This window comes from Mercenaria mercenaria, chromosome 9 (genome assembly GCF_021730395.1).
Source record: "Mercenaria mercenaria strain notata chromosome 9, MADL_Memer_1, whole genome shotgun sequence".
NCBI classification, from domain to species: Eukaryota; Metazoa; Mollusca; class Bivalvia; order Venerida; family Veneridae; genus Mercenaria; species Mercenaria mercenaria.
Genome location: NC_069369.1, coordinates 7146520 through 7259569, shown reverse-complemented (window position 1 = coordinate 7259569; position 113050 = coordinate 7146520). Strand labels below are relative to the sequence as shown.

At 36.0% G+C, this 113050-nt stretch overlaps 2 protein-coding genes across 5 annotated transcripts; both read left to right on the top strand.

Moving 5' to 3' along the window:
* Positions 1-11548: 11548 nt before the first annotated feature.
* Positions 11549-59606, top strand: LOC123547708 (ATP-dependent RNA helicase DHX58-like). Of its 3 annotated transcripts, none has more exons than XM_053550778.1 (20): positions 11549-11596; positions 13299-13346; positions 29149-29312; positions 29759-29893; positions 31418-31750; positions 34381-34464; positions 36883-37185; positions 37705-37833; positions 42148-42540; positions 48340-48447; positions 48887-49035; positions 49445-49629; positions 49992-50190; positions 51772-51934; positions 52590-52685; positions 54037-54209; positions 54703-54841; positions 55244-55471; positions 55675-55842; positions 56611-59606. In XM_053550778.1, the coding sequence occupies exons 3-20, from the start codon at positions 29186-29188 to the stop codon at positions 57243-57245; spliced, it is 3747 nt and encodes a 1248-aa protein (XP_053406753.1). In that variant the 5' UTR covers positions 11549-11596; positions 13299-13346; positions 29149-29185; the 3' UTR covers positions 57246-59606. The 3 variants fall into 3 exon arrangements, with proteins under 3 accessions (XP_053406753.1, XP_053406751.1, XP_053406754.1); XM_053550776.1 differs by lacking the exon at positions 11549-11596 and adding an exon at positions 11603-11844; XM_053550779.1 differs by lacking the exons at positions 11549-11596; positions 37705-37833 and adding an exon at positions 11603-11844.
* Positions 59607-73777: 14171 nt separating this feature from the next.
* On the top strand, positions 73778-110378 carry LOC128559392 (antiviral innate immune response receptor RIG-I-like). Of its 2 annotated transcripts, XM_053550774.1 has the most exons (16): positions 73778-74147; positions 79596-80205; positions 85642-85701; positions 85941-86324; positions 87590-87796; positions 88163-88264; positions 100459-100607; positions 101873-102057; positions 102839-103037; positions 103291-103453; positions 104279-104374; positions 104743-104915; positions 105146-105284; positions 106029-106256; positions 106424-106591; positions 108320-110378. In XM_053550774.1, the coding sequence occupies exons 2-16, from the start codon at positions 79611-79613 to the stop codon at positions 108952-108954; spliced, it is 3483 nt and encodes a 1160-aa protein (XP_053406749.1). In that variant the 5' UTR covers positions 73778-74147; positions 79596-79610; the 3' UTR covers positions 108955-110378. The 2 variants fall into 2 exon arrangements, with proteins under 2 accessions (XP_053406749.1, XP_053406750.1); XM_053550775.1 differs by lacking the exon at positions 106029-106256.
* Positions 110379-113050: the final 2672 nt, after the last annotated feature.

The following is a 113050-nucleotide window of genomic DNA, read 5'->3' as shown; positions in this document are numbered from 1 at the left end:
CCGTCCGCAATTTCGGTCCGGTCCATAACTTTGTCATCCATTCAATACTACTTGGCACAAATATTCCCCATGATGAGACGACGTGTCATGCGCAAAACCCGGACCCCTAGCTCAGAGGTCAAGGTCACAATTGGAGGTCAAAGGTCAGCAGGACTTTTTTCCTGTCCAGTCCATAACTCTGCCATCCACGAAGGGATTTAATATTACTTGGCACAAATGTTCCCCATGATGAGACGACGTGTCATGCGCAGAACCCGGATCCCTAGCTCAAAGGTCAAGGTCACACTTGGCAGTCAAATGTTAACATGGCTTGAACAGGGTCTGTTTTGTGTCTGGTCCATAACTCTGTCATCCATGAAGGGATTTTAATATTACTTGGCACAAATGTTCCCCATGATGAGACAACATGTCATGCGCAAAACCCTGACCCCTAGCTCAAAGGTCAAGGTCACAATTTGGGGTCAAAGGTCAACAGGGCTTTTTTCCTGTATGGTCCATAACTCTGCCATCCATGAAGGGGTTTTAATATTACTTGGCACAAACGTTCCCCATGATGAGACGATGTGTCGTGCGCAAAACCCAGACCCATATCTCAAAGGTCAAGGTCACAATTGGAGGTCAAAGGTCAATATGTTTTTTTTTCCTGTCCGGTCCAGAACTCTGTCATCCATCAAGGGATTTTAATATTTCTTGGCATAAATATTTCCCATGATGAGACAACGTGTCATGCGCAACACCCAGATCCCTAGCTTAAAGGTCAAGGTCACTCTTGGAGGTCAAAGGTCAATAGGGTTTTTTTCCTGTCCGGTCTATAACAGCAATCCTTAAAGGGATTTTAATATTACTTGGCACAAATGTTCACCACTATGAGACGGAGTGTCTTGTGCAAGAACCATTTCCCTTGGTCTAAAGTCAAGGTCACACTTAGAGGCCAAAGGTCAGATACAAGAATGACTTTGTCCAGAGCATTTCTTCTTCATGCATGGAGGGATTTTGATTTTACTTGGCACAAATGTTCACCACTATGAGGCGAATTGTCATGCACAAGAACCAGGTCCCTAGATTAAGGTCAAGGTCACACTTAGAGGTCAAAGGTCAAATTCAAGAATGATGTTGTCCAGAGCATTTCGTCTTCATGCATGGAGGGATTTTGATGTAACTTGGCACAAATTTCACCACCATGAGGCACCCTTGTTAGCTCACCTGAGCAAACATTGCTCAAGGTGAGCTTTTGTGATCGCCCTGTGTCCGTCGTCTGGCGTTGTCAACAATTTGACTTTTAACACTCTAGAGGTCACAATTTAGGCGCAATCTTAATGAAACTTAGTCAGAATGTTACCCACAATAAAATCTTGGAAGAGTTCGATATTGGGTCATCTGGGGTCAAAAACTAGGTCACTAGGTCAAATCAAAGGAAAAGCTTGTTAACACTCTAGAGGTCACAATTTTGGCCAATCTTAATGAAACTTGGTCAGAATGTTACCCTCAATAAAATCTGGGGCGAGTTCCATATTGGGTCATCTGGGGTCAAAAACTAGGTCATCAGGTCAAATCAAAGAAAAAGCTTGTTAACACTCTAGAGGTCACATTTTTGGCCCAATCTTAATGAAACTTGGTCAGAATCTTACCCTCAATAAAATCTTGAACGAGTTTGATATTGGGTCATCTAGGGTCAAAAACTATGTCACTAGGTCAAATCAAAGGAAAAGCTTGTTAACACTCTAGAGGTCACAATTTTGGCCCAATCTTAATGAAACTTGGTCAGAATGTTACCCTTAATATAATCTTGGACACGTTCGGTATCGGGTCATCTGGGTCAAAAACTAGGTCACCAGGTCAGATCAAAGGAAAAGCTTGTTAACACTGTAGAGGCCACATTTATGACTTTATCTTCATGAAACTTGGTCAGAATGTTAATCTTGATGATCTTTAGGTCAGGTTTGAATCTAGGTCATGTTGGGTCAAAAACTAGGTCACTGGGTCAAATCAAAGGAAAAGCTAGTTAACACTCTAGAGGCCACATTTATGACCATGTCTTAATGAAACTTGGTCAGAATGTTACTCTTGATGATCTTTAAGTCAATAAGTCAGGTGAGCAATACAGGGCCTTCATGGCCCTCTTGTTTTTAGAATTACGTCCCTTTGTTGTTACTATAAATAGATTATATTGTAACTTCTTTATTACTGGCTGTAGGGAAAAATCAAGACCACTTTTCTGTGGTACAACATGCATGTTACATCCAATTTTTAGGTGTATTTTGACCTATCTCTACCTGGTAAAGAGTTTCTGGTGGACTTATATGATATAGATTTTTTTTTTAGGATTAATTTCCCTTTGTTGTTACTATAAATAACTTATATGATAACTTTTATAATCGGCCAAAAATCCATATGAAAACAACTGTAGATTTTTATATTTTTATGCAAAATTTTAATCCAAGTGTTTTGTTAAAATATATTGTTTATATAGTACAATATTGTTTATACATCATTGACAGATATCAATTCATTATGTTACACTGCAGTAGAGAAAATTAGGTGCTTTCCAGTAGGGGACTTTGTATTGCATGGCAATACTTCATTCACTTGTTTGAAAAGGAATCTTTTTTGTCCAACCAACTGTACTTGCATCTGTAAATAAACTGACAGACATGTGAAAACATTGGTTGTTTTCTTTTTATATCACCAGAGCACAAACTTCTCAGGTTGACCTTTTAGGATCGTTAGGTATCCGCCCGTCATCTGTTCACATTTGGTTTGTTTACACGCAGGCATCAGCTTTTTTATGCCCCCGAAGGGAGGCATACTAGTTTTCAACTGTCCGTCCGTTAGTTCGTTCGTTCATTAGTCACAACGTTAACTTTTTGCATGAAGGCACTTTACTCGCGAACCAATACACCAGGACCTTCAAACTTCACATTCTGATAGTACTTATTGAGTACACTACCCCTACTGACTTTGGGGTCACCAGGTCAATGGTCAAGGTCACAGGGGCCAACGTTAACTTTTTGCATGAAGGCACATAACTCGCGAACCACTGCACCCAGGACCTTCAATCTTCACATGCTGATAGTACTTATTGAGTACAGCACCCCTACTGACTTTGGGATCACCAGGTCAAAGGTCAAGGTCACAGAGGCAAACGTTAACTTTCTGCATGAAGGCACTTTACTCGCGAACCACTGCACCCAGGACCTTCAAACTTCACATGCTGATAGTACTTATTGAGTACACCACCCCTACTGACTTTGGGGTCACCAGGTCAAAGGTCAAGGTCACAGGGGCCAACGTTAACTTTTTGCATGAAGGCACTTTACTTGCGAACCACTGCACCCAGGACCTTCAAACTTCATGTGCTGATAGTACTTATTGAGTACACCACTCCTACTAACTTTGGGGTCAACAGGTCAAAGGTCAAGGTCACAGGGGCCAATGTTAACTTTTTGCATGAAGGCACTTTACATGCAAACCACTTCATTCAGGACCTTCAAACTTCACCTGCTGATAGTACTTATTGAGTACACCACCCCTACTGACTTTGGGGTCACCAGGTCAATGGTCAAGGTGCTGCGGGGGCATTTGTCACCATTAGTGACAGCTCTTGTTTGTAACAGTAATACTCAAACATTGATATGATGTATATGGCTACAAGTTCTCAGATGAGTTTGAATATCTGCCAGATTGAACTAGTTCTTCTTGAGTTAATGCCCTAAATGACCCCAAAATTGCAATATTTTACCTTATATATACTACATTTGTTGTGCAATCAATCAAATCTGATTTTGTTTCTACAATGGGTGACAGAATATGTGTGTTGTCAATGTGACATGGTGCACATGCAGGTTTTGTGTGGATATATGAAGTACCTCCAGAGTTACTGCTCTTCGATTGGTTATAAATGCACATAGTTGGTCATGACTTAAAATATTCAGAAAATTGACTTTTTATAAATCTGAAATTTGGACAAGTTATGGCAAGACTTTAAAGAACCATAACATTAATTTGCCCCATTTTTAGCTCACTTTAGCAATTTGTGCTCATGGTGATCTTTTGTGATCATGTTATGTGTGTCGTGTGTCAGCATTGTGTGTCAACATTTTATCTTGTTACACTCTAGCCCTTTCATTATGTCTCCCCACTACCCACTCCATCAAAGGTCAAGGTCACAGGGTCCATCTGTTCGTCACACTTCATTTTCTATCAATAACTGGAGAACCATTTTACCTAGAACCTTCAAACTTCCTGGGTGACAGGGCTTACAGAGTAGATGACCCTATTATTTTGGGGGTTTCTAGATCAAAGGTCAAAGTCATAGGGGCCTGAACATGGAAAACCGTTTCCGATCAATAACCACTTGTCACTCAGAATGTTGAAACCTCATAGGATGATTTGACATGTAGAGTAGATGACCCCTATTGATTTTTAGGTCACTTGATCAATGGTCAAGGTCACATGGACCAGAACATGGGAAACAGTTTCCGATCAATAACTTAAGAACCATTTGACCCAGATCCTTCAAACTTCATAGGATGATAGGACTTACAGAGTAGATGATCCTTATCGTTTTTTGGGGTCACTGAGCAAAGTTCAAGGTCATACTGACCTGAACATAGAAAACTCTTTCCCATCAATAACTGGAGAACCTGAACTTCACTGAGAATGTTGAAACTTTGTTGGATGACTGGACATGCTGAGTAGATGATCCCTATTGCAGCCAACCATCTGTGACTTTCGCTTCTGTCCTCAATTGACTTCTTGCCTATTACTACTATGTATTGGGGGAGACATGCGCTTTCTACAAAATCATCTTCTAGTTTCTAAAGCAATCATCAAAACTTTTAACATAATATGCATGGCCTTAAGAACACTACCAAGTTCGAGGTTTGCCCCTGATAAGGCAAAAATTGCCATATTTGACTTTGTTTATTATTATACCAGATTTATACATTTACCAGGACTTCCAAAATTATTGCCCGATACAGAACAAAACTTTGCCTTGTTTAACTGATTAATGTTTATATGTAAAGTTTCTCTGAATCTAAAAAGGCAAATGCTTTCAAACAACTCACAAGACTTTGGCATCATAACTTAAGATGACCTCACTTGATATGTTTTTTAACTTAGAAATATATATATATATAAATATCGTAAAATTATAAAATGACTTCACACGCTCGCTTAGATTTTCTTAAATTTTAATAGAAAAGTCACAAACTAGTTTTGCTGTGAATGGCTCATCAGTGTGTCTATTAAAATTTAAGAAAATCTAAGCGAGCGTGTGAAGTCATTTTATAATTTTACGATATATTGTTCCCGTTCCGGGTTCTTTTTTGTTCGTTATATATATATATATATATATATATATATATATATATATATATATGATGACTCTGCCAGAAAAAGAAAAGTACGAGTTACATTCCATCGAACCAAGATTCCATCATGTTCATGATAGGACGATTCTTAAGATATGTAAATAGTTAGTATCAAATCATCATCATCATCATTTATAGTAATGGCAAACGTTCAATACTGATACATTATGGCCATGCGTTGGTGGGAGGGGGTGGGGGGGGGGGGAGTGTAGAGAAAGTAAAAGATTGTCAGGTTTCCTAGTCTACTCAGTCTACCTAGAGCTTCCTAACAGTTGTGATAAAAAAGGTGCAAAACCTAACACCTTAAACCTTAATTCCCTTAGCTGCAAAATATATATACACATAAGCTGATGTGCAAAAAAGACGTTAGTAGGGTTAAAAACGGGATAAAAGCAAAAAGTTTGTACTGGAATTATGGTGTAAACATCAATGTAGCCAGTGCTGATTTGAATCCGGAGACAGAACAATTGTTCTAGGGAAAAAATGGATTTTTATAACAATCAGCTGTAGTAGATGGTATCTGAAATGCCAGATGATTGTAGTGTCTGTACTGTCTTGTGTAAGGTGTAACGTATTGCTTATAGGATCAACATCTACATGATAATAAACCATTTTGTGAAATAAAATTAGTCTACTATATTGTCTTATAAATTGTAATGTTTTCCAATTTACGGTAAGTCTTTTATGATATTTGAGACTGCCCGGGGTCTTTCTATAAGTGTACGTTTGTTACAAATCTTGCAGCTTGTCTTTGAATGTTATCTACTTTATCTATATCCTTCTGACAGTAAGGATCCCATACACTATCTAGAACAGTGTTCTAAAGTTAGTCTTACAATAGCATTACAAGCATCTGTCTTGGTGGAACATATTACGTTTTAAGAAATCTAAGCTCTGACTAGCTTTAATTAGAAATTTTATTTACATGTCACGAGGAGACCAGGATAAATGTGATGATACTTCCAGGCCTAAATAGCTGAGTGGCTTGACCGACAACAGACAGAGGCTGAATGTTCAAGGTGTAGACTGTATTTATAGGTTTTCTGAACCTAGAGACATGCAATATGTGGCATTTGTTTACACTGAATGACATCTTCCATTTCTGCTCCCATAATGAGAAACAGTACTGCCAAGGTCCCCTTGCAGCTAAGCTGAATTAGTCTGCGAATTTATAGTCCTATAAACTACACAGCCATCTGCAAAAAGACGTACGCTGGAAGACGCAGATGCAGGTAGGTCATTTATGTAAAGCAGAAATAGGAGAGGTCCTAAGACTGACCCTTGAGGGAAGCCTGGTATAACAGGAGCCGAGCTAGATGTTGCCGCATCGAGCACAACTTTTCGAGTTCGATTATCCAGAAATGCTTTTGTCCAAGAATGAGAGGAGCCCCTAATGCCGTATTGTGCTAATTTTAAGAGCAGTCTGCCAAGCTTTGGAGAACATCAACATGGCTTCGTTGTGCTGACTTATCTAAATCATGAATAGAAACCCACTAGCTGGGTTACGCAAGACCGCCGGGATCGAAAACCATGTTGATTGTCCGCTAGGATATTAAATTTATCTAAATGATTTAAAATATTACTAACTACTATGTGCTCTAAGATCTTACAAGCTAAACAGGTTAAAGACACTGGCCTATAATTTGAAGCTTGAAAATGTTCAACTTTTTAAAAAAACAGTCGTTACATAGGTCTTGGACCAGTCTGAGGGTACAGAACCAGTATTAAAGGATTTATTGAATAAGACAGTAAAAATTGGTGCTATCTTATTTGCACATTCCTTTAAAGTTCTATCTTTGTGTCTTTATAAGTAAAAACTATTATAAGTGAAGCGGATACAGTAAATCTGACCAATTATTCCAATCGTACCCACATACATAAGCTTGCTATAAATCCAGCTGGTACAATATACCAGTGTTAAATGCCTCTAAAGTAACAGTTACTTGCCGTTTACCTGCCCTCCCTACATCGTTAAGAAGTTGAAAATAGTTACACACAATCTACAACAGTTATCTCTAAAACAGTCGGAAACTCGTTAATATGAAAACATGTATTTGATTCCAGCCATCAGATCAAACAAATGGAAATTCTTCTCGCGTGAAACCATCTGTACAAAACGAGCTTTTCTGGTTCAACTGAAGTACTTATAAATACTAAAACCATTGGCGGGCTTGAGGGTCACTGAGTAACTGATTCACCATGAAGATCATCTATAACAACTCCCTGTATTCACTCACCGCTGCAGGAATAAAACCCACAAGGGACGTATAAGTCTTTCATACGCTGAAGGTCGGTAATTCTACGCAGGTGCCCGCGATGCCCGGAGGGGCGCATGCGGTCTTCATCCGCAACTAAGTCTGGAAAAGTGTGACTTATACCACAACGAACACAGAAAAAACATCAGTTATAATGTTTTATAATTCACTTGGTATTGCATATAAAGAAATATTATTTAAGGAATGAGTGTCGCCTCTTTTCAAAATATCTTTTTCCCATCACAGATTGAAGGTATAGTAAGAAAAAAACGAGGCGGAATATATTTCTTAGTGAAATGTTAATCAATTTTAGTCAGCGGTCCTATTATAGACAACACAAGGGCTTATCCCTACCTTCGATTGCAGTCTTCATGCAGAGTACATACAGTATTACCAGTAAAGGAATATGACAAGAGCATCAGCTCTTTACAAAATGACGAACGTGTAACGTTTTTGCCATTATTAGGCATACTCAGACACTAAATAGGATAATGACGTGAAAAAATGGTGGTCGTATAATAGCGGATTCAAATAGTCCTCAGTTCTTTTTTTTGCTCTGTAGAGCTAATTTCCTTATTTTCTTTTCAATTGTTTGCTGAAATTTCATGATGCTTGACACTTTGGAAACATTTTCATAATGAAATGATAGCTTGACACAATTCATCATGGAATCTTAGGTCATACACCACCACTACAATTTAGGGTCTCATTTTTTAGCTGATTTTGCAGTTTGTGTTTGACTGAAAATATTTTTCTTCAAACATGACCCCCAATTTTCTTTTGAATTTTATTCAGCACTGACAATATTCGTCGTGAAAATGTAAGTTACAAACATTTAAAATGGACCCTGATGTGTGCTGCAGCCATTGGAAATATGTCTATTTTATATAGAATAAAGAAGAACAGCTATTTAGTGTTTTGTAACCTATTAACCGATTTACCTGGCGATGATTTCTTTCCGTTTGTAGGCCTTACAGTATATAGTTGGGTATTGGAAGACATGCGGATCCTAAAAGTAAAAACTAGAACGGTAAAGAGAAACAAAGTAGACCTAAAAATACGCCAACAAAGCAAAAGAGCGTAATGATCAAAAACTTATATATTTTGATACGAGCGACCAAACGCTATCCTGCAATATTATGCAAAGTTACTTCTGGTGATACCTTGAAATTATTTAATTGCGTTGGCATGAAATTTCGTCCTTTTTCCCAAAAGGACTATTTCGTGGGGATATTGATTCGTCGATTTCAACCTCTAAAATAAAATGAATGCGAATTCCGCTTGTTTTTTGCTCGAAATCCACGAAAATTAGTTCCCCATGAATATTAAAGATTTCACAGTGTATCAGCTACAAAATAATAAATATTTCATTTAATTAACTTTTATCCAGCCAAGCAACACCACTGCAGAATTTAGAATAAAGCATTTTACAGATATAAAATACCGTACAGTTTAACAAGTCATATACATGTATTAGGAATATTTTAATATGAAAATAAGTTTAACTATTTTAAAGTTTTACCGTGAAATGACAGCTTAAATTATTACACCTAGCTGGAACTCGACCCACTTCGATAAGGACACTGCTTAGTTGTGCGTACTGGTAAGGAAAACCGCCTCGATAGCCTAGTGGTAGAGTGTCTGCTTCGAGTGCGGAGGTCGTGGGTTCGATCCCCGGCCGCCTCATACCAAAGACGTGAAAAATGGTACCAGTAGCTCCCTTGCTTGGCGCTCAGCATTAAAAAGGAAACTGCCATCTCTTCTCTCATACCTTCGTGCGATGGATTCCATCAGGAATAAGGTGCCGAGAGTGATTAATATAAGTTGTATTCTTTCACAATCGACCTAAAATAAATTAGTATAAAAAAAAATAAACTAACGCCGCAAACCCGTTGATAGTGACCATTACACTAAAGGCAGTTGTATCAAAACAAAAACATTGATTATGCATATACTCAGAGGTATTGCAGTATTTTTCGTAATATAATTCACCCCGATAAACAGTGTTTGATTCATCTTTTGGATAGCGCCCGTACGAAAAAGTACGCCCATACTTTAGGCGGAAACCGCCCAGAAAAATAAGGCAGTTTCCATCTTATGTTGCTATTAAGCGTAATATCAGCCTTAGGGAGACCTTAGGGAGAATAGGGCTCGAAATATGCAAATTTTTTCCTGTTAGTAAGGCGGAAACCGCCTAAATTGGCGTAAAAATGTTTAAGCAGGAAAAAATTCCGTCTAAGGATATTCTCTGCTTAGGCGGAAAAAATACCCAGAAAAGCTTAACCGGAATAAAATCCGCCTTATGTAAAACATAAAAAAGTACCCTTAGTATTTATCTTGAGCATGAAGCTTTTCACATTTCACTAGATTCATTTTGCTTTGCCAAATACAATTCATTAATAAGACTGTGAGCTTCGATTTTACAAATATATCAGCTGTGGCTTAATGATAGAATTATTAAAGAAAATGCACAACAATACAGACATTTCTTGAAAGATTTAAAAAGAATTAAACCTCCACTAAATAAGCATGGACATGTCATGAACTACTGATTATTATACTGAAATTATCATTAATGTGTTTTGCCAGTGCCATACTTTTGTGATAAATGTCTATAATTATGGCAATTATTATGATACTAAGATAATAACAATTAAATACTAACTTAGAATTGAAATCTTATTTAAATTGTTTGCTACTTTGTAAATGCTATACATTATACATGTACTTTTGAAATGTAAGTAGTTAACAGATAGTGATTTGGTTAAAACAGGAAGATGTTCATTAAATTCTCTATACTTTAATTTGCTATTTCTTAAGGATTACAGAAGTAAATTATCTAAATTCTAACTTACCACAAATATATAATGTACTCCTTAGTCTAGTCTACCTAACTAACAACATCCCATGTATAAATGCCTACAGAAAGTGCTTTCTCTCTAAACAGGAGTCACAACATCTGGATGTAGTAAACTCACTGGACCCTTACAGTGATCCTATTTCAAATTAATTGATATACAATTACCACCTTCTGAAATTCCGCCTTATCTCAGTAAAGCCATTTTTTCTAAGTTCAAAATTTCCCCTTATTTTATCTGAGAATTCCGCCTAGTGAGAATGCAACTTTTTTTTGAAAAGCATTAACCAGAATTTAAGAAAAATTCCGCCTTCCTGTTAGGCGTAATTTTTAGAATAATCCGTGTCCGCCTATAGTCCGCCTTTGAATATCAATTTTAGCAGGATTACGCCCTTAATACGCTTTAACTCTGAGCGGATTCCGCCTTAGTTTTTCGTACGGGCTGAGTATGTCAGCTCAGTATGAACATGCTGTGGCAGGTCAATTTTTGAACGAACTGTCTCACATTAATATGTCCGTTGTATATCAGATCAGTACTCTTGTACTGTGTCAGATCAGTTTATATGAACTGTATCAGATTAATATGGACGTTCTTTATCAGGTCAATATGTGCGTACTGTAAGCGATCATTTCATATCAATATGCACGTAGGTCTACTGTATGTATAATCAATGACAATATGCACGTACTCAGTGTGTCAAATCAATATGCACGTAGAGCTACCATATTTCAGATCAATCATAATACATGCACTATATGTCAGGACCAATATGCACGTACTATATGTCACATCAGTATGCACTCTTGTATGCCAGATCAATATGCACGTGCTTTGTCAGATCAATATGATATCCATATACTATGATCAATAATATTGTCAGATCAATATGCACGTACTATACATCAAATTGGTGTCAGACTGTGTCAGATCAATATGCACACTCCGTAGGTTAGCGAAACTGAAAGTACGGATTTTCCGAAAACCGATGTGTTACGTGGCCAATATTTCTTTTTCCGAGCTTAGTTCGTGACTTTACTGTTAAACGAGGAATGCTGGGTACCAGTATTTTACAGTTAGGATATATTTAGATTTGGACTTTCCGAAAATGGTAAGAGTTGATGTTTTCTTTGCAGTCTGTTAAAATTTACTTAAATAATTGTGGGTTCAATATCGTTTGTGTTGAAAATACATCCGTATAGATCTGCCACTGCTGTATTCATGGACGACTGTTTCGATTTGTTATATTTTAGATTTTAGATATAAAATAACTGAGAGTAACAGACTGAAAATAGTCTCGCGCTGTCATCGATGATCGATATTTAAAGTGGGGAAAATTGTAGGCCTACCTCAGTACAGGTAGGTTCCTTATTTTTTAGTTTATCGAACTAATCAAAACAAACAGAAGAGCTTTCAAGAGAATATCACATGAACTTCGACTCTCTGCTTTAGTACTTTGTAGAAAATATTCAACTTTTCCCCAAGTATAGATATATTGTCATCATGTTGCCTTACATATTTCTCCAGGCAGATCTACTCCGAATGCCAAGTTAAAAAACATGCAAATTTGCAAAATGAAAGTGAAAGCAGAGCTGTCAAAATGACAAAAAAAAACTGTTATGTTTCATAAAAGAGAAAATGTAATCAGTTCTCAACACCAGTAGTATCTAGGTAGGCCTAATAAGTTAGACACAAACAAAAAGAAAAAAAAATGTATGAAAAAGAAGTTTTCTACAAAAAAAAAAAAAAAAAAAAATGCAAACGGCAATGGTGTGTTGTAGCAATGTTATATAAGACAGCATATTTCAAAAAATAAGGTGAGCTTTGTAGGAAGTATTTCATATTTCTTTTTTAACAATTCTTATATATTATGAATTATTAATGATCTATTAAGTGTAAAATTTACCAGAGGGTGAGTCTCAAAACACTACATTTACATGAACATTAATTCTGAAATATTTAACAAATGCATGTTCTTTTGTTGTCACATATTTAGCTATTTGACTTTATCAAGGATCCTGTATACACATTTCAATTTATTTGTTAATATTTCTCCACAATAATGTTAGGATTGTATATAAAAAATTCTGATCCAATTGTTTTCTTCATCCTAGTATATCTGTGCTGTATTTTCCTTTTTTTCAGAACTAACACATTCTTCCATTTTGTCCATATTATGTAATTAACACATTCCTCCTTTTTGTACATAATTACCACATTCTTCCATTTTGTACGTAACTAACACATTCTTCCATTTTGTACATAACTAACATATTTTTCCATTTTGTACATAACTAACACATTTTCCGTTTTGTACATAATAAACACATTTTTCCATTTTGTACATACCTAACGGGGCCTCCGTGGCCGAGTGGTTAAGGTTACTGACTTCAAATCACTTGTCCCTCATCGATGTGGGTGCGAGCCTCACTCGGGGCATTGAATTCTTCATGTGAGGAAGCCATCCAGCTGGCTTACGGGAGGTCGGTGGTTCTACCTAGGTGCCCACTCGTATTGAAATAATGCACGGAGGGGCACCTGGGCTGTTCCTCCACCATCAAAGCTGGAAAGTCGCCATATGACCTATAATTGTGTCGGTGCAACGTTAAACCCAACAAAATAAAATAAATAAAACATAATTAACACATTCTTCTATTTGTACATTATGAACACACGTACAAGTATAAGTCACACCTCTAGGGCAGCTAAAGCTATACTAACTGTGAAGTAAAAAGACATGCTGTCCGCATTAACCTTGTTCATATCTACTGCGTCATATATCTATAACAGTGATTATATATATCTATTTACAGTTGCATACATAACGGTTTATCAGATTCAGGAAGTTCAGAAACACTCATGTAAGTAGATTTACCTAAGTAAATAATTTCATATTACATTGTTACTGGCACTATTGTATGTCGACTGAAGAAAAGATCTTAATCTATACTTCGGATTTCTTTGAAATCGGCAGTAAAAAAAATGAGATTTTTGTTCCATTTCTTGTGATCAGTCTGATATTTAATGATTACAGGGATCTGTGTCACACCTTTTAAAATCGACTAGATCTATTCGATGAATGAGTGGCATTGTACTCGCCCTGGCGCCGGCGTCGGCGTCGCTGTTGCATTCAGGTTAAATAGCAAGCTTCTCAACTTCACTCTATCTTTTGAAGTGTTGCCCCTATTATCATCGAACCTCGCATTAGGGTAGATCTTTGTAAGGGGCAGACACATCTTATAGTTATGGAACAGGTCATTTGGGTCAGATATTGTAAAGATTCATGGCAAATTTTCTCAGTTTCACTTCATCTTAGCTACTGCACTGCCTCTTTAGTCATCATTCGCCGATAAGGACTGGTATTGATGGGTGAGGGGAACTTTTGGGGCAACCCAAAATGTCATGGTCACTGGAGGCAGTTTTGTAGGTGTGCATTAAAGTTAAATGCCATGCTTCTCAAATTCACTGTATCTTCTTATCTATTATACATGTATCTGATATTGTTAACTTGGAATACATCATACCCACTCCCTATCATCCATCCCACCCTCAGCTTTTATTATCTTCCCCATTTTAAGCTTTGACACTCGCCCATTCGTCGGTGTCGTCGTCTGCATCTCACTAACCACATGTGGGAATGGAATTGCATATGGCTACTTCTTGCTTTTGAGGAAGACCCCAGGTCCTCTTCCGTGCATTATTTCATCACGAGCGGGCACCTGGGTAGATCCACCGACCTTCCGTAAGCCAGCTGGATGGCTTTTTCACACGAAGAGTTCAACGCCACGAGTGAGGGCGAGGCTCGAACCCACCTCGAAGAGGGGCTAGTGATTTGTAGTCAGTGACATTAGGCACTCGGCCAGGAGGCCCCCAAAGACGACGTGCATAGTGCATAATCTAGGTCACCAGGTTCGAGGTCAAGGTCAGACTTTAAGGTCAAAAGTGAAATAGATATATGTCCGCTCCGTACTGTCTAATCTGCTTTGATGACTTTCACAAAACTAAGACAAATTGTTTACCTCATCAAGACGACGTGCAGAGCACATGATCTCTTTCAAGGTTAAAGTCGTGCTTGGTGGTCAAAAATCAAATAACTTAAATTCACTTCCACGCATAATTTCGTAAAATTAGCATCAATTGTTAGCTTTATCCAGACAGCATGCAGAGTGAACAACTCAGGTCATTAGGAACGTTAAATAGAGAATAACGGAATATCAATGTTATCAGGTCGAGGCTGATATGGGCTGGAAGGGGTGAGGTGAAAGTGAAAAGTGAAAGTGACAGGATTACTAGATGGGATTACAGAATGTGTTTAGAAAAAAGTCGTGCAACATTAAAACTGGACTCTATAATAAAACCCAATCTGGAAGGGAATTGCTGTAAAAACTAGTCCGTCAATATGGGAGGAGCTTAATTTTAATATCAGGTCAATGACGTGATATCAAAAAATATCTATCAAGTGATGCTTAGTAGTTGAGTAATTAATTAACTTAAATTTGTATAATCCCCATATGTTCTTAACCAACAGAAGGATTATCGTTAAACATTAATTATTAAAACTTGTATGTATCAATAGTTGTCCATGCTTTGTTCGTGCTGAGTTTGCAGTTTTATATAAATCAAGTAATTTAATAAATGACGGGTCCAGGCGAAGACATTCTGAAATGTATGTATGTATTTTGTATAGTTATTAGACCTTTCTAACGTAAACGTAAATCTTATTTTCAAATAATGGTGTAAGGGAGATACTATTGCATTACTATTGGATGAAATTGTCTCCCCTAGACCACAAACTAGCCCAAAATTTTACGAATTCAGTATTCCGTTTCGTAATTACGTTTACGTTAGAAAGGTCTATTACAAAACAATCGTTCTTATCTCGTAATTACGAGATATTCTATCACTTTTGTTAGAAGAAAATTACCCGTATCACATGAGATCTTTACTAGTTAAGACTCATATCTCGTTTTTACGAGAAAATATTTCGTTATTACAATAAATAACATCGTTATTGCAAGAAAACTGTAATGTTCAATTAAGATCATTACGGCCAAATTTTCTGGTACCGATACTTGCAGTAAAACTGTAGAGAACTTGACGTTGTTTTTAGCTCACCTGAGCACGAAGTGCTCAAAGGTGAGCTTTTGTGATCGCCCTGTGTCCGTCGTCGTCCGTCCGTCGTCAACAATTTGACTGTTAACACTCTAGAGGTCACAATTTTGGCCCAATCTTAATAAAACTTGGTCAGAATGTTACCCTTAATAAAGTCTTGGACAAATTCGATATTGGGTCATCTGAGGTCAAAGACTAGGCCACCAGGTCAAATCAAAGGAAAAGCTTGTTAAGACTCTAGAGGTCACAATTTTGGCCCAATCTTAATGAAACTTGGTCAGAATATTACCCTCAGTAAAATCTTGGACGAGTTCAATATTTGGTCATCTTGGGTCAGAAACTAGGTCACTAGGTCATAGCAAAGGTAAAGCTTGTTAACACTCTAGAGGTCACAAGTTTGGCCCAATTTTAATGAAACTTGGTCAGAATGTTACCCTAAATAAAATCTTGGACGAGTTCGATATTGGGTCATCTGGAGTCAGAAACTAAGTCACCTGGTCAAATCAAAGGAAAAGATTGTTAACACTCTAGAGGTCACAATTTTGGCCCAATCTTAATAAAACTTAGTCAAAATGTTACTCTCAATAAAATCTTGGACGAGTTTGATATTGGTCATCTGGGGTCAAAAACTAGGTCACCAGGTCAAATCAAAGAAAAAGCTTGTTAACACTCTAGAGGTCACAATTTTGGCCCAATCTTAATAAACTTGGTCAGAATGTTACCCTCAATAAAATCTTGGAGGAGTTCGATATTGGGTCATCAAGGATTAAAAACTAGGTCACCAGGTCAAATCAAAGGAAAAGCTTGTTAACACTGTAGAGGCCACATTTATGACTGTATCTTTATGAACCTTGGTGAGAATGTTAATCTTGATGTTCTCAAGGCCCTATCTGATTCTGGGTCATGTAGGATCAAATCTAGGTCACCAGGTCAAATCAAAGGAAAAGCTAGATAACACTGTAGAGGCCACATTTATGACCATATCTTAATGAAATGTTCAGAATGTTGATCTTGATGATCTATAGGCCAAGTTCAAATCTGGGTCAGGTGGGGTCAAAAACTAGGTCACTAGGTCAAATCAAAGGAAAAGCTTGTTAACACTCTAGAGGCCACAATCATGACTGTATCTTCATGAAACTTAGTCAGAATGTTAATCCTGATGATCTTTAGGTCAAGTTCGAATATGGGTCATGTGGGGTCAAAAACTAGGTCTTCGGGTCAAATCAAAGGAAAAGCTAGTTAACACTTTAGAGACAACATTTATGACCATATCTTAATGAAACTTGGTCAGAATGTTAATCTTGATGATCTTACGGTCAGTAGATCAGGTGAGCGATACAGGGCCTTCATGGCCCTCTTGTTTTGTTGTTTGTTTTGTTTTGTAGTAGAAAGGTAAAATTGCACATTTCTGGGTAGGACTGCAACAAATGTCAGTTATGGCAAAGATTTAACCAATTTTACACGAACACTGCATGAAAAAGATTTCTTGGATTTTAGTTTGTGTTTTTGGACTAAGATATCAGAAAAGTGTTCTATAAGGATTTACATCCATGTCAGAAGGTGAGAAATTGTCTAAAAGTCAGTTTAAAAAACGCAGGAGAGCTGAAAAGAGCTGAAAAGGTAGTGGGTCGCCCGAGCTGACAAATAGCGGCCATTACACACCTGATACCTTGAAATCACCAGGCGGAACAGTGTCGAACTTTTTTATGAGCAGTCAGGATTATGTACATTCAGTAATGCAGTCGCCAGTGAATATGAATATCAATGGACAATATGCACCGGTCATGCAAGGAATGCATAGTATTCAGTCACCCCAGAATGTTTTCCCTATGCAAAGCGCCTCGGCACCTCCAGCTGTCCAGGATGGGCACTATCGCTCATAGAGGACGTTAAGCAAATAAAAAGTGCATTACCAAAAATCGACGAAATTGAGCAAACTGTAAAATCAATAAAACGCAAGATGTCTGAGCTAAAGCTAAAGGTTACGAACCTAGAGACAAAAAGTACCGATGCCGAAAAATCACTCACACTCATAAATGACGAATACGAGAAACAGAAAGTTGCTCTAAAAAGTTGATAAACTAGAATCAATGTGCTCGAAACTGAGCACAAGCGTTCGTGATCACGACAAAGTAGCATTCTATACATAGAGCGTGACGTCACACATTCCGTCAGTGCGACAGTATGAAAGCGCTACCGTAGTGTACACAATGGACAAAGTAGAGGATAAGATGCAGGAGAAGTTGCTTGACCTTGAGTCAAGGTCAGTGAGAGAGAACCTCATTTTCTACGGCCTCGGTGAACGAGACAAACCTCAAACAGGCGAAACACCCGAACCGGACAATTGCGAGGCTCTAGTCAGAGATCTGATTAAAGAAACGCTAGATATTGACCATACAGAAATGATATTTGATAGAGTGCACAGACTGGGAGGCGCGCGCGCTAAGAAGCCAAGACCAATCGTGGTCAAATTTCAAAATTACACCGATCGCGAAAAGGTGAGTCTTAAATCGTATGATGACGACAAAAAGCAGAAACTAAAGGATAAAAAGCAGGGTGTTGGCATCCAATCTCCACAACTATACAGAGATGCAAGAAAAGCTTTCACTGACTATACAGTTTGGTCGCCAATAACGGATCACTTACGAGATTTTTTTAGCAATAATTCATTTCATCTCACAAAAACTGTTTATCAACTGGTCTTCAGATGTGCATTATTATCCCCTTAATATCACAAAATAAAAAAGATTTTGAAAGATTTCATTATGTGTAGAAGTGTTGATTTGTAAGTGATCGGTGTTTTCTCCAATAGCGAATCATATTCACCAATACCGGATCACGTGCCAGTGTAGAGTGGGAATCATCTTAAAACCATAAAAATAACAGAAATCAACTGTTTTTTCATTCTTTAATAAAAAATCTAGACATATGTAGAATCATCTTTAAAAATTTTCATGTTTCGTTTAAAAAATAAAGGTTTTTTAATAACAAGAAAATAGAAAATAACCTTTAAGAAACCATTTTTAGTCTAACTAATACTGTAATCTTTTCCATTTTTTCCAGTTCCATTACATCACCTGCTTTGATGATTTTAAGCAACTGACTGAGTTTGGCAAATTAATAATCAATATATCTACTTTTTTGAAAATGTAGTTACATGGCAACACAACACCACCACCTTTCTTACCAGGAGCCGTTGAGTCTTTTGCACCAGTTAACCGCTAATGGCAACTTCACTACAATTTGCTTTGATAGCTACAACATCTTATTAAGAGCAAATTATAAGTCATTACTTGGTAATACTGGTCTATTATGGTTTACCTCTTAGATTATGTAGGTTTCAGGTCACCTTATTTCGTTGAAAAGAAACGGGAGCGTCGTCTGCAAAATTTCACTGTCAAAGTGAGGGTTGGTTTCTGTGCTGAGCAAATACTTGGTCAAGCGGTTCATTGACCTTGATTATGAAGACGCAACAAATGTAAATAAACATTTTGTATTCATAATTGTAAAACATTAATATTCATGACCACAAAGTTTCATTACCTTTGATAAACTTTTAAAAAAAATTACAGAAACAATTATCAAAAGTGATCCGCTATTGGGGAAGATCCGCTATTGGCGACCAAACTGTATCAAGAGTGAAAATATAGATAGTGGATTATACCGAAAGTTAGGAAAGTCGAGAGAAGGATATTAATATACTTTCTTGGAATATTCATGGTCTAGCGCGGAAAGTAAGTGATGCAGACTTCATTAACATTATCCAGAACTATGATCTTATATTCCTCACGGAAACTTGGTTATCACAAAATGTGAATTTAAATCTTGATATTATTGGTTACGACTGTGTTCATATTTTTGGAAATAAAACCCGCAATACTCGTAAAGGCAGATACAGAGGGGGTATTACTGTATATTACAAACACTTTCTCCATAAATACATAGATAAATGTGATTGAAAAACAGCAAAACGGTATAGTTTGGTTAGAACTTTCAAAAAATCTGTTTCACTTCAATGAAAATGTTTATCTATGTTGTACTTATATACCTCCATGTAATTCCACCGTTATTGATACTCATAACTTCGATTTCTTCGAAGAAATAGAGTCCGGCATTGAACGATATAAAACAAAAGGAAAATGTTTCATTTTTGGCGACTTAAATAGTCGTACATCGAATTTAACAGAAATACTGGAATGGAATTTGATGAATTTATTGATCATGACCCATATCTGTCAAATCTGTCAAACTATGTAAACATACCTACTCGGGTTTCCCGAGATAATGTTATTGATAATCCAGGTAAACGCCTGATTGAATTTTGTCGGTCTACCTCGTACATTATCGGCAGCTCACGCTTACACAATGATCAAGGTATTGGTGAATACACATTTCATTCGCCACTAGGTTCTTCGGTTGTTGACTATATTTTGTTACATGTTGATGATTTTGACTGTATTTCTGAATTTAATTTAATTCCCCCAAACGAGTTTTCTGATCATAGCGGAATTCATTTTAGCATTCCGGTCAGGAAACAAAATCATTTATGTAATGAGGTAATTGAGGAAACTTTCTTAAAAGGTGTTACAGTTTCATGAAAATATAGCCTTAAAGAGAGATGACATAACTAATCTTACTCAAAAAGTTAACCAAAATGAAGATATAAATGTTATTGTACAATCCTTTATCGATATTCTTAGCGGATGCTCGCATGCTGTGTTTGGTAAAACGCGAGTCACTGGCAATAACTGTACCAATAAACGTTTAAGTCAGAAACCATGGTTAAATACCGAATGTTACGAAGCCAGGGCCCAATTCAAAAAAGCTAGAAATGCCTTTGTTAAAAATAAAAATAATGACCAGTTACGTAAGAAGCATATAAATGCGAAAAAATAGTTATAATTAAATAAAACGAATTCAAAAGAATAAATATAATTTTCAAGAAAAAAACAACCTTATTAATAAGATGAGTAAAACCCAACCTCGTAAATTCTGGAATAAGATCAGACAACAATATGTAAAAAACAGTAAAAGTGCGGAAACATTAACAACAAATGACTTATACGAACATTTTAGAACTTTGTATAGTACAGATACGATAAATGATAATGAACGTACAACCAAAATATTATAGATGAAGATCTAGATAGAGAAATAAGCATGTCAGAAATAGAGAAGGCAGTCTTTTCACAAAATAATAATAAAAGTAGTGGAGAAGATACAGTAATAGCAGAAATTTATAAATGTTCATTTCATGAAACTTCTCAGTTTATTCTTACTCTTTTTAACCGAATATTTCTCACAGGTGAATACCCTAAGGCGTGGGGGTCAGGAATTATTGTACCAATACATAAAGGTGGTGACGTGGAAAATGCTAAAAATTATCATGGCATAACTTTAATAAATGTAATTGCAAAAATTTACTCTCAAGTACTATTAAATCGTCTAACAACATGGTCAGTAAAAAAAAAAAAAAAAAATTATAGACAACCAATACGGATTCCAAAAAGGAAAGTCAACAATAGACTGCATCTTTATATTACACTCTATTATAGCAAAAACATTATCCAATAAGATGAGGTTGTACGTAGCCTATGTGGATTTTGAAAAGTGTTTTGATGAATTAGAACGGTCTTTCATTTTTCATAAACTTATTCAGCAAAATGTTAGTTCAAAATTTGTAAAAGCAATCCAAGGCATGTATAGCTGTGTAAAAGCAGCTGTAAAATACAATAAACAATTGTCGCCAAGCTTTGAATCTAATATAGGTGCCAAACAGGGCGACCCAAGTTCAAGTATTTTGTTTTTATTTTTTGTAAATGACCTAATTAACAGCATTAATAGAAATATTGAGGGATTTTTTAACTTAGATGATTTACAATTATTCATGCTACTTTTTGCAGACGACACTGCGTTATTTGCACATACCCCAGAGGCGTTACAGTCAATGTTAAATGATTTACAGATATATTGTCAAACTTCGAACTTAAAAGTTAATATAGCTAAAACTAAAATAATGATATTCGAACAAGGAAGACATTCTACTCATATTTTCACATTTAATAATCAAATTTTAGAAGTTGTTAAAACCTTCAAGTATCTAGGTATTTATCTATTTAAAAACGGGAACTGGTATCGAACCCAGCAGCATCTTGCTCAGCATTCCCCGCATGCATTACATAATTTATTCACAGTATTCAATCAATTAGATCTAAAGACACATGATAAATGTAAATTATTCGATACCTTGGTAGGATCTATTTTACATTATGGTGCTGAAGTTTTTGGCTACAACGAAGGTAGAAGTATTGAATTAGTACACTGTAAATTTCTTAGAAAGATACTTTGCGTGAGAAAATCAACTAACTTAGATGCATTATATGGAGAGCTAGGACGATATCCAATGGCAATACACCGTAAAATAATAATGATCAGATATTGGTTTAAAATACTAAAATTAAACAATAACTGCATACTTAAAAAACATATAACATGCTTAAAGAAGATGCAGATAATAACATGTCATATAATGGAAAAAAACTGGGCTTTTCACATAAAAACTTTGTTAAATGAAATAGGTATGTCAAATATTTGGTTACAGCAAGATAGACTTGATATTAATTTACAAATAATTAAACTTAGAATACTGGATACTTATAAACAAAACTGGTACGCAAACATAAATAATTCCAATAGACTTTCATCTTATAGCATTCACAAACACACATTTGAACTAGAAAAATATCTTAACGTAATAAACAATAACAAACATAGAATCGCTTTAACTAAATTTAGAACATCAGCTCATAATTTAGAAATAGAAAGGGGTCGACATGAAAATATCCCCAGAGAAAATAGGAAATGTCGAAATTGTCCTTTAAATTTGATAGAGACAGAGTATCACTTTTTACTAGTATGTCCGAAATATTATGAACTGCGAAGGAAATTTTTCAAACCATATTTTTGTAGATGGCCTACAATATAGAAGTTTGAATCACTTATGTCAAGTACAAATGTTAAGCTATTAAATAACCTGGCAGCTTACTTATATCATGCTTTCAACGAACGAACTTAGATTATATTTTTACTCATTTTACTTCGACTAAACGATAGATGCTTTCAGTGTTTGCTAGTTTGTGTATCTACCGGGATTGTGTTCTGTGGCGACCTCTGAGCCAAATGATTGCATACATTGTGTTTGTAAATACGAATACCTTACATAAATACAATGATATTCTATGTATATGATATACGTCATCATCCGAGAACGTTATTAATACAATAGTTGAATAAATTCCGCAGGTAGCAGTTAATCTTACATAGACCAACGAACTGGTCTTTTATTTTTGGTTTTCGGAAAGGTCAACCGAAGTTTGGTCCATAGACATAAATCATATCCGAAAATATTTACAACATCGTCCACACCTTGACTTTTGGACATATCTGTCAAGGAACTAGCTTTTATATATCGTAGCTAAATCTCTGATTAATGCTTCATCGTAAATCTATTTGCGGATGTTATCGTATTAAAAATTTCGTTTCTTAACGTCATTGAGTTTAGAGGATGAAACCACAGACACTTGGGGGTCAGCACTCCTCCCCCTCCCATACCGCCCCTGACAACCTTCAGTCAATACATTTTTGTTTTTTAAAACAAACTGAGCACATGTCTTGATCATCCAACGACTTCTGTTACCATTTCAACATGTTTGAAAAATTCCCATACTCTATCAATGCTCAAAAAAACTAATTTCTGAGCATTGATAGCATATGGAAGATTTTTTAAACATATTGAAATGATGACAGAAGTTGTTGTATGATCGAGAAATGTGCTCAGTTTGATTTAAAAAGCGAAAATATATTGGTTGAAGATTGGGAGGGGAGACAGGTTCTGACCCCCAAGTGTTTTCTGAGCATTGATAGCATATGGGAGATTTTTTAAACATATTGAAATGATGACAGAAGTTGTTGTATGATCGAGAAATGTGCTCAGTTTGATTTAAAAAGCGAAAATATATTGGTTGAAGATTGGGAGGGGAGACAGGTTCTGACCCCCAAGTGTCTGTGGATGAAACAAGAAATAATGTGATTTCGATACCGATGTATATGTAATGGCGATTCATGGCTCATTTTATTTATGTAGTGATATTATATACACAAATTAGTTAAACAATGCAAGGGAAGTAACCTCTGCAAGTTGTCATATAATTACAATCAAAAGTTACTTGTCCTTACCCTGCTCTTAGTTGTGTAGATAAGAGTAAATTATGATCAGGTTTCTTTTTATACCCGTTTGTTGTCGGGAGTTATGATATAGAAGTGTACATGTAATAGGTGTTAATCTACTGAACTTCTCAGTTAAATGTTTGGAAACTACAGGCATGTGTTATGCTTTACAAAATTGTGCTGTTTGTATTGACTATAAATTGTATGTTTGCAATTTTATGTCGAATAAAGAATATGTTATGTTATGTTATGTAAATGTTGAGTTCTGCTCAACCCGTGGCTAGAGGGCGTGGAAGCTTGCAATTCCATTACCGTCCATGAACAGGCTCAATCAAACCAAACCTGCAACCATTTCGTTTTTGTCGTGTTGGGCGACCTGTGGTTTTCCGCTTTTTTATTTCAATTATGCGTCGGCGTCGGCGTCCGCGACCGCGTCGGCGTCCCGATTTGGTTAAGTTTTTGTATGTAAGCTGGTGTCTCAGTAACCACTTGTGGGAATGGAATGAAATTTCACACACTTATTCACTGTGATAAATTGACTAACACTGCACAGTTTCCATAACTCAGTTTCGCTTTTGTATAACATAATGCCCCTTTTTCGACTTAGAAATTTTTTATTAAAGTTTTACATGTAAGCTAGTATTTCAGTACCTAATAATGGAAGTTGATTGAAACGTCACACACTTGTTCACTGTGATGATCTGACGTACAGTGCTCAGGTTCCATAACTCTGCTTTGCATTTTTACAAAGTTATGCCATTTTTTCGACTAAGCAGTTGTTGCTTAATTTTTTGTATGTAAACTTGTATCTCAGTACCCACTAATGGGAATGGATTGACACGTGCACAATTGTCCATCGCCATGAGCTGATATGCATTGTACAGGTTCTATAACCCTTTTTACAATTTTACAAAATTATGCCCCCTTTTCGACTTTAATATTCATTCACTTGACAAGGCTGTTGAATAGTAGAGCGTTGCTGTCCTCCAGCAGCTCTTGTTTTTACATTACGTTGCCTGTTCTCATCTATTTTCGACTGAAAATGCCATACCAGGTGTATATCTGCGATACTTTTGCGATTAGGAGTACACAAAGAGGACTTTATTACTTTCTAACGGTTGAAGATTTAAACTAACATTCTGGAATTACTTTTGGCACATTGTTTGATTTTCATTTGACTGATAATTTGTGGGGCGATTTGGATTAAAGTCATACGTTTTTTTTATTGCAGCTATAAGTTCTGTAAAACGTTGCAGTTTATATTTCGAAACTTTCAAATTTCATAGGTTGATGTACTCACACCTCTCAACGTACAAGGTTGTTACTATACCTGTCCATTATTAACCTGTACCTGTCCATTCTTAAAGTATCCATTATTTTAAGAATGGACAGTTACAGGTTAATAATGGACAGGTATAGTAAAATAATCGTGTATATAGAACGGTATCGTACGGTGGTATGTTTAGGACATATGTTATTTTTTTTAAGATTAAATTATCTCGTGCGCACGACATCTTATCTTGAGCGATCAACATTTTATCTCGTGCGCACGACATCTTATCTCGAGCGATCAACATATTATCTCGTGCGCACAACATCTTATCTTGAGCGATCAACATCTTATCTCGAGCGATCAACATATTATCTTGAGCGATCAACATTTTATCTCGAGCGATCAACATATTATCTTGAGCGATCAACATCTTATCTCGTGCGCACGACATCTTATCTCGAGCTATCAACATATCATCTTGAGCGATCAACATATTATCTTGAGCGATCAACATCTTATCTCGAGCGATCAACATCTTATTTCGTGCGCACGACATCTTATCTTGAGCGATCACCATCTTATCTCGAGCGATCAACATATTATCTCGAGCGATCAACATCTTATCTCGAGCGATCAACATATTATCTCGAGCGATCAACATCTTATCTTGAGCGATCAACATATTATCTTGAGCGATCAACATATTATCTTGAGCGATCAACATCTTATCTCGAGCGATCAACATCTTATTTCGTGCGCACAACATCTTATCTTGAGCGATCAACATCTTATCTCGAGCGATCAACATATTATCTTGAGCGATCAACATCTTATCTCGAGCGATCAACATCTTATCTCGAACGATCAACATATTATCTTGAGCGTTCAACATCTTATCTTGAGCGATCAACATATTATCTTGAGCGATCAACATCTTGTCTCGAGCGATCAACATATTATCTTGAGCGATCAACATCTTATCTTGTGCGATCAACATCTTATCTCGAGCACACGACATCTTATTTATATATATTAAGGCCCTTTGTGTGTGCATTTAGGTCATCAGTAAAACATACGGACAAGTTGCTAATTAGGGTCCCGCCTATTCTGCTGTTATTTAAACTTCCCACAAGTACATGTACAAGTTTATCACATCAACTGGGAAAGCAATGCATATAATTGGTCATCCTATCTTCAAAATCAAATGAACATAACCAATGATGCATACTGCATGTTAGAACAGCAACAAATTTCAGTTCGACTGATTAATTCGCGCAGAAAAGTTGCATGTATGAATTAAGGGAAAACAAGGAAAATCGTTTAATATATGGGCGAAGTATGGAAGCCCTGGAGGGACAATTGATTTCCGTACTTCCCACTTCTGACTTCTAAGTTTTGCACTTCTCACTTCCAACTTCTTGACTTCCTACTTCTAACTTCCGCACTTCTGACTTCTAACTTCCACACTTCTGACTTCCAACTTCCTGACTTTCGACTTCTGATTTCAAACTTCCACACTTCTTACTTCCGACTTCTTGACTTCTTACTTCCTTCTTCTAACTTCCGCACTTCTGACTTTTAACTTCCGCACTTCTAACTTCCAGACTTTCGACTTCTGATTTCCAACTTCCACACTTCTTACTTCCGACTTTTTGACTTCTTACTTCCTTCTTCTAACTTCCGCACTTCTGACTTCTAACTTCCGCACTTCTGACTTCTAACTTCCTGCCTTTCGACTTCTGATTTCCAACTTCCACACTTCTTACTTCCGACTTCTTGACTTCTTACTTCCCTCTTCTAACTATCGCACTTCTGACTTCTAACTTCCACACTTCTGACTTCTAACTTCCTGACTTCCAACTTCCGCACTTCTGACTGCCAACTTTCCTTTTTTGGAAGTCGGAAGTAAGATGTGTGGAAGTTGGAAGTCGGAAGTATGAAGTCAGGAAGCTGGAAGTCAGAAGTGCGGAAGTTAGAAGTCAAAAGTGCGAAAGTTAGAAGAAGGAAGTAAGAAGTCGAAAGTCAGAAGTAAGAAGTGTGGAAGTTGGAAATCAGAAGGCGAAAGTCGGGAAGTTGGAAGTCAGAAGTGCGGAAGTTAGAAGTCAGAAGTGTGGAAGTTAGAAGTAGGAAGTAGGAAGTCAAGAAGTTGGAAGTGAGAAGTGCAAAAGTTAGAAGTCAGAAGTGGGAAGTACGGGAATCAATTGTCCCTCCAGGGCTTCCATAGCGAAGCCTACATACTATATTTTTTTGTCAAGGACTTAAATTTATTTCTTTGCATCATCACTGATTTTTTGCTGCCTTTTTTTATCAGTTTCCGTATTCAAATGTCTAACCCTGCAAACATGTGAAACGGTTATAAGTATTATCTAAATAAAAACAAAAACGGTGGCGGCCGTATGTTTTTACTAATGATCTGAATTCACACAAAGGTCCTTAAACGATATTGATAAGATGACCGAGAAAAGATGTTGTTCGCTCGAGATAATATGTTGATCGCTCAAGATAATATGTTGATCGCTCGAGAAAAGATGTTGATCGCTCAAGATAAGATCACAGGCATGGGTCCAGTGTATATATTTTTTTTGCTTGATATGATTTTTTTCACACAAATATACTTTATATATGTTAGTCAAATGAAAAAAAAAATCGATGACAAAAAATCCGGTCACAATATCATATACATGGAATGAAAAAAAAAATCGATGACAAAAAATCCGGTCACAATATCATATACATGGAATGTATATGATAGTGTGAACGGATTTTTTGTCATCGATTTTTTTTTTCACTTGACTAACATATAAAAGGTTAATTGTGTGAAAAAAAAAGATTTTTTATATTGAACAAAAAAAAAAAAATGAAAAATAAATAAATAAACACTGGACCCGTGCCTGTGGATAAGATGTCGTGCGCACGAAATAAGATGTTGATCGCTCAAAATAATATGTTGATCGCTCAAGATAAGATGTCGTGCGCACGAGATAAGATGTTGATCGCTCAGGATAAGATGTTGATCGCTCAAGATAATATGTTGATCGCTCGAGCTAAGATGTTGATCGCTCGAGATAATATGTTGATCGCTCAAGATAAGATGTTGATCGCTCGAGATAAGATGTTGATCGCTCAAGATAATATGTTGATCGCTCAAGATGATATGTTGATAGCTCGAGATAAGATGTCGTGCGCACGAGATAAGATGTTGATCGCTCGAGATAAGATGTCGTGCGCATGAGATAAGATGTTGATCGCTCGAGATAAGATGTCGTGCGCATGAGATAAGATGTTGATCGCTCAAGATAAGATGTTGATCGCTCAAGATAATATGTTGATCGCTCAAGATAATATGTTGATCACTCAAGATAAAATGTTGATCGCTCGAGATAAGATGTTGATCGCTCAAGATAAGATGTTGTGCGCACGAAATAAGATGTTGATCGCTCAAGATAATATGTTGATCACTCGAGATAAGATGTTGATCGCTCAAGATAATATGTTGATCGCTCAAGATAATATGTTGATCGCTCAAGATAAGATGTCGTGCGCACGAGATAAGATGTTGATCGCTCAAGATAAGATGTCGTGCGCACGAGATAAGATGTTGATCGCTCAAGATAATTTAATCCTAAAAAAATAATTGCATGTCCTAAACATACCACCGTAGTATCGGTACAATAACCTATATAATGGACAAAACTAACAAAGGATTACATCACAACCGTGTTTTAAAACGTTGAGTATTGGTGACTGACTACCGTTTTGACTTTACTAAAAATGTCAGTCCATACCCTACCTAGTTTTTGTCGCCGTCGCCAAAACGACAGGATTTTTTGCCATACCCACGTGTTAATTGGTTACCCTGTCAGAAATCAGTGTCAGACTCGCATTTTCAAAATCACTTGCCGCTGATTTCTATCGGCAATTCATCAACATTTGTCATGTAAACATTTTTTTCTTATCCATTCATATATGACATGGGATCTACTTTAGCTTCAATTATGCGGAAACAAGAAAATGGCGACATGCACATTAAGTTGTTTCTTTGCTATTTTCAGATAATTTCAATTTGAAAAGAAGACACAGTAAGCAAACATGACAGAAATTGAAGATATCCCGAGAGATGATATTATAAAACATAACATAGAGGCTTTCTTACCGTATATCTGCGAGTGCGTGAAAGCCACTGATTTGTTAGTACACCTGCACTACTTTTCTAGAGGTAAAATATGTTTATCATACAGTCTGTCTGTAGTGCCAGATTAAAGATGCTAAATATTTAGTTCGATTGAATCTATTGGATAAAATTGTCAATTAATTCATTAAAACAGTTTAATGAATTTGTATCAGTAAAGCTGTTAATGAAGATTCAACTGTTATGGAACGCTTTATCATGTTCAAAATTACTTCTCAAATGTAATTAAACTATACTGTACAGTATATTTTACATTGGCCTTTATAAATATACTTGTGTCGCTTTCAAGGTACTCTAAACACTTGTTATCAAAAGCAGGTTGATAAGTGTACCTTGTGGAATGACCACAACCATATACTCTTATTGAATGGCAAGTCATTCAATAAATGTTTTATTACATGACACCAGAAATTAATTTTCACAGTTGAGTTTGAAATTGGAAGCTAAGAGTTCAGATTTATTGTCATTAACAGCACAAAGAAAAGAGATATTTAGCTTGTGCGGACAGAATAATGTAACTGGCATGCAAAAAGCCATGGAAGTTTTGATGAATGATACCGATGACGAAGGGAGGTTTACCGCCTTCAGAGACGCGATAGAAGACTGTCGTAAGTGAATACATGTTATATCTGAGATGTCACGTTAATAAGTTTGTTGCAAATGACCCAGTTCTACGCTTTACCTCGTTATGTTATATATAAAACACACAAACTTGACCTTGAAATGGGGAAAAACAATCGTTGAAATAAACATACACAATTTCAGCTGTATGAATCTTTATAAACAGTTGGTTTTTAAGCATAATTTAAGCCGCACCGAGGAATGTAATTTAGCGAGTCTCGGCTTTGTCTGAAAGAGTCCCCCATCCTCATCCAACTTCCATGCACGGGCAATATGTTCGGCACATTAGTAGATGGGCACACCAATGTATTCTACAAAAGAATTTATTTGCATTACACTTTTGCAATTAGATAACCACTGAACTGTGTACATGGAGACACCTGTAGTACTTCAGTAATTTGTAGAGACTGAACTACAAGCAGCTTATGGTTTTACGAAGTAAGCAGAAGCTATTATAAGAGCAATTTCCGAACGTCCAAATAACTTATTTCACACTATTGTAGGCACTGTATGAATGCAATTATAGGGAATCGATCCTACAGATTTTTGCGACGAAAATCGGGATCGATCCGTCTACGGTAACATGCGATATACCGAATGAGATATATACTATCGAATTAAAAATGCGTCCTTCCGTGCTGTTATTAGACAGTTCTTTTTAAATGTTATGGAAAAAGTTGAAGTCGGATCGATTCCCGGTTGAGGCAGTGCCTTATTTCATATTATATTGATACTAAATAAAATGAAAAGTCATGTAAAATAAAATCACTTGGACTTAGCGGCATGACAACACTCAACATAAATTATAACTGATAAATGATTTGTTGAATGCGAGTGAGAAAGAAATCTATGGCAAAACATACATTTTACTTTTCATGTTAAACTTGGAATGCTTTTAGTAACCCTGATTTGTTTAAAAAAAAAATTTAATTCTTGCCTTATTGTTTTTTTTTTTCTTTACTAAAGGACTGTTTTTGGTACAAACTAGTTGATAGGCCTAAGCCTTATTTAAAGACTGTCATATCACCTTTCTGAGATGGAGGGCTTTATCATTCACCAAGAGATTACGAAACAAATATATTTGGTGAATCAATACACTTCAAACTGAGAAGGCGACCTTTAGTTGTATTCTTACACTTGAACGTACTGGGATTTTTAAAGATCTGTTTCTTCATAATCAGATACCCTTCATGCTATTTTCATGTTATGTTATATTTAGGAGTAATAGATACAATTCTAATTATACATAATTCTGTAGTAACGCAAGGGTTTCAAGCTTTTCACGCATTCTGGTTTAGAGAGTTCCCTTGTGTATAGTGCGGACCTAATTCTGCTAGTTCACTGATTTCATCACGTTTAGCTGCTTTAATCGAGTTGTTATGGTCATTGAGTTCACTGTTACCACTGTGAAACCAGTTTGAATCTTAACAGTGACTTTTGCTTGCTATCATTGTATTAGCATTGCTTACAAACACTAGGAAAGGTTTTACCATTCAGTCTGTATGTTTCAGGTTACCCAAAGATTATTAAAATGTTAGATGGTGAAAGTGTCCCATGTGATGTAAACTGTCGAAAAGTGATCGACCTTTTCGCTCAAGAAATCATAAGTCGACTAAATCCAGAGGATTTACTTCCAAGACTTGTTAGTCAGGGTACTCTCACCGGAAATGATGCAGAGGAAGTTCGAGCTGAGGAAAGAAATCATGGGAAGAGAAGGGCATGCTGGGTACTACTGTTCCATTTGCCAAATCGAGTAGAGAACTGGTTTAGAGATTTCATGGAAGCACTTTTAGAATGTGAATACAATGACATTGCTGAGATACTTGACCCCGATATGTATCAGAGTAAGTAGGGGCCTACGTTATAGTTTTACAATATTTTTGTGATGCAGTGCGTTTCAAGAACAGAAATGTTACCAATTATTATAGTATTAGTTCACGATATCACAATTTTCTTCAAAAGTATAGACAATTTAATAGAGTTATTAGTATATAATTACCAAATTATCAATGAAAAAGAGGAAAACAGGCTGTCCGATTAATTTGAAAATGGCCGTGATAATTAACCTTGCAGTCTCCCAAATAAAATCTGTCGTCAAGAACTATTTTTAGCTCATCTGATTTTTTGAAAAAAAATGATGAGTTATTGTCATCACTTGATCGGCGTCGGCGTCGGCGTTGCCTGGTTAAGTTTTATGTTTAGGTCAGCTTTTCTTCTAAACTATCAAAGCTATTGCTTTGAAACTTGCAACACTTGTTCACCATCATAAGCTGACCCTGTACAGCAAGAAACATAACTCCATCCTGCTTTTTGCAAGATTTATGGCCCCTTTTGGACTTAGAAAATATCAGATTTCTTGGTTAAGTTTTATGTTTAGGTCAACTTTTTCTCCTAAACTATCAAAGCTATTGCTTTGAAACTTACAACACTTGTTCACCATCATAAGCTGACCCTGTACATCAAGAAACATAACTCCATCCTGCTTTTTGCAAGAATTATTGCCCCTTTTGGACTTAGAAAATCAGTTTTCTTGGTTAAGTTTTATGTTTAGGTCAGCTTTTCTCCTAAACTATCAAAGCTTTTGCTCTAAGACTTGTAACAATTGTTCACCATCATAAGCTGACCCTGTACAGCAAGAAACATAACTCCATCCTGCTTTTTGCAAGATTTATGGCCCCTTTTGGACTTAGAAAATATCAGATTTCTTGGTTAAGTTTTATGTTGTGGTCAACCTTTTCTCTTAAACTATCAACGCTATTGCTTTGAAACTTGCAACACTTGTTCACCATCATAAGCTGACCCTGTACAGCAAGAAACATAACTCCATCCTGCTTTTTGCAAGATTTATGGCCCCTTTTGGACTTAGAAAATATCAGATTTCTTGGTTAAGTTTTATGTTGTGGTCAACCTTTTCTCTTAAACTATCAACGCTATTGCTTTGAAACTTGCAACACTTGTTCACCATCATAAACTGACCCTGTACAGCAAGAAACATAACTCCATCCTGCTTTTTGCAATAATTATTGCCCCTTTTGGACTTAGAAAATATCAGATTTCTTGGTTAAGTTTTATGTTGTGGTCAACCTTTTCTCTTAAACTATCAACGCTATTGCTTTGAAACTTGCAACACTTGTTCACCATCATAAGCTGACCCTGTACAGCAAGAAACATAACTCCATCCTGCTTTTTGCAAGATTTATGGCCCCTTTTGGACTTAGGAAATATCAGATTTCTTGGTTAAGTTTTATGTTGTGGTCAACCTTTTCTCTTAAACTATCAACGCTATTGCTTTGAAACTTGCAACACTTGTTCACCATCATAAGCTGACCCTGTACAGCAAGAAACATAACTCCATCCTGCTTTTTGCAATAATTATTGCCCCTTTTGGACTTAGAAAATCAGTTTTCTTGGTTGAGTATTATGTTTAAGTCAGCTTTTCTCATAAAAAGCTATTGCTTTAAAACTTGCAACAGTTTTTCACCATCATAAGCGGACGCTGTACATCAAGAAACATAACTCTGTCCTGCTTTTTGCAAGAATGATGGCCCTTTTTAGACGACTTAGAAAATCATGGGTAGGACAATATTTCTATTATACAAAAAAAATCAGATGAGCGTCAGCACCCGCAAGGCGGTGCTCTTGTTTATATTCCACACAATATTTTAATACAAGTACCTAGAAACTGCAAATACTGGTCATTATTATTATAACGGGAGATTCGTGGAAATATTTCGGGAAATAATCGCTGTTTAAAGTTAGCTCAGATGACAAAGCTGCTTACATTCAGTACTTTCAAGATAAAAACGGTCACTGATACGTGATGTTATGACGTGTGTGACATCAAATGAACACATTAATGAAGCGTTTCTGTGGTAGCTAAAAAAATTCAGTTCTGCAGTTACTGATCTCTGAAAAAAAACAGCGTCAGGTAAGTTATGGTAGCCAGAACTATCCATAATTAGATATTTCAGCACTATTAAACCATTTAGCATCACATCGGAGACAGATGTACTTAATTAACCTGCAGCACGTTTAATTTGTTGTAACATTTCACATTTGCGCAAGGCTGGACAGGCTGGACATGCACACATTCCAATTTTATATTATACTAAGTAATTACTACTTCCTTTAATTATGTACCGCCTCGGTAGCCTAGTGGTAGAGCGTCCGCTTCGAGTGCGGGAGGTCGTGGGTTCGATCCCCGGCCGCATCATACCAGAGACGTAAACAAATGGTACTAGCAGCTTCCTCGCTTGACGCTCAGCATTAAGTGCTAGGACTGGTCAGCCCGGTGTCAGTATAATGTGACTGGGTGGGGCGCCACGTGTCTACGGCGCGATATTCCAGCGAGGCAGCACTTTAAAGTTGGGCATTGTGCTCACTGCTACAAGTAGACACCGTCGTTTATATATGCGGAAAAAAAGACGTTAAACCCGAACACACACACATCCTTTAATTATTTCCATATTTTTAGAAATAATGGCACAAAGAAAGGAAGCTTCTAGTAAGGATTCTGCAACCGTGATAACAGACGATATTAGAGAAAATGTTCTAGAAGGTATACGTATTAGCATATTTTAGTGTACTTTATGAAAGTGGCTTTCTGTTTCAATTTCTTATAGGTAGATCGAATTATATAGATTTAAAAAAACATGTAAAAAAGTAAATTTCACCTGATTGCAAATAATGTTTTGTTGATTATCAATTTAAAAATATGAAAACAAATCTAATACATGTACTCCGGTTTTATTAATCCCCCGCCACAAATGGTGGGGGGTTATAAGAATGGTCTCCGTCCGTCCTTCCTTCGTCTGTCCGTAATACTTTCGTGTCTGCTCCATATCTCCTAAACCCCTTGAAGGATTTTCATCAAACTTGGGTCAAAAGTTCACCTCATCAAGACGATGTGCAGAACCCATGAGTCAGCCTTGTCGGCTCAAGGTCAAGGTCACAGCTCAAGGTCAAAGGTTTGAGCCTTCCATTTTGTGTCCGCTCAATATCTCCTTATCCCTTTGTAGGAATTTTATAAAACTTGGGTCGAATGATCACCTCATCAAGACGATGTGCAGAACCCATGAGTCAGCCTTGTCGGCTCAAGGTCAAGGTCACAGCTCAAAGTCAAAGGTTTGAGCCTTCCATTTTATGTCCGCTCTATATCTCCTACAGCTCTATATCTCCTACACCCTTGAAGGATTTTCATCAAACTTTGGTCAAATGATCACCTCATCAAGGCGATGTGCAGAACTTATGAGTCAGCATTGTCGGCTCAAGGTCAAGGTCACAACTCAAGGTCAAAGGTTTGAGCCTTCCATTTTGTGTCCGCCCAATATCTCCTAAACCCCTTGAAGGAATTTTATAAAACTTGGGTCGAATGATCACCTCATCAAGACGATGTGCAGAACCCATGAGTCAGACATCCCGGCTCAAGGTTAAGGTCACAACTTAGGGTGAAAGGTTTGAGCCTTCCATTTTGTGTCCGCTCTATATCTCCTACACCCTTGAAGGATTTTCATAAAACTTGGGTCAAATGATCACCTCATCAAGGCGATGTGCAGAACTTATGAGTCAGCCATGCGTGTTACAGGTCAAGGTCACAACTGAGGGTCAGAGGTTTGAGCCTTCCATTTTGTGTCTGCTCTGTATGTCCTCATTCCCTTGAAGGATTCATTTGAAACTTAGGTCAAATGATCACCTCATCAAGGTGATGTGCAGAACTCATGAGTCAGCCATGCTGTATCAAGGTCAAGGTCACAACTCAAGGTCAAAGGTTTTAGCCTTCCATTTCGTGTCCGCTCTCTATCTCCTAAACCCCTTGAAGGAATTTTATAAAACTTTGGTCAAATAATCACCTCATCAAAACAATGTGCAGAACTTATGAGTCAGCCATGCCGGCTCAAGGTCAAGGTCACAACTTAGGGTCAAAGCTTTGAGCCTTCCATTTTGTGTCCACTCTGTATCTCCTAAACCCCTTGAAGGATTTTCGTGAAACTTGGGTCAAATGATCACCTCATCAAGAACTCATGAGTCAGCCGTGTCAACTCAAGGTCAAGGTCACAACTCAAGGTCAGAGGTTTGAGCTCTGTATCTCCTAAAACCCTTGAAAGATTTTCATGAAACTTGGGTCAAATGATCAACCCATCAAGTTATTGTGCAGAATTCATGAGTCAGCCATGTCAGTTCAAGGTCAAGGTCACAGCTTAGGTCAAAGGTTTACCCTTTCACTATCCATAGCATTGGTGGGGATTTAGCTGTCTTTCAGACTGCCTTGTTTGCTAAACAAATAATCAAGTTAGTTCTTAGAGTGGTTTGTCGTTTGATTTATCGCGTTTCAGTGTTCAGATTCGCACGAAGGCAATAGCCTGAGTGGTTAAGTATCAAAGCATCTAAACGACGGTAGCCTTACTATTTTCGTTCTGGTGGGGGGAAGGTGGGGGGGGGGGGCAGAGTACTAAGAATCAGCGTCACTCGGGGCGTTGAATTCTTCATGAGAGGAAGCCATCCAGCTGGCTAACGGAAGGTCGATGGTTCTCTCCATATGCTTGCCCGTGATGAAGTAATGTACGGGTGCTCCCTTCACTATTAAAGTTAAAAAGTCGCTATATGATCTACTTTGTGTGATGTTAAACCCAACAAAAACAAACAAACAAAATTTTTCTTTGAAATATTTGAATAAAATTGATGCTGGGTTTCATTGATCCGAGTTGTAATGAACTGGACGTGAAGCGGAAATTTGACATCATAATTGACGTCATAAATCTCGTACTGGTCCGCGCGTCAACCGTTGCTTGTTTGCATGACATTCTTCTTAGTTGAACTGGCAATCAAATCGAACCATGTAAGAACTCACGAATATCGGTGTTTGCTTTTAAATTTTTCAGTTGTTTAGTTTCAAAAACCTTCAAGATATTTGTCAGTTACTGTTTTTTCAACTTGAATCTGTAGCATGCTGTTTATGCAGTGTCTGTTTCATATTTAGACAACAACTTCGACAGTACACTAGAGAAAGAGAATTTCGAAGAGCCGGAGAAGGGAAATTTACTTTGTTCAAATGACAACGTTGATATTCTTACAAAGAAAATGTCAGACAAATTTGGAATAGAGTCGTTGGTGAATGGGATAGACAGTATGACAATGGATGAGGGAACTGTATGTAAACAACTTGTAGACCAAGATGTAACTGGAGGAACTATGCGAAACGAAGGCATTGTAGATGTTAATGACGATTTGACAGAAGTTAAACGTTTAGCACAAGGCTGTAAAGGAGACAAGAGTCAGACTGGTAAGTTAACATGATATTTGTGTCCGATATGTAGAAATGAGCACAAACCTGTCAAACGTTGTTATAATAGAATCGCCTTTTAACACCAGAAAAATGTGAAAACCTCTGACATGTTAGAGGTATTAGAACAGGTGTTTGGAATCCAGAATTATCAGCAGAGCATACAGATATAATTTGCCCATTTTAATTCAGACTGATAATATATCTAGAAGTGTTTCCCATATTGCTAGATGTCATAGAGGTACATGAACAGTAGTTATTATTAATTTAAACTTATACTTGGAATCGTATAATTTATTTACTAAAACTGTAGATATTTGTGATAACAAACAATTTATGTTTGTAATTGTGTGCAGGATAAAGTTGACTTTATTTGAATGATGCGTCATTGTAAAATAAGTTTCTTCAGTGTGAAATGGCTAGTAAATTTTTCATTTAATTTCTATGCTGTCACTAACAAAACAAACCTAATGAGGCAGAATTCGATGATGATATATTTTCATGAATTGATTACTTCAGGTCGACTCATGCAGTATACTAGAGAGTTTCTGCTTTCGTGTAAAGATTCTCCGTTAACAAAAATATTTCCAAAGGGTGTTGAGAAATTACCCGAATTATTGGTGCCTATAACTATACCAAGACGACCTGGTTTGTATAAAACCATCTGCGTTTAGATGTGTCGCTTATCCATACCCAGTACATGTTTTATCTCTATTGTAGCTAGTTATAATATACAAAAACACAACATTGCAATATTTTGCTAAAAAATTCATATGACATAATATGTGCTCGGTGCCGAAGAACCGAAAGTTGGTAATAACTATCATGTGCACGTTGCCGGGACTTTCATGTTCGATTATATTATCTTGAGTTACGCCCTTTTCTAACGTGACGCTATCTACGCACCATCTCCTACAGTTTTCATCCAATTCAAATGGAACATGATATACATCATCAACATGTAGTGGACATCAACATTCTGTCAGGATTTTTTGTCGGATTACTTTTTTGCACGAGTTCTTTTACCTTTCTTTGTCTTAGTAATATCACAACTATATTTGTACCTTGTGTGCCTACTCAACTCACTGATACAGTTAATGTCCAGTTTAAATGAAACTCGGTAAACATCTTCAGCATGAAGTGGATATGTGCATATAAACCAAAACATTATGTCAGATTTTTTGTTCCCTTATAGTGTGTCACGGAAGGGAACGTATAGATTGTCTTCCGTCTGCCCGTCAGAAAGAATCGATCCTGTGATAACTTTTAAAATACAACACATTTTTTTTCATGACACTTGGAACATGGATAGATGGCAATATGGAGAATATGCATGTTATTTCATGTTGTTGCTGTGGCCAAAAGAAACAAATATTCGTAAATTATGTCAAAAAGTGGAAAAGAAGGTTCCTGCGATAAATTTTAAATATATGATATTCTTTCTAGAAACTTAGTAAATTGCAATATTGAGAATAGGAACATCCTTTCATTTTGTTGACCTGGTACCAAATGAGGTTGTTATGGTAAGGAATAGTCCACAAATGTGACAGAAATGTGGACTGTTCTATAACTTAATAAGTACAAGACATGTTTATGAAACCTGGTATATTGATTGAAGACAATATGGAAAACATGCGTGATATTTATTTTCGCAGTTTGTCTGTTCATCATGATCCATCTGTCTGTCCTGCTAATAGCAAATGGTGGATTCTGCCATAATTTTAAAATACATGAGGTTTTTTCATGGAACCTGGTACATAGAAGATGTAGAATATGCACAGTATTTTGTTTGGTGTCACTTTGCTTGTCTGTTCATCTGTCTGTCTGTCTGTCTGTCTGTCCATGTCTTAGCCACACAAGATAGATAATGTGTCAACTTTTAAAAGTATAAAAACTTAAAATCTGGTTTATAGATGGTGGATTATTTGAAGAATATACAGCTCCTTCGATATAGTTTTGATCTAAAAATGTGGTTCATATGGCAGCAAATATGACAAATATCCCTTCCGGTAGGGGATTTTCATTGCTCAGCAACAGTTTTGGAGTTTTTACCGTCCGTCTATCAAGCATTTTAAGGGGGTATGTGTCATACAGTGTTCACGTCATTCTTGTTTAAAATGTCGTTGCGGAGATATTACACAACAATTTTTACTAAAATTGTATAATGTTAATAAAACTAATAAAACTAGTGTTTTCAAAATGTTTTTGGATTTTTAAAAAAAAATCCACAAAATTCAGATGCTATAATCATGGTGTGCATCTCTGTCCGTTATTTCAAATGAACAAGTGCTCTGCAGAATCTTTAAAGTTATCATTTTGCGAGTATATCTTTGTCACTTCCAACAACTACCAGTGCAACTACCAGTAAAGTTCAACCCGGCCGCTTAGCTCAGTAGGTAAGAGCGTTGGTCTACGGATCGCGCGGTCGTGAGTTCGATCCTCGGGCGCGACGTATGTTCTCCGTGACTATTTGATAAACGACATTGTGTCTGAAATCATTGGTCCTCCACCTCTGTTTCATGTGGGGAAGTTGGCAGTTACTTGCGGAGAACAGGTTTGTACTGGTACAGAATCCAGGAACACTGGTTAGGTTAACTGCCCGCCGTTACATGACTGAAATACTGTTGAAAAACGTCGTTAAACTCAAAACAAACAAACAAACAAACCAGTAAAGTTCAATTCATTGGAAGGGAAATTCATTGTAGACACATATAGAGAATATATCCGTGACCACATTTAAAAATATCATTTTATAAATCTCTTTATATAGAATGGTGTTATTCAGTTATGTTTAGGTTCTGTAGTTACAGTTTTACGGTAGTTTAATTATCTCAGAATTGTTATGACCATAACTGACTTCTTTCAATGTTTAGGTTTCTTAAGTAATAAAAGGTTTAGCAGATTGATCTCTAAGTTTACCAAAATAAAAAAAAAAATAAAAAAATTAAGACGTTTTAAGATCTATTTTATTTTTTCATTAATTGATCAGCTGTATTTTTCAACAACTTTGTGCCACTGGAAAATGTATATCTCTATATGGTAGCTGCTAGGTGTAAGATGTAAATAGTTTCATGTTAGTAATTATTTCTTTGCTATTTTCAAACCTCTTAGCTTACTCTGGAACTTCTGACCTTTCCCAAACAAAAAGCCCTATCATGATACTTGCAAATTAGCTTTATCGTCACCAACATCGTCAACAACAACAGCAACAACAACCTTATTCTCATTTAGCACAGTTAGCCTTTTAAACTTCTAAAAGTAATTGTTTCCTTTGTGTACTCGCTGAAAGAACATTGTCAAATAAAGTATTTTGTACCCGATCAATGTTGAAGACTCGAGAGGTATATACATTGTAGCGTTTGAACTGTTCGCCCGTGCATCATCCTTTCTCGTGTACTCTGTTCCCCTAACAGTTTGCAGCTCATTCAAGTCAACTTTAAGCTTGGCATGAGGAGTGATGTATAATGCGTTCTGTTTTCAACTCTTTATTAGTAGAAGAGATACAATGAAAATACTGCAAGATTGAATTATTTTCTGGTGTTCTTGTATGTGTAAACCATTCGGAGGCTGCAGTGTGTGCGTTATTCGGCAGTATTTACAAATGCATAAACACCAGGAAAAATTTAATTCATATAATTCAAAGTAAACGTATTTCTCAGCAGATTTTGCATTTTTAATGATTTTGCTCTCCGCATGAAAAATTTCGAAAACAAGTTTTCATCAGATTTTGAATCGAAACCATTATCATCGGCTAGGAAATGATCTAAGTAAGAAAATATATGTTTCATTTAGAAATAAGAAAGTTTTTTTCACCTTATATTACTGATACCTGTTTCGGCATTGACGCGACGCTGAAATACGCGCATGGACATAAACACGATGAAAGGGGTTCATCGATGTAAAAACGTCTCGACAAAACCAATCAAGTTTTTTAAATTGATAGATATTGAAATTATATTGACGTAACGCACGCCGACGCGCTGATAAGTCGTCTGCTAAAAGAAGCGCCATATCCTTGTGGACTTCTGTACTTTCCAACATTCTCCGGACCGAGAAAAGTTTGATAATATCAGGGGTATTTTTACTACCCCATACCCCTCCATTTCAGAGGGATAAAAAGTATAGAAATGCCTTCAAGATACTTCCTTGCAGAAAAAATCAGGTATTCCATGCATTTCTAATGAATAAATGAAGTCTGAAGCACATACAGGACAATAGAAAATGGGCTCCCATCCAGCTACATTTTTCAGTACATAAGTTCAAGGAAACTCACCCATATAGTAGTCTAGAAAAGGAAATTGACGTTCAAAATTCATTTTTTTTTTTGCAGCTGTCAGTCACACAAATTTGAGTATACAGTAAAACCTGTCTTAAGCAGCCAGCCAAGGGAGTGGGAAAAAGTGGCTGTTTACAGCAGGTGACTGCTTAATGCAGGTAATTTATAGAATAAATTACCATTTTGGGAAATGAGACACAGGCTGCTTAGACAGGTTGGCTGCTAATTAGAGGTGACCGCTTAAGCAGGTTTTACTGTATTGCTTTGCTAACATGTCATAGGGTAGACTGTGTTCGTCTGATCTTCAACCTAAACTATGTCACTGTGTCAAGTCAGAAGGCTTAGTCTCATGCTAATATAAATAGCACTGGAAAATTAGTATTTTACAATTAATGCTACTTTTTGAATGCAGTCAAGTCAAATTTTATAGAACATGTAATAAAGCGTTGATAGTTCTTTCTGGTACATATGAACATGCAAAAAAATGCTTGTTGATTATGTTTTTGGCTTAAACTACGTTTAAGATGTTTATGGTTTAAAGTCTACGTCAGTTTGTAAAATCTAAAATGATAATCTAGTATCTTCTACACAATCTAGGGTTTTCACAAACTGCACAGTTTTATCCACCTAAACATTTTATATATCTTATTATAAGACAAAACTTCCACTATAGCACACTATTTCAGACACAGAAAGATGGAAAAGGGCAAGAGAGGTGTCGCACCAATTGCAACCTGACGAACCATTTGGAGTATCAGGTGAAGAACACACGACGACCACCGATGTAGTGTACGATAATAATCTGGAAGATATAACTGTGGATATAGAAGCTGAGACATTAGAAGATACATTTCAGGAGTCACTGAACTTTGACTTTGTACTGACTGGTGAAACTGACACAGGAAATAACGAAGCTGGTACAGCAGCAGGAGCAAATAATATTACAGAATTAGTGGACGACGCATCTGGCACTGTTGCCGACACTAATAATGGATTGGAGAGAAATACAAGAAACCCTAATGAAAATATAACTGCTGGTATTATTTACACAAGACGTGAAGTTCCCATTCCTGAACGTGGTAAGTTTTAAATAGAATAATAAAATCAGTTTATTCGTAGCTTTTAGTATTATTATTAGAACGCTATAATACTTAAACTAACAATGCAGTAACACCGCCTTTTAACGTTTTCATTTGTAAATATCGACCATATTTATTCAAGACTTTTTTTAGATCATCCCCAGCTTTTATTATATTTGACTGGCTTATCGTAGTAGGTTGTCCCCCTTGGAAATTATCCGATACCCTGCTGATATTACTTTGAGCAATATCATGTCTATTTTAGAAATGAAACTCAAGCTTGAAAACAAAACAACAAAACATATTTATAACAGCATGCTTTCCTTGAGTTTGCACGGTAGGATTTTCTCTTTAGTACGACCTACATTTTTTGTCATGGTTCGTGGAAAGCATGCAAATTAGCCACCTTTACAGCTGAAAACTTTAGTTTACACGGATAAATTTTATCTCATGATTGTATAGATTGTACAAACACATGTCTAAATGGCATATTTGATTTATGTATATCATTGATTATAGAAGACTAATTAAGTAACTTAAACACTATAGATAAGTAGACATGGTGAATCAGAGCTAATTTTTAAAAAAAGATGAGTTCTGATCTCAATGATACACCTACACCAATGCTGATAAGAAAAATTATAAACTTGATTCATAATTAATACATTCTTTCTTTCCTTGATTTCTATGGAAAACCTAGGATCAAGGCCAGTCAATAAAACATGTGTGCGTGTTTTACCAACATGTATGTTTTCTAAGTTTGTTAAATTGCTCGTTTTTTTTTAGCTCACCTGTCACATAGTGACAAGGTGAGCTTTTGTGATCACGCAGCGTCGGTCGTCCGTCCGTGCGTGCGTGCGTGCGTGCGTGCGTGCGTAAACTTTTGCTTGTGACCACTCTAGAGGTCACATTTTTCACGGGATCTTTATGAAAGTTGGTCAGAATGTTCACCTTGATGATATCTAGGTCAAGTTCGAAACTGGGTCACGTGCGGTCAAAAACTAGGTCAGTAGGTCTAAAAATAGAAAAACCTTGTGACCTCTCTAGAGGCCATATATTTCACAAGATCTTCATGAAAATTGGTCAGAATGTTCACCTTGATGATATCTAGGTCAAGTTCGAAACTGGGTCACGTGCCTTCAAAAACTAGGTCAGTAGGTCAAATAATAGAAAAACATTGTGACCTCTCTAAAGACCATATTTTTCATGGGATCTGTATGAAAATTGGTCTGAATGTTCACCTTGATGATATCTAGGTCAAGTTCTAAACTGGGTCACGTGCGGTCAAAAACTAGGTCAGTAGGTCTAAAAATAGAAAAACCTTGTGACCTCTCTAGAGGCCATATATTTCATGAGATCTTCATGAAAATTGGTCAGAATGTTCACCTTGATGATATCTAGGTCAAGTTCGAAAGTGGGTCACGTGCGGTCAAAAACTAGGTCAGTATGTCAAAATAATAGAAAAACCTTGTGACCTCTCTAGAGGCCATATTTTTCATGGGATCTGTATGGAAGTTGGTCTGAATGTTCATCTTGATGATATCTAGGTCAGGTTCGAAAGTGGGTCATGTGCCATCAAAAACTAGGTCAGTAGGTCAAATAATAGAAAAACCTTGTGACCTCTCTAAAGGCCATATTTTTCATGGGATCTGTATGAAAGTTGGTCTGAATGTTCATCTTGATGATATCTAGGTCAAGTTTGAAACAGGGTCTTGTGCGGTCAAAAACTAGGTCAGTAGGTCTAAAAATAGAAAAACCTTGCGACCTCTCTAGAGGCCATACTTGTGAATGGATCTCCATAAAAATTGGTCAGAATGTTCATCTTGATGATATCTAGGTCAAGTTTGAAAGTGGGTCACGTGCCCTCAAAGAGTAGGTCAGTAGGTCAAATAATGAAAAAACGTTGTGACCTTTCTAGAGGCCATATTTTACATGGGATCTGTATGAAAGTTGGTCTGAATGTTTATCTTGATGATATATAGGTCAAGTTTGAAACTAGGTCAACTGCGATCAAAAACTAGGTCAGTAGGTCTTAAAATAGAAAAACCTTGTGACCTCTCTAGAGGCCATACCCTTGAATGGATCTTCAGGAAAATTGGCCAGAATGTTCACCTTGATGATATGTAGGTCAAGTTTGAAACTGGGTCACGTGCCTTAAAAAACTAGGTCAGTAGGTCAAATAATAAAAAAAACCTTGTGACCTCTAGAAGGCCATACTTTTCATGGGATCTGTATGAAAGTTGGTCTGAATGTTCATCTTGATGATATCTAGGTCAAGTTTGAAACTGGGTCAACTGCGGTCAAAAACTAGGTCAGTAGGTTTAAAATTAGAAAAATCTTTTGACCTCTCTAGAGGCCATATTTTTCATTGGATCTTCATGAAAATTGATCAGAATGTTCACCTTGATGATATCTAGGTCAGTTTCGAAACTGGGTCACGTGCGGTGAAAAACTAGGCCAGTAGGCATAAAAATAGAAAAACCTTGTGACCTCTCTAGAGGCCATATTTTACATGAGATCTTCATGAAAATTAGTGAGAATGTTCACCTTGATGATATCTAGGTCAAGTTCAAAACAGGGTCACGTACCTTCGAAAACTAGGTCAATAGGTCAAATAATAGAAAAACCTTGTGACCTCTCTAGAGACCATATTTTTCAATGGATCTTCATGAAAATTGGTCAGAATTTTTATCTTGATAATATCTAGGTCAAGTTCAAAACTGGGTCACATGAGCTCAAAAACTAGGTCACTATATCAAATAATAGAAAAAACGACGTCATACTCAAAACTGGGTCATGTGGGAACAGGTGAGCGATTCAGGACCAACATGGTCCTCTTGTTATCTTTTTCTTTTATCTTTTTTGTTTTTGTTTTTGTTTTTTGTTTGTTTTATTTTTATTAGCTCACCTGTCACAAAGTGACAAGGTGAGCTTTTGTGATCGCGTGGCGTCCGTCGTCCGTGCGTACGTGCGTGCGTAAACTTTTGCTTGTGACCACTCTAGAGGTCACATTTTTCATGGGATCTTTATGAAAATTGGTCAGAATGTTCATCTTGATGATATCTAGGTCAAGTTTGAAACTGGGTCACGTGCGGTCAAAAACTAGGTCAGTAGATCTAAAAATAGAAAACCCTTGTGACCTCTTTAGAGGCCATATTTTTCATGAGATCTTCATGAAAATTGGTCAGAATGTTCACATTGATGATATCTAGGTCAGATTCGAAACTGGGTCACGTGGGGTCAAAAACTAGGTCAGTAGGTCTAAAAATAGAAAAACCTTGTGACCTCTCTAGAGGCCATATTTCTCAATGGATCTTCATGAAAATTAGTGAGAATGTTCACCTTGATGATATCTAGGTCAAGTTCGAAACTGGGTCACGTGCGGTCAAAAACTAGGTCAGTAGATCTAAAAATAGAAAAGCTTTGTGACCTCTCTAGAGGCCATATTTTTCATGAGATCTTCATGAAAATTGGTCAGAATGTTCACATTGATGATATCTAGGTCAAATTGGAAACTGGGTCACGTGGGGTCAAAAACTAGGTCAGTAGGTCTAAAAATAGAAAAACCTTGTGACCTCTCTAGAGGCCATATTTCTCAATGGATCTTCATGAAAATTGGTCAGAATGTTCACATTGATGATATCTAGATCAAGATCGAAACTGGGTCACGTGCGGTCAAAAACTAGGTCAGTAGATCTAAAAAAACAAAAACCTTGTGACCTCTCTAGAGGCAATATTTTTCAGGAGATCTTCATGAAAATTGGTCAGAATGTTCACATTGATGATATCTAGGTCAGGTTCGAAACTGGGTCACGTGGGATCAAAAACTAGGTCAGTAGGTCTAAAAATAGAAAAACCTTGTGACCTCTCTAGAGGCCATATTTCTCAATGGATCTTCATGAAAATTAGTCGGAATGTTCACCTTGGTCAAGTTCGAAACTGGGTCACGTGGGGTCAAAAACTAGGTCAGTAGGTCTGAAAATAGAAAAACTTTGTGACCTCTCTAGAGGCCATATTTTTCATGGGATCTTTATGAAAATTGGTCAGAATGTTCACCTTGATGATATGTAGGTCAGATTTGAAACTTGGTCACCTGCGGTCAATAACTAGGTCAGTAGATCTAAAAATAGAAAAACCTTGGTACCTCTCTAGAGGCCATATTTTTCAAGAGATCTTCATGAAAATTGGTCAGAATGTTCATCTTGATGATATCTAGGTCAAGTTTGCAACTGGGTCACGTGGGGTCAAAAACTAGGTCAGTAGGTCTAAAAATAGAAAAACCTTGTGACCTCTCTAGAGGCCATATTTCTCAATGGATCTTCATGAAAATTGGTCAGAATGTTCACCTTGATGATATCTAGGTCAAGTTCGTAACTGGGTCATGTGCAGTCAAAAACTAGGTCAGTAGGTCGAAAAATAGAATAACCTTGTGACCTCTCTAGAGGCCATATTTTTCACGAGATCTTCATGAAAATTGGTGAGAATGTTCACCTTGATGATATCTAGGTCAAGTTTAAAAGTGGGTCACGTGCCTTCAAAAACTAGGTCATTAGGTCAAATAATAGAAAAACCTTGTGACCTCTCTAGAGGTCATATTTTTCAATGGATCTTCATAAAAATTGGTTAGAATTTTTTATCTTGATGATATATAGGTCACATGTGCTCAAAAACTAGGTCACTTTGTCAAATAATAGAAATAACGACGTCATACTCAGTTCAACACTGGGTCATGTGGGGATAGGTGAGCGATTCAGGACCACCATGGTCCTCTTGTTTTTTTCTATTTTTTTTAATATTGTATTTTTGCCATTGCCTGCAAAATTGTTTAGTTTATTACTTTATTCTATCATGTTTTAAAGAGTATTTAACTTCAAGGCATGAAAGTTAAACAAAAGTACCGTTATATGGACAAGAACATTCAAACAAAATCGGAATACATGTATCTCCTCACAAGTTTCGTTTTTCTCGAGGAAAAACTATTATCATAATACATGTTTTTGTGGGAAACTCGTTTATGAAATCATTCTTGGATTTCAATGTTTAGCGACATTCAAAGTTTTAAGTTTCAAAAGAAAAGCAATGATTTAATGTTTTCAATTTCTGTTAAATGACAACGCAAATTTCGCAATATCATCTAACTTAATAGTTTTTTTACAGAAATGTTTTATATCTTTACAAGAATAATATTTCTATATGAATCTATAAACAACATGATTTATAAAAACTGGCTACATGTTTAGAAGCCTTCTATGGAGTAACATGCGACCTTAATTTCCATGTATAACCCAAAGCAAAATTTTAGATAAATGCAAAATCCATGACAAAGAATTCTTGATTTGAATGAATGACACGACTTTAGCTAATGTAAGGGAGACAATCTAATATGAAGCGAATTGCTTTAACACAGTCAATAATTAAGGGAGAGAATTCTTGAAAATTCTCGTTAAAAGCTGACCATGTTCGTGTATGGATGTACTTTAGTGGATCGAAAAGGTATAAATGTCTGTATCAGACAACAGGACTGAGGCGGAGAAAGTAATTGTAAGCAGGTACGACTGAGGCATAGCAGCTTTGGAAGTCTTGAGTTATGTTTAAACTAAAATACGTATGAGCGAGAGACAAGATTTCAACATATTTATTAACGGAATAAGTATATTTGTCCAAATACAAAATAGAAATATTATGTTTGTACACTTTATAAAGAGGTGTGCCTCTTGATTTACAGTGCTATAATTATATTTCTTGAGGAATGACTGTATAAAATGAATATTAGATTTTCATTTGTTTTCTTTAAAAAAGGGTTGGCTGAAGGAAACATGATAGCAATGGCATTTGATCTGCAAAATAATCTTAACATTGAAGGAGAACAGAGCGATCAGAGCGAGACTGAATATAACATAACAACAGGTTTGTAATGAATCACCACTTTATGATCAAGTTAACTTGAAGTCTGTGTATGAAGTTACGAAAAGAATGCTCCACAATGTACCTGAAGACTAAAAAGACACTGTTTGGTTTTTAAAAAATGTACAATACCTATATTTGTTATTTAGAGAGGCTTGAAAATATCTGTTTATTTTTAATTAACACTAATAAATGAATACATCAGGATACAGGGCGACATACTTCTGATGCAAAGTCAATTTTTTCAGACATTATCAAATATGAAACAGAGACAAAAGAACATATTATGGAATTAATATGTTGTGAATTTATAGAAAGACATTTTCAATGTCTTCAACTGGTATTTTGCTTGCAGTGTGTGGAAAACAATATCACTCGAATTTGCATAATGTGACGTTCTGACAAATCCTTGTTTTACACAAAATATTACAATCTGTTTTAGATGAGGATGAAGTTGAAGCTGAAGATGTGGACATTCCACTAAGAGAGTATCAAAAGGAGCTTGCAAAAGAAGGGTCGGAAGGAGAAAATGTAATTGTGATGGCACCAACAAACACTGGAAAAACCAGAGTGGCTTGCAGAATTATGCAGGTAGGCGAACATAAGATAATGACAGTGTAATTGCTTTTAGATTCATTACTTGTTTTTCAAATCGTTGTATCACAGACATTCTGGCCAACACAGAAAAGATCAGATTGGCTTACAGAATTTTGCAGGTAGGCGAACATAAAATAATACCAGTGAAATTGCTTTTAGATTCATTGATTATTTACACCAACGTATAACGTGGCAAAAGAATAAGTTATGCTCTTGAAAGGAATTTTGTCGAATTGATTCTGCCCATAAGTCACACTTGTGAATTTACGTGACTACAGTGAAGTACGTTCATTGCTGCAGAATCTTACAAAGAGTTCCATGATTTATCGAACTGAATCGTTATTGTGTTCTACAAAACAGTATGTTTATTGACTGCATTATCTTTAGGTGTATTGTATTACAGGTTCATTTACGCCGCAAGAGACAATCTGGAAACATTGGTAAAGTAATATTTCTGGTAGAAAATGAAGCTTTGGCATCCCAGCAGGGAAAGGTTTGTGCCGAACTTTTGCCTGCCTATAGAACGAAGGTGATAAGTGGAAGTGTTCAAAGAGACAAGAAACAATACTTACGGGACTTTATTGATAGGTAAAATTAATAGTAATTTTCAATAAGTAATAGTATAAGTTGTGTTCCGTTTATAATAAAATGTGTTTACCTAAACGGTCGTGTCTGCCGTCATAACAGCACTTAATGGCTGTAATTTCACAAACTCTCAATTTGCAAGAACTTCAGCTGATATTACCTTAGCAGTTTGGCGAACATGAAAGCCAGAAAACCAGGACAATTAGGTAATTACCAGAATGCTACTTATCTGATAAGCAGGCTCTGTGTTTTGTAAGAATTTATATCACAGTGCATTCATGTTTGATTTTCACATGTCATATGTATTAAAGGTAAGGTCATGCTTGTATATCACGTATTTATCAAAGAAAATTTTGATCAAACAGGAGAGACATTTTGGTGGTAACAGCTCAGGTGTTACTGAACGCTCTCAAGCAGAAGGAAGTTGACAGTATAACCAGATTTTCAATGATTGTATTTGACGAATGTCACCACACGGATAACTACCATAGATTCAATGAGATCATGAGTCGATACTTGGATCTAAAATTAAGAGAAAATTTAGATACGGAACAATTGCCGCAGGTAAGTTAGTTCTTTATTTCCTGTCCCTTGTTGATCGTCAGTTCGTTCGTTCGTTCGTCCCGATTTCTTGTCAAGTCTGTAACTTATTCATCCATTAATATTACTTTTCACAAATATTTTCCCATAATGGGATGACGTGTAATGCACAAGAACCGGACCCCTAGCTCAAAGTTAAAAGTCAAAGTTGGAGGTGAAACGTCAATAGTGTTTTTCCTTGTCCTGTCCATAACTGTCATCCTTGAAGGGATTTTGATATTACTTTGCACAAATGTATCCCATAATGAGATGACTAGTCATGCGTAACAACTAGATCCTTAGTCTAACCTTCTCGTAATAGAAGGAATTCAAGAAAGGATTCAAAGCTGTACTAAAGGCCCTGTGGCTTATATGGATTTGCCTTCAAACGAGTTCTTTTTGATAATTAAAATACAATGTGTGTAACCTGTGCATTACAGTTGCCAACTCTTACCTAGGGATTTAAATATTTAAAAGCTCAAATAAACTACAGTTATAATTCCCCAAGGGTATATTAACGTGATTGGCCCAATTGTAATGAAACTTGGTCAGAACATTCGTCTGCGAGTTTTAAATTTGATTATCATGGTTCAAAATCTAGATCACCAGGTCAGATTAGGGAAAATCCCTGTTAACACCCAAAAGGTCATTATTTCTACTTGATCTGTATAACACCTGGTCAGAATGTTTGTTTTTATAAAATTTAGGTCAAAATTAAAACTGGGTCATCTGGGGTAAAAAACTAGGCCACAACGTCAAATCAGAGAAATACATTCTAGAAGCCATGTATTGAACGCGACCTTTATGAAACCTTGTCAGAATGTTTTTCTCCATAAAATTTGTCAGCTCTCTACAAGTTACATTTTCTACTTTGTACAGATATAGGAAAACGGGGCAGGAAGTTTATCTGTATGAAATTTAGGACGATTTCTTTGAAAGTTGCTCATCTAGGGACACCGACATTAATGTCGCGATGTTCTGATGCATTGTTGCCCATCATATTGTGTGTCGAGCGTCGTTTCGCACTGTAGTGCGTCGTGTCACGTGTAGTGCTGTATTGTTGCACGATGTGGCATGCGTTTGTCGCGAATTGACATAAACACGTCAGACGATTCAGTATTTCTGTCCTTGGGTGTTGAGAAATACTGCTAACGTATAGGCATCTAAATACTATTTACTAGTATGTCCATTTGAGTGGACTGATACTGGCCAGGCATGGGTTCAACAGTAAAAATATTACTTAACGTTGAAAACTGTAAGCATATAATTATGTTATATCTGTTTAAACATTGGGATTATCATTATAATAAGTGAAGAGCGATTTACAAATCATAGGTAGGCAAAAGACGTTAGCTTAAATCATAAAAAAGTATAAGGGTAACACCCAGTTACTTTAGAATGAAGTGTACGTGCCTCGTACTCTGTAAAGTATCTGATTCAAACCCAGTGTTGCATAGGAATGGACAAAAATACGTGTTTGATTGTTTTATTATAAAAACTTTGACTTTTTGCCTCTGCATTACATTTAAACTTGTATATGATACATGCAATAAAACTCAACTATAGATTGTTGGACTGACAGCATCTCTTGGTGTTGGGGGAAATACAAAGCACGATGCTGCGATGAGTCACATGAAGAGCTTATTAGCAAATCTGGACGCCAAATTCTTGTGTACTGTGAGGAGAAACAAAGAGGAACTAAGACGACACGAAAACAATCCTGTAGAGGGTAAATCAAAGTTTCATATTTATTTTGTACATCAAATGATACATTTCATAATGTTTCTTTTTCATATTTATTTAGTTTCCGTCCGTCCCCAATTTCTTCAAACGACAGAGTCCATCTGAAACCGTTTGGTGGATGTTGAGGAAACTTGACCTTGATGTCTCTACCAAAGTTGTTCAAAGAATTTTATTGAATGGGAATGGAAAAGAACAAATTAAAAATTCTTCCAAGAAACCATTAGCTGGATTTCAAAATATGAAAGAAACGTTCCTTGGGTGACGTTTTTTTTCCAAATTATTCCGATCATTGAAAAATATGGCCGCCAGGGGACATGGTCACTTTTGTCTATATGTATACAGTTGGAACTTTAAAAATATATTCTTGTCTAAAGCAGTAATGCCCCATGCTCAGATAATTGTCCTGGTCACTTTTCCATATGTGTATATAATGGGAACTTCAAAAGTCAGAAAATGCAAAGCCAATTTTGAAATAATTAATTGTTTTAGCAAATTTCCTTGGGGGACTCATTACCAATATTGTTCAATTTATTCTGATTAAAAAAACACATGGCCACCAGTAGTATGTCTTGAAAAATAATCGTCTTTTATCCATGCGATTGAATTCTTTCATGTTGTTAAAATTCTTTTTCATATTGCAGAAATAGTTGCGGCCAGAAAGAGAGTAAATGATACGTATCGAAATGCAATTTTGCTAATAATGGATATCATAGATGAATATATGATAGGACACCCAAGTAAGTTAGTCTAAATAAGGTTATTATTATACCCCACAAAACGAAGTTTGTGGGGTATATAGGAGTGAGCTTGGCGGTCGGTTGGTCGGTCGGTCGGTCGGTTGGTTTTGCATGGTTTCCGGATGATAACTCAAGAAAGGCTTGACCAATTTAAATAATTTTTGTAACACAGGTGTAACATCAGAAAATACAGGTCAAGTTCGAATTTGGGGTCAGTAGGTCAAAGGTCAAGGTCACAGTGACCCTGAACAGTTAAACGGTTTCCGGATGATAACTTGAGAATGCTTGGGCCTAGGATCATAAATTTTGGTACACAGGTGTAACATCATGAAATGCAGGTCAAGTTCGACTTTGAGGTCTGTAGGTCAGAGGTCAAGGTCACAGGGACTCGGAACAGTTAAATGATTTCCGGATGATAACTTGAGAATGCTTGGGCCTAGGATCATAAATTTTGGTACACAGGTGTAACACCATGAAATACAGGTTAAGTTCTACTTTGAGGTCAGTAGGTCAGAGGTCAAGGTCACAGGGACTTGAAACAGTTAAACGGTTTCTGGATGATAACTTGAGAATGCTTGGGCCTAGGATCATGAAAATTGATAGGGAGGTTGGTTATGACTAGCAGATGACCCCTAATGATTTTGAGGTCATTAGGTTACAGGTCAAGGTCACAGTAACCCGGAACATTTAAACAGTTTTCGGAAAATAACTTGAGAATGCTTGGGACTAGGATCAGGAAACTTAATCTGGAGGTTGGTCATGTCAAGCAATTTTGAGTTCCAAAGGTCAGAGTTCATTTAAACCTTTTACGGACAATAACTTGAGAATGCTTGGGCGGAGGATCATGAAACTTAATTTGGAGGTTGGTCATGTCAAGCAGATGACCCATATTGATTTTGATTTCCAAAGGTCAAAGTTCATTTAAACCTTTTACGGACAATAACTTGAGAACCCTTGGGCGGAGGATCATGAAACTTCATAGGGAGGTTGATCATGACTAGCAGATGACCTCTATTGATTTTGTGGTCAGTAGGTCAAAGGTCAAGCAAGTTTGGCTTTGACATTGGCTTAGTTCTGTGACAAGGCCATATTGTGGGGGTATAATTCGTCACTCCTGTGACAGCTCTAGTTGAATTTGTTTGGTTTTCATATTCAAGAAATGAACAAAATTAAATACTTATTTGTTCAACTCTGGCATGATATTATGTACTTCGAAATTGCATTGAAACTGAAAACGCTTTTATTTGACATGATACGGTAAATTCGTTTGACTTCTGATATCAAATTGTTTAATGTCCAATCTAAAAAGACGAACAACATACAAAAAAGAAGTGATACTGTTTATATCAAGGTATGGAAACCATTCCTCAACGTGATGCTTTTATTAGAACATCTTGCCGTTTGCCATCTTCCCGAGGCTCAGAGAAATTTCTCCAGTGGATCAGTGCTTTCAAAAAGGATTTAGGACGACTGGGGACTGATACTGTCCGGAGGATGATGAACCCTTGTCGTATTCATTTAGAGGTTTGTAGAATAATAAAATAAACAAGAATCAAAGTCAATCTGTTATTTTAACCGGTACGATTTGTTTTGGTATACAAATACATATTCTGTCAAAATATGGCCTACACTTGACAAAAAATGCGAACTGACAGACTGCACGTGGTGACAATCTGATTCCTACTTCCCCAGTGCTATGTCTGCTTTCATTTGTGTCCATGATCTTTGTTTCAGAGAAGTTTATGACTATAGTCAGTTTCTGTCGGAATAGAAGCAAAAATATTTAAGGGTCTTTATAACACTATTTGGAAAGTACCTTGTGCTCTTGGAATTTGTCAGACCGGATCGATGCCAGGTAAAATTCACTCAAGGCGATACTACATTCTAGATATCTGGTAATATTTATTCCGATCGTGTAACAACGCGTTTTATTAGTCCGAGTTAGAATTCATTTATTGCGGTTCATGTAATACAACTTAATGTTTATCTGTCTTAACTTTATGATATTTCAATTTAGGTTTATAATAAAGCATTGCTAATCCATGCTGATGCTAGAATAAAAGATGCTGAACAAATCCTTGAGGATTTTATGGAAGAGGAAAGAGAAGTCATTCCGAAAAATGAAACAGATGTAATGCTACTGGAACTGTATGACAGTGAGTTAATTAAGATATTCAAATTAATTCTGATGACATACGTGCGTTAAAGGAGACCTCCGTTGCCGAGGTATTAAGGTTGCTGACTTTGAATCACTTCACTCTTACTGACGTGAGTTCGATACCTCACTTTTGGGTGTAGAATTCTTCATCGGAGAAACCCATCCAGCTGGCTTACCGAAGGTTAGTGGTTCTACCCAGGTGCTCGCCCATGTCTGAAACAATGCCTGTATGATCATGTAAGCTGCAGATACTGCTTTCAAAAATATTTTACATATAATTAATAAATAAGTTACTTTCTATGAATTATAAGGCATCTTTTTTATGAAAAACATTCCCATACAGCTATACTCTTTATGTTATTATACGAAATGATTGAGACGAGAAGTTTTTTCTCCATAGATCTTAAAAGAAATAAGTTTACTGATGAGCCGGAAAACCCTAAGCTGTTGAAGATGGAGGAAATTGTAATGCGTATCTTTAACCAAAATGAGGATGCTCGAGGGATCATCTTCGTGAAGACCCGAGAACTGGCACAGGCATTAGTGAATTGGATGAAAGAAACTGAACCATTAGATGCATTAAATGCTTCAGAATTTGTAGGACAGGCAGCAGCAAAAGCAGTAGGAGGTCGGTAATCTTCTAAGTCGCTTGTTTGCAAAGTTGAGAAATCGTCGTATACTTTGAATTTTATTTGATAATAAACGCAGTTCAAAAACGGTCTTGAAAACGTATCCGCTGGCTTTTCAGATCATATTTGCTAGAGTTATTAGATATACAAAAAAATATACTCGTTTCCTTTTCATGATTATTTCAAATATTTTACCAAATAGGTATGACAAAATGTGGCCAGAAAGACGTTTTGGATTATTTCAAAGGCGGGCGTCACAAAATAATCATCGCAACATCAGTAGCAGAAGAAGGATTAGACATAACAAAATGCAATCTCGTCATTAGGTACGAGCATGTCACTAATGAAATTGTACGGCTGCAATCAAGAGGTAAATATTGTTTTTCTTTTATAACTATTAATGGTATTTTGGGAACATCTTTTTATCTATCACAATATAATAGGTGTATTACAGACTTTCCCATGAAACCTCTTTAAGTTTAATGTTTTCTTTTTCTGATTTTATCTCGTAGATAGATGAATATTACAACCTCAGTGATACTTTACATTGAATATTTTAGCCAGATAACGTTTGTCTTAAATTCTTATAGTTATCCATTTTATTGGGCTTAAATAATGCCTCGGTAGCCAAGAGATGAGCATTGGTAAATAGTTGGTAAATGGTACTTGTAGCTCTACTGGTTGACACCCAACAGTCCTCTTATACCCTAGTGGCGGTGAATACCACCAGGAACGAGGTGTCTATAATAAGGCATTTATCTGTGCTGTAGACCTTGGGTTACAATATACGTAAAGTAAATGACTATAAACTAAATAAAAAGGGGATGGGAATGGTAAATGTCGCTGACTTCGAATAATTTGCCGCTCATCGATGTTGGCTGGAAGCAGACTTTTTCATGTGCGGAAACCATCAAGCTGGCTTACGGAAGGTCGGTGTTTCTACCCAGGTGTTCGCCCATGTCAGAGACAGTACCTGGAAGGGCACCTGAGGCTTTCTTCCAGCATCAGAAAGCTGGAAAAGTCGCCGTATGAGTGAAATGTTTCGGTGTGACTCTGAACGCAAAAATAGATACGAATAAGCTTAATATGTATTATGTTCCTTTATGTCTTAAAAATGGTCATGCTTTATATTTAAAAGGTCGCGCAAGACAGCAAGACAGCAGATATTATGTTTTGACAGAAGAAGGTTCATGGATTGTTGCGAAAGAAGAAAAGAATGCATTGCTAGAAAAAGTTATGAATATCATAGTACCAAAACTACAGGCTTACATTGAAGATCATCCAAACCTTTGGGAAAGAGAGCTGCGAGAAATGCAAGAGAAACTAAAACTCCAAGAAGAACTTAAACAAGAACAACGTCGAGCTAATATGACAAACGCTGAACAAGAATTCAGATGTCTTAATTGCAATCATTTTATTTGCTTTTTATCTGACATACGTAAAATTCAAGGCGCTCATCATGTGGTTGTTGATGAAGAAGTTTCTGAGAGGCTGATTTCTTTCCGCAATCCGCATCCAAGGTTTATTGATGAGGAACTGAAATTCGATGGTGCTATATTTTGTGGAAATCCCGACTGCCAAAGAGAACTAGGTGGCGTTTGTGAGTACAAACATGCTGAATTTCCATTGCTGAAAATAAAGAATTTTAGAGTTGTCAGTAGAAACGGTGTAGGCAATACTTTCAAGCAATGGAAGAAGGCAAACTTTGAGGTCGAGCCGTTCACGTTGGAAGATCTTCGAGATGTTGTTGAAAGACGAAGAAGGGACATGTAAATAAGGCAAAATATTAATAACAGAATGTAGCGGTACAACTTTATAAAAACTGCCCTGACTTCAAGACAAAATTTATTTTCGTAAATGTACGAATTTTTTGGTTAGGATGATTTCTTCATTTTCATGATTTAACTGCATCTTCTGAACATAAAAATAGGACCATAAGTGGTATAATCATGTTAACATGTATCATTAAAGATAAATTATACCGTTTGGTGTGTTAAATGATGGTCAAATTATACATACACGTACAGATGATCTTGTTATGGCTATGTAATAGTTAAATAAGAATAAGGTCGCTTGTATCTTTCCTTCCAGTATGTGAGGACTCTTGCAAGCCTTGATATTTACAACATTTAATTTGCCGGCCATATTAAGGTCTTGTTGCTTTTTATGTAAGATCGTTAACTGCTTCAGTATTTTACAAAACGGCGTTCGTTTACATTTTAATATCAGAAACGTTATTTAAAGTTAAGTCATTGTTTTCATTTTTGTATCATATACCAGATTTCACATTGGTGAAGAAGGTTCGAGTCAGTCCATGGCTTTGCAAATGTAGTAAGTCTAAGAAATATTGTTTTTTTTTTCTTTTCTTTATTTTGCCAGAAATTGTTTTTGAGACAATTAGACTGTAGTTTGGAAGTGGAAGTATTGCATGCAAATTCTGTCGAACACAATTTACTAATGGTTTATCACGATGTATATCTGAATTTGTCCGTCCGCTTAGCTCAATTGGAAGAGCACAGATCTATTGATTGTTGGGCCGAGTTTGATTCCCGAGCAAGGCGTATGTTCTCTGTGACAATAAGACTTTGTGTCTGAAATCATTCATGTTCCACCTCCTATTCTTGTAAGGATGTTGGCAGTTACGTGCAGAGAACAGGTTTGTACTAGTACTGAGTCCAGGAACACAGGTTAGGTTAACTGCCGACCGTTACATAACCTAAATACTGTTAAAAACGGCTTTAAATCAAATAATAACAAACAAAGATAATCTGAACATGTTCAGTTGTAAGTTCTAGACTTGTTTGTTTTCTGGCATATCTTTGTTTTAAAGTAAAACACATGACTTCTTTACCAACGAAGTAGATGTTCCCGTTTAATTATACCACGCTTGCTGGTTCTGATTTTCATGAATATATCTGTCTATATTTTTTATAACCGCATGTTTGAGTCAGTTTGTTGTTACTGAACTTAAGTGATCACCTTAAGCTCTGGAAATCTGCATGCATAGACTCGAAAAAGACGTAGTACTGACATTTTTTCTAAGATTTGTTTTGGTAAGTGCATTTCATTAACAGTAGGTTAAGTAAAAGTATTTTACAGTGTCTTTCATATATTTATTTATTCTTTATTTTTTTTCAGTTGTTCTAGAAACTGTATATATGATTACATTTTGTTATTTATTCTAATAATTAACTGTTTTTTATATTTCATATATAAAATTTATTTTCACGTTCATAAATGTCTTAATTATTTAATATAGGCTGCAAATAAATGACCAGTATTATAACAGTAAGGAAATTTCTGCTAGGGATAAGAAACGTTGATATCTATAGCATGGTTTTAATTTAATCAGTCATTTAAATAGATGTTTTCATTTTTTACAACAGCATTTCAAAACATATAGGTTACAACTTCTGACATACTTTTCGTATTACAGCGGAATGTAACGCGCTATAGCTCCCCGTCCAGCTTTTAGTTAAGATTTTCCTCAACTGAGATGTCAGGGAAGAACTTTTATTTCACGCCTGAAATATATAGACAGTTTTTATCTTGCTTTCAGTGTGTTTATTGTTGAAGAATACCATAAATATTTTACTATCACTTCATCAAATTAGTTTGATTTAGATAAATACGTCATTTGTACACTTCTTATCAAAATGTAAAACTAAATCGTAACATAGGCAAGATGGCTAAATTTGGTTAATATTATGATTTGTTGTGTTACGTGTAACATAGACTGTATTTTACTGTTCACTTAACGAAATATATTTCGATAAGTAAACGGCCAAATATGCTAAATGTAACTGATAAATGTAACACAATGATAGAAACAAATCAGCATGGAGTACATCCAAATCGTTTGCTAGAAAATATGCTATGTCATTAAGTTATATATCTTGCTAAAATAAGTTTACAAATATGAAACAAACGTTATGAAAATCAGGTTTATATGTTAATTAAAAGACTTATCAGATCTGTTTCGGTGTAGACATGTTGATAACTGTGTATGTATATTAAAGGCGTTTTGTGAAATTAAACTGTGGCACATGTAAAAGCGCTGCATTAAAAATGTATTGTACAATTATTTTTATTTAAATGTGGAATCTAACATATTATTACAGACAGTTACCAGAACGTTGTATTGTGTTGTACTTACTTCTGTCACATGTTAAGCATCACAGTGCATTTACATGCTTCAGCATCATTTTTAGCTCATCTGATTTTTTGAAAAAAAAATGATGAGTTATTGTCATCACTTGATCGGCGTCGGCGTCGGCGTTGCCTGGTTAAGTTTTATGTTTAGATCAGCTTTTCTCCTGAACTATCAAAGCTATTGCTTTGAAACTTGCAACACTTGTTTACCATCATAAGCTGACCCTGTACAGCCAGAAACATAACTCCATCCTGCTTTTTGTAAGATTTATGGCCCATTTTGTACTTAGAAAATATCAGATTTCTTGGTTAAGTTTTATGTTTAGGTCAACTTGTCTCCTAAACTATCAAAGCGATTGCTTTGAATATTGCAACACTTGTTCTCCATCATAAGCTGACCCAGTACATCAAGAAACATAACTCCATCCTGCTTTTTGCAAGAATTATTGCCCCTTTTGGACTTAGAAAATCAGATTTCTTGGTTAAGTTTTATGTTTAGGTCAGCTTTTTATTCTAAACTATCAAAGCTATTGCTTTAAAACTTGCAACACTTGTTCATCATCATAAGCTGACCCTATACAGCAAGAAACATAACTCCGTCCTGCTTTTTGCCAGATTTATGGCCCTTTTTGGACTTAGAAAATCATGGGTAGGACAATATTTCTATTATACAAAAAAATGAGATGAGCGTCAGCACCCGCAAGGCGGTGCTCTTGATTGTTTTGTCATCATGGCTGCTAAACAGCACGAACTACTATCATTCGAAGGAAGTTTATGCAAAAACCTGCTGATTTGACCTAGAATGTGAAACCGTTCAGTTTGAACTCTAATTTTCAACTCTCGTATGACTCCCTGGTTTTCAGTGGACACAGAGATGCACAGTTATAGCCCTTTGATTGTTTCGTAATATACAGTGAAGGATCTACTATAGATGCGTATTTGTTATTCCGTTTATAGACGTTTTATTCGGTATTTAAAATTTTACAACTGCAATGCGAGAATGCGAATTCGTTCGAATCTTCGAAGATAATTGCTACTGATGTTAAAAACCATTACTCCAGTACTTTAATGCTTTCTTACAGTTCAACGTATTATGTATAGATCTAAAATAAAATCTTATGTTCCTTCTTTGTCAGTCCGATATGGTTTATGGTCATTCACAGACCTTTGTTTAACAACCCACTTGGATAGATTTGTATTTTAGTCGGGGGCACGTATCCCTTTGATAGATATTAAGATATAGATTTAAGCATTACTAAAATATACGTGTACAATAGAGATATTTTCCACTCACATAATTGTGATCATAGGTTATGACTCGTGACCACCGAGGCTGATACTTATTTACATTATGGTATCCTTGTAAGACATGCCCTAGTCTCATACTGGGGCTTATAGACACATTAAGCATCCAAGTGGAAATATTAGTAGAAATCTAGCCCTGTATAATTTGACATAATGAGATTAATAATTCCAGCTTCATTTGTAAGAAAAACTTGGACTGGTCGGAAGAGATCTTGTGGACCCGAAATTATACTGGCTGTCGCCAGTTAAACGTTTACAAACCTTGTTAAAATTATCATGTCTATAAAGGTGGACTAAATTTCACGTATCAACTGTACTGTGAGTTGTCGTATGGGGAACATAAACGTATGACGCAATCAAAACTTGACGTCACGATTCTGATGAACAGACGTAGTAAAACTGGAAAATGGGAATAGCCTTCTTGTTATTTGACAAAAGGTTTCCACTTAGCCAGATCATTTTCTATACAGGCATTGCGCACAGGTTTGGAAAGAAGTTTGTACGGTGGCACAGAGGTGACATCCGCAACACTGTATTTAAATTGTGGCCACAACTTAGTAAATTGTGGCCACAACTTTGTAAATCGTGGCCACAATTTAGTAACTCGTGGCCACAACTTAGTAAATTGTGGCCACAAGTTACTAAATTGTGGCCACAACTTAGTAAATCGTGGCCTCAACTTAGTAAATTGTGGCCACAACTTAGTAAATCGTGGCCTCAACTTTGTAAATTGTGGCCACAACTTAGTAAATCGTGGCCTCAACTTTGTAAATTGTGGCCGCAACTTAGTAAATCGTGGCCACAATTTATTAAATTGTGGCCACAACTTAGTAAATCGTGGCCTCAACTTATTAAATTGTGGCCACAACTTAGTGACCACGACTTATTAGCCAATCGAAACGATAAAAAATGGATAGACGGACGGACGGATGAATAGACTGGATGGTACCTACGTACCTACCTACTAATTTATTTGTTTGTACTTCCGTCCGTCTATCTTCCCTTCCTGTATCACACTTTGCAGTGACGTAGACATTTTTGTGCGTTCATTTCGTATGGTTTCTGATTTCTGCCATTTTGCGTTATCTCCCCGCAAACCTGACGAGCGAAAACACGAGATTTAACAAGTTAAAATGCGGGGACGCAGGTTGTAAACTCTATTTTAGCAGGGACGCGGAGCGAAATAATACAGGGGTCGCTGGGTGAGAATAAGTAACTGGTATGCCGGGGATGGGGAGCGAAAACACGATGATTAGCTCTGCTTAAACGTAGTGTTCTCGAACCGCGCCCCGACATTCCAGTTACTAAATCTCACCCCGCGATCTTGATAATTATCATGTTTCCGCTCCTCGCCCCCGCTATAAAGCGAGTTATCACCCCGAGCCCCTGCCATTAGTAGTTGTAAATTTCAAGTGTTTTCGCCCGGCGGGGTCACCAGGCGATAAATCGCTATTAAAAGTTTAAGCAGCGCTAATTATCGTATTTTCGCCCTGCGCCCCAGACATACCAGTTACTAAATCTCCCTGGCGGGGTTTCGACCTGCTTTCTCGACATTTGAACTTGTTTATTCTCGTGTTTTTTCTCGACATGGCCGCGTGACGAAAATATAATTTAATAGGGCTAAAACGCGGAATGACAGAATTAGCCAATCGAAACGAATGTTTTTTCTTCGCTGCTGTATAGAAGTGCAAAATAGGAGCGCACAAAAGTGTCTACGTACCAGCAAATGTTAAACAGGAATAAAAGGTAGATATATGGATGGATCGACGGAGGGACAGACCGATGGACGGATGGATTGGATGGTACCTACCTATCTACCTATTTATTTGTCTTTCTGTCCGTCTGTCTATCTTCCATTCCTGTCTAACCCGTTGCAGGGGCGTAGACACTTTTATTCACGTCCATTTTGTAAGGATGCTAAATTCTGCCAATCGCGTTTTAGCCCAATTAAATTATATTTTCAGCCCGCGGGCCCGTCGAGCGAAAACACGAGAATTAGCAAGTTAAAATGTCGAGAACGCAGGCCGAAACCCCACAAGGGTGATTTAGTAACTGGTATGTCTGGGGCGCGGTGCAAAAATACGATAATTAGCATTGCTTAAACGTTTAATAACGAGTTTTCGCCTGGTGACCACGCACAGCGAAAACACGTGGAATTTATAAGTTAAAATGGCGGGTGTCCGGCGTGATAACTCGATATTTAGTGGGAGCAAGGAGCAGAAACATGATGTTTAACAAGATCGCGGGGTAAAATTTGGTAACTGGATGTCGGGGCGCGGTTCGGAAATACTATGTTTAAGCAGCGCTAATTATCGTGTTTTTGCTCCCCACCCCTGACATACCAGCTACTAATTCTCACCCCGTGGCCCCGGTAATTATCGTGCTTTCGCTCCGCTTCCCCACTCAATAGAGAGTTTTCAGCCTGCTTCCCCGCATTTAAATCGTTAAATCTCGTGTTTTCGCTCAAAAAGGGTCGCAGGGAGATAACGCAAAATGGCAGAAATCAGCAACCATACGAAATGGACGCATAAAATGTCTACGTCACTGCAAAGGGTAAGACAGGAATGGAAGATAGATAGACGACCGGAAGTGCTGACAAATAAATAAGTAGGTTGGTACGTAGGTATCATCCAATCTATTCATCTGTCCGTTTGTCTATCCATCTATTTATAGTCTCGATTGGCTGATATAAGTCATGGTCACGAGTTATTATATTGTGGCCACAACTTATCAAATTGTGGCCAAAATTTACTAAACTGAGGCCACGATTTACTAAATTGTGGCCACAATTTAATAACTTAGTAACTTGTGGCCACAAGTTACTAAATTGAGGCCTTGATTTACTAAGTTGTGGCCACAATATAAATAAAGTGTTGCGAATGTCACCTCTGTGCCACCGTAAGTTTGGGTAAATAAATCAGAGGAAAGAGAGCTGCAGTGAGTGCGTAATCTTGTGTGAAGGATCTGCAGTTTACGGTCACCAGAAAAGAAGAAGCTGGGGACATTTGGTAGGTCGTTATTTAGCATTCGCTTGAATGATGCAACCGTTGGAGCATTTTGTGTCTGAAGTGGGAGCGCATTGAAGTCTCTGATAACTGAAGGCAAAAATGATTTGTAATAGAAGTCAGTATGTGTGAGGATGTTTTGCGTGTCGTTTGCATTCCTGAGTGGATAGCGATGCTCACTGCCAACTGACGAAGGGACAAGATCTGAAAGATACTGTGGGGTAAGATTGTTTTTCATTTTAAAGAAAAGAATAAGTTTGTGTTTGTATCGCCGTTTTTCCAAAGATTCTAAACCAACCTCTGTCATGAGTTTGTCAATGGATACAAGTTTTGTTGTTCCAGTAATTATTCTTGCCGCTTCCTGTTGAATTTGCTCAAGCTCTCGTTTTTCATTCTGTGTACAGTTATCAAATAATACATCTCCATACTCTAGAATTGGTCTTATAAAAGATATATATATGACTTCAAGTGATTTTCTATCAAGCTGAAATTTTAGTTTTTTCATAATATTGATTCTTTTCCAAGCCTTACTTTTAATGTATTCAATGTGTGTGGACCACCGCAGATCATGCGAGAGATTGATACCCAAGTGTTTATGATTACGGACTTCGTTTATTTGTACGCCTTGCATTCTGATTGGCTGATGATTAATATTTCTGTGAGTTTTACGTGATATCAGTAAGGATTCAGTTTTCGAAGGATTGAATTTTACCAACCATTTTTCTGCCCATGAAGTTATATTCTGCAGGTCCGAGTTTAAAATAGTTGAAGCAGTGATAGGATCTTCTACTACAATGAAAAGGTTAGTATCATCAGCGAAGAGCCTAATATTCGCTTGGATATCTAGTACTATATCGTTTATATATATAAGAAAAAGTAAAGGCCCGAGAATTGACCCTTGTGGAACACCAGCTGTAATGCACTTTTCAGACGATTTACAACCAGGAAGAACAACTCTTTGTTTTCTATTATTAAGGTAAGAAGAGAACCAAGAAGAAACACGTCCGGAAATACCTACAGAATTCAGTTTGAAAATAAGTCCTTTGTGCCAGACACGATCGAAGGCCTTACTTATGTCACAAAATACAGCTCTGACCTCTTTACCGGAGTCAATAGCCTGTGCAAATAAGTTATAGATATATGTTAGTTGGTTGACAGTAGAGTCACCAGGAACAAAACCGGATTGCAAAGGAGTAAGAATATCATGTTCTCGAAGAAAGTTGAAAGTCTGTTTGAATACAATTCTTTCAAATACTTTATTGACAGTACTGATAAGGGATATAGGGCGATAGTTACTAACTAATGAAGGGTCGCCAGATTTAAAAAGAGGAGAAACATTTGCTTCCTTCCATGTGTCAGGAACCTGAGAGATCTGAATTGAATAGTTGAAGAGAGAGCTGAGAGGACTACTCAGTTCATGTGAAAGTTCACGAAGTATACGATTGTTAATTCCGTCTGGACCAGCTGCTTTCCCTAGAGGAAGTGACTTTAGTACCAATTTCACCTCGCTGGGAGTAATAGTTATGTCATCCAGAGTTTGATAAGAAATATCAGGCAAATCAGGGAGAATGGGGGCTCGTCTTTCATCAATTCGAGTCTGGGCAACGAAAAAGTCATTTAAGAGATTTGCCTTATCAGTGTCATTGAATATAATGTTATCGCCAGAGGAAAGTGGGGGTATAGAGACTGATGAAGGAGGTTTAATGAAGGATTTAAGACAGGTCCACCAACTCTTAGTGTTCCGATTTTCTTGTTTTAACTTTGCGGCCAGGTTGTCAATGTGCTGTGTTTTTGCCTCGCGAATTTTAGAGGTAATTTGGTTTCTCAAATTTCGAAATCTTTCCCAGTGAAATGGCGAATTGGTGTGCTCTGCTTTTCGATAAAGACGTTTTCTTTTTCTAATAAGCAATCGCAATTCATTTTTAAACCAAGGTGGTTCATTTTCTCGTATTAGAACTTTTCTATTTGGAATACATTGTTTTGCTATGTCTGTAATTTCACTCGTTATATTGTTAGCATAAACATTAATATCATCATCTTTTTTAGATTCCCAGTCAGTTTCTGAGGCTAATTGTCTGAGAAGACCATAATTCCCCTTTTCAAAAATCCAAACGTGACGATAAAAACATAACCTCTTTGGCTTTTTTAAGTTGAATAAGCAATAGATAGGACAATGGTAACGTACATCTTGAGGAAGAAAAGGATCGCCAACACCACTAGAATGGATAAGGTGTTTGCTTGAGGTGAAAATGAGGTCGATTATGGAGGTAGATGACTCAGTATAATGCGTAGGCGAATCTATAACCTGATGTAGAGACAATTGAGAACATATATCATGAACTTTTCTCAAGGCAGCAGTATTCATTACGTTCAAGTTAAAATCGCCCATAATTAAAATATTTTCAATCCCCGTATCAATAGCTAGATGCATAGAATCGACAATCAAGGCGTGATGAACAGGGTCAGTATTAGGTGGTCTGTAAAAAAGTCCAAATAGAATATGCTTGTTGGAAAGTACAATTTCAATCCAGATACATTCAGTACCATTAATTTCAAGATCATGGCGCCTTTTATAATGAATATATTCTTTAACATAAAGTATCACTCCACCATAGTTGTCTGTGCGATCTTTTCTTTCGGGATTTGCAAACGAGTGAAGAATTAGATCAGAAGTTGGAATATGTGGGCCAAGCCAAGTTTCTGAGAAAGAGAGGATGTCAAAATCCTTCAGTTCGGTGTAGAGCGTGTCGAGTTTTGGAAACAAACTCTGAACGTTGTAGTGAACAAAAGAAAGGTTCCTAGAAAGATCAATATATTCACTATCAGATGAGACAGATGATGTAGGTGACGTACTATAGTTACTGGATACAGGTCCTGGGTTTTTGTGGACATCACCTGACAGAAGGATGATAGCAGAAATGTTCCAGAATTGAACAAAGGCAAAAAGCAATATGATTGAACAGACAAGACAGAGCGAAAAGATAACATTTAAATGTTGATTCTTACCAGGTGGATGTAAACGGCGGTGAATAGGTAAAGATATTGTTTTGAAAGTCAAGTCGTTGTCATAAATACACAGTCTAATGCAAACAGGAACATAGGTGATGTAGGCGGATATGAATAATAAGATTTGTAAAATAAGAAATCTAAACATGAAGTGAATACGAAAAACTCTCATTTTGGTTAAAGAAGACTGCTTAATCGATCTCATGTTATAGTTGACAGTAGGCACAGGAATTTGAAAATAACCAATATGAGAGAACATAGTCGTTGCAAGTTACATGAAGAGATCCAGCAATGAAAATGAAAATTGTGCGTGTTCATCCGTTGGAAAAAGCATAAAAGAGAAGAAATGAGTAAGATTAAATTGAAAAACATTGTTTCTTGCGAAGATTTGGAGGTGAAATAGGTGCCATCAAATTGGTGATGAACGAATAGCGGTGATAAAGTAAATGAGATGTTTTGTGAGAAGAAAAGTTTTTTTTAGATGTGTTACACATAGACTAATCAAATAAATACTCTGTTATATCTTTTATAGTTTACATAATTTATATTTTTGATGTGCGTTTAAATAATTTGTTCGGATCGCGCCATAAATCAGATATTTTAGTGTTCTAGTAATATCATGAACATGTACAATAGTAAAATAATATGAGTTTCATTAAGTAGTATGGATGATCTTTAAATGCGTAGTATTTCAACATTTTACCAACGCAAGTGTACGCTAATTAACTGTGCTGTATATAACTTGAACGACGACTAAACAGGATATTACACACTGTAGACTTATGCCTTTTATATTAACCATATCATGCGTAAATCATACTTTATCATTTTACAGTTAAAGCTGTTAATTTTAATTTGTACATTACTTATTGTAATTGTATGTGTTGTAAATTTATGGAATTAAGGCCAGACAGGCTATCAGAAATAACTATGAATATTCAATGAGCATCACGTGCTTAGCACCTATGTACAGTATATATGATACGCGAACTAGATAATTTATAAAAGTGTGTATATCGGTAGTCTACTCACAGTATTGCATGAAGATCATAGGTAAGTAATAAACACAATAAACATTTATGCATATCACTCATTCAAAAGTGTTAAGTTTCTACTTTATAAAAGTAAAATATGTACTGAAACAGTCAACAATAACAGTTAACAAGTACTATTTTGATCGACTTTTGAAAATAGACAAACAATAGTGATATAATTATAAGAAACTTGATCAACATATAAATAAAAGTGTCTTCGAAACAATACTGCCAAAAATGGAATTAAAGTTTCGATATCGCAGAGACATCTTATTTTGATTATAAATTCTGTAATAAGAACTATTTACAGCTAGCAAACAAAACTTTTCATACAAAACTGTACACAAGTAGTATATACATATAGAACACTATGCGTAAATTATTTTTAAATGGCAAAGGCTTCATAAACCGATAAAAGTTTCGAAACGGATCAAAATATTGTGAATATTATTATGAATTGAGGCTCAGTTGTACTAGACAGAATATCAGTATATACAAATATACCTAGCGCGATCTTGGTTTAAAAAACGATAAGATTTATATATTATAGTTTTATATGTCAGCTAAACATTTCAATGATATGACTAATTAGATATTGTAATTTATAAAACTATAGACAGGCGTCTCTTAGTATTAGATGTAGATGACTGACCGAAAGGTTCAAAGCCAAATAACGTTCATGCATAGCACTCATGCACTATTGCTGTGTTTCTACCGATTATAAAACAACAATGCAGTAAACAGTCAGCATTTACAATTAAGCAAGAACTGGTCAATACTTCAAAATGGACAAACATGTGAAAACGATCGTATAAAGAACTCCATCAACAAATAAACGCATTGACTTCGAGACAATACTGTCAAAGGTATAATTTTTTTCAAAAAATATTCTAGTAAGTAAAGTCTTGATGAGAACTAGTTACGAGTACTTTACTCAGCCTGGACACCTAAAATGAAAAATATTTAACGACGTGCAAACAAAATGAGTTATGATATCACTAAGACTTAAATGTGTGCATACTGTTTATGATATGCAGTACTTTACAACGTATAGCGAAAACAGGTAAATATGCGTCTACACCTAAAATGAAAATATTTTACTACGTACAAGCAAAACGAGTCTTGATATCACTCAGACTCAAATATGTTAGACTATGTGCATACCTTTATAATAAGCACTAATTTACAACGTGCTAACAAAAACACAGGTAAATATCTATCAACCAAGACCATTATGCAAAACTTTAGTGGATTATATATATCAAATAAAGCTCTAAGCGTATCAGTCAATTATAACGGTCATGGTTTTGACCCAAAATTTAATGTTCCGTTACACATTGTGACTACGGTATGTACTTAAAAAGTTTCAACAACACAACTTTTAGCAATGTTCAAAATTTGCAAGATCATCACTGCTTGTTACACGGTGAATGTTTTCATAAATGTCCTTCACTAGCACTACACCATCTGATGTCCAGCAACTGTTGAGTTTCTTACGTTTGACCAAAACCCGTGCAGTGTAAAAGGCGAAGCTGCGCTGTCTCGTAAGATCCTCGTTTATGTAGGTTCCAGTTAGACCATTGGTTTTTAGTGAAGCCCTTGCCGAGTACATACGCTGTCTGGCTCGGTACGAGATAAATTTAACGAATTGTGATATTTCACACTGGCCATAGCTTTCGCAGAAGCGGTGGTTCCAACGCAGCGGCGGTGGAGGATTCGTCGCAGGAGCGGTGGAGAAATATGGCCGACTGACTACATTTATGCTGTCATCGGTACGTTTTCTAATGACCTTTTCACGTTTGAGTGAAAACAACCGGTGAAACAGGAGCCCACATGTGTACTCTTCCAACCAGAAAAACTTGTTCCGTGCAATTCTTTGTAATTAATGTAAACACTTCTGTACAGTTTGACGAGTGACTGCCGTTTTTGTAGAATTCGCATTAAAAATGGTAAAATCTTGTACAAAACGACCCATGAGCACGTTTGCAGCAAATCGTAAGTACGTCCCTGTCAAGCAAAAACTATTTCTCCGTAACAGGTGAATTTTCATTACACACATATGAAAAAATCGACAAAAAATGATTCCAACGCAGTGTGCGGTGGGTACAATTGCAACGCATTACGGTGGAACTTGTTTCTTTAATGTTTGTTATGGACTTTTAACTTAAGTAAACAGCATTTTCCTGGGATTTTGATAGGGCTAGGTCCATGAACTCACTTTGACATCAGCAACAGAAACTTAATGTTTAGTAAACTAATCATATACTATTGATTTGCGGTGGTTCCAACGCAGTGGTGGTGGAGGATTCGTCGCAGAAGCGGTGGAGAAATATGGCCGATTGACTATATTTACGCTTTCATCGGTACTTTTTCTAACGAGTGTTTCACGTTTGACTGAAAACAACCAGTGAGACAGGAGCCCACATGTGTATTCTTCCAGGCACAAACACTTGTTCAGTGCAATTCTTTGTCATTAATGTAAACACTTCTGTACAGTTTGACGAGGGACTGCCGTTTTTGTAGAATTTATATCATAAATGGTAAAATCTTGTACAAAACGACCCCTGAGCACGTTTGCACCAAAATGTAAGTACGACACTGTCAAGCAAAAACTTTTTCTCCGTAATCGGCGATTTTTCATTGTAAGCATACAAAATGGTCAACCAAAAATCATTCCAACGCAGTGTGCGGTGGGTACAGTTGCAACGCATTACGGTGGATCTTGTTTCTTTAATGCTCGCTATTGACTTTAAATTGGAGTAAACAGCATTTTCCCAGAATTTTGATTGGGTAGGGCCATGAAATCACTTTGACATTAGAAAGCAGCAGAAACTGAAAGTGTAGAATAAATATGACATCGATTTGCACATCCGTAAATACATAATATCAAGTGACAATATTAATTTTCTAATTTGATCACATGCGACTTCTGCATCGTATGATAAACTAACTTAACTAAATACAATTACAAATATGTAGCATACCTTAACAAAATGCCATTCAGCAGCTGTGTTACTGGAGTTAAGACTTTTTACAAGTAGGCTAATTTACCTCTTCTTCAACAATATCCTTTTATTTTTAATTAGACGCATCTTAAAGTGTCAAGGAAAAAGTTTAGATTTTTTTCTTAGTGACAAGATGAGATTATTTGATTGCCCTTCGTCCGTCGTCCGTCCGTCGTCTGTCCACAATTTCTTTTGAACACGATATAGACCTGATTTTCAACAGATTTTAATTCCTGAAGGAGCTAAAATGTTCACCTTATGAACATGATGGCCATGGCATTTTACTTTCGACTTTAACTACATTTACACACAAATTAAGTCACAAAGATCTCGGTTCCTATTGAAAACCAGCTAGATTCCATCATATGTTCAAGAGATACAATCTGACTAAAGTACCTGATTTTCTAAACAAAGATCTGAGAACAACACATTCACATTCGTCTTCTGTATGTTTTGGATTTCCTATATTGCTATTTTTATTTTCGCAAAACTATTTTTATTTTTACCAAGCTGACGACTTGTTCGAATGTCAAAGAGTAAGAAAAATTTGCAGTCAGTCCAAGGTACGAACCCGGGACCCTCGCTAACAGAGCAAGTCCCCTACCGACTGAGCTAACCGACTATCCGACCTCTTACGACATAAGAATTGTAGATATCAAAAACCAAGGCTTGCAGAATGTTGTAACTTAGCTTTTGATTGGCTTGCGGAAGGGTCGTCAGAACGTGTTTATCAATAGCTCGTGTTCAGATTCTAAGCGTAGCGTAATAGGATATGTACCTTAGTCAGATTGCAAGAGATACTACCCCTGAAAGAGGCAAATTTTCTATTCTGGCCCTCTCAGTCATATAAGGTTTCATTTATGCTTGGATTTGATACAAACTTGCATATGTATGCCCAATCACATGATCGCGCTACGTGATTTAAATTTGAGCCCGAAAGTGAAAGTGGAAACGTAAACAAAAATAATAAATCAGGGCGTAAGTTTATTACTCAATATATTGTGTTAATATCATGTACATCGTTCGAAACCTATTTGAAAGTGCTAGTCCCAGTACTACAATTTTCCCGCCAAAACCTTCTCGTTTTAACACTATTCCTGTTCAACCAATTTCGACAGTGTGCGCTCAATGTGCAAGTCAACTGAACAGGAATAGCATTAAAACAAAAAGCCTTTGGTGGGGAAACCGTGAGGATAGCTCTTTCCAATAGGTTTCGAATCATATGCACGATATAAACACAATATATAGATTAAAAAAAATTACGCCCTGATTTTCAATTTTTGATTACCTTTGTACTTTCACGTTCGAGCTCAAAATGACGTAGTGCGATCACATGATTAGACACATTGTGCATGGAATTTTTATCTTAATAATCTCTAAGGTCAAGTTCGAAACTTTGTCACGTGGGGTCAAAAACTAAGTTACCAGGTCAAATCAAAAGAAAAGCCTGTTAACGCCATACGCCACATTCATGGCCTTATCTTCAGTAATGTTTATCTTGATGATTCTAAGTTTAAGTCTAACATTGAAAGATAAATGGAGACACAGAGTACAAATCACTAACTACGGACAAGCAGAAAGAAATGTTACAAAAAATGAAAGACAAAAACTTCATTTTCCTCTGAAAACTATCACAGCACCAATCCAACATATTAAGAGACCTTTAACTCATTGTTCTAGTGCCAAGAGGACGACAAGGAATCAACTCATTTCAGTTATTCTTGTTATAAAAACTGAAGAAAAATTGTAGTTGGGAACATACTTAAATATGCTAAAACATGATTAAAAACTTATAAAAATGACAAATGGTTGCAGCATGTGCAGTGTGTTGGAGAATACTCCCCCGCCCCCATTCAAATGCAAACTCGAATTCGATATTAGGGGGCCAAAACAAAGGGACAGCAGAAACCCTGTCAGTTTGTATATTAGATAAGTTGGTCTGTTCTATGATGTCGTATGTGGTAAGCATTTAATCAAACAATCGAAATTGTCAGTTGATATTTTGTATATAATAAGGGAAAAGGAAAATGAAGAAAACCTTCATACTTTAATATCAATAATCATAATTGGTGGGGGGGGGGGGGGGGGGGGGAAGGTGTATTTAGTACGAAAGAACAGGGCTTTATTATTTGGCAGTTGATTTAGTAAAATAATTATGGTTTAAAATAAAGATTTTCGTGTGTGCATTCCACAGAACTGAAGTGCAAATCAATAGTATATGATTAGTTTACTAAACATTAAGTTTCTGTTGCTGATGTCAAAGTGAGTTCATGGACCTAGCCCTATCAAAATCCCAGGAAAATGCTGTTTACTTAAGTTAAAAGTCCATAACGAACATTAAAGAAACAAGATACACCGTAATGCGTTGCACATGGGTCGTTTTGTACAAGATTTTACCATTTTTAATGCGAATTCTACAAAAACGGCAGTCACTCGCCAAACTGTACAGAAGTGTTTACATTAATTACAAAGAATTGCACGGAACAAGTTTTTCTGGTTGGAAGAGTACACATGTGGGCTCCTGTTTCACCGGTTGTTTTCACTCAAACGTGAAAAGGTCATTAGAAAACGTACCGATGACAGCATAAATGTAGTCAGTCGGCCATATTTCTCCACCGCTTCTGCGACGAATCCTCCACCGCCGCTGCGTTGGAACCACCGCTTCTGCGAAAGCTATGGCCAGTGTGTTTATGGATTTTCAGATAAGATTCTATTTGTGATATTTTATCTCACCGGTTAAAATCCGTTTGCATTTGTCAAACGTGTAATAATATCCAATACCAAATGTGAATGGCAATTCGATAGCTAGAGTAAGCAGATACCTTGAATAGAGCTATATTATGTTAGACTAAATGTTAAATTAAAATACAATACGACGTTTACTGCAAATAGTGATCATAAAGTTATACCGGAACTAAACTTGAAAGTACGTTTATATTTTAGGACTAAAAATATAAAATTATGCTATAATTATTCCGTGAAGTGATTTCAGTGCCACTAAGACCAAATGTGTTATTATTTTTGTTTTTCATTAGCTTTAAAACATGCCAATACACGGATACCCGGTGAGATTTATTCACACTATACTCAAGTGGGTGGATTTAACGACAGAGGGTGAAGGATTAAACGGAGTGATATAGCTCCTACACGTATATTACATACCTTCTTGTACGTTTCTACTGTTTATTTATCCTCGTGCTCTTGTTATACTCCCACAGTCTTCTTTCTTCAGTAGTTTATAAAGAACCCCTTAACTGTGATCTCTCTGTGATTTCATCTTATCTAACATTTGTTTCAATATTAGAACGAAATTGTTTCCTTTAATAAATTAATTGCAACGATTGTATATCTACGAACAAGAGCTCGTAGAACACGAAATGCCCCCTTGATGCATTCAGTATATGCAAAAGGAACAGAAATTATTTGGTCACTGTACACGAAAGTTGTACTGTTCTGGGTCAATGTGACCTTGACCTTTGACCTACTGACCTCAAAATCAATAGGGCTCATCTGCTGATCATGATCAACCTCGCTATTAACTTTCATGAACCTTGGCCCATGCTTTCTCAAATAATCGTCCGGAAATGGCTTAAATGTTCTAAGTCACTGACCATGACCTTTGACCTACTGACCTCAAAATCAATAGGGGTCATCTGCTGGTCATGATTAACCTCCCTATCAAATTTCATGATCCTAGGCCTAAGCGTTCTCGAGTTATCATCCGGAAACCGTTCAATTGTTCCGGGTCACTGTGACCTTGACCTTTGACCTACTGACCTGCAAACCAATAGGGGTCATCTGCTTGTCATGATCAACCTCCATATCAATGTTCATGATCCTAGGCCAAAGCATTTTTGAGTAATCATCCGGAAACCGTTAAACGGTTTCGGGTCACTGTGACCTTGACTTTTAACCTACTGATCTAAAAATCAATAGGGGTCATCTGCTAGTCATGATCGACCTCCCTGTCACATTTCATGATCATAGGCCTAAATAATTTTGAGTTATCATCCGGGAACCGTTTAACTGTTCCGGGTCAGTGTGACCTTGACCTTTAACCTATGATTTCAAAATCAATAAGACGACCATCTGCCAGTCATCAACAACCACCCTACCAACTTTCATGATCATAAGCCCAAGCATTCTTGAGTTGTCATCCGAAAACCGTTTTACTGTTTTTGGTCACTGCGACCTTGACCTTTGCCCTACTGATCTCAAAATCAATAGGGGTCATCTGCTTGTTATGATCAATGTTCCTATTAACTTTCATGAGCCTAAGCCCAAGCGTTCTTGAGTTATCCTCCAGAAACAGATTGGTCTACATACCAACTGACCGACCGACCGACCGACATCTGCAAAACAATATACCCCTCCTTTGAAGGGGAGCATAATTATATCAGCCTTAAAAGATGGAAGAAAAACAAGGGGTCATAACGTTCGACTGGCCACTGTCACGTCGTCGTATGATATTAGTGCATTTTATATATCCATTTTATTCAACGAGTTTAATAAATTCAGTATTGAAAGTCACAAATGTAATATTCTTTTTATCACATGTTAGCTTTTCCTGTGGAAATATCAAAAATTCTACTTTCTTTTACTATATAAACAAAGCAATTTGACCAACGACTCCTACACTATAAACGACGTCGACGTCAAAGCTTTATTACACTAGTGTATTATCATTCTTAGCTCGACTATTCGAAGAAGAGTCTAGCTATTCTTCTCACCCTGGTGTAGCTTTGAAACTTATTTTTTCTTTTTCCAGGTCAATTGCCCAACCTCACTGGGTCAGGTCTTATAACTCTTATATGTATTTTGAGCAAATTATGCCCCCTTTTGGACTTAGAAAATCCTGGTTAAAGTTTTACATGCAAGTTACTATCTCCAAAACTAATGCAGATATTGAATTGAAACTTCACATGTGTCTTCGGGGTTATAAAACTAGTTGACAGCATCAAGTCCCAGTCCCATAACTCTGACCTGCATTTCGGCCAAATTATGCCCTCTTCTGGACTTTGAAAATCCTGGTTAAAGTTTTGCGTGCAAGTACACACAGCTATTACTTAAAGGCATATATATTTGAAACTTATTTTTTATTTTTCTACATCAATTACCAACCTCACTTGGTCAAGTCCCATAACTCTGACATGTATTTTGGGCAAATTATGCCCCTTTTTAGACTAAGAAAATTCTGGTTAAAGTTTTGCGTGCAAGTTACTATCTGCAGAACAAATGCAGATATTAAATTGAAACTTCACATGTGCCTTCCGGGAAATAAAACTAGTTGATTGCATCAAGTCCTATAACTCTGACATGCAAATTATGTCCCCTTTTGAGCAAAACTTCTGGTTAAAGTTTTGCTTGCAAGTTACTATCTCCAAAACTAATGCAGATACTGGATTGAAACGCTATAGATATTTTAACATTTAGGTTAACATTTTCATGCTTCTGTGACAATAATTCGAATAGTCGAGCATTGGTTGTCTTACGGACAGCTCTTGTTATTTAATGGCTTTATTACACTCCCGCGACGTCAAACATGTGATAAATGATGTCACCCAAGGAATGCGTACGCAAAGAACGTTCAAAAGATCAATAGTCGCCGTTAGTTGACAACTTTGTCCTTTCAGAGATTTATAACTCATATAAAATTACTTAAAATACACTTGGATCAAAGAAAATGTTGTTTTTTTTATTTTTGTAATTTATTGGAGGATGAATACCATTTATTATTGAGTGCTCTCTATATACGGATTTGAGGCATCAGTACATTAAAAGATACTATTGGTTTCATCCAAATTATATCAAATTTTTAGAACTAATTAAAACTGAAAAAGTTTCTTTCGTTTAGAAACATAACTGCATCAGTTATCAAAAATATGAATCGTACAATTTGTTCATTGTAATTTTAAATCAATCCATGCCAAATACTAGAGCTTTTCGTGTTCAACTTGCAAAGAAATTCATCATCAGTCACATGCATGGACTGGACAGGGTATAGTTCCTCTCGCCTGTATACTGTTAGGGGGATAGTTTTAATCTGTACGAAGTATAGATCAGAAGTACACATCTGTAACGGATGGGAATGTTTGTTTATCTATTAGATTTATTACTGGAAGTTGCAAAATGGTATCATATTCTACATACCGATATTTTCAGTTGTTTCTTTTATGTTTGCTTTAGGCTAAAACGTTCTTATAAATTTGATACATGGGATTCTTTTAAGAAATTAAATGTTTAACAAGATACATTGTTACTATTTTCACAAAAATATATTACATAAACTTTTTTTAAATAGCGCTTTCAAATTTAATGAAATATTTTACTTAATGGCATGTTTTAAACGAAATGTCACATTGCAAAAATGTGTTGATTAATTTACACACATATACTGAGTTAGTTATTCGCTTTGCAGAATAATTCGCAATTATTTTCGCCCGAACTGAACTCTGCCGCAAAACTTATTACCATTTCCGGTCCTGGCGTGTATAAACAAAGACCTACTATTGGCGCCATGCTTGTGCGAAGAGTTCCATCATATTTGATAAAAAATTTGCAAAAAGAACATATTATAATCGAAATAATTTACAGAAAAACGGTGCTGTAACACTATTTATACACTGGGGCGTTTATACGTCGTCCGAAATGATTTTAGATTTGATGCATGGGATTCTTTTAAGAAATTAAATGTTTAACAAGATGCATTGTTACTATTTTCACAGAAATATATTACATAAACATTTTTTCATTGGTTATGGTTTAACTTATAATAAGGTTAGATTTGGGCAAAAATTATTCAAGTTATCTTCTTGAAAAAAATTTCACTGCATTGCAGACAAATTCTCAAAGAGATGCACTTTTTAATCCTAATTACAATGAAAACGTTACACTGCTGTGATTTGTTACTAATATGTGATTTAGTTTTAATGTTTTCAATTTTTACAGTAAAATTTGTTTATGAAATTAAATTTTATTATTCAATCATCCATTGTCTTTTCTGGTGAAAAATATTCAGATATATACACAAAAGTGGGACAGAAGAGTGTTTTCAAATGTATTAATTTCCCTGGAAATAATATAGAGTGAATACAAGTTAAAGAATGTGTTTTAGCCAGTGACAAGTTTACTTGAAAACTAAGGTATTTGATAAGTTGTCATGCTTGTCACAAGAGTTTCAGGATACTTTATTACAAGATTGTAAAACATTTTGATTATAATTTAGTAACTATTCCTATTGCCTATGTCATTGTGGTGTGTCTATGGTACAACGTAAGAGCCGTATTCATTACCCAAAAGTTATATGTTTAAATATTTTCAGGGAATGAAGCTGTTTTGCAATTTCTAAAATGTATGAGTTATATGAGAGTGATAGTCTGTAATATACTAGTATGCCTTAGTCATTGTGCAAGATTTAATTAGAATAAATTGGATTCTTTCCAGCAAATGCAACATAACAGCTCCTTATTCTATGTAGAAATTGATGAATTGGAATATTTTCATCAAAAGAAAATTGTTAAGAATTTCAACCAGATTTTAGAAATAATCAAAAATACTAACTCAAGGATCTTAACTCTTCCGCAAAAACAAAACTTCAAGTGGATATCTTCACAAGCTGATTTAGCATTCATGTGAAGTGTAATGCACACTCTGAAGAGCCATAATTCTGCTATACATGAATGGACAACAAGTGCACATATTTAAATGTATACATGTCTACATAGTGCAAATGAAGGACAATTGTAAATGCATAATTCAAAAACAAAATTGATTTGATATCTAAAACATTTTTGTTTTCATATGATTTATTTTTCATAATGAATGCAGCAGAAAAGATATGAATGTAAGTTCTTAAAAACAGTGTAGGTACTTTTATCAGAAAGACCCCTAAATATTTGCAGCATGCATCTTTTGACAAATCATTGTATAATCATTAATATTTCACAGTTTTATGCAGAGATACAAACATGACTATTAATGAAAAAGAAGAATAAGGATATCAATAATACTTAAGCAATAAAATGAGGTTTCATAAAATAATGTTCAATATTCTTTTTTTAAGCTTCATGTTTTGGCTCCACATTTGTACATCATTGTTGACATTCTGAAAAGATAACTGTAAGTAATTGTATATTGAATGAAACCTTCAGTACATTTCATTTTCCTTCGTCTATAAACCGTACAGAATATTTCTGAAAACTGTCTAAATTAATGCTCTTACAGTCTTCTCCCTCTCTCAAAGATATAATATGCATTTGGTATAAAGTGTTCATCTGTTGATATATTTATTGTTATCTTGCTTACACATTTTGTATATTTGCATTGTTATTTCTTCTATGATTATGTTACATTGATGCATGTATATGGGCCAGAATTGGCTTAATACATAATAAAGTTATATATATAAGAAAGAAAGCGATATAGGAAACGCGGTTTGAACAATTCGGTTTGGTTTGAAATGTGTCGTTATATATGGAAGCCTTCTGTTTGAACAAACACGTATTTCATACGCATATGAAAACTACTAAAAAACGATTTATTATGTAAATGTATTTTGATTGAAAATAGCTGAAATCTTATTCTATGATTAGATTTGGTTTGTTAATAACTTTGAAGGTATCAGTAAGGAAAATGGCAACTACTGGTAACGAGAGGCGTCTACGATACTTACTGCTTCTTTGGGAAGGAGGGACATTAGTATTACACGAAATACTTGCAGCAGAGACGGACAAGACAGGTCAGACACTGGAAACGTTGCTAAAAGCAAACGAGGGGCATTTTAGACGTAAAACAGACAAACAAACATTCCAGAAGATTTTCCCATCGGCTGGAATTCGGGATACAAAAACGTGGGATATATCTCTATTGGCGACAGTTATTTTAATGCTTTTCAAGAATAATCTCACAACAGACGTTTGCAACGAGATAAGAAAAATAAAGGAATTGAGAAATGAGCTTGCACATATTGCCTCACTCTCTATGGAAGAAGATGAGTATGATGAAGATAGGAAAGAACTGGCTGCTACGTTGATGAAGCTTACTAACGGTCTGGATCGCACGGTCCATGACAAATGCCAACATTTTATTAAAGATTTTTCCACAGGGCCTATAGATATAAATTCAGCTAATGAAAGGGTAGCAGATCTACGTAGATATGATGAATTAATTTCGAAACAGTTTGAAATTCTTACCGGAAAAGTAGATCAAGTTCATTACGAATTGCAAGGTAAAAACATTTTTTTTTTAAATTTTGATGCTGTTAAACGTTAAGTCTTCAGTAATTAGTATAACTTTAGATGTGTAGGCTATCATGAAATGTCATGGACGTATTCATCAAGGCCAGGTTTTAACAATTCCTACAAATATATACCAATTCGTTTAGTTTGTTAGTTTGTTACGGACAGTTTAGTTGGAGTTGGTATCTACCATAGTAAATTCAATTAGAGGAAAAGAACTCTGAAATGACCAATAAACTGAGGACAACATAAAAGCAATGACCAAAGGTGAGAGAGAAATGAATAGGCCCTCTTCCCAACAACTGATCAGACAGACAAATATGACCTACAATTGTTTAAGACTGTCATTGATATAGCGTATTGCACCTTTCTCGTGGCTTACACTATAACCGTTACTTCAGAAGTTGCCCCAAAATTAGAGTGACGTCAATGTTAAATTGAAAGAAACTTTACGAATTGCAAGTATTTTAGTTTTTAGCTCGACTATTCAAAGAATAGTCTAGCTATTCTACTCACCCTGGCGTCGGCGTCGGCATCGACGTCGGCGTCACACCTTGGTTAAGTTTTTGCATGCAAGTACATACAGCCATCAATTAAAGGCATATAGCTTTGAAATTTTTTTTTTCTTTTTCTCGGTCAATTACCAACCTGTCTGGGTCAAGTCCCATAACTCTGAATTGTATTTTGAGCAAATTATGCCCCCTTTTGGACTTAGAAAATTTTGGTTAAAGTTTTACATGCAAGTTACTATTTCCAAAACTAATGCAGATATTGATTTGAAACTTCACATGTGTCTTCGGGGTTATAAAACTAGTTGATAGCAGCAAGTCCCATAACTCTGACTTTCATTTTGGCCAAATTATGCCCCCTTTTGGACTTAGAAAATTCTGGTTGAAGTTTTGCGTGCAAGTACATACAGCTATTTCTAAAAGGCATATAGATTTGAAACTTATTTTTTCTTTTTCTAGATCAATTACCAACCTGTCTGGGTCAAGTCCCATAACTCTGACATGTATTTTGAGCAAATTATGCCTCCTTTTAGACTTAGAAAATTCTGGTTAAAGTTTTACATGCAAGTTATTATCTCCAAAACTAATGCAGATATTGATTTGAAACTTCACATGTGTCTTCAGGGTTATAAAACTAGTTGATAGCAGCAAGTCCCATAACTCTGACTTTCATTTTGGCCAAATTATGCCCCCTTTTGGACTTAGAAAATTCTGGTTGAAGTTTTGCGTGCAAGTACATACAGCTATTTCTAAAAGGCATATAGATTTGAAACTTATTTTTTCTTTTTCTAAATCAATTACCAACCTGTCTGGGTCAAGTCCCATAACTCTGACATGCATTTTGAGCAAATTATGCCTCCTTTTAGACTTAGAAAATTCTGGTTAAAGTTTTACATGCAAGTTATTATCTCCAAAACTAATGCAGATATTGATTTGAAACTTCACATGTGTCTTCAGGGTTATAAAACTAGTTGATAGCAGCAAGTCCCATAACTCTGACCTTCATTTTGGCCAAATTATGCCCCCTTTTGGACTTACAAAATTCTGGTTAAAGTGTTGCGTGCAAGTACATACAGCTATTTCTAAAAGGCATATAGATTTGAAACTTATTTTTTCTTTTTCTAGATCAATTACCAACCTCACTGGGTCAAGTTCCATAACTCTGACCTTCATTTTGGCCAAATTATGCCCCCTTTTGGACTTAGCAAATTCTGGTTAAAGTTTTGCGTGCAAGTTCATGCAGCTATTACTAAAAGGCGTATAGATTTGAAACTTTTTCTAGATCAATTACTAACCTCACTGGATCAAGTTCCATAACTCTGGCATGTATTTTGGGCAAATTATGCCCCCTTTTGGACTTTGAAAATTCTGGTTAAAGTTTTACATGCAAGTTTCTATCTCCAAAACCAATGCAGATATTGAATTGAAACTTCACATGTGCCTTAGGGGTTATAAAACTAGTTGATAGCAGCAAGTCCCATAACTGATATGCATTTTGGTCAAATTATTCCCCCTTTTGAACTTAAAACTCTTTTGATATTTAACCTTTTTAGGTAATATTTTCCTGCCTCTGGGACAATATTTTGAATAGTCGAGCTTGGCTGTCTTACGGACAGCTCTTGTTATTAATAACATTTGGCCTCGCTCTAAGTAAGCACAATTTTGGATATAACTCGTATGACAGCGAACAAATCTCAAAAAGTAAAAGCTGATATCAAATATTTGTATCAACCTATCCAGAATGCTGTGTTTTCACTTATTGATTCATATGACTCAGATTCCTGACTCATGCTCTGCACTTTTCAGTGATATTTCGCTATAAATATGGCTAGATATGGCCGGTTAATGCAAAACCTGTAATCTGAACAAACTGCAACGTTGCATATAATGTAAGCGGGCCGCTTTGAAAACTGTTTACATAACTTGAAAATAGATATAGATTTTCTAACTGAGCTAACCAGTTTTTGAAATTACATTCTTTGAATGCATTCATGAGTGAAAACATATTAATGGTAAAATCTTGTAGGGGTTTGTTTACATTAGAAATATTCGTGTTAATTTGTGGTATGTTTTTTGATAAGTTTATAGTACAAAGCATTTAATTCTCTTCCACTCATAATTTATTTTATGCCTTTTAGACTCATGGCTGGTTTACTAAAGAAAACAAAATCCAATATAGCTTGCTTCAAAGTTTTGAAAGCATCCTACTCTATTGAATTAATCTATATTTGCTGGTATAGGTGAAATCCCAAATTATTAAGATGTTTTAGATGATTTTTTTAAAATATCAAATACGTCTGTTTTGTTTTATAAGGGGATAAAGGACAAATATGCATAGATAGTAAATTGGTGCACAAAGATGTCATTCGACAATGAAAAACTTTATCTGTCGTCCGTCGTGTGTCGTCAACAATTTGATAGTTGACACCGTAGAGGTCACGAATTTTGCTCAGTCTTGATAAAACATGTTTAGAATATTACCCTTAATAAAATATCTGTCGAGTTTGTTACTGGGTGATCTAGGGATAAAAGCTAGGTTAATTTGTCAATTTTTACGAACAGTTTGATAACATTCAAGAGGCCACATTTTCTACCTCATCTTTATATAAAATGTTTTTCTTTATAAAATCTAAAACTGAGTTACACTCCAGATTGATCATCTTAATATTTGTCTGTATAAAATCTAGGTCAAGTTTAAAAGTGCGTTACCCGAGATAAAATACTGGGTCACTTGATTAAAGGTTACTAGATCAAATCATAGAAAAACCCTGTTAACACTAAAGGCAACATTTTTTTGGATCAAATTATGGAAAGACTTTGTGTACACACGAGATACCATATCTTCTACTTGATCACCATAAATCTTTGTCAGAATATTTTGCAGAGGCCACTTCTTCAACTTCATTGTCATAAATCTTTGTCAGAACGTCTTTCTGCATGAAATCTATATCAAGTCACAAGTGGGGTACCTGAGGTTAAAACCTATGTTACTAGGTCAAATCATTTTAACCTGATTTTCATATATTCCTTTTCACCATTATATCGGCGCTTTGGCAGAATCACTGACCTTTCGTAAGTCAACCAGAACCCGAGTGAGATTCGAAACTGAAACAGTTAAGACATGATTATCAATATATTTTCTTTTCAATTCATTTCAATTACAGTTTGAAATAGAAACAAGAGTCATGTCAGACATGGCTAATCCCCCCACCGGGCATATCATAATTGAAGGATGTGGTCCGCATCAGGGGTTTTAAGATGTGGAAGAAAGAATAAGTCAGTAGTGAGGTGGTTTACTGCTAAATTTTATTAATTTTCATGAAGAGTATAGCTATGATGTTTTTCTATATGGCTACTGTAAAAAGAAGGAATGGAAAGCTAACAGGGAACAAGAGTGCCAGAATGTCACAATATATGCCCGTCAAAGCAAATTTCTTTACTCTAGCAGCTGTATTTGCAAATGGAATGTTAATTTTGTGGTTGTTTAGTAATCATTGTAAGTCTTTTGTTTTTTAAAGTCCACAAAAAAACTCCTTACTAGGTAGAGATACCTTATATATAATAAAATTAATAAAATACACCTAAAACTGGAGAGTAACATCTATGCTGTACCACAGAAAAGTGGTCTTGTTTTTTCCCTAGGGTCAATTATAAAAATGTTACAATATAAGTTATTTATAGTAACAACTAAGGGAAGTTAATCTTTAAAAAAAAAAAAAAAAAAAAAAAAAAAAAATTGCAGGTCCACACAAAAATCTTTATCAGGAAGAGACTGGTCAAAATACACCTCAAAATTGGATTTAGCATGTTTGTTGTACTACAGAAAAGTGGTCTCGATTTTTCCCTACGACTAGTAATGAAAAAGTTACAATAAAAGCTATTTAAAGTAACAACAAAGGGAAGTAATTCTAAAGAAGGGAACTGCGCATGACACTTCGTCTCATGATGGTGTATAATTGTGCCAAGTTACATCAAAATCCCTCTATGCATGAAGAAGAAATGCTTCGGACAAAGTCATTCTTGTATCTGACCTTTGGCCTCTAAGTGTGACCTTGACCTTAGGCCTAGTGACCTGGATCTTGCGCATGACACTCCGTCTCGTGGTGGTGAACATTTGTGCCAAGTTATATCAAAATCCCTCAATGCATGAAGAAGAAATGCTCCGGACAAGGTTTTTATTCTTGTATCCTTTGACCTCTAAGTGTGACCTTGACCTTAGACCTAGGGACCTGGTTCTTGCGTATGACACTCCGCCTCGTGGTGGTAAACATTTGTGCCAAGATATATCAAAATCGCTCCATGCATGAAGAAGATATGCTCCGGACAAATTTTTTTAAGAAAATATGATAAAGGGGAATAACTCAAAAAATAGGCAAGGTAGAATTATTGTTCTTGCACACTGCACTTCCTCCCAATGTGTTCTATCAGTGTATGAAGTTTGAAGAAAATCTCTCCAGTACTTTTGGGGTTATGCTCCGGACAAAATGTTTTAAGAAAATATGATAAAGGGGAATAACTCAATAAATAGGCAAGGTAGAGTTATTGTTCTTGCACACTGCACTTCCTCCCAATGTGTTCTATCAGTGTATGAAGTTTGAAGAAAATCCCTCCAGTACTTTTGGAGTTATGCTTCGGACAAAATTTTTTAAGAAAATAAGATAAAGGGGAATAACTCAAAAAATAGGCAAGGTAGAGTTATTGTTCTTGCACACTGCACTTCCTCCCAATGTGTTCTATCAGTGTATTAAGTTTGAAGAAAATCCCTCGAGTACTTTTGGAGTTATGGTCCGGACAAAGATCGTTGCGGACGCACGGACGGACGGACGGACGGACGGAGAGCATTTCTAATATCCCCTTCACCTTTGGTGGGGGGATAAATAAGGAAGTTTGCAATATATTCCATGTCGTTCATTTTAGACATCAAACAGATGTTGAGAAGTGTGTTGCAGCTGGAAGAAGAATGCTCCACTTTTAAAGGTAACAAAACATTATTGCAAGTTCACAGGTTTCGAATGCACTCTTCATATCTGCTGTAACATTGTTTTAGAATAAAAAGCAAGTGTATTTCATCTTAGAAACATTGTTTCTCAAATATTCATGCTTCGACCTACTGATTTGAAATTGTAACTTTTACTTACTGTGTAATGTGACAAGAATATTTTATGAAACAATATTTTAGCTCTTTGAAGCAATAATTTGACCGGTGTCTTTCACAGTGATTGGAACGGAAATGGTGCTACGTTGTCCCAGCAATCGCCTCATAAAATTAGCAGAAGAATCTATAATACAGGTATTTAAAGCTGCTTTGAAAAGAACTGGTGGAGAAGAGGATATTACAAAACTTGCCATTGCTGTTAGGGCAATATTAAGTGATATCGAGAACTGTGACGGCGTGGAAGTATCCGAAATAGAGAAGCACTGTATTAAGATAATTATGAAATGTAAAACCTGTAAAGGGTTGTTAGAACTGTTAGAATATATAGAGAGCGAACGTTTGCAGCAGAGACTACTAGATCTATCATCAGCACTGGCGGAGATGTTCGATGAGCGTTTCACTATAACAGCAGAAATAGCAGATGATAGTCTAGAAGAATTACTGAGTAAGTATGTACTATATAATTAAGTTTAAGTTCACCCGTAATGCTTCCAATGTTTCAAAGAATAGCAATTCTTACATATTTAATTTAAACATTACCATTGAACAGCAAGAAAGAAAAAAAAGCGAAAACGCTAATTCGTGCACACCGGACTGGCGTTTCCGGTAAGTTTACACAGGCCGGCAAAATAGATCTGACACCATCCATGCCAGTTGCCTCTCTTGCTCTTGTTAACGACTAATATTCGTGCAATGATCATGCATTTCTATGTTAAATTCAATATAAAAATATTTGGCTGGATAGTTGCTCTTTGTTCTTCTTAAAATACTATTATTTCTCGAGTCATAAAGAAAACAACATAACGTTACGTTACAAATGATGAAATTAAACAGAAATTTTGTTGTTGAGCGTCTTTGGAATGTCATGACATTAATTTCTTGTGCTTCTTTTAAATACGCTTCTATGATAAAGTATGTGTGTGCGTGTGTGTGTGTGTTTATCTCGCGCGTCTTCTAAATTTTTTCCAGTACAGTTTCTTTTTTGCGAGCATACTTTTCGATGCATGACTCTCTGTCTGTGTTTAGTGTGTTCCAAGTTTCCAGGAGATCTACCCTTATCTTTTTTTACGGAATCGCTCAACTGAGTCACATTATCAAATAAAATCCAAAAAAATGCTTTTTAAAATACATTGATTTACTAATTATTATGAAAACGTAAAAATTTGCTTTTAAACCTCAAGTTTCTTTCTTAGTTCCGCAACATATAATACACGAAAGTTGACGCGCCCTGAGCAGCCAAGACTTGCCATATTTCTGAAAATTTTCGAATAACCGAAAAAGGAACGTTCTTCATCTTATCGACAATAGACATCGTATCATATCATTACGAGTACATTAAAATGCCCTGTCGTTTTTGTTTCAGCTTTGGGTATAAAATACATTGTTCTATTTAAAAAAAAGGTTACGCTTTGATGCTTTGATGACTTAAACTGAAGCACAATTAAACATACTTATGTAGATCTATATCATACCCAAATAAAAAGCAACGAACCGCATTTATTTCTAAACTGTAAGCTTAGGCTAAATAGATAAAATAGAAATACTGCTTTTCATAACCATGTATATATTGCATGTAAGATATACCAAATTAGCGTCAAGGTTTGTGCACTTTGCATGTTCGTATTTATGTAATCGGTATTTACATTAAATCAATTAATTAATAAAATATATATATATATAAACATGAATACTTAATTAATTCAACTGTAGAAATGAGGGAGAGGGTCAGAGGAATATTACACCAGCCCGACGAAATGCTACCAGCCAAAAAACAAATAACTGTCACCGATACATCATATGAAAATATATTGAAATATTCGTCTGAAGACACTGAAGTCGAAACAGAAGACGACCCCAGCCAGGACTCTGATACTCTGCTGAAAGATGAACGACGGAGAGTTCCAGTTTTAGAACATGGTAATTTTATATCAGAATGACTTATCAATGCAAAGTTTTGTAAACATTTAAGAGGCAATGAGAAACATACAATTACAATATTTAATAAGCTTTTAGATTTCTTCAGTTTGATAAATATATAGCAAGTGAATGCTTGCACATTGTGGGACAGGAATAATGATGTATAATTGTGTCTTGAGCATAGGATTTCTTATTAATGCAAGTTTTAAATCGTTTTATAAGCAAAAACACGATAAACAAATATGAATGATTTTTGTATCTGTACCTTTACAGAAGACAGATACAGGTATGAATGCAATGTTATAATACATGTAAGTTATAATGAATAAAACAATATGTTTGTAATCATATGTCTTGCATATGAAGGGGATAGTGGAAATAACACAACAACGATGACATCTGCTGAGTGTGAACTTGATACTATAGAAGACAGCTTGCAGGAAGAGTTTGAATTTAAAATATCTACAGGTGTGTACTTGATTAGCTATTCACTATCTATCACTACCTAATGTTCTCCAGTATAATTTAATTTAACAGTAGTACTGGCTAGCGACCACCAAATCCGGACGACCACCAAACCGGACAGACCCGTAAATGCTTTATTTCGGTCTTTAAACTTGCTCATCTGTTCTTGATCAAATGGACGCTTGATTTTCAACAATACAGCGAAGTTACAACAGTTAAATTTAAGTATTTTACAATAAATGCTACATTTCATTCTGTCTGCACTCACGAAGCATGTTTACATGTCGGGGCAAGTCGGAAGTGGCGTGATGCGCATGCGCAGTATTTCCGTGAGGTCCCGCCATAAATCTAAAGACCCATGCAAATTTGAAGTAAGCAGACGAGACGTTTAGTTAACTCTTAAACCGGGAAAATACAGCTTTGATAATTCGGTGCATGATTTTAAAGGAGTTCATCACAATATTTTGTGCGCAGCTCAATCGCGCAGCAAGCGATATCCACTGTAAAGTTCAGAATTCGCCGCCGAAAGTGCATAATTGTCAGATATGAGGGCACTCGCGCAAAATATATCGTATGTACTGACAATATAGGTCGTGCATCCATATTTTACCTTTAAAAGTGATGGTGTTTTATTGGAGGAGTAGTTGTAGGAAGTGCTCGAATCGAATACATTGTGGACAGCCAATTTGAAAGTAAACTATTTCGTCCAGTAATGATGCAGCCGACCCCAAGTCAAATAAAATCCCAGAAAATCTTAACGTAGATATATCTCCTTCAAGTTCAAATGTGACTTCCTAAAAATGTTGTTATACTTTTTGTGCCCTATCCCGAATTTCACGTAGTAAGACCAGAGTTATGGCCCCTGATAGTCAAATTGTATATAAAGGGTCTAAACATTTGTGTCGCATGTACCTCAAAATTATATGCGCCAAGAGTCACGAAACCACACAAGAATTAAATTCAGAATGCGAAGTTGTGCACCAGTGCTTTTATTTGAGGTTTCACTCGATAAAAACAGATTTATGTCCCTTGACGTGGTCAAATATATACGTAAATGGGATGTGAAAGCTTGTGTAGCACGTATCTCAAAAAGTATTTGATCTAGAGGCTTGCAACCTTAAAGGAGCATTATTCCGCATGTGAGTAAGAATATTAGTTAAGGAACTGATAATAACATTGTGTAATTTGTTTTGTAAGAAAAAAAATGTTCATAATTTTTAGGTGGGTGGGGAAATGAAAAAATACTTTTGTGGGTGGAGTGAATATTTTTTAATTTTTCTTGAAAACAAGCACGGGTTGATATTATTTTTTTGTTTTAGATTTTTTTGTCTTAGTTCAAGCTTACATAATATAAAATTTGGAAAAAATCTGTCCGCTAGATTTTTCATATCATTAAGAAATACTTCGTGTTTTTCTCAGTTTCAGATACTTTCGACATCTGTCAAGAGTAATTTTTCTGAGTTAATATATCTATATGTCGACATTTTATGCATAGTTATAGTGGTGTTATTAATTCGGATGCATAAAAAGTAACATCAGAGTGAAACTTCGAATAAATAATTGTTTGCAGTAGTTTTATTATAACATGTATGTACTGTTTCTTCAGACAAAAATACCGATTTGGTGTTCTTAATAAACTTTGAATATTGAAAAAAGAAGCACGGGTACCTATTACTTTTATTTTTTATTTTAACTTGTCATACATCAATCTATAAATATGCAAAGTTACAAAAAATTCTGTCCGCTAGAAATAATTGTGAAAAACATCTTTAATACACCCTAAAACACATTTTCATATCAAAATATTTACTTCGAAAAGTGGAATTTTAAAAGATTCAGTCGGGAGAGATAGATCAAATCGTCAATTCAATAGAGGTAATTCTAATAATTCTGACTGTACGACTAATTTCCATAAAGTTGAATTCAATACTGAACGTAAATTGAAAATCAATAAAGTGACAACCCGCTGTCCATATATGGTCCGGAAACATGGTACTACATGTTAGACCTTAAAACAACGTGATTTGGTGGCCCTTCGTTCGGGCCTCGAAAAAGTACTTGACCTGATTTAAGAAGTAAACAAAATAGCTCTTCAGCTTTGAGGAGAACCTAGCTTTGTTCACATGAAATTTCAACCATTGGAATTATCGTGAAAAATATTACAAAAGTGTTCGGTTGTAGGACGCTAGCCAGTAATTCTGCGTTGAATGAACCGTTTCAACGGGTGTGCTCTACTATATACTGCTTTGTGCGCAGTAAAATGAGAATAGTAAAAATCGAAGTTAGGTTCCTGATTTGTGTTTTTAAGCAGGTATCTTAGTAACCAATAGTGGGAATAGACTGAATCGTCACAATGATAATAACAATGAGCTGCATATCTATAGGTTTTTAGATTTGTATCGAGAAATATGCACGTGTTCTAAGGCGGAAATAATGAGCGGATTTAGGAATGCAATATAATTCCACTAAAGAACGAGTGCTTATTTCTCGGTGCAAAGCTAATAATCTTTTTATATTTTATTACATGCGTATCTACACATATAAATATTTATCACATACCTGTAATGTCAATAGTTTTTCGTACTGAAGTCTGAATTTCATATCCCGTGCGTAACGTCATTTTTATGTGTGACGTTGCATTATTTTTTTTTCATTTACGCCAGTATTGTCAGTTTTATTAAGGCTATTTAACAAATTCATAATATTTATAAAATATTAAAACATGTAGAGCATTAAAGGCCTGCTGGTTTAAAAAGTTATTGGATGATAATAACAAATCAATTATAAAAGCTATCTATATAGCTAAACTAGAAAACAATAGGAGCAAACTTGATATTTGAATGTAATTTAAATGAAAGAGAAATATTTAATCATTTTAAGACAAATCCCTTTTTAAGAGATATCATTATAGCGTGGAATGAAATAGGTATTCTATCCGAAAGCACAAATGGAAATAAAGAGATAATATGGAACAACAAGAAAATACAAGTAAACAACAAAACATTTTCTGCAGAACATGGTTTGATAAAAGTGTGTTATATCTCGAACACATACATGATTTCCGAAAAAAAAATCAATTCTATATTCGTATATGAAGACGTTAAAAATTTGTATAGCCTTCCTGAACATGACTATCTCAAATACGTGTCTTTAATAAAAAGTATACCTGCGGAACTAAAACAAAAAAAAAAACATGATAGAAAATGTACCTTTAACTTCAGAAATCAAAGCTATTTTGAAAACGTTAACGGACACAAAAAAAAAGGCAATTAAATTCCTATATGAACATCAGATAAAAAAAAAGAAACACTCACAAATAAAGCCGAAGCGAAATGGGAGAATATTACTTCAAAAACAAATTTAGTATGGAAATCAATATATAGGAATATCTTTAGAGCAACGATAGATGGTACATTTAGAAACGTCCAGTACAAATTTATACACAGAATAATAGCGACAAATAAACTTCTACTAAAACAAGGCCTTATCGAATCGAACCTTCGTGATTTCTGTCAGATGCATGTTGAATCCATTGAACATCTTTTTTGGGAATGTCCACATAAACAAACATTTTGGAGATATTTGAGAAAATTTCTTCAACAAAATAATTTATTACGTAAATAAACTTACCTGTTATTACAGTCTGGATTTTCTTGACTCCAAAGCAGTACCCCTAGAAATCTGTTTTCTTCTCCCAAGGATATTTCTTAACTTTTTTTCTCTTGAATAAAAACCAGTTTCCAACTAGTCCGGTATCCCTCCTTTATACAGATATCTTAAAAGTCTTAATTTATAATTGTACATTCTTGTACTTTCAAGACCAAACTGTACATATAGCATAATATGAAATTAGGCGCTGCCTATCTGCCGGGAAAACCCAGTCATACAGAATCTTATTTCTGCATTCATTTTTCTTTATGATATTTTCAGTTTTGACAGTAAGCTTGACGGTTTTGCTCTTCAGCCTTTTGTTATGTAAAATACGAACAAAGGCAAATGTTTTTAAATGTTTGGAATAAATGAACAAGATCAAATCATTTCTTCAAATGTGTCAAGCGTGTCAAGACTAGACTGACGACGGAAAAATCGTTGGGTGCACAGAATCTAGTCCCAAAATGCATCAGAGGCCACTAGTCCAGTAGATCTATATACAGACGGCGCTATGGGCCCCAAGGATCATGCCTTTGCTGTCAGTTCGTTTCTGTAATACAATTGTCTGAATCCGGGAATGCAAAGTTTCTTTTCAGTTCATGTACACGTAACAAATAGTTTTAAAAATACATATTAATCCTGTGTAACGTCACATTCATATGGTATCAGCGCATTTAGATTATGTGGGTGCAACATCAAGTCAGACGTGACAATATTTATACTTAATTAGCAAACTTAGAAAAATTCTTTTAAAACTTATCTTTGTAAAGAGAAAATGGACATCACAATTAATAAAAAAAGAAACAGTGTGAATTTAGTTGCTATCTGAAAGGCAGAGTTCTCTTGATAAACCAACAGTGCCCCATAAAAATAAAAGAAGTTGTGTTAACATTAATGGCAATACCTGGTATTACAGATTCTTTGTATGAAGTTTGATGTTCTATTAAGCTATTAATACAATGTCAATTGTTTGCATTAATGATAATCCATAATTCCTGAATGTAATATCAGTTTGTTATGATTCTTAGACTACAATAAAATTAAAGCTCAATTTGGCATTTTTTTTATTCTATTAAAGAATATAAGATTCTTTTTCATGGTTGTAGTGCAGATGGGAATATCTGGCCTCAAGGGAAACTGTCTAGTTCCAGTTTTGTTTTATCAATTGCAGCGTAATGTTACGGTTTTTCGATAAAATAACGTTTTTTGAATCAAGAAATACACTATCAGGAACAAAGAGGAACTGTTTTTCGGTATTGGATTTTTATTCCGTATTATGAAATAAAATATAAATTATTACATAAATCTTTTACAAAAATGTAGTTCGTTTTACGTCATTTACAGCACGAGAGCCATTTTACACCCCGGTGTAAGGTGGAATTTTCCAGCACTGGTAAAAATACCGGAAATCGCCATCAAAGAAACCAGATATTAAATAGAAATTTGTCTCATTTCGGCTGGATATTAGAAAATAGTGATATAAATTTTTAATGTAGATATCTAATGTTCTTCCAACAAATAAACTTTTGAACTGATATAAACCTGTTATCCTAACCACAGACTATTGCGATTCTTTTAAATGCCATTTATATTGTCAAATGACATCTTTTAGGACAAATTTTGTCCCACTAATTAGCTATGGTAAATCTCTTGTGTGGGAGAATGACAAACAACCACTGACATGATAAATTCTTATTTCAAGTTCATTCTAAGAAGTTCTTGACCAGAATTTTATCAAGAACACAAACTCTGTTGGTCAAAACCCAATTTAGTTTACCAAATTCATAAAGGTCTAGGGCTTTTAAAGAGAGATATAAGCAACACATGCTCTTCCCTGCCTTTGAATTTGAATCTCAAGTTTTGTTCAAAATTTACATTGGTAAACAATACACATTAATGATTTCTGCTCCAAAATTTGTGACAAATATACTGGGCTTATAGCAAAAAAAAGGCATATGTGGGGATTCGAACTCCGGACCTCGAGCCTGCAGAGCAAGCATGCTAAGCACTGGACCACAGAGGTCTATGACATCTAGCGTCATAAAATTATTTATATAAATAAATTTTGTTACGCCAGTGTCTGGATTTGTTTTACATTGGCATTTTTTTGTAATCACTTGCTTTTCTACATTAAAAATTAAACTGGCGATGATTTTGTTCTTCAAACACTACTATAATGCACATTTTATTCAATATTGGAAACTATTTTAAGCGGGACGCTTGAATCATAAAAAAAAAGAACGTCATACAAAGAGACCCGAATAAGACCGATTTCATCTAATACCGCGAATTTTCAACTCGTTAAAATACGACAGAATAAGAATAATTTGTCTGCTGATGATTGTTCGGAAGAAACTTTATTTTGTCGAATGTCGTCAGCAGTTCCGGGAATTATGGGATAGACAGGACAATCGGTGAAGGTATAGAACATATTCACAAGTTGAACGGTGTATAGCTTTACTTTGACATATATACACGTACACATTATCTATAGACGGAAAAACCAAAATCGAAACCTTCACAGTACATATAAAATTTCACTGAAAGGGATCCGCAAGATAGAGATTATTATTATTTTATCATGACTTCATTTACACATTGAATTTCATAAAGTCAGTATTTACTGATTTCATATATATCTTATAAAAGTGGTCTCCCTTGAGCAGTCTTCAGATTCCATTGTTTGTTGCAGTGAGGCTCCTTTGAAAAGTGCCCACGAGGGACCAACACTTCTAGTAGAATGTCCTCTGACTGTACCTGATGTTTTTAGCTAATTTATAACAGTGCTTAACACAACCTACTATCCACCTGGAAATAGTATGTGAAGAGACCGGTTGGTGTAGCTTTTTGTGTGCCAAAAACAGTTTAACAACCTCTTTCCCAGAGTTAGTCTTTCTGAAACACTCTCACTGTCCTTTAAGGTAATGGTATAATGTACGTTTTAGATCCAAACACTTATTTTCATTTAAAGCAGGAACAAAAATGTTTTTTAGAATGTGATTTGGTCGATTTTGCTTAGATAAGCCTGCTCTAACAAAAGTCAAACCTTGTCGCTGAACATTTACAGAGTTTTCGCTAAGTTGTAACGACTGAAGATCGCTGCATCTACGGAAAGTTGTTATTGCCACCAACAAGCAGGTTTTCCATGTCAGCAGTTTCAAAGGAGCGGCATGCGATGGCTCAAAAGGTGTTTTCTTCAAATATCCTAAAACAAGTTCCAACATTCCATTCAGGTACTAAACGTGTCTTTGGTGGACGTTCGTTGAAAACAGCTCTTAACAAACGAATAATTAAAAGGTGTTGTCCAACTAACTTATTATCTACTGGCTGTAACACTGCTGATAGCATTGATCTATAACCACTTACTGTTTTGTATTGTACCCCTTCATGAAACAGATCCGTCAAAAAATCTGCATAATTGGCTAAAGTGGCAAAATAGAGCTCAGTTTCCTGTGTATCACACCAGCGAACGAATCTTCTAAATCTTGAATTGTAATCTTTTTGAGGGCCACTTTGCCACGACTTTGACAATAATTTTCTTGTCTTTTCAGAAAAGCCTTTTTAAGAGAAATGTCTATCGATAGCAACCACGCATAAACAAACACAAACATCTTGTCCCATTTTATTGTCAAAGGATCCATTGCAAAGTCTTGTGGGTCTGGTATCCAGGAACAGAACAGTGGTGCTTTCTTGTTCTGTGCCGTGGCAAGCAGATCCATATTCGGTTGACCCCAAATATTGAATATTTTCCAAGTCACTGTACTGTTCAGGGACCATTCTGTCGATCGGACGTTCTCGCGACTCAAGGTGTCCACTAAAACTTTCCTGACTCCTTTTATGTGTATTGCGTTCAACTTGATATTGTTTTTGAGAGCTAACTGTCAGAGATTCAGAGTCATGTTGCATAATTGTACTGACCGAGTTCCCCCTTGATGGTTTATATATTTACATACAGTGGTGTTGTCCGACTTTATCAAGACATTCTGGCCCTTTAAAATTGTAAGGAACTGCTGTGTACAATTCATCACAGCCATCATCCATCTCTAAGCAGTTGATGTGCATTAATTTCTGAATCTTGCTCCACTGACCTTGACAAGTCAGAGTGTCCATGGCCCCAGCCCCAACTGCTGCAGGCATCGGTTGTTACTGTTATTGGAAATAGATCTTTCTGTAATGATCTACCCTTGGCAATGTTTTGATCCAGTAACTACCAATTCAGACTTGATGTCAGCATTTGAGTAACTGGAATGTTGACAGATAATTTCATTTTGGACGGACTCCAATTTTGAAGCAGGTGAATCTGGGTAGGTCGCATGAACAATCTTACATTTGGTATCATTTTGAGACATAAGGCAATCATTCCAAGCACAATAAAGAACTGTCTGGCTGATGTTTGACCCCTGAGAATGTTCAGTATTGCTAATTTCAGGTTCTTTTGTTGGGTAAACAAAGCCATTTTCCAGATTGAACCTGCTTCCTATGTAAGTCAGTGACTATGTTGGCACCAACTGATACTTTGACTTGTTTATGATAAAACCTAGGGGATAAAGGAGATTGAGGATCGTGTTTCTGTTTTCTAAAATCCGTTGTCTCGAGTTGTTGGCTGATAACCAATCGTCTACATAGCTTGCTAGACGAATGTTTTGCTTCCTCAGGTAAGCTAGGTAAGCTACAACTACTGAAATTATTTTCAGAAAAACTCTTGGGGCACTTGTCGGCCCGAAGCAGACATGCGAAACATGAACCTTAGATATTTCCGATGACCTTTGTATAGCGGGATATGGAAATATGCACCTTTGAGATCGATAGTAATCGCCCAATCTCTTTTTTTTACTAGATTTTAAATTAGAACTTTTGCTAAAGTATCCATTTTGAACTTTTTCTTGTAGAGATACTTGTTGGGGGGTTTCAGATTTATTACAGGGCGCATTTCTTCCGTATGTTTTTTGGAACTAAGAAAATTGTGCTGTACAAACTAGAATAAATGTCTCTGGGATTTACTACTTCTATAGCATTTTTGTCTAAGAGATTCTGAATTTCTTTGAGGACTAATTCTTGATTCTTTCAAGGAACACTTGTTGCTTTTAAACCCCGAAACGGAGACATTTCTATAAATTCTAGTTTGTAGCCATGTTCTGTAAGTTCTATCACGTATTTGTCGGATGTGTGGAAGGAAGTGGGAAAGGCGCCCGTCAACAGGTATCTCTGCATTTTATGCTGTGATACTTACAGAGCCACTTTTTATCTGCCCTATCAGATTTGGGTCCAGACTTGGTTTGTCTGCTGCCTGCACTAGAGCGTTTTGGGTAGCTGTTGGTGAAAGTAGCTGTTTTTTATGCACTGAATCCGTTTGACTTGTGCTCGGATCTTAGTACATGTGGGATACGAAAATTATTCCAATTGACACTTCTAGATCCCTGACCTGGTTAAGGATCATAAGTACGTCGTTTGTTAGTATTAAACTCATTTTCCCTTTGGAGCTTTCTGCTTCGGAAGCAGGTCCTCTAATTGCTTCTTTCTTTCTTTTCTAGACTTGAGAAGATCTTTAAGACCGGAGCCAAACATTCCGTCAGTAGTTAACGGTAGATTTAAAAATTTTCTACTGCCTGGTTGTTCATACTTCTAGTGTCTGTCATTGCTGCTGTCATTTTCACAATGTGATGGAAAGCTCCTGTCCTAATTTGATCTAGACATTTCGTGGAAACTGAAAAAATGTCTCTTATCATAGAAGTAGTCTTATCTTTATCAACATCAGCACTAGTTACTAGTACATAGGACAGCAAGTTGTAAATACAGCTGCATCCAAACGAGCTGCATGTTGCCCTTGATAGGCTATCTTCTCAATCATTTTAGATGGCTGAGTAAATAAGGAAATACTGTCCTTGGCAAAAGAAGCTCTATTTTCAAACTTTTCATTTAAACACGTTTCCACTAGTTCATCCAAAGAAGGAACTTCCAGATATTTTTCATAGTTTGAGTCAACTGGAAAAAGATCGTCATTTTCTTTGGAGAAAGAAGTAAGGTCATTTGGGGTTTTACACCTTTACAACTTTCTTCAAGCACTTCAACGTGAGACTTGTCTATGGCGATTCCCTGTTTTGATGTTTTTTTCTTAGTGATTGCATCGTCTCCAAAAAGCCCATATAGGCAACGTTTTTCATGATTTTTCACATTATGATCACGAGACGAATCATCAGAGTCAAACTTTGTGTCACTGTGTTTTGGCTCCGCATCTTTGTGACGGGTGTGTCGAGGCCTCAAATCATCGTCATAATCAGACTCTTTTTGTCTCAGCTCCGCGTCTTTGTGACGGGGACGAGTTGGAGGCACATTCTCGTCAGAGCTAAAGGCACCTGTATCTGCATACAAAGAAACTTGATCTGTCTTGCTCAAAACGGAATTACTATCACTGTCCTGGGAAGAATCATCAGAAACAAACTCTGAGTCTTTGTGACTTGGCTATGTTCTGTTTTTCACTGTTCTGTTCTGGAGTTTGTCGCTGAACATTTTTCTGGCCAAGCACATTTTGTAACATCGACTCGAGAGCAGTGAAACGTCTATCTAAATATTTGTATCTGCTAGATTTTTTCTTTTTCTTCGACATTTTTGACGAAGTTTTTGTGTCCTTGTGTCATAATTCTCACTTACCAAACAAAAGTTTATTTAGTTTTTTAGAACTAAAAAACGCATCCGAACGCTTCGCAAGGAAGAGAAAACTGAGAAATCCAACGTGGGGAGGAAGTGATTCACCGGTGCGTGGATAAAAACAATCACTTCCGGGTAGGGCTAAAAGCGCGGGTCCGGTACACGGAAAGAGAAATCCAGACTGTAAGCGGAATAATTTTGCGTTCCTACTAAAGTCGCGCAATACTGGTGCATATTTCTCGATACAAAGCTAATAATCTATAAAATTAATATGAATATTATAAATTTGTTGCAAAGCCTGAATGAAATTGACAATACTTATCGACTTAAAAAAACAATGCAACGATACGCATTAAAATAATGTTACGCACACGATAGGAAATTCATACGTCAAATATGGAAAAATTGTGACGTTTCCAATTCCATTATAAATTAACTAAAAATAAAAGCGACTACATGTATCATGTGAGAAGCTGGTATTTCAGTAACTGCTAGCACTTTACACATGTGTGCACTGTGATTTTGTTTGTAAGCTGGTATATAATATAACTTTATAAGAAGTGCTATAACTCTATAAATTACTTACAATGACACCCTGCTGTATTCATTTTTATAACTTTTTTGATACAAGGCTTTTGAATGGTATTGTTGTTCTCCGACAGAACTCTTTTATTTTAGAACTTAATCTCAGTTATGTGCTTTGTCAGAAATTCTTTAGATAATACAGTAGTTACTGCGTGCCAATTGGTATTAAGTGTGCATTCAAAGTTATCGTCTTTCGGGGTCAAAATGTTCATTTAGAACTGTTGCCCTTGGCCTATCCATGTATCAGCCTGTGGCATCAGTTTCTGTAAAGTCGCCCGCTTACTCTTGCTAAAATGGTTTGACTGTTTCCCAAATATCCATGAAATAATTGTATTTCTTTTAATTGCGATGTGAAGCATAAGCAAATATGTCTACTTTTTGTAGGTATGTGGTATTTGGTTGTTTGCGTGAAGTTTATACTATACTGATTTATTCTTTGAATCTTAACTGAAGCCAGCTTTTTATCTGGAAGTCTGAGCGGATCAATGTTATTTGTCAAATGGTCATATCTCTATGTTACAATCTTTTTTGGGTCAATAGTATGATGGATTCCGTCACGTTTTAACACGACTACAAGGACTAATGTTATTAACGATTTTTATACGCCCCATTTATATGGAAGGGAAGTATTATGTGATGGCGCATGCGGCTGTGCTATGTCCGGAGCATAACCGTATAACCAGGTATCGACTTTAAACTAGACATATATGTAGATGGCGATGAGACGATGTGCAGAGCGCTTGAAGCAGCTCTGCATAGCTTATTAACCATTCAAGGTATTGACTTCAAACTTGGGATGTGGTCGTATTAAAACGATGTGCAGAGTGCATGACGTGCATGAACTAGGGTGGTCAAAGGTCAAGGTCAAATCTGCCCATCATATTTCGTGTCAAGAGCATAACTTGAAAATATTAAAGGTATGGACTTGAAACTTGGAATATTATAAGGCAGGTGGTGATGAGACAATGTGCAGACTGCAACAATCTACATTACAACCCCACATTTACCCTTCCACTCTCCCCTTACCCCGAAAAAATCATTTAGTTGTTTTTTTTTTTGCCTTTTAGTATCCTGTCACATTTAGTTGTTTTTTTTGCCTCTCACCACCACCGCATACACAAACCCTGCTCCCCCACCTCCCACTCCCACACAACTCTCATCAAGAAACTTTTAAATTTTGCTTCCGTCCTCTGATATAACCCTTCGGGCGTATATATACTCGCTTGGCGGAGCTCTTGTTAAGAATAGCACTGTAACAGTGTTTTAACGATGGAGTTAGAATCTAAAAAAGACAAACATGTTATTTTGCAATTCAGATTATGATGAAGTTGAAGCTGAAGATGTGGACATTCCTCTAAGAGAGTATCAAAAGGAGCTTGCAAAGGAAGGGGAAGAAGGGGAAAATGTTATTGTAATGGCGCCTACCAACACAGGGAAGACCAGAGTAGCTTGCAGAATTATGCAGGTCAGTTGTCAATAAAGATAGATTTGCCTTGACATGAACAGCTAAAGTTGCTTAGTCATATGATGTTGTGTCAATCTGACTAAAGTACTTGATCTTCTAAACGAAGATCTGAGAATGACCCATTCACATTCGCCTTCTGTATATTTTGGATTTCCGATATTGCTATTTTTATTTTCGCAAACCTATTTTTATTTGAACCAATTAATCAGACGACTTGTTTCAACAAGCATTTGGCTGAACCATTAAAATAGGAAGGGTCGTCAGAACGAGGCTATCAATAGCACGTCTTCAGATCCAATGTGCGTAGCGTTAATTGGAGATTTACTTTTGTCAGGTTGATGTTGTGTCATCTTTCCCAATGTCAACAAAAATAGACAATCATTAAAATAAACTTTACACTCTATGTTGAAAGAAGTATCAGTAACTCAATAAGTTAAATCCTTTTTATTTTGTAAAGATCAATGCATTGACTTTTAAGCTTTTACAATGAAATATTAAGTATTCGTCTGAGTTCGATATTTTATTCCAAGAGTAGAGAGATGCTTTGTTTGTCTGATTCATAAATGTTGACATATAATTTAGGGTTTTCATTAAAGTGGATACATCGCATCTCTTTGGATAAACGTAATTTAAAACAAGTGGTCAGATGTAGTGTTTTCGTTACGAGCCTTTTACCTTATAGACGGATATCTCTGTTAGAAATGTGTTGATACATGGCTGGTGAATTAATGTAAAATGGTCTTATAGGGTTAGTCAATAAGTCTGGCATACCATTTTGGTACACATAATAAAGTCATGATCAACTTTTTTACTGTTAAATTTTAAACAAAATCTTCAGGCAACCATTCAATTATCATTTGAGCTATTGTAAAACAAAGTCAGGTTTATTTCTATTCATTGATTTACGTGTAACCTGTTTTCCTATTTACTGTGCTAGGGCAGGTAAAAGTACGTGTGTGACACTGCTTCTGTATTTGCAACTCAAACATATATGTGGGTCATTCTCGCATTACCAGTGGTGACGGATGTTCCCGGTAGTTTACGAGAGAGCCACGTACAGCTAAAGATATTTTACATTCAGATGGGTTGCAAATAATATTAACATGAAAATAAGGAAATGATTAATTTGATATTTAATATCCGCTTATATTTTACCTACTCATAACAATTAAATACGTTAAGCTTTCAAATGTGTGACTAAGGAGTGTTGCATATAAACACAAAACTTCTGTACAGTCCTTGACATGTATTTTCCTGTACCAAAGGTCCATTTACGCCGCCAGAGACAATCTGGAAAGACTGGAAAAGTTATATTTCTGGTAGATAATGACGAATTAGCATTCCATCAAGGAAAAGTTTGTGCAGAACTGTTACCTGCTTATAGAACGAAGGTGGTCAGTGGTAGTATTCTAAGAAGCAAGAAACAATTTCTATGGGACTTTCTAGACAGGTAAATAGTAGCACATGGTAAATAATGCTATAATTACAGTGTCATATTTTATCATAATGCAAACTTATTTGGGTTCCAAAGGATCTTCTGTAGCTTTACTATCAAACAGCAGAAGTATTGTGCCGTGTGGCGGCCATAAGTCGCCCCGTACTTAGACTCAGTGTTGTTATATTTATTTGACCTTTATGATCGTCGAGTCTAGTTATGTATATGTGTATGATTGATTTCCCCTTTTAATAGCCGGTTCTAACGACATGGGTGATATTGCATATTGCATTTCCTCTGATGGACAAACTGTATGTGCTATTATTTTCCTCTGTTGCGTTCCATGCTTCCAAAAGATTCTTCTGTAGATTTTATTTAAGAAATAATATATAGAAAAACCGTGATTTAACGTTATTAATACACGGAAAGAGGTTATACGTCCACTGAATAATTTCACGAGGGCGTAGCCCGAGTGAATTATTTTGACGTCGTATAACCGATTTTGAGTGTATTAATTTAGTTAAAACACGATTTTGCTATTCTTATATGCCTTTAATCTAAAACAGTAGATAAAATATGGTAGCGCTCTTTCTTGTCGCAACAAAAACATTGACGCCGTCGCACGTTAACGTGGTCATTTTAGCGTAAGCGTGTTTTAACAGAATTAAGCATATTAGAATACATAGCATTTACTTTAAACGATTTTAAAACGTTTTTGTACCAAAAAGCATTGTTTGTATTGTCAATATTATTTTGTCTACATTCTGTTTATCTAAAAATGATTTTTGTTACACAGGAGAGATATTTTGGTGGTTACAGCTGATGTTTTACCGGATGCAATATATTTGAAAAAAGTTGACAGCATAGCCAAGTTTTCTATGATAGTTTTCGATGAATGTCACCTCACAATTGACTTCCATCCATTCAATGAGACCTTGAGCCTATATATGGATCTAAAGTTGAGAAAACATGTGGATGCTGAGCAACTACCGCAGGTGAGTTTTATGCAGCGTGGAAGAATATCTTATTATTATGACCATATTGCATATTGTTGCATATCTTTAAACTTATGCTATAAACTTTTCCCCAATGAATCTGCAAAATATCTAAGTTTTTAGCGTCCCGTTTTATTCATACATCACCACATACCATATGGCTGTTTGCCTGGGAATGGCTATATAATGGGAATATATAACATTCTTCTACTTTACCTATGAATTTGTGACTGGGCAAAGGTTACAATTACAGATTATTGGGTTGACAGGATTTCTTTGGTTTGGAGACGAAACAAACAACGATGCTGCTATGCACTATATGAAGATATTTCTAGCACATCTGGACGCTAAATATTTGTGCACTGTGAGAAAAAACAAAGAGGAACTGAAACAATATAGAAACTATCAAACAGAAGGTAACTTAATTTAATATTCTGTTTATATAAGGTTCATTTTGAAATTGTAATGTATTAAGCTATAAAGGCTTTTATGTTGCATATTAGGATCTTATGTGTTGTAATAAATACTTGTTAGGGAAAGTCTGCTGTTTTACATAATGTAATAGTGTCAGTGAAAGAAAGGAATACACAAAATGGCTATTGTAACAGATAAATTTGACATCTATTGTAACAGATAAATTTGACATCGATTGAGAATTTCACAACAGCATTACAGCAATGGCAACTCTGTATTTCTAAAGTTTAACCACAGGTGTTTGAATCTCTATCAATGAAATAAATGTGCAGGTTAGATCTCTTGAAGAGATCGTAGATCTCTGAAAGAGATCCTGTACTATTTCATAGTATATTAGGTGGGTGGGATATGATAATACATATATCTATTGATAGAGCTTCAAGCGCCTGTGGTTTAACACAGTCCAAGTCATTTATCACTAAGAAACAACTGGCATCAACAATAAACATTTTTTGCTACATTTCAATGTTTACGATCACTGTTAAAATCTTCATACGCATCTGTCAAGGTCGTCTGGTCCGGAGTACTTTTTTAATCCTTCCGCCTGCAGAAAACAGACAAAACAACCATTAAAGACATCAGAAATGACACAAAATTTACACATTGTCAGTAAATAGTAAATACATTTGAAATATAACCAGTCAAAATAGGGATGGCTTCAAAATGGAAACCACAATTTTACTACTTCCTAGGATACAACGACCCGGAAGAACTTCAATACCGGGGTGACACCAAATACTTTTTAGTCATTATCTTTCATTTTACAGAAATAGTTGTTTCCAAAAAGAAGTCAAATGATAGATACAGAGGAGCACTCCTTGGTATAATGGATACTATAGACAATTACATGATTACACATCCAAGTAAGTTTATCCACATCTTTTATGGAATGAAATAATGGTCTCCATTTTATCCGTGCTTGATAAGTAAGTATCTGAAGCTTTTTTTGTAACGTTACTGTTGATTCCGTGAGTTCTTGTCTACCAATTTCAAAACCATTATACGATTAGCACTTAAAACATTACCTTGACAATTTATCAGAAAGTACAACTGTCAAATGACAAACAAAAGGGAATCATAATAGTGGCGGCAGAAAACAATTACACAAAATAGCTGCAGATAATAGGAGAAGACTTTGCTTTGTTCATGTAGCAGTATCATTCAAATTATCACAATTTAGATAAAATTAAAGGAGCAAAATAGCAAAATGTTTTTTTATTTTATTGTCAAGGCATAAAAACCATTCAAGGACGTGATGAGTTTATCAAGACTTTATGTCGTGTACCTGCCTGCCGAGGCACCGAACAATTCATAGGGTGGCTTAGTGATTTTAAAGAGGGTTTAGGAAAGTTGCGATCAGATAATATACGCCGGATGATGAACCCCTGTCGAATACATTTAGAGGTTAATTACCTTTTTCAGAGTTATTTTATCCTATTTTTAAAGATTTTCGTTTCGTATGAAGAGTTTTAAGCATTTTCACACGTATGTAGAAATTTACTTGCTATGAACTATGTAAATAAGGCATGTGAGGTTTGACGTTCGTAAATACATTTTATGTTGATTTATACTTAAGTATATACTTCCTCATGCAATACCCTTTTATGTTACATAAACATAAATTTATAATTCAGGCATACAATAAAGCTTTACTTATTCATGCTGATGCGAGAATAAAAGATGCCGAAGAAATCCTTGAAGAGTTTATGGGTATAGAAAAAGTGAACGTTCCAGGAAATGATACAGACGTTTATTTGCTGGAATTGTACAAAGGTGTTTTAATACAATCAATACAAACACGTTTTGTTCATTTGTCTTACCATCTAAAGTATGCAAATAAAGATAAATGTTTCTTTTACTTATTACATGATTAAGTTTAAGATTGCTTATTTTCTTAGATATTTCATGTGATTTTTCTCATTGATATTATGTTTACGCTTTGAACTAATAACATTGTCAGTATTTTAGTAGCTGGCCTGGTAGTCTAATGATAACACGCTTTACTGTCAATCCAGAGGTCCGGGATTCGAGTCCCGATCCAGGCGCTAGAAATGTATGAGAACTTTCGAGTGTCGCCCACCTAACTAAGAGATCAGTACTGGTTCTTCCAGGATAGATGGCTTTACATGTATCGATCCTACACAGTGGATACGTCAAAGAATTAGACTGTCTATTTGCAAATGGCTAGGGACAGTAAGCCAGATATGCCTGTATCGAAAAAAAAAAGAGTTCACTCTAACTGTTCTTTGGGCTTTCTCTCGCTCTGTCCCTCTGGTCATATCTCTCTGTGTCTGTGCTGGTAGAAGACGACTTTTGGGTCCTGAATGGTGTATGTAAAGTGCCTATGAAGGTGTTTGTTATGAAAAGGGTGCTGTATAAATCTGGTATAATATAAGATATTTTATTGGATATTCTTGCTGTTCATACCGCCATAACCAACACACCTCATGGCGTTCTTGGAATAAATTACCATTTACAAGTAAAATGTCTTATAATTTTTATAATTTTGCCCTTTAGATCTAAAGAGGATTAACTTTACTGATGAGCCGGAAAACCCTAAGCTACTGAAGATGGAGGAAATTGTAATGCGTATCTTTAACCACAACGAGGAGGCTCGTGGGATAATCTTTGTAAAGACCCGAGAACTGGCACAGGCATTAGTTAATTGGATGAGAGAAACTGAACCGTTAAATACATTAAATGCTTCGGAATTTGTTTGTCAGACAGCAGCAAAAGCAAAAGGAGGTTGGTATGCTATGTCACTTATTTGAAAAGTTGAATGATAATAAACGTAAACGTAATTCAAAAACGGTCTTGATAACGTATCCGCTGGCTTTTATATTCATATCTGCTAGAATTATTAGATTTATTCGTTTCCTTTTCATGATTATTTCAAATATTTTACCAAACAGGTATGACAAAATGTGGCCAGAAAGACGTTTTGGATTATTTCAAAGGCGGGCGTCACAAAATAATCATCTTAACATCAATAGCAGAAGAAGGGTTAGACATTACAAAATGCAATTTCATCATTCGGTATGAACATGTCACAAATGAAATTGTACGGCTGCAATCAAGAGGTAAATATCAGTTTTGTTTTATAATAATAATTAATGGTCTTACTGGAAAATCTGTTTATTTATCACAGAATTATAGGTGAATTGCAGTCTTTCCGAAGGAACCTCTTTAAGTTTTATGATTTCCATGTGATTTTATCTCGTAGATACATTTATATTCCAACATCAGTGCTGCTTTACACTGAATATTTTAGCTGGATAAAGTTCTTGTATTTTACATTTTACTGGGCTTAAATAATGCCTCGATAGCTTAGAGATGAGCGTCCACTTTGAGTGTCGGAGGTCGTGTGTTCGTTCCGCTTCCAAAGACTGGCAAAAAGTACAAGTAGCTCCATAGCTTGGCACTCAAATCAGTTTTCTAATACCCTCGTGGTAGTGAATATCCCCAGGAATGAGGTGTCGTTAGGGATTAATCTAACCTGTTTACCTTCTTTAAGGATGTAATATACCTTGTTACCAGGATAGATTCAAATTCATTGAACCGTAGCAGTTTATTGTATTTCATGTAATTATGTCTCCCACCACACAGTGGTGTTGGAGACATATTGATTTTCTCCTGTCTGTCTGCCTGTGTGTCTGTCTGTCTGTGTGTGTATGTATGTCTGTCACAAAGCTTGTCCGCACTCTAAGTCGAACATTTCTCATCCGATCTTCACCAAACTGAAAAATATCTTTCTCGTTTAACGTAGCTTCAAAACATTTTATTCTAAAGTAAGTAATATGTTTGAATTTTACATTTAGATATATAGGTCTCGGGGTTCGTTTCCATAGTAACATAAATTCAGTTCAAGATATCACTATTGTTTACTGAAATATGAACATTTTGGTGTATAATTTTAGTATATAAGTACCAAATAATAAATGGAAACGGAAAAATAGGTATTACAAATAAAACTGCCCAACATTTTTTAAAATGGCCGTAATCAGTAACCTTGCACCCAACTATATCCCCAGTAACATCAGCTCCCATCATCCATTTTATTACATTCTGCACGAGATTTCAATATAAGTACATACAAGCCCCGAAATATTGATCATTGCTGAACGTGAAAGACTCATAAAAATTAATTTGACAAATAATGACTGTTTAAAAAAAGTTCAAATAAAAAAATGCTCAGAATTACGAACTTTCAAGATAAAAACCAATTAATTTTGCACGGTAACTGACACGTAACGTCATGGCGTTGATGACGTCATTTTAACGCTACATTGTTTTGTAGCATTGTTGTGGTAATTTGTTTATGATAGCAGCATTATCAAACTATTAAGCATCAGATCGGAGACACATAAATGCACCTTTTAGAAGAAAGAATATACCAACAATGATTTGTTGTAAACGTTGTCGTAAATCCTCACGTTAGCTTCCGGTTGGGTATGTGCACATACAAAAGTTAAAATAAATGTAAAAAAAAAATTAGTATAAACTAAATATGAAGGGGACTCCTTGGTCGAATGCTTAATGTCGCTATCTTCGAATAATTTGGTCCTAAACCATATTGGCTTAAAGTAGAGTTCTTCATGTGAGAAAGCCATCAAGCTGGTGTTTCTACCCACTGAAACAGTGCCTGGAGGGGCACCTTGGGTTTTCCTCCACCATCAGAAAGCTGAAAAAGTCGCCGTATGAGCTAAATTGTTTCGGCGTGACTCTGAACGCAAAAATAGATACGAATCAGCTTAGTATGTATTAGGTTCCTTTATGTCTTGAAAATGGTCATGCTTTATATTTAAAAGGTCGCGCAAGGCAGCAAGACAGCAGATATTATGTTTTGACAGAAGAAGGTTCCTGGATTGTTGAAATAGAAGAAAAGAAAGCATTGCTAGAAAATGTTATGAATATCATATTACCAGAACTACAGGTTTACATTGAAGATCATCCGAACCTTTGGGAAAGAGAGCTGCGAGAAATGCAAGAGGAACAAAAACTCCAAGAAGAACTTCAACAAAAGCAGTATCAAGCTAATATGACTAACGCTGAACGAGAATTCCGATGTCTGAACTGCAATCATTTTATTTGCTTTTTATCTGACATACGTAAAATTCAAGGCGCTCATCATGTGGTTGTTGATGAAGGAGTTTCAGAGAGGCTGATTTCATTCCGCAATCCGCATCCAAGGTTTATTGATGAGGAACTGAAATTCAATGGTGCTATATTTTGTGGAAACCCTTACTGCCAAAGAGAACTAGGTGGCCTATGTGAGTACAAACATGCTGAATTTCCACTGTTAAAAATAAAGAATTTTAGAGTTGTCAGTAGAAACGATGAAGGCAATACTTTCAAGCAGTGGAAGAAGACAAATTTTGAGGTCGAGCCGTTCACGCTGGAAGATCTTCGACATGTTGCTGAACGGCGAAGAAGGGACATATAGATAATGAAAAAAGTTAATACGAAATGTAACAGTGTTGTGTTTCGACTTTCCTAAAACCTGAATCTGTCTTCAAGGCATGTCATGACTTGACTTCACCTTCTAAACATTTAATTACACAGATCAAGATACGACTATAAAATTTTATGATTCAATTATGATAACATGTGTGATTACTCGTCTTGAGTGTTAAATGATTATACATACATGTTGCGATGATCTTGTAAAGCTATGTTACATTTACATAGGAATAGGGTGTTTGTAGCCAGGATGTTTACCGTAGTAATGGCTGTGTCCATTTAATTTGCAAATCATATTAAGGTCTACTTAGGACAGTGCATTTTATGCCGAAATTAAGATCGTTAACTGCATCAACATTTTACAAAAAGCGTTCGTTCACATTTAAATATTGGGAAAGTTGTTTTTTAAGTTAAGACATTGTTTTCAGTGTTTATATCATTTACTATAGATTTCGCATTGTTAAAGGTTCGAGTCAGTCCATGGTTTTGCGAATGTATTAGGTCTAAAATATATTAATGTTTATTTTCCTGTTTTTTGCTAGAAAGCGTTTTTGAAACAATTGAATTGAAGTTTGGAAGTGGAATTATTGCGCGCAAAGTTTTTTGAGTCTATATCTGTTTATGTCAGCGCAGTTGGCTCGGTAAGGTGAATGCAGATCTACTGATAGAAGGGTCGAGAGTGGGATCCCCGGCCGAGGTGTATGTTCTTCGTGATGATTGATATACATGTGGAGAACAGGAACACGGGTTAGGTTAACTGCCAACCGTTACATGACTGAAATACTGTTGAAAAACGGCTCTAAACCCAAAACAAACCAACAAACGAAATTTATTTATGTTCTGCTCTAAGTGCTAATCTTGTTCATTATCTAGCATATCTTTGTTTTAAGTAAAAACACATTACTGTTTTCCATCAAAGTAGATGTTTCCGCTTAATTAAACCACGCTTTGTGAGTCTGATTGTGTCATGAATATATGGTTTTATATTTTCTGTGATCATATTTTTGAGTCAGCTTTTTACCAAACTTAAGTTATCACAATAAGCGTTGGCAATATAATGCACATTACTCTGAACTAATACTTGAAAAAAGACGTTGTACTACAATGCCATAGGTTAACTGCCTTATATGTAGATTAGGTTGCATGTTTGTAGATTTAAACCAAGCACATTTCGCGGGCTTAGCGCAAAACGGTTGTAACTCCTTAATTTCAAGTTACAACCGTTTTGCGCTAAGCCCGCGATTTTACTAAATTAGTATGTTTTAATTGGTGAATTTCAGTAAAAAGACAAAGTGAAATAACCAATCATATATGGGTTTTTTTTCTACATTCTTTTCAATTGTTCTAGAAACTGTATATATGGTTACATTCTATTATTTATTCTAATAAATTAACTGTTGTTTTGTATTTCATGTATAAAAAAATAGTTGAATTGATGTCCAAGCTCATTGATGTGACCTAAGGAATCATCGCTTATAAATGTCTAATAAATTAACAAGAGCTCGTCGAACACGAAATGCCCCCCTTGATGCATTTTTGCACAAGGAACAGAAATTATATGCTCAATGTAAACAAAAGTTCTACCATTCTGGTTTAATCTGACCTTGACCTTTAACCTATTAACCTAGTAAGAGATCACAGAGTGATCTTGGCGCCATCCACTGAGCCATTTTTGAATGTTCCAAATTTCAATACTAGCTCAAGGTCAAAATCAATGTCAAATTTCATTTCGGTACAAAACAATGTGTATGTGGTCCAAATTTGAAAGCTGTGGCTTGAGAAATGTGAAAGCAGGTCACTAGATCAATTTCAAGGTCAAAGTTCGTTTCGGTAGACAGAACTATGCATGTGCTTCAAATTTGAAGGCTGTAGCTTGAGAAATGTGAAAGTAGGTAATAGGTAAAAATCAATGTCAAATTTCAATTCAGAACACAAAAATATACATGCGGTCCAAATTTGAAGCCTGTAGCTTCAGAAATGTGAAAGTAGGCCACTAGGTCAATCTCAAGATCAAAGTTCATTTCGGTACACAAAACTATGCATGTGGTTCAAATTTGAAGGCTGTAGCTTGAAAAATGTGAAAGTAGGTCACTAGGTCAAAATCAAGGTCAAATTTTATTTCGGAACACAGAACTATGCAAGTGGTCCAAATTTGAAGCCTGTACCTTCAGAAATGTGAAAGTAGGTCACTAGGTCAATCTCAAGATCAGAGTTCATTTCAGTACCCAAAATTATGCTTGTGGTTCAAATTAGAAGGCTGTAGCTTGAAAAATGTGAAAGTAGGTCCCTAGGTCAAAATCAAGGTCAAATTTTATTTCGGAACAAAAAACTATGCATGTGGTCCAGATTTGAAGCCTGTACCTTCAAAAATGTGAAAGTAGGTCACTAGGTCAATAACAAGGTCAAAGCTTTTTTCGGTACACAAACCTATGCATGTGGTCCAAATCTGAAGGCTGTAGCTACAGAAATGTGAAAGTAGGTCACTAGGTCAAGATCAAGGTCAACTCATGTCAAGGTTCATCTTGCCAAAACTATATGTGGTCCAAATTTGAATGATGTAAGTTATGGACATGAAGGTTCTAAGTTTTTCCCTATATTATATAAGTCTATGTAAACCATGTGACCCCCAGGGCGGAGCCATATTTGACCCTAGGGGAATAATTTGAACAATCTTAGTAGAGGACCACTAGATGATGTCATATACAAAATATCAAAGCCCTAGGCCCTGTGGTTTTGGACAAGAGGTTTTTCTAAGTTTTTTTCCTATATAAGTCTATACAAACCATGTGACCCCCGGGGTGGGGCCATATTTGACCCCAGGGAAATAATCTGAACAACCTTTGTAGAGGACCAGTAGATTTTGCTACATACCAAATATCAAGCCCCTAGGCCCTATGGTTTTGGACAAGAAGATCAGAAACCGTTTTAACTGTTCCTGGCCAATGTGACCTTGACCTTTGACCTAATGACCTCAAAATCAATAGGGGTCATCTGCTGGTAATGGCCAACCTAACTATCAATTTTCTTGACACTAGGCCCAAGCGTTCTAGAGTAATTGCCTGGAAACCATTTTACTGTTCCTAGTCACTGTGACCTTGACCTTTGACATACTGACCTCAAAATCAATAGGGGTCATCTGCTGGTCATGACCAACCTTCCTATCAACTTTCGTGACCTTAGGCCTAAGCGTTCTTGAGTTATCATCCGGAAACCGTTTTACTGTCCAGGGTCACTGTGACCTTGACCTTTAACATACTGACCTCAAAATCAATAGGGGTCATCTGCTGGTCATTATCAACCTCCCTATCAACTTTCATGATCCCGGAAACTGTTTTACTATTCAGGGTCACTGTGACCTTGACCTTTGATATACAGACCTCAAAATCAATAAGGGTCATCTGCTGGTGATGACCAACCTCCCTATCAACTTTCATGATACTAGGCCCAAGCGTTCTTGAGTTATCATCCGGAAACGGATTGGTCTACATTCCGACCAACCGACAGACCGACCGACTGACATCTGCAAAACAATATACCCCTCCTTAGAAGGGGGGCATAATAAAGGCTGCAAGCAAATGACTAGTATTAATCAAAGAGCTATAAAATATTTTATACTTCTTTGTATTAATACACTAGGATAAAGAAACGTTGTACAAAAGCATTTCAAACATATTATAGTTTGATATTCTTTTAGATTACAAGTGAATGTGTAACATTATAGCTCCCCGTCCAGCTTTTAGTCAAGATTTTCTTCAGTTGAGATATCAGGGATGAACTTTTATTTCAGTCTGAAATATAGACAGTTTGTGACCTGCTTCCAGTGAATTTATTTTGACACAATTCCAAAATAGTTTACAACTATTTCATGATTTTAGATCGATTTATACACTTCACGTGTGAAACGAATGATGGTATTAATCGTTGTGCTGGCAGGTTAATATGATTTCGTATGCTACATGCAGGATATAATGTATTTTACTTTGTTACATCAGGTGTTCACTTGATGAAACATATTTTGATAAGAAAACAGCCAAAAATCCTCCATGTAGCTGATACGAATTGGCAGGGAGTTCGTCCAG

What these genes read in the sequence shown, in the direction of transcription:
- LOC128559392 (XM_053550774.1), top strand. Translation starts at nt 79,611, where the DNA reads ATGGCAACTACTGGTAACGAGAGGCGTCTACGATACTTACTGCTTCTT. An exon ending in AGTTCCAGTTTTAGAACATG is followed by an intron (nt 87,797 to 88,162) that starts GTAATTTTATAT and finishes TTGCATATGAAG; the next exon opens with GGGATAGTGGAAATAACACA. An exon ending in TGTACGGCTGCAATCAAGAG is followed by an intron (nt 106,592 to 108,319) that starts GTAAATATCAGT and finishes TATATTTAAAAG; the next exon opens with GTCGCGCAAGGCAGCAAGAC.
- LOC123547708 (XM_053550778.1), top strand. Translation starts at nt 29,186, where the DNA reads ATGACAGAAATTGAAGATATCCCGAGAGATGATATTATAAAACATAAC. An exon ending in AGGAGACAAGAGTCAGACTG is followed by an intron (nt 37,186 to 37,704) that starts GTAAGTTAACAT and finishes TGATTACTTCAG; the next exon opens with GTCGACTCATGCAGTATACT. An exon ending in TGAATATAACATAACAACAG is followed by an intron (nt 48,448 to 48,886) that starts GTTTGTAATGAA and finishes AATCTGTTTTAG; the next exon opens with ATGAGGATGAAGTTGAAGCT.